Here is a 144,179-nt window from a genome sequence, read left to right as displayed (position 1 = left end):
TGAAGTGCGTATTTTGAGTGGACAGCATGCTCAGATTTATTTTTCTTCCAGCTCTGCTGCAAAGTGAAGAATAAGTTTTAAGTACTGATTTTGCAGTAGTAATGAAGTAATTCATCACGCTATGTTTATCCTACTGTTAACAGAATTAGAAGTATATTAAAGCATTTATAGACAGGGTATGCAGAGGAAGGCTATTTGCACACTTGGACCCTGTCAAACGTTACACTATCACTACTGAAATCACCAGGTTCCCGAAGAACATGAGGCTCACTTAAAAATCATGAGATGAGAAAATTTTTGGTTGCCCTCTATTCTGTGAGCCATTATGACTTTTAAAGCATATCTTGGCAGTCATGAGAGCCAGAGGCCCTACTGTAAATGATTGTCATGTAAATGCTTTGCTCTGCAGCACACCCTTCAAGAAAGGCACTTAATCTTGTGAGACCCCTGCAGTTATTGGGAGCTGGCAACACTTCCAGGTGGGGAGGAAAAGTGTACTTATGCTGGCCTAACTTTCTGTCTGTGGGAATAGTTTGTTACCTGCTTTTTTGGTATCTGCTTAGAAACAGGTGAAGAAACTACTGGCTACTTTGAATTCCTGATTTTAAAGACTATACTCCATGACTTAATAATTTCCTTATCTGCACAATGCTGGGATCTAACACTTTAGTGGTCGGGAAAGAAGCACCTGTGTCTTCTGTACTACCAAAACCAGGCATGGTGAGCAGGCAAATTGGTAGTGTGGTCAAGGCACTGTGCTGTGTATCTGTTAGCATGTAGTGCTGAGAGGAGGTGTGCTCTAAATCCATGATGATGCAATGTAAAGCAGTCTTAGAAAAAATTTGTACTATTCTGGAAGTAAACTACTTCCTTCTTCTTCTAGCAGAAGGAATAGTTCAAGATGGTGAGCTTGGTAGTTTTATTCCCAAAATCACTCTACATGTGTAATATCAAGAAACAATGGGCCAAATTTCAATGATTGTTTTCCTTTTTATTCCTCAATGAAATACACTACTTTGTCTTACAGGGTGCTTTAAGCTTTAGGAACCACTGCAGGGATGGCAAAGTCGAACAAAAGTGTTTATTTTCTGTCTGGTACCAATTAGGAAACCAGAGAGGCTAAACCAGTTTGTAAGTAGCAGTAAGGCTACATTTAGTGAGAGTTTGGGATTGTCACACACTTTAAAATCAATTCTTCAAAAGAAATTTATGAGGGAGAAGTGTTTAAGGAGAAAGATAAACTAATGATGAGAACTTAAACTCTGAATGGAATAGAGTTATGCTACCAAGGTGACCTTTTGGCTTTTTAGAAAAAATAATCTACCATCTTTTGTTTACTATTACTATTGTAGTTAAACCCTATAGTGTATTAGCTTTCAGCAGTATTTCAGTAGTCTCTATAAAAATAATTAAGAGAAAATGTAAGAAGAATTGCATAATGTAGTTGATCTTAGTTTGGTATAAGAGAGTAAATGAGATGGATGGCTCTATTTTATGATTCCTTAGTTGAGCTACAGCAAGTTGCTGCTCAGGATGCTGAAAAGGCAAAGCTGCTGTTCCTTGGTGCTGTGTCATAGCTCATTTTGTTCTGTTCTCTTTCTTTGGCCTCCTAATTATTGTTTGCCTGCAGAAGGGAACTGCATAATCCATGATGAGTGCTGTGCCTCTGGCAGAGGGGCATTGCTGTCATATTCTTGGGCTTTCATTTGCATGTTTCTTATATCTCTGTATTTACAGAGGAAGGTTCTCAGAATACATGAAAGTTTCAATTATTTGTTACACAGCAAACTATTTTAAGATATACTTAAGACTTCTACCATTTGGTCAACACTTAGCTGTTTTTTTAAATGAGGTTAGCCACTGCAGTGCATACTGGGATTGTACTCCGACCTTCTCTTTTAACAGGCATTACGTTCCAGTAACCCTTGCTTCTTAGTTGTGTATGCCTTAACCTGGTTACTGGAAAGAGGATGGAGCATTCTCATCTATGTGAAAAAACACCTGGCGCATACTCATGCTGGATGGTGTGAGTTTCTCTGAGGTGTGTCAAGACCGGCATCTACCTCTTTAGAGTGTGTGTAATTCCAGGGCTACCGATGCACTCGTCCTATAGACTCTCACAGTGTTAATGCTTTTGATGGTGTGTGCTCTCTGGGGCTGCTGAGGAATTCTGATGTGAGCTTGATGCTACTCTGTACACTATCAAAACTTGCACTTATCTCTCTGTAACTTTATTTTTAACATAAAAAGCTTATTGTTTGCAGCCAATGTTACTATAGAAATCCACTGTATATTGAACAGAAAAGGATTAATTTGACATGGAATTGTGTTGAACCTAAGTGTTGGATGTGATAAAAATTGCTGATGTGGCTGTAGGAGAGTGTTAGTTGATGGAAGACAGGGATTACTGCACAATTGATTTATGATACTCAGATCATACATACACATGTCTTAGACCTGTTAACTTACTTATGAAAAATAACCCAGATGTATATTCATGGGTATTAATAATTTCCTTAATGTGATGTTATGAAAAGGATTTCATCAAAGGAGATACAAGGCTGTTAATTAACACTGCTTTCCCAGTCAGCAAAAGACAAACCATGTTTAAGTGACTTGCTGAACAAGAGTATACTTAAGCACATCCATAAATGGCTTAAGGAACTAGGTGAACAAATGTAAATATAAGAGGTGTAATCATCTTTGAAATAAAAACCAAAGATCTTCCAGACTGGCATGAAATAAAGTTGTCCTGGTTTCAGCTGGGATAGACTTAACTGTCTTCCTAGTAGCTGGTACAGTGCTATGTTTTGAGTTCAGTATGCGAAGAATGTTGATAACACTGATGTTTTCAGTTGTTGCTCAGTAATGTTTAGTCTCAAGTCAAGGATTTTTCAGCTTCTCGTGCCCAGCCAGCGAGAAAGCTGGAGGGGCACAAGAAGTTGGCACAGGACACAGCCAGGGCACCTGACCCAAACTGGCCAACGGTGTATTCCATACCATGGGATGTCCCATCTAGTATAGGAACTGGGAAGTGGGGGCGGGGAATCACTGCTCGGGGACTGGCTGGGTGTCGGTTGGCAGGTGGTGAGCAATTGCCCTGTGCGTCATTTGTACATTCCAATCCTTTTATTACTACTGTTGTCATTTTATTAGTGTTATCATTATCATTATTAGTTTCTTCTTTTCTGTTCTATTAAACAGAAATAGAAATGTTCTGTTTCTATAGAAATAGAAACAGAAATGTTCTTTTCTGTTCTTATCTCAACCCAGGAGTTTTACTTCTTTTTCCCGATTTTCTCCCCCATCCCACTGGATGGGGGGGGAGTGAGTGAGCGGCTGCGTGGTGCTTAGTTGCTGGCTGGGGTTAAACCACGACAAAAAATCTACACTTGAATGCTTTTGACTACAGACTCATATGAGTAATCAAAACATGAAGAAGATCAACTTGCAAACCTTGAATGAGTGTGGAATATTTTGGAGACAGGTGAGCAGGGAAAGGGAAGAGTGCAGGCAGTGAGGACATCCAGAGGCAGTGCAAAATGAAGTTCTGCGTGGCAGGTTTCTACCTGTGGGTTGCTAAAATCCCCAGCGCAATCAGCATTTTTTCTCTCCAACCCACAGCTGTTACAGTGAAGCTGAGCCTCTTGCAACAAAGACTGTCTCTGAACTGAAACAATACATGCTGCTTGTTTTTAGGATGGAAATGGTGTTCAACAGGAGGGGAGGAAAGGATTAAATGAACCTTGACTTTAGTGATCAATGTTAGAATTCAGTTTGAAGAAAAGTAAACATCTTAAAGTTTGGGTGTAATTATGGACTTAGGCCAAGTTTGTTTTAGGAATGGTTTTATTTTTATCTTGAATTCAGTGGTGAGAAGCTTAAGGTCTCTTATTTGTACCCATGTCCTTTTGTTTCCCATTGCACCCTTTGGTTCTAGTTAAGCCTTGTAAGTTCACAATCTGTTGTGCCTTTACATCTGTCTAAACACAAATGGTGTTTCTGATGTTTTTAACATCCTGAAAGAATTTATAAACTCTGACCCCGAGTTGATACTACTGGTTCTGACTGACCATGGTTTGTTTTGGGCTGTCTGTCCTTTGAGTGGCTGGTTACAGTAGTGCTGATGTAGGGGGCTGAGACACTAGTTTCAGTTGCAGGATTTAAGAAATAATTGGTTTAAAGATTAATTTTCTTTGAAGTTGGCAATAAAATGGGCTGGCAAGCACAGGGCTTCTATGCTTATGCCTATGAATAGCACAAATTTTCCTTTAAAATCTTTGATAAAGGCTTGAACAAGTTGAAATGCCTGCTTTCTCATGTTCCAGCCACTAGCAATGAAATGTCTTTAATATTTAAGTAACTGTTTTTATTAGACTCTGATAGGCATTAATAGGTGTTCCTGAAGTGCTGTTGACTTGCTTTATATTGGTTAGCTAAGAGAAGAAGCTTTTATTCTTTTCCAGCAGGACCCTGAGTGTGTCATTCAGCACCCTGGGGCAAGGTGCTGAGCCGAACTCAGCAATAGGAGGCAATGATAAATCTGGATTTGAGGGAAATATAGCACGTTAGATCTCACTTGCACTCTCAATTTGCAAAGTTCCACTTTTTACACACCCAGAACATAATCATCAGATGCTATTTCGTACTGATAACCTTCAAAATATATTTATTCACACAAAGTCATTTCTGTTCGTGCTTTGAGATGGACTAACTTCTGTGTGAAGGATGATTCTGGTAAGTCGAAGTCATCTTCATGCCCTACATCAGAAAACTTTGTCACTTTCAAAGAAATGTTTTGAAGAAATAATGAACAATAGTAAAGTTTGTGCCATAAGACATTAGGACATGAAGCAAGACTGTCCTAAGATCAATGCTGCTAAGCATCATCATAGCAAGAGTGAATGAAAAGGATTTTCTGTTTGACTGGAAAAACAAAACAGAAATGTCACTTCCACTAATGTAATGTTCAGTCCTTTTCAATTTATAGTGGCATCCTTCTGTATTTGTTGGTAGGCTTGGGAAAGAATAAGAAACTTCTGGCTTGTTTAAAAACACCAGCAACAAAAAGCAGCAATAATTTTTGCTAGTTGGGGTGTTGAACTTTGTATTTTACATTTGGGCTGATCATTTGAATTCAGGAAAGAACGCGTGTTTAGACTCTCTTCTAAGCTGTAGGATCCCTATTTGCTAGATAAATACTGCATTCCAATTAGGAATGTTGAAACATCATTTGTTCCCAACAGGCATTACAACTCCTGTTCAAAGAGGTGCAGTGAAATTGGGACTCCAGTTAAAGCCTTGGTTTAGGGAAGGGAAGCTCTGACGAGGCTCGTGAGGTAAAGGTAGAGCAACCACCAAATGCAAAATGGGATTTTGGAGATGGAGATTGCTGGAGCCTTCTGATGATATGATATCCAGCCCTGGGACAATTGCTTGTATGTAAATTATTAGTATTAAACTTTTTAAGCAATAGTATTTAGAAGAACTACGTGTTTCCCTGGAAAGGGTTTTTTACATAGAAAATAAGTTAGGTTAGTGAATGCTTGCAGAAACTAGATTTTTGCATAAGGGTAGGTATTGGATCAATTGTTTGTACCATAGAGTTGCAATCATATGTAAGCTACCTGCACAAAATACATAAGCTTGATGCATTATTACATGATCCAAAGAAAATTAATGCAATTTTAGAATTTAAACTTTAGAATTTAAGTTTTTCCATCTAAATTGCAGAGTAATTTATGGAGTTTTTATAATTTAACTTTAAAAGTCTGAAGTAGCAAAAACATTATTGCTCAGTGAGGATAATTTATATGTCTTTAAAACATTTTCTTAAAAATATCTGTAAAATACATTTACAGTTAAAAGACTACTTCCAACTGATTTTGCTGAAAATACTAAAGGAAAAGTATCATCTTTTACCTAAGATCTAGCAGAGGAAATACCATCTGAAAAGAGGTTTTTTTATAGAAAGCTTTACGCATATGAATCTAGGTTATAATAAAGTAACTACAGTATTTGCTGTCAAATTCCTGATCTAGGCCATTAAACAGTCTAGAACTGAAATCTGTATGTGTGTTTTTCCGAGTTTTCACTTTTTCTGTTACTGCTTTCAGCAACTACAGTTGTAAACTGGGCACTCATATTTTTCCTTTTGTGCAGAAGTGTTGATGGGTTGTGAACACCACTTTAGGGTTAATTTTCTGAAGTGATGTTTTGAAGTATAGTTATTTTTTGTAAGTCACTAGTCAGAGTAAAGCAGACAAACTAATAAAATGTGAAATATTAGGGCTGTTGGGGATGGATTGAAGGCTAAATATAATCAAATTGAAACAACAGGATGAATGAGGTCAAGCTCGAAATAGAACTCGTGTAATTTACAGTCCAACCTGATGCACTTAGTCTTTCTTACTCTAGCAGGTCTAGGACATTGAGCAATGGACATTTAGTGGTTAATATTTTAAATATTACTAGAAAGAGGAGTTTAGTAATGGAATTAATTGTTTAAAGTAAAGGATATAATTTGATACAGAGGCTAAATAATGTGAAGCTCTATTTGCTAAACATAAAAAAATATATATATTTATATTTATACATATATATATTTGGGTCCAAAGACATAGGTAGAAACAGATTGTCCCTTTCAGTAAAAATGACTTTAGGATGAGATCAGGGAAGCAGAATTCTGAGTTCCGATTGTAACTTTCCCAAAACCACTTTCTAATCTCTACATCATAAATCCTAGTGGCATGGTGGGACATGTTCTTCTAAAGCAAAGAATCTGTGTATGACTCCTAGGCCTTCATCACAATCTGCCTGCTCTGCTCCATTCTTAGCTGTTTTCTCAGCAGTGGCTGCCTGCCTGTACTGAAGGGATCTCTTTGTAGAGGAGAGAGTAGAGAACATAGTGCCTGGATCCAGTTACCTTCTATCAATCAAACGTGAGAAGAGATGGAGAATACTCATTGTGTTATTCACAGATGAGGATAGCTCTTCTCATTCAATCCCTCTCCTGTCCTCCTCTCAGAGGTGCACTCTTGTGTCCTGGATGGGGCATTTTACTGCTAGACAGCCACAAAAATTGAGTCCCAGTAATGGAGTCTTGTGAGCTCCGTGACTGAATTGGAGAGAGAAGTCTTCAGTAGTGCCAGAGTTGCTATGCCTGAGAAGACTTTAGTATCTTTTCTCTCAGAAGTCACCTCACTTTCATTTCACTAATGTATATTTATTAGAATGCATCATTTGCCTGTGTACACACAATTTGTAATGCATGTGGGATATTTTATAATGGTGGCTTTTTTTTTTCCAATTTCCTTCCAGTTACCTGCTGACTCTTTTCTAACACTGAAATTAGGCAAATTTTGAAGGCAAAAAGCAGTTTCTTCTGAAGTATGAAGTAAGATACTGACTATTTTTAAGATGCATCAGTGTTGCAGTGTAAATCAGAGATGATCGCAATAGTCTTAAACTGGCTACGTAGGTACTGGATGGAGCCTAACTGCATTGCACAGGTATTTCCTCTTCTTACTCTAACAGGGTGTTTGCACACTGTACTGTGGCTGCATATCCTTGTGTTGACAGGATGACATACCCAGCATTTGTTCACTGTGCCAGCTTCAGGTTCCTGAAAGCTCGTTTCCTTCGGGTCTCTTCCCCCTCTAGTCTGATCTTTTTCTAGCTGTGACAGCAGCACAGAGGGCTGCTGATCCCCAGAAACTAAGTTCATTGATATTTACCATGGTGGATTGACTTTTGCTAAGCTGTGTGAGAAATTCTGGATCATCTCTAATTATCCAAAGTACATTTACCTATGACTATGAAAGGTGACCAGTATAAATTATCTATAGATAAATATGAAACCTTTTGCCAACTCAGGCCACCATTGCAAATAGTGACAAATCTGATAGATTTATATATATATATGTATGTATATATATAAAGTAATATATAATCATTGTATTTTATGGACATTTGTATAAAAATATTTGCATGTATACTTTTGTAATTTTGCTTCTTTCTTATTGTAGAATTGTATATTGGGTTTGTGTGGTAGGGTTTTAGTAGCGGGGGAGCAACAGGGGTGGCTTCTGTGAGAAGCTGCTAGAAGCTTCCCCCATGTCTGATAGACCAGATGCCAGCCAGCTCCAAGATGGACCTGCTGCTGGCCAAGGCTGAGCCCATCAGTGATGGTGGCAGCGCCTCTGGGATAACAGATTTAAGAAGGAGAAAAAATACCCTGTGCAATTGCAGCTGGGAGAGTGGAGTGAGAATATGCGAGAAAAACAGCCCTGCAGCCCCCCAGGTCAGTGCAGAAGGAGGGGGAGGAGATGCTCCAGGCACCGGAGCAGAGATTCCCCTGCAGCCCATGGTGAAGACCATGGTGAGGCAGGCTGTCCCCCTGCAGCCCGTGGAGGTTCACGGTGGAGCAGATATCTACCTGCAGCCCAGGGAGGACCCCATGCCAGAGTAGGGGGATGCCCGAAGGAGGCTGTGACCCCATGGGAAGCCCACACTGGAGCAGGTTCCTGGCAGGACCTGCGGATCTGTGGAGAGAGGAGCGCACAAAGCAGGTTTTCTGGCAGGACTTGTGACCCTGGGGGGGACCCATGCTGGAGCAGTGTGCTCCTGAAGGACTGCACGCTGCGGAAGGGACCCATGCTGGAGCAGTTTGTGAAGAACTGTAGCCCATGGGAAGGACCCATGTTGGAGAAGTTCATGGAGGACTGTCTCCTGTGGGAGGGACCCCATGCTGTTAACAGGGGAAGAGTGTGAGGAGTCCTGCCGCTGAGGAGGATGAAGTGGCAGAGATAATGTGTGATGAACTGACCACAACCCTCGCTCCCCGTCCCCCTGCCCTACTCGGGGCGCGGGAGGTAGACAAAATCAGGAGTGAAGTTGAGCCTGGGAAGAAGGGATGTGTGGGGGAAGGTGTTTTGATTGGTAACAAGTCACATAATACCAATCTGATTTGACTGGTAATAAATTCAATTAATTTTCCCCAAGTCAAGTCTGTTTTGCCCATGATGGTAATTGGTGAGTGATCTCTCCCTGTCCTTATCTCAATCCATGAGCCTTTCATTATGTTTTCTCTCCCTCTGTGCAGTCGAGGAGGGGAAGTGATAGAGCGGCTCTGGTGGGTATCTGGTGTCCAGCCAGGGTCAACCCACCACAAATTGCTAGAAAAGTAGTTGATTAATTTTTTTAAAAAGGAAATGGATGAAGAAAACTCTAGAAAGTTGGAAAGATTTGTTTGGCTTTCAGCTAGAATAAACATGTCAAGTTAAACATCTTAATCTAGGCAATTTAGTTCAGCTCTGACATTTTTGCCTTAGGCAGTGATTGGAAAACTGTGGTTAATGTCACAACCAACCAGCTAAGCTGCCTAATTTTGATCTTGAAATTTCCATGATCAACATATTTTGCTATGTTTTGTCCTTGAAACTGAAATCTCTTTACTCTGCCTAGTTTTTAGCTAATTAATATTTTCCACTCTTCTGAAATGTTTATACTTACCATGAAGTAATGAGGAATTGGCCCTTCTGTATGGCAGATGTAGTTTACAGTGAACTCTTTGAGATATTTTTATAGACACTGTAGGTTTTATTCATGGTTCCTCTTCTCTATTGAAGAACTTTCCTGAAAATCTCACATATTTTACTAAGCAGTCACAAACTTCTAGGAAAAACAGTATGCCATTCCTTATGAGGTGCCAGGCTTTTCACTGTGAAAGCATGAGAGACAACAGACATAAATTGAAACCAAACACGTTCAGACTGGATAATCTTATTATTTTTTTTTAGGTATATGAGGATAGTGAGGCAGTGGAACAGGTTGCCTACAGAGCTTACGCAGTTTCCATCCTTTGAGGGTTTCAAGACCCAACTGTATAAACCTTGAACAACCTGATCTGACCTCATAGCTGACCCTGCTTTGAGTAGGAGTTTGAACTAGAGACTTCCTGAGATCCCTCAGATCTCCTCCAGGGTGATTATTGTGACAAGTCAACCAATTGCTCTGACAAACATGCAAACCCAGCCTTTTTTATATGCAAGGAATATGTATGTATGTTAGGTATGGAACACTTGGTCCGAACACAAAGCTGTGCCTGAGACACTTCAGTAGAATCAGCAGTTAAAATTGTACCTATTTTAAAAATAGGTCTAGCAGGCACTTTCTTCCCTCTACTGCTGTCCATTCTTGGGAGATTTTTCTGCTTTTTCCTTCCTTAAAGACTGGTTGTCTTCATCCTCTCTTGCTTGCTTAATCAGATGTGGAAGCATCTGTCTCAGAATTGTTTGCTCTTTGACAGCACGTTACAACCTGAGGCTCCTTTTTCATTGTATTAATATGTTAGAATATATATTCTGGGATATGCCTGAGAAATTACATTTATGCATTGAAGCTGGGTCTGTTTTTTTTTCTGTGAATGTCTGTGAAGGCCTGTTCAAGGTGAAAGAATGCAGAATTTTAATAGAAGGGAGATTTGACAGTTGTTTGTAGAATGCACTGCAACATTTATTGATACAGGACCTCCTGAGGCATGGATTTATATGCCCTCTTAAACAATGTCCTTTAGTCTCATTTAGGGTTAAACATGCTGAATGAGGATGGATTTAAGTGTGTACAGACCACTTATCCTGCCATACAATGGCTATATCATACATATAACCACTAAACACTTTGGGGCTTTTGTTAGGGTGAATTGGTAGAAGGCAATAGGAAAAGTACAACCAAGAATACTCTTGTGTGTTGAGCGATATCCTGCAGGGCAGAACTGCTGCTGCCTTCAAGCAGCATTTTTTCTGCCTTGCTTTCTTATTTCTTTTCTCCTTCACCAGGTCTTTGGCACAGATCTGCTACCCTGCTGCTTCTGGCACAAGGGGTTCTTGAATGAGAGAGAGACAGCAATGTCATGCTGCAGATACATATGGCGTGGACACCAACACGTAGGAGTGCGAAGTGGGGACCAAAAAGTGAGTCTCAGTGTGTGAAAGTTAACAAAGTACATACGTTAATTGGGGCTCTAAGCCAATACCAAAATGTTAGAAGAGGAGGAAAGGGAAACTGTTCTTGGTAAAATGTTGTATTACTTTCCTAGCTGCACATAATCTCTTGTCATTATAAATGCATATGGAGACAATATTTCAAGTTTTTATACTTTGGACACATTTTACTTTCTACACAGGCTAGCTGATAACAAACCAGTACCCTGTTTGCCTCCATTAGTGAACTGTGCAGTCAGTAAGAATTACCAAACTCAATTTAGAAGATACAATTGCCTGATAGGATGATTAGTGAAAAGGAAAGGAAGCAAAGTGAAACTGAAGAAGCATCACGTTACTAAGAAGGATGTGGTCTTACTAGTGTAGAAATGTTTATTTCTAACTCTCAAAGCTTAGCACTTCATGACTTGCTTGGAAAAGAATCCTGCTCTATTTGTACAGACTTTTTTTCCCCCTCTTCAATCCTTTGTCTGTCGGTCTTTTGACTTTATCTTCCCCAAATTATTTTGCTTTTTAATGTAATTGCTGTATTACTTCCTTTTGAAGTCTTGCTTGTGATTTAAGAAAAAGAAAGTTCAGAGAGATTTCACTGAGCTTTAAACTTCAACTGGCAAGAAAAAAAATGTAGACATACCATTTCTTCCCTCATGGTGTAATCAAGTGGCAGAGAGTTTTAAATAAATTGATTCTTACCCTATTTTAAAAATTTCATTTAAAAAAAAATCCAAACCCACCTATTGCCCATTTTGCTCTAGGACCTTTTGGAAAAGTGAGATAATGATGTTAAAACAGACTGAACTTAATCTGCAGCTTTCTCAGCTCTCAGTCTTGGATACAGGGATACAGAATCTTTAGTTAATGAGCACATACATATGTGTGTGTGTGTGTGTGTGTATATATATATATACTTCTTTTAAAATTTATTTTTCTGAAAGGACAGCATCAAAATAAAATTAATGTTGTGAACATATTTTTCTTTACCTAGGTTATTGTTATTGGTTTTATTTACCAAAGGAAAGAACTAAAATAAATTGCAGTTTACTTATCAGTAAGGTTTGTTTAAAGGGTTTCAGGTGGCTGATGTTATTTTAGGCATTATGCGTCTCTGATTGTTATTTAACATCAAGGTCCTACTAACCCTTTATTTAGTTGTCCTGATTCTGCTGCTACTGGGAGATTTAAGCTAAGGAGAGCTGAGAAATCCTGTTTTAGCCTTTTCTATAGGGAAACCCAGTGCATTTGGTAGTAGAAAAGGGGAGGGGGATGATAAAACAGAGACAGTGGTGTTTACAGCTCCCAAGTTTGGTTGTTTGCAGTGCATGCTTGACAATTTACTAGTCCACTAAAAACAAACAAAAAAGCCTGAAAAAAATGAATTCTCCAGAAGCCAACACAAAACCAATTATCCAAACAAAAAATGACCAATTGAAAACAAAACCACATTTCTTAGTGCTTATTTGACCCAGAGCAGCTACAGTGGTAACGGGAAGGCTCCATGAAAGCTTGGCCTCTGACTTGCACAAATGTCATGCTGCAGAGGGAGTAATATTGCAGGAAGCCTATCCTCCTTTCTGTCTCAGAAATCTCTTGTTTAACTTTATGCTAGAGTTACTTATCTAGATATACATTATCTCAAACTAAAAGTTCATCCCCAAAAAAGAAATCTAGTCTCTTGTTGCTCCATGACTACCTCCAAACAGGGTTGAGATTCTCAGGTAGAGCTCCTTGTGTGAGCTATATATGCTTTGAGTTATTTATTCTTATATGAAGTAAACCTTTGATTTATATCGATTTAAGAAAATCCCACCTGTCATCGGATGCTCATGTGTAAGGATACTCTGAATTCTCTGTAGTGGTTGAGCAGACTCAGGCCCACGTGTCTCAGGGTCAGTCATGTTGCTCAAATCCAGTATAGAAAAAAAACTTGTTAGCCAGCAAAACATGCAGTTACACAACAGGATTTTTGGTTTGGGATTTTTTTTTTTTCTTTTTTTTCAGGGAGACAGACTGGCACAACTGTTGTGACATGAATTGTTTTGGCCCATTCCCATGTTGACCCTTTATTCTGGACTCACAGCAGAGTAATTATTCCCAAATGAAAATTTACTTCTGTTTTCCCAGAATAAAGTGCCTTTTCCCAGAACAAAGTGCTCACGTGAATGGTTGGGGGAGGGAGGCTGTCCCCTGACTGCTGAACTGTATTGGAATAGGCAATCTCCAGCACATATACATCCTTCCTATATGCTGGTTCTGCAGCAGCCCCTGAGTCCCTGCAGCTACAGCGGATTACAAATGCTGTACATAAATTGCTCCAACCTGCGAGTTTAAGGAACTTTGAAGAAAGCAGGTATTCAAAGGTCTTGGAGCTCTATTGAAAACATTAACTATAGCATACCATAAATTAATTTAAAATAATGTAATATCAAAAGTATGGAAAGGGAATGTATACACTGGACAAAACAGAGTTCAGATCCCTGTATTTCTAAAAATACACAAGTTATTACTCATATACAGCCATATTTGACATCTTCGCATCTTTGAGCTTGGATGGGATTGATTCTTACATTGCAAAGATGTGAAGGCCTCACTAGTATAGAATTGTATTAACAGAAATACAGAAAGCAGCTGAATCTAAACTGTCTTCCTGTGTCTGGGCAGAACAGATCCAGTTCTTCAAGGTAATGTTATTGCTTGTGTTTACCTAAGCATGTCAGATCCTGTGCCTTGTGCTTAGTTGTACCTTTCAGGGGTGAGAATCACGCTGTGCCTTCTGTTTCTCAGTTGTGAGTGCTTCTCTTGATTCTTTTCTTTCATGACCCTTCTTTTTTGCCTTTCTTATGCTAAAAGATGTTTTTTTTTAAAGCCTTTAACTTAAAATAACATACTTCATAAAGAATAAGTTATTTTAAGGCTGGCTGAAAAGGTCTACAAAATTCATGACTGCTACATCGTCTCTGCCTTTCTTTATTACTGTTTGGCCTTTAGGGAGAGATCAACCCTTCTAATCTGCATTTGCAAAGCACTTGTGGGGGTCTTAATGTGTGGCTGGGACTCCTAAAGAATACTAGGTCTAGGCTGCTTATATGAAGCTTCTGTGCCTAGTGGGGGGATTGACATACAGGGTTTGTGCTTTGACTGCTAGTGGGAGAACATTCTTTGTGCTCAAGTTTAACTTGTCAGCAGTGATCAGACGTCTTGTGGGATCTGAGCCACACTGTCCATATTTCTGTCACTACTGTGAACATAACTACATGGAAGTGTGAAGAAAAAAAACGTCTTGTGGTGTTTGATTTGAGGATGACTTGATGAAAACTGATCAAACACAACTGATGCTGGGTTTTTGTTGTAAACTTCTGTGAAGTGCCCACAATGTTATTTGGGAAACAATGCAATGTGTGTGCCTAAAAAAACCCACCAAAAACCAAACAAAAACACAAAAAGGAAATAAGCTATTAATCCTTATAGGACACAAAATAGACATTTCTGTTCCATGCCGCTTCTTCAGAATGATTCTTCTTTATGCCATCTGATGTAATTTTGGCTCTTGCTGGGGTGATGTTTCTAGCAAACCACTTCACTCTGTGTTTTGTTTTCCTCTTTTTCATCTCTGATTGACAGTCCCACCAAGAAATAACAATGGAAAATTCATGAGGTCAATCCCTAAGTGATTCAGAAAGGACTTTCATGAGATTAGATAGAGGCAGTTAAATTTCCTGGGGCAAAAGTGTGTTTTGAGGAAAGGGATAAAAGTGTATTATTCTCTGGATAATCATGGCTGAAATAAAGGACTACTTTTGGTCAATAACTAGAGAAAATGTCCCAAAACTATCTTTAATTGGTATAGTATAAAAAGTAGTGTTAACGGAGATGAGAGACACATTTTTGCTTTGGTTCTAGGTAAGTGAATGATGTGTCGTCTTCTACGTGCATTGGATCGTAACTTATATTATTGGCTCTCTTTAGTGAGAATGGTGACCCAGTAACTATGACTGAATGAGTCGGAAGTGTACAGAACTATTAACTGAGTGCATTTTTATTTTATGGTGTGACTGTTAATTCATGTATTTTTCTTCATTTTCTTCCTCTATAGGGAAGGGGTTTTTGTTTTGTTTTATTTGGCTGACATTAATTTGTATTTGTGATCTGGATTGCTAGGAGATGAAAAGCTCTTTGTTCCTATTCCTATCTGTCGGAAAGCATGCAGAAGTACAGCTACGGAAAAACTAAGCAGCATCCACTTCCTTCATATAACTCACTGTTGTGTGCTGGGAATCAACCAGAAGAAGGTAAATATGCTTCAGGAAGCAAATACTTTTTTGTGATGATCTGCTGGTACTTTTAGAGGGACTTTCTGAGGAGGGTGGAGGCAAAGGAAGTTCAACTCCTGTGATGACATATGCCTAGAAAAAAGCTAATTCATGAGCTCTGGAAATAACTACATAATATTTTTCATGATGTGTGGGAAAAGTGGTCTTTTTTCAGCCTTTTGGGATATCGAGAGAACACTAGCACCAAACCATATGTGCCCAAGGGGTCTGGCCAGGATCCTTTGTGTGCAGCCCACAGGACAAGGGTGCTGGATGTTGAATCCTCACTATATCTTTTGGGTTTCACTTGGACTGTGGTGATGAGCTGAGTTTTGGACAGGTCTTTTATGTCCTTTAGGTGTTAGCAGTTGTGGCATGAGACTTGCCTCCGTCTTGCTTACTTTATCCTGCATGCATCTTAAAACTCTCCATTTTCTTTGTTTCTCTGGTTTGTGGTAACTTTATGCCTGCGGTATGACCTTCTGTTGGGGTAAGAGGAAGAGAAATTACATAGTCTGCCTGATCTTGATGGGAACGGCATGCTCTGGTGGTTACCAGTTTGATTGCTGTCAGTCAGGTCATCAGCACATGTCACTGTTCTGACATGTCTTCTGTTGGTTCTTCTGGTGCTTTTACATACAGATGTTTCCATTCATGCTTCATTCAGACCAATCTTAATGTCTCTGTTGCAGATCTTTATGTTAATGTTTGTTGCTCATTGATGCCTGGAAGCAGGCAAATTATTGATTAAGAGTGATTTAGTTGGAGTGTTGGCTTGAGAAAGCATTTACCTTATTGGGCATGATCCATGTTGTTAGTACCTGTTAGCAAAATTTTACTCAATAGTAGTATCTGTAGCTTTGGAGAAAGTTTTTTCAAACTCTGTTGTAATGAGTTGAGCAACTGCTGCCTTGTAGTCTCAGGGGTATATTTGCCCCTTTAGCGGTAAGCTGCCAATGGTAGAAATGCTAGAAGGGCAAAGGAGCATTAGTAACTGTGAAAAATCACTTCACTGCTGACAAGTTCTTTTTCATCTTCCTGCCTTCATTTATTTCAGTTCATTTTTTACTGTGTGGATGAGAGCTTTTTAAACAGGAGATTGAATTTGTTCTTCAGACTCATTGTGCTTAGATAGTTCATGACCATGATAGCAGTAAACCCTTCACAAACTGCTTTGCCCAAAGGAAAAATGTAACATTGATATGGAGAATTCATATGGAAAATTTTTATTTGTAAAAAATATATATCTGTTTTTATGACAGTTGTTTAAAGTAATTTTGGGCAGTCTAGACATGTTGTGGTGAAGTAATTACCTGAAGGTTAGTGCTTTCTTTGTGTTTTACTTCTGTGTATGTATACATTTACCTATTTGCTTGTTATGGATCAAATAGGTTTTGTGTCTTTAAAGCTTTGGTTCTATTCAAGAAATAATGTGTCCCTCTGAAGAAAATATAAACATGCTCCCTTCTTCTGCTATCTTGGCAGTGCGTGTACTCTATCCATCTACTTCTCACTGAGAACTGTCCCTGCTCTTCCATGTGGCTGTTCTGGTTCTGCTGAGATTGCCTTATTTGAATGAATGATTTACAAGTAACACAGAATAAGTTTGCAGGGTTTAACTTGTTTGGGGGAAATTTTGGGGTTATACTCAATGAAAAGTTACGAAGTAACTTCCCTGTTGCCACTCGTGGTACTTAGTTTCCACTATTGCTTAGTTTAATTAGATCTACAGATAACATATACAAAAATGAATTTTCTGATTAGCATGTGATTCCTTAGTGTGCTCAGAATGTGTGAGTTGCCTGTTGCTGTTTACCCAAACTCATTTTCTGCCTTTGAGCTTGCGCTTCAGCTCATTCATTACAGGGGAGAGCTGAATACATTTACCTTTCTTTAAAACAAGGAATCTGAGGGTATGAGCACTTTGATACTTTGAGCATTAACTCAGCTATTTCACAGAAAGCCTCTGGGGAGGTGGTGGAAGGACTCTGAGTCTGCGAGGTTCCACAGTTGGGTGGTCTGTGAAACAGCCCACCTAGAGCCTGGGTGAGGTAGGAAAGGAAAGAATGCAATTACAGTCTAATTTGAAATCCAGACTCTTTTCTGCAAAATGTGAAGTTTTCTTTTCTGCCACAGAAGTGAAACAGACCTTTCAAGCGCTTGAAAACAAACTTGCCAGAAAAGAAATGACATAGTCCAAAACAGCCAGTAACCATTGGTTAGATTTTCTGCTCAATTCACGTCTGCAATCTTCAACCACTTGCCTGTTGGCTACTCAGATAGGAAAACAGAGCCCAGTCATGACAAATATCTCTTACAAAACCTTTTTGAGATGGGTATGTTTCAAGAAAAAGGTTCTTTTTCTCCTTTCTCCTCCCCCCACCCCTCAAATGAGCATATTCTGACTAAAAGACATTTTTTGGAAAATCCCTAATACCTATAACTAGCACTTGCTCAGTACATTTTTTGCTGGTTTTGCTACACTGCTGAGGAGTGAAATAGTGTGATCTGAGCAATATGGGAATTGGCCTTTCTAGAGAAAAGTCAGTCACTTATGAACATGATTAATGACAAATCCATGCTGTGTTGCTGACTTGGTACTTGCTTTGGGTGGTGTCTGAGGAATTTATTAGTGGGTAAAAACAGTTTGCAGAAAGATCAGTTTACTAAATGGGTCTAGCAGAGGTTTTTCTTCAAATTTATTACACATTTTAGGATTGTAGGAAAGCATCTCTTCAAAAGTGTCATTAGATTCCTAGTGGAAATTTTTGTCAGATGTTCACAGTCAGATTTAATACTTGATTTAATGTCTACACAAAGGTTAACTAAATTTTATTGATTATCTATGTTAATTATACAATCAATAACCTTTTAAAATGTCAATTTCCCAACTGCACAGTTCTCAGATAATTTAGAAGCTATATTGTTGTCCCATTAATTTGAAAATTTTCCCCTTGACTTAGTCATCTCTCTTGCATCTAACCAAGGAAAGCAGAAAGCAGCAGTATCGTATGGAGCTGTGTGAATCACGAACACCAAGCAATAGTTGACCTTGGGGTATCTTTCCTTCCCTTGCAATGTCTGTTTCACTGTCAAGAGATGAATTATCTGAGTCCTGTTAGAACCAAGTCGCAGATAATGAATTTCCAGAGCAGAAAATGATTCAATGCTTTCCAATGGCTGATACAGGAAAGAGCAAAACAAATGAGAAGGATCTGCTGTAAGGCCCGGTCTCTCAAATCTGAGTCAGATATGTCTGGCTTGGGCTTCTATTTCAGTATCCTTTTAAAGCATCTGTTCCTCTGCCAAGCACCATCCAGTTGAGGTTGTCTACAGTCATGCAAGCAGATTTTGTGAGCTGGGCCCTCTTAACTAAGCTGAGATGGGGAAAGGTTGCAGACTAAACTGGGACAGGGATTCCACTTATGTTTGTTTCCTTCCTGGAAGATTTTGCAAGAGGTAGTGTGGATGAAATTAAGTTAAAACATTTTTTACGTAAACATGGTTATTTTGTCATCATGTCAGTGATTGGTGTACTCCATATTGGTAACTGTTTTTGAAAAAAAAAAAAAAAAATTGAACAGCTTAAAGTATTTTAAGGTTGTTAATGCACAAAGATGAGGATGTCATCTGAATGCCACTGGGGCAGGTTGAGAACAGAGTAGGCAGCAATCCTGAGCAATAGTAGAATCATGGGAAACAGGGCTGTACAGGATTTGTGAGATCATATAACCTACTTCCCTGCTCCAGGGCAGGATTAATTTAATCTTGTGGAGTTTCAAACAAAATGGTATATAAAATGTTCATTTACACTGCCAGGCAGAATTTCAGTTTGCCCAGATTACTGAACTAGCTGGTGAATATAGCCTGAAGGAATGGAGGAACCTCTGCTCAGAGTACTAGTCTGGGATTTGATACCTGCAAACCTAGTTCTGTGATCCATCAAATACTTTTGGTCATTCTTTCTCTATTGTACTGCACGCAGCATTATAAAAAGGACTGAGCAAGCCATGAGCACCTCTTAAGTTCACACAGATCAACGGAGCCATATGAAGATACTAGTGCTTTCATTCTTTGAAAGACAACATAGCCTCAGTGGCAATGTATGTGACTTACTAAGCTCTGCTGATGTGACTGTGCTCCTTTGTTTTACGTGTTACTTGTAGATCACATGTCTTTTTACTGTTCTTTATTACGTGATGCAGGTATGCTCTGTGCACTATTGGGACATGCAGTAGGACAAGGTTTATAAAGGATCTTAGGTCAACTCACAGATACAGGCATCTACATGCACAATTACTTGTTTGTCTTGTCGGTACTTACAGCCCACAGATACCTACATGTGTTATATATGTCTCTGCCTACCTGAATGTATACATTTACCAGAGTGTTTGTCCCTGTTCTGCTGGATTTTTGTGTTTTATCACAATAGGTGTCCTGTCTATGAAACAAAAATAGCTTTCTCCTGTCTCACTGTGGTGATTGTGAGGTACATGCTGACAGGGAGTGTAAAATGCCCACAGCAGATGAAAGTTCAGAAAATCTATACTAGTTTAAGAAGTCTCTTGGGTCATTTGTCCCTTTGCTTCTATGAAGTTGTTCCCAATTTATATCAACATGATAGAATAATCAAGTCTTAGTTGAAAATAACAGGTGAATCTAGCATGGCTGAAAGGAGAGTCTTGAAAATTAAAGTTGTATATGTACACAAACTCTCACACAGTTAAATCACAGGCATAGAAATATAAATCATGCATAATGGCAGTGTCCTGTTTCACTGATGGCTAGTTACTTCTCAACCCCATCACTGGTTTTACATTTTGAAAATCTCCCAGTTAGCTCCTCAAGAGCATGTGCTCTTTGTTTTTTCAATGTGTGACACTTTTCCTAAAGCTATCATCAGAAATACATAAAGGCATCTGCTCATCTGTAACACATCTGAGCCCAGCATGGTGCCTTGCTAGTTAGCACCTGTTAACAGGGACAATGTCATCTGCATTTCTAAGGATAAATGCGAAGAGCTGTGTTTGAATTTCGGGTGGTTTGTTTTGGTTTAAATTCTCTGCACAAACTAGCCTGGTTTAGCTTCTTTATATTGCTTTTTCAGGAAAGGGACTAGAACAATATTGAACTAGGGTACTTAAACTACTAGGTACCTTTGACTCCTTTTATTGAAGTCTGCTCAGTTTGACCTGAATCTGAGGCTCTTCTGTGCTAATTCAAGTTACTTTTAATGAATACATTTTATTTCTCCTGTATTCACTTGTTTTAGCTTCTAGTTGTTAAAGTGTGTTTATGTATGTGCTATGTCAGACCCTATAAAAAGCTCCTTTTAGACAGTTTCAGAGATGACAGTACAGCATGAAACTGTTACGTATCATATGGCTTAATCACATTTTTCCCTTTTCTTCTTAATCAGCTGTTATGGGTTCTGCCAGCTGGTCAGCTTAGTGTCACCATTCATCTAGAAATCTGCCTGTGTAGTTCTTTATTCTCTCTTCCTAAATCAGGGTGCCCTAATGGAGGAGCTCTTCTTCTATTTCATATTTATGTAATGGTCATCCTTTTAGAGGTCTTTCATTTTCCAGCATCGTTGTCTGTCTTAAAAACAAACAGAAAACACCACCAGTGTTGGTGATGGCCCATTAAGCAATATGGACACCAGTAAACTCAGCATATGCCAGCAGTTTGCTGCAGTTATTCCTCATTCTAATTCTATCAGAGCTTGCCAGCCTAGTCAATACATTACAGAAACTCTTCCTGTTACTCATAGTGCTGAATCTTTTCTCTCAAGCTGAATTTAGCTAGGTTCTTGTGTCTTCTCTTCTTTCATCCCTTTTAAACAGGCATCATAAGGTACATTAGTAAATGGTTCGCTTTACCACTTCCATTGTTAATGAGTACAGGGCAGATCGGTGGGTCCCCTAAAAGCTCAGTGGTGAACTGATTGATTTCAATCCCCTTCAAAAGAGACTATTTTGTAACTATGCTAGGTGTGGCATCTCATTCTGACAAATCCAGGTAAGCATAGTGTGGTTTCTGCAAGAGACACATTGTCAGCTTGGTATAGACTGGTATTGGCAGTAATATTAGTAGGTTCATTTGAAGTAACTTAGATTCTGATCCTATACACAACTCTCTCTGAGAGAACAGGTTTTGCAGTGGACAGACAAGGATTATGTGTTGCAGCAGTAATTAATGTGGTCCCCTGGGTTTTAAGAAAATATCCATGGATGATGGGTAATGTTTTATTTTATTTTTTTTACAGAAGTCATTACTTATGAGCAATACATTTAGATAATCTTTAAAATGCCTCCAGTCCCCCCACAAAAAAAAAGCAAAACAAAAATCTCTAAACCAACCCACAACAAAGCACCACCAAGTCCCAACAAACAAATTAATATAGTTTCAAGATATTTTGTAAGCCTATAAAAGGTGAGAAAGGTGGATTGTGGTAGGGTTTTTTTTGTTTGGTTTTGTTTATTTTATTTTTAATCTGTCTAAAAACTGGGATGATAGTAACACTTTTATTTTTTAAGTATACACCAAAAGCAAATCTTCAAACTTGAAATCAAAGAGACAATTCCCAGTGATTTTGCTAGTTGCCATTACATTCTAGGAGGTAGGCTAACCAGAGTAAGGTAGGGAAACCTATAGAGAGCACTGTGCAAATCCTAGCTCTCAATGTGTTTGAGTGAGATGTAAAATATTAAACCTGAGTTTTTATTTATTTAAATTTTTTTAACTGATGAGTGAGACTTCAAGACTCGTTTAAAATAGATGAAGGTTTACTTTTTTCTATGCTCATAATATCTTTATTTCTTATGTTGGCACAACCTTGACAGTTTCTTCACTTCAGTTATTCCCCCTTAACTCAGTATTGGCAATTCATATTTCATTTGTTTGCTTGCAAGCCTCAAGGATTTACATACTTTTCTGGAAAACAAAAAAAAAGCTCCAGGCTAATAAGAGTTTGTGGGCTTTAACATTAATTAAAAAAACAGATGATAGGAAATAAAAGTAAAATAAAAAGTCCAGCTTTGCTGTTTCTCTGTAAGATCTCATGGAATTTGTGGCCTGACTCATCATCTTTGAACACTTGGATCTGGCAGTACTGCATCATCCAGAACTCGTCAGTGAATCAAAATGTGACAGTTAAGAAAAACAAGCAAACAAAACCCCATAAACTGTTCGTTTTATTTGCACTCCATGTTTAAATTTTAAAATTCACTTTTGTAGTGGTAAAGAAAGGGGTCAGGAAACTTTTGAGAGCATAGCTGGTCTTGGCAAAAATAGTACCGTTCTCTCTTTCTAATAGACATTGATCCAAAAAAAGGCTAAAACCAATGTAAGCAGTTTTAGGTTATGAGCAGTGTTCTTGGTCTCTTTACAGTGTTTAGTATCAGAGTTTGTATTGCCACTCCATGGAAATCCTCCAGCAATATTCACATCAGTAAAGAGTTTAATAAAGCATGAGCTCTCCTTCCTAGAAGGCAATGTGTTAGCAGTAGCAATTTTACTGACAGCAAGTATTTTGAAAATTTAAATTCATGCAAACACATGGAGCAGGTAAAAAAAAAAAAGTTATTAAATTTATTTTCATGTGCTGTTCTTTTTCAGGTATAGTTTTTCCCGTACAACTTCTGGCATTCTTTCACTTTTTTTAAAGCTTTTTTTAAAAGGAGATCAAATAGGGACTTTTTTCCCCCCAGATTTCTACCCTAAATATTTTGATGTGCAATTTACTATAGGTTAAGCTCACCAGCTGCCCTTTGTGTGAACTTCCACTGGACTCGGATACAATCAGGAGAAACAATTAAATTCCTGTAAACTACAGATTAATTCGTATTGATTGCTCTAGTTTGAGAGACCTAGGGATTTACAGTTTTATCCTGCAGACAGTTATGTCCATATATATCTTCACCTTCTGTGAGAAGTCGTTTTGTCCTGTGGTTGGGAACAGCGGTGGTGATGCTCCTCACCAGCTGCAGCAGTGGCCCCTGTGGCTTCATTTTACCTATATATTTATTTTTATCTATATATTTAGCAGAGTGTAGGTTCTGTTCTCTGAACTGGCAAAGGAAACAGAGGAGCAAAGGGTTAAGAAATGAGCTTTAACACACAAGCTGTAGGCATTCACACCTCCCTGTGAGTCTGATCCAGATAGTGGAAAGACAGAGAGAGGTCTCAGCCTCCTGCCAGGGTTAAACCACAAAATCCTCCCACGGTCTTGTTGACAGGCTTCAAAGGTGGCTGAGACACCCAAGCCAAGAAAACACTGAGACAACCTGCAGACCTAGACTGGGCAAGTTGGAGGAAATTTAAGAAGCTATGGCTAGGCTTATTTAGTTTATGACCTGTGGAGCAGAATAAGGTGGTTTGGGTGTGCTGAAGCAGAGCTTGTTAGTTGGTATTTCTTTATTACTTCCATTCAATGGTTCTAATATTGCAAGGTGGTAAAGTAGCAAAAATGTAACCATCTGCATTACAGCAAATAATCTTAATTACTCATCCCCTTTTCAGCATACTACACCTGCAGATTGCTGCTAGTGGTGGCTGCAGTATGACTAGTTAGCAAATTGGCTGTCCATATGCTGTTATGTTTGGCTGCATGCTGGTCACTGAAGGAATCCTACCATGGACTGTTCATGTGTCACAGGAAAATGTGTATGTTTAATGGAAAGTTTTCAGAGTTACAGAACTTTGTCTTAATAATATGAAAGGAGATTTTGAATCCCTCACAGGGTTTGCAACAGTTACTTCCCAGAAAGTTTTAGTTGCAGCTCAAGTCATGACATATATAAACCAAGGGAAGAAAATAAAGAAATAGGGGAAGGTAGGAATTCTTAAAGTAAGGGAAAAATTGTCTTTTTTTTTTGTGTACAAATGCTTTATTTTGTTTTATTGCTAGTCTTTTTTGTGACAAGCAGTTTTACAAGAAGCTCATCAGTGACATGTTATGCTGCAGGATTTGAGATGCTCAGGATGTTAGTAACTACGCAGTGCAGCCTTGCAGCTGAAATTTTACTGGCCAGGTAAAAAACTGAGCTGTAAGTAGTTGTGGATGTTCAGATGCTTTCCCTGGACTGGCCAGGTAGATGGTTTGGTGGTTATTAACACCAGTCTAGTGATCAGATAGGACATGCCATGTAGCTTGTTGCTTGTTTATAATGCTTTTCTTGATCAAGCAAAGTAGTGTCTGTAGTGGTGAGTAATGACTTCCAAATTAATCTCACTGACTAGTTTGTCCAGCTGTTTATCTGAAAAAAAGGCCAACACTTCAGTAATTTTTCCGTTACTAAAGCAGAGCATGGACTGGTTCCAGCTGCACCCTTTGGTTTACTCAGCATTGGACTGCTTGCAGAATTTTAGATGCAGAAGGAACTCAAAGGAAGCAGTGCTTTTTTTTTCTTTTTCTAACACCTGTCTTAATAGCCTTTTATGCTTAGGAACCACATATTAATCAGAAATAAATGGTAGGGACAAATCTAAGTTTAAGACTGTTTTCAATAATACTTTTGCAGACATCAAGAATAAATACAGATCTCCCTGAAAGAGCTTTAAATTTTCATGTTAAATTACTTGGGAAATCTAATTGCTGTAAATGCATAATTGCAGTTGGCTGTCCAATCTGCAACTGATTGACAGTGCATTAAAGGGACTCTAAAAACGGTAATGGCCCCATGCACTTCTTTATGCCTGTAAAAGGTATTATGAACAGTTAGTGAGACCACTGCGTTTTTTGCTTTCTGAGAGGACTTGAGAATAAATTTTATGGTAAACATATGATGTTACTACAAATTTTTCCAGTAACTGTTAACAGGACATACCACAAAATTAAATAATGTTTGAAATATTAAAACTACTAACGTGTATGTCCTTTGATACAAATTTTTGTACTCCTAGTGTTTGTTCTTAGGTGGTACACATGTTCTCAGTTTCCTTCTAAATTCCTTTATCTTCATGGGTTGATTAATTGTGTGTCAGCTCATGAGTTATGCCATGGAAAAGTAATTCTTACACAGGTTTCTTTCAGAGAAGTCCTACAGAAATTGGTTTTTTTGAATGAAATCATTATAATGATGTAGACATTTACTAGGGAATGTCTTATGAATTTAGAATAAGTGTTGTTTTCTCCTAGAAATGTTAAACTTTTCTGAAGAAAACGCATTAATGCAACAGAATCCCATTACATTCTATAGGACAGTTTTGAAGTAATGCATAAAAACTACCCTATTTTTATTATACTATTTTTTATTAGGTTTTGATAACATACAACCCTCTGGGGTTTTCTACTGAAAAATTAAGAAAATTCAACATTAACTGTGTGTGACTGATAGTCTGCTTGTCTTTTGAACTCCGTTTAGTATCTAATGTCTGTCTTGCCTTTTAGTGAAAGTAGCAGTGCAAGAGCACGTGGCTACAGCCTTAATTTTAACTAATATTAACAGAAAGGAAGGATTCTGTAAATATGTATGCACTTGACTCCCACTGCAAATTCATTTGTGTAGAATTACTCAGGTAATGTTAGTATATGAAAAATTTAATGGAAGGGGAAAACAAATTAACTCCAGTCAGCAATTGTGCCAGCAGCGTGCTCCTTTGTTGTTTTTTTTTTGTTGTTTTTTTTTTTTTTTTAACAGTGCATGGTGAACTTAAAAATTGTGGGTATATAGTTACATGACATCATTTATTTATTTAAATATATTTTTAAAGGAATCTTGTAAATCTTTGGTTTTATGCAATGGACTTTTAAATTTGTTTATACAAATGTTGAATGTTTAAGCTCAGTTCAGCTCAGTTCAGTTGAAGGTGATGAAAGTTGTGGGTCTCTTGTAAAGCACTTCCTTAATGGCCTCTTTTTTTTATGTGAAGTAGATCTCTTTAAATTATGTAAGAATTCAATTTAAAATGTTTCTTTAAAAAATTGGGAATGATATACTGTGGCACTGATTGTCTAATCTGGGATGCTATTGATTGTACCCTGATGCTGACAGAACTGTTTTTCTTCCCTTTGTGGCTTTTTCACTTTCAGAACTTGCACAAGGTGACTCTGATATCCACAGTCACATTCGGTGATAAGTCAAATGGATGAATTAAAAATCTCCAAGCAGAGTCTTAAGTTATAATTAAAAAGAAATGGGTTTTTGACCCAAAGTTTGTAGATATTCATAGGTAGTCAGAGACCTTTGTATCTACATGTTTGAGGTTTGCAATCCAAAGATCGATCTGTGCCATGGTTCTGAGTCCACAAAGTAGGATCTCTTCTTTTATTATTAAGATATAAAATTAATATAAAAAAATCCAATCACATTTTGCTTAGTCTCAGTTGAACCCAATTTTTCCCTGGCTCCCTCTTTCTCTTTTGTCTAAAATAGCTACCTTAAACTAGTTCCTAATTTTATAGCAGGACCTTGCAATTCATGTTACTTACCACCCTCCTGATTTGAATAATCCCATGGATTTTCTTGTGTTTAAAGAATAAGCAAGGAAGTAAGCAGATGTTCAAACTTCTTCTTGGCTTGGGAGCAGTTAGAGATACTGTTCCCTGAGAAGTCCTCATTTGGATTTCTTAATATGTCAAAAGAGAGAAGAATTATTTTTAGCATTCCCATGTAGCTGCATGTTCTTTATTTCCATGAGTCCTGCACTGTTAAAGATACTGTTTGGGCAGGTGTTTCACCCATCAAAATGGCTTATGTCTGTCAGGCCATTTCTGTGCCATCGATATGGTGTCAGCAGCATCTCCTGACTAGTTTAGAGTGGCCCCTCCAAAGAGACGGGGAAGCAGGATGTGTTCCTGGACTTGCTGACTATCGCTTCCAGCCCTGGAGGAGCATGGTGCAGAGCTGGACCTGGCCGGGCTCTCGCTGGCCTGTGGGAGCTGGCTGGAGGTGCTGCTCCTCCAACGCATCCTTCCAGCCTGGCATGGAAATGGGAACTGCTGCCATCACTGTTGCTATAGGTAACCAACTCTGCTGCCCTATTTGAGAACTTTGTCTCATATAGGAAGGTTATGCCACCAGTTTAGCTGTGTGCTTAGACCATCTTATTAACTGCCCTTCAAGGCAATAACTCATCCTCAAGATTTTTTAATTTTTTTTTTTCTATTTATTTTATCTGTCAGATTTTACAGGAACTTGCAATTCACAGAGATGCCAGGTATGGCATAATGTAGAGTATACATGACTTAAAAAACCCCCAACTTCTAATGTTTATTTTGAGGTTTATGCCCATTACTATATGACATAAATACATGCAGTGTTATTAGCACAGACTGCAAATACACAACTGAAAATCCCTTATCTAGTTGTACTTTTGTGCTTGGGTAGGATCTGGTCCAAATTTGAAAACAACAAGCAAGTGGAGGAAGTAAACAAGAAAATGTTCCAAACTCTTACAGCCATCTTCTTGGAATTCTATATTTGAAATCTATGTAATAGGAACCACTAGTATTTGCTTTTCAGACTAAAATGCCATTGTAACTCAGTGAATAAATTAGTAGTTGTGAAGTGAATGAATTGTGGCTTTTTTATCTTTCTTTTTACCCATTCTTCTCAAGCAGATTGTGGAGAACTTTTTGTTTATTTTGTTTTTTTGTTTTTCACAGGTTATTTCAGCAAATCGTTGCTGGTTGGCAAATCATTTAAGCCCTTTGCTGTGAAGATTTGCTGTTCATTTTATGATGGTTTGGGATTCTGTTCCACAATATTTTATATTTATAAGGTCTTCTTTAGTTTGATGGTCTTACATGAAAATTTAGGAAGAGCCCTACAGTGAAGTCAGAGTAGAAACAGAAATTAACATCTCAAAACTGTCAGAATCGAGGTATATTTTAATGTTACGTTATGGGATCTTATATACCTATATATAGTTCTTGAAAGAACTGTAGTTCATGTAGCCTGTACAAAATCAGAGACAGAAATTGTTAGAGCAAAGGAAATGATGAGATAAATTTTCCTATACATTATTTTTATTCACTTATAGTCTGAACTGCTTTGGAATCATAGGTTATTTTTAAACTGCAGAAATAAATTATACAAGTGAAAATGCAGAAATCTTGTCACACAACTTTTTTTCTGCTAATTTTCTATTTAGAAATAGCAAGGGAAACTTTTGCATTGCTGTGGCACAGATTTTACCCAGCATGTTAGCAAAGAGTGAGGAAGTTGGTACTGCAGGTCTTGTAACATAATGCTCCTTTTTTCATAGTTACTGCTGCATATTTGGGGACTTGGAGGAGGAAGGAAAGAGTTCATACAGCTTGATGGAGCCTTAATAAGCATTGCAATCTATGTTTTGTACCATACTCATAATCAATAGATTTCTTTTTTCTATAGCAGATGGGGCAGATGATCAATGATCTTTACCTCTCTCAGGGATTTGTATTTTATGTTTTGATTTGCATTCTGCTTGCATGAAGCAGAGGAGTTTCTTTTGTTCACTTTTTAGATAGAAAAATATGATTTAAATACTATGTTGGTTTTTTCCTTCTTTGCAGGAGATGTAATTGAGACGTAGCTTGGGGCTTTTTTGTTTCAGGTTTTTGCCAATTTATTGCCACCACCTTCGAAAGCCATCTGAATTCCTGGGGAATAAAAAAGTGACCTCTCTTCAGCACTTAGACAATGTCTCTTAAATTAGGGAGGCATTATAATTCACCCACTGGAGATGGTAGGAAAACATCAGTGTTACGCTGCAGTGGCACTTGACATAGGGCTTAGTGCTTATACATGAAACATCAAATGAAAAAAAGGCTTACATGTGTCTTGCACTGATTTGGATGTCTCACTGCAGAGATTGGCCGATATAGAGCATTTTACTGACAGCATGTTTTCAGTGTGTAGGCGGCTGTGTAACTTGCTTTTAATTGTATTCTGATTATGCTCTGCAGAGCTGGCATGCTATTTGTTTTACTGCCTAAGCTGTCATAGTGCTAAATCCCATGTTTGCGCTTCTGAACTAACCAGCAGTAAGGTATCCTTTGCTTGGTATCTTCTTTTGCGTAGCTGCTCTAGGTTTCACACTCTTATCTGGGGTGGAACTGGTAGTGGAGTTTGCATGCAAACTATGAAAATGTTTACATTTCTGAGGACTGAAAAAACTGCTTAAGACTAAGTGACAGAAAAAGAAACTGCGTAATGCCTCTGCAAAGAGTCCTACACTTTCTAAACATTTGAGAAATCTGGATTGTCAGCACTCGCACACACGTTAAATAACATGTATGATTCACTGGAAGATCATTATCGGAGGTAAAGCAGAAACTCAGTTGTTCAGCTAGTCTTTTGCTCTGCCCTTTAGACTCATCTGTTCAGACGGAGCAGCCATTGAATCCTTCGTCTCTGATACTCCCACTTGCTTACAAATATGAAATTTATTTCCTTAAGATGAAACATCATGGTAATGTTCTAGAATATTATCTGTTATATAGAGTCTTAGTGGGCAGTAGCTAACAGTTAGTAGTACTACTTATTAGTATTTAGTCTTACAGTCTTAGTGTATGTATGTGCTGTTTTTGTAGTGTGGATATTTAATACATGATCCAGCAATAACATTTATTAAAGTATTTACACTGGCGAGCAACTTCTCTGGAAAGTAGCAAACAGTCCCTAATTTTCCATTCCACATAGAACTGCAGTAGCATCAGGTTATAAAAAATACCTTTGGAGTAAAAGTAATCCTCTTTTTATCTCTGTCTTGATATTATGGAAATTAGCTTACTTGGGGCTTGCATTGCATTAAAAAACCCAAACCCTTTAGTCTGCTAGAAATGCCCATTATTTGCATAAGCTGTTGATTTAAAATCTCTCAGTAGAATAACATGGATAGATTCTTGAGGAAACACAAATACCTGCCTGTGATAAGTTCACAAAGTCATGATGGTGAAACGTTTGTCAATAGCATCTGCAAATGCTTCCCTCACCTGCAGGTTATGTTACCATCACCAGGTGTGGCCAAATAGTCCCATGCGTGAGGAATATCTGTTAGCCGTAAGTGTAGCGCACAGAGGCCTCATTTACTTCTCAAGTAAACTAGATTGCCAGGTGTAACCTACTTGTGACTTTTATTTGATATGTTAGTTGTACATGTTATAGTCTCAAAAACTCTTGTGTGATTATGTGTGTTCTTGAGCAGAGGGATAGATTAAGATTAGGGAGAACATCAAAGCTGCAGTTAAAATGAAGCAAGATGAGCTAAAGCCAAGTTATTAGAGATCCCTTTGAAGTGTTTACAGATTAAGCCCTGTCTCTTTTAAGTGGGATCTGCCTTTCAATATTTAAATAATAAAACATGACAGACGGTGCTTTTCCAAATGATTGTTGTATGCCTATGCTGTGTTGTAAGGCATCAGGCCAAAGGCAAGTGACTTCAGTTGCAGAAAAACTGTAGTAATCCTCTAAATTCACTGCTGGAATATCTTTCTGTCAATATTAAGCAGACATTTTGAAGGCGCGAAGACCACACAGTAATGCACCTTCAGATGAGTGTTGCAGATGATAATGTGGCACTGGCATTGGCTAGAGTTGGGTATGGCTTTGAATGTGATGTTTATGTTTCAGGATAGATAATAGATACTACTATGTAGATGTTTTAATGACATTTTACAAGAAACAGATGTATTATACCTTGATCAAATTGAAACGCTGCCTATTCCTGCTACCTGTGCTAATCCATTTTGTCCTGCCAATCTTAATACAATTGTTAGAACAAGCACAGGAGACCTGGTGGACTGTACCCATGTATATGTTAATGCAAACAAAGGTAAACTGAGTCTGAGAGTGCTTTTCTGCATAGAAAGCGACAGCTGGCTTTTCTTATGTGTATCTACATATTCAGAAAACTGTTAACATTTCCACTAATAATTCTACATATTCATAGCCATACCCAGAATTACTGTTTTTATAGTGTGAAATAAAAAATAGGTTTTTGGTTTGGTCTCTGTACAAAGTGCTTTTTCCTCAGAGAACCTGCAGTACAAAAGTTCATGGAATCATAGAATGTTTTATGTTGGAAGGAACTTCTGCAGGTCATCTGGTCTAGCTTCCTAAGATGAAATATAACAAGAGAGACAAACAGGATACAGGAATGGAATAATCAATATAAATACAAAAAGTGTGCGATTCACATACAGGTCTGAATAGGTCCAGTCACTGCCTATGGCCCATGGATGCAGTCGTCCATGTATTAACAAGTAATGGTGAGTGTTGACAAGTCCTTTGAGGAACAGCTTGATTGGTATGTGCACTGATGGAGAAGGGGAGGGAAAGGTAGGCCTGTTTCTGCTTTCCACTGTAAAAAAACTATTTACCATTTTATAAAATTAAATTTACATTCTGTTGAAAGGTTTCTGTGCTTGGTTTTAAAAGCAAGATACCACCTGTATGTACTGGAATGAGATATACAGTTCTGTCAAGTAATGATATTTATTGGGAAAAAATAATCATAATAATGGCTTTGCATAATTACAACTATATTTCATGTAAACATGGTATCCTAGACCCTATCTTCTGTGCAGTCTTACTACAGCGTGTGTATTTTCATCCTTTCCCTTGACAGCTGTTGCCTATAATTTCTATTGAGTCACCTCATAGACTGATGTAGAGGGGAGTGTATTAATGGCTGGTAGTAGTTGCTCTTTTAGTAGGAGATTGGGACTAGATAGGATGTTACCTTCATCTGAGGTGGGGGGAACACATTTCAAAAATAGTAATTGTAAAGTAAAGCTTCCTCTGTGTGAAAGAATCTTGAATATGTACATATGCCTATGGTGGTTACAAATCTGTCCTGGCTGCTTGTCAGCAGAAACTTGATTTCATGAGATTCTCCTTTCCTAAGGATCAAAACCTCTTTTTCCTGATAATGGGAAACCTGAGACCTGGTAACTGAGATGTTGCTAAGCAGCTGGCATGCTCACTTAGTTCCAGAAGTCTTTTTCAAGGGGATGAATGCTACAAAATTATTATCTGTAGGTCTTCAGGACTCCTTTAGTCCCAGACCTGCTAATGTGAGCTCAATATGCATCTTGTTTTTTGTGGGTCACTTTCGGTAAAAAAACCTGCATTCCATACCTTCATTTTCCTATTTATTTTTTTTTAGTGCCTTTTAAACTAAAAAAAGGCTTTTCTTTTTTTTTTTACAGAAAGAAGATATTCCTTTTTAATATGGTGCCATTCAATCCACATCTGATGCCTTTTTAGAGTATTTATCTGCATTGATAATGGTAGGAATATCAAACACCATTTATTAAGGTTGTCATTGCTGGAACCGGAAGTGTCTAACTGTAGTGCCTTTAGTATGATGAAGACTGGCTACCCCCCTTCCATGTTGCATCACTGCCATTTTCTACAAAGATACCTGCAGAGTTATTGTCAGGGCTTGTTGAAGCAGCCCCCTAAGTTCCAAGAAGCTGAATATTTTCCTTCCTTGACATTTTGTTCTGATATAAAGAAAAAGAGACACTAAAAAAGAGGTTACACAGCAATATGGCTAGCAAATTCATATTAAATTTAATACGTATCTCTGATAATGCTAGAGCTCTCTAGGAAAAAGTGGTTCTTGATTTCCCAAACTTCCCAGTCCAGCCAGAGCAACAGCCGCTGTGACCCACAGCAGTAGCTGAAATGTGTGGGCAGTGCCCACTGCACCCGCACAGGCTGAGTCAGTTGTGCTGAAGCAGGACCAGTGGTACCAGTCCCACCCTGGGAATCTCTCCCTCAAGATGCATCAGCCTCCCTGCCCGTGTGGAAGCTGTTACATAGCATGTGTGTGCTGGAGCTCTGAGCCTGGGTGGCTGTAGCCATGGCACTATGGGTGTTTTTCCTTTTGGGGGATATTTCTACTATAGAAGTAGTATTTTCAGTATAGCAGTACTCTTTGCTGAAAGGTTCAGGTTAAATTCCAAACAAAATTGCTGTATCATCATGAAATCCCCTGTAGTTTATCCTGGTATAAGAGTAGCTGCGCAACTGGCAAATACTTTCTTCTATGCAGAAGGTCATTTTTTGGTAATGTGCACATGACACACAGTTTTCAAGTTAATGAAGTTTTCTACTTGCAACAATTAAAGGCACAATATTTGGCAGCATTCCTACTAAGAAATACAACCTTGGAAGATTGCTTTTTAATGATTTTTTTTTTTTCTAAATTCAAAGATGTATTTGGATCACAAGTTAAACAAAATAATAATTTTATAACATACCTTTGGAAACTATACCCAGACACAAACTTCTAGCTTCTCCCTGTCAAACACAAAGGTGCCATGCAAAGAGGTTCTGTTACATGAGGGAAATAGAAAGAAATTACAGAATTCTCACAGATGTCTGAAGGGGAACTGAAAAGTCTCTGCTGTTTCAGAGCCTTTTGGGTATCGGATGTCATATTTTGTCTTGTGTGAAATGTTTTCCCCTAATGTGGAGATAACTATCAGTATCACATAATATGAAAGCTTATTAATCATTCATGCATCTTGTATTGACTATTTCTAAATGTACCTTCATATATTATCAAGAAGACACAGGCAAAATAATTCTGAAGGTGGCAGTAATTTATGGCGAGAATTCCTATTTTTGTCTGCTGCAGGTTTTAGGATTGCTGTAAGCTCTCCTTGCTTAGGGGACAGCTGAATGTCTCTCAAGCAGTTTCCTGATGAGTAGCATTTTCAGTTTCCATTCTTTTTGCCACTTCTTTCCAAAACTGTCAAAGTTCTGGTTTTGGGTTTTTTTTGTTGTCCCGTCCTGCCCCCCCCCAACCCCCGAATGGAAAGCAGGAGGGTGCTTGTGTTTCATTGCTAGGTTAGGTGGATTGGTAGATAAGCTGCTTATTATGTGTCGGGTGAGAAAAGTCCACGCACCATCTTCCTGGGCAGCAGACCTGGAGAAGGAGCCTCCTGCTCTTGGGATGGGATGGAGGGGACTCAGGAGAAGAGAAGGAAATAATTCCATGATGAGAGTAGCTGTACTACAGGGTGGAACAAGAGGGGCTTCCAAGTTGGTCTGCCCAAGGTGTTTGGGTGGGAGACCACTTCCTTGGAATGGTTATTAAAAGCTGGGACTGTCGAGTTGGATTTAACACAGTTTCTATTTTAACTTGCTCTGTTTTACTGTTCAGCTCTAACAGGATGTAAGTGAGGAATGCTGTCTGTATTCCAGTTCCCAATCTGTTCGGGATTTAGCTGTTTGGGGAACATACAGTAGACGATGTTACTTAAATAGAAAGTTTTCCTCTTTTGGTGCCTTGTGTTGCTCTTGTTGTTTGGAACTAATGGAGGATGCCGCTTACCAGTCTGAAGCTTTCTCTTCCGATTATAGTTCTAAAAATGAATTTCACAAACATGTCAGACTTGTTATACGCAGTAAAATTGTTCCCTCAAATTATAACTCATACTACTAAAATATGTGGCTCCCTCAGATATATTTCATCTGTCTGCCCTTTTTGTTTCACTTGGCAGATAGAAGGTGGCAAGAAAAGTCTTTAGGATAAATCTTTAGATTGGAGTTGTCAGAGCAGCCTAAGGGAATTCAGGTGTCCAAATTCCTGCCCCAGCCAGAGGCTCTAAACCAGTGTTTTATTCCTGCCTATCAGCTCATCAGCAATGATGGGGCCAGATTAAGTCTTTCCATTCAATCAGGTTTTGTGGGCAAATGTTTACTAAGTGTCTGACACTGAGCCACTGGCTTTTTTCTACAGCACCTGCTGTTACACCCTAGGGGTTTCCCTTTCAACCCAAGTACTAGTCAGGGCCACACTGGCTTCCCTGTAAGGTCAGGTACATCCAGCCCAGTATGCAATTGTGTGTCTGTAAAATACCAGTTGCTAAAAATACTCTTTTTTTGTAAGATTGAATTTTCCACTATTGATTTTATTGTAATGAGGGATTATAGTACCGAAACAAAAACTGATAGTGGTTACAATAAACTAATTTTCATCTTGTTTATATCGCTGAGGACTGTGCCTATAAAGATTTTATTGACTACAGCATTGTGGATGTCTCATTAAAAACATATATCATAGAACACTGGCATCTTTTATTATGTCATAAAACTGCAATGTTACATAATGTCTGATTTTTTTTCACCCTACCGTGGTATAAAGCTAAATCCTGCTTTCCTTTCAAAAGGTACTTTTATACTAGCAAGATTAGTGCTAAATTTTACCAACCTCAGCCATATTCCTCAGGGGAAGATGAGACAAAATTCAGTGAGATGGTTTTGCGGTGGAATTCTTTTTAATCAGTCTCTACAATCCGATAGGTAGTGTAAGGCGGGAAGTCTGTTAACTGACTTAAAGAAATAGAGCTGCCTGATTTAAATTTAAATTGTATTGTTCAGCAATGTTGTGTAATTAGATGGGAAAGCAGGAAAGTCCTTTTATTAGAGATGTCTTTGTAGATAGTAGCCGTGAATGCCACAGTGGTTGATGCTAATTACCGTATTTTGTTTAAACTTCCATCTAAATGAAAGGATCATTCAATTCAGAAGCTGCAGCCATACAAAAACCACAAGTGCAGTTGAATTGCTGCTGCCAAGCAGATGGGGCTTTGATCAGAATAAGTTATTTGCAGCCTTATTGTCTGGCTGCCAGGGTGGGGCTTATATTGAACCACCTCACTCAGAAGAAGGGGAAGGGGAGAAATGGGTCTTGCTGATCTGAGATAAGTTCATGGGAGAATTTTCCCATTCTTAGATTATTTTTGCAGATGAAAATCCAGGCTTGAAAAGAACAGCAGTAAGGTACTTGATATTGGGCTACTCTAACATGTAAGGTGGTTTTGGTAGGAATAAATTGGTATGTTTATTTTAGTTTTAGTATGGGAAGAGGGGGAACAGAGAATGTTGAGCACAGCTGACTTGACATTTTTCCAAGGTCAATTCTGTCTAGAGCATATGAGTTAAAACCCCCACTATTATAGTTTTTCGTGGTTGTATTTCATAGTGTGTGGGACGGATAAAAACTTAGCAGCTTCACACATCTCAGACACTTTCTGCAAAGACAGTGTTGGAAACTGGTCGATTTACAAAGCCATCAAGAGAGTAGGATGGGGGTAAGTGAGAAGATGCAGGAGAAGGGACAACAGTATACTAAAAATTTAGTGGGTTGGGGGAGCTGTATTCCAGTTATATAGCATTCCTGGGATATATAGAGGGATCTTTGATTACAGCAATTTACTGATATAAAAACTGATTTCCAACAATGAGTGGAGAAGATAGTAAACATTATCTGGCATTGCGTGGATATGAGGTGGGAAATGTGTATAGATGGAATATACTAAAGTATAAAAGTAGAAACGATCACTGTAGAACAGGACTAGCCTGAGCAATACATAGCAAACTTAATTTTCTAAATTATATTGATTTTCCTCAGTCTTGTCTTCCAGTGAAAGCAAAAGCCTAAAAGTGAGAATTAATAATTGCTTCTGTGATCTTGTTAGTTAAAAAGGATAGCTATGAACACGGTCTTACTTTGACCTGTACCATAACTATCTACATCAGGCATTGAAGCTTTCTCAAGCATAGAAAGTCTTTCACATGCAAAGACAGAAAGGAGAGGAGTGGGGGGTAGGGGAAAAGCCAAACCCAAACCTGATAACTGAATTTCTTGAGTGTTGCACTACAAATACTGTCCAGAACAGTATCATTTCCAGGCAATTTCAATCGGGAAAATTTGGAGGCCACTTCATAATTATGGTTTCTTTTACTTTTTTCTGAGATGATAATCCTGTTTGTGTGCATGTTAGTACATGCTGCTGCTCAGAGTATTTGGGATTTGGCTCTCACTATGCATATGAAGTTTGATAATGGTTTAACCCCAAATAACTGTGCATGGTCTTAAATTGGTCTAATGTTGATATCTGTGTGATTAGTACAGTTGAAGTGGATTCGAGATAAAACTGTAGACTTGCTGAGACTGACTTCCATTTACACTTAGTTGATACCAAAACAAAAAACAAAACCCACAAAAAACCCCCCAAACCTCCAAACCCAATCATTTTGATTTCACTTCTAGTCATCTCTCTGAAAAAAGATCTCCACGGTATTTTACACATAAGAGGGTTTCAAAAGAAAATGTTATAACAATCTAGTCTTTTATCTTAGGAAAAAAAAAAAAAAAAGGCATGAAAAAGTTTGAAGTCAAAGGGTAGTTCTTCGCACTTAGAAATTTTAATGCCATTTTATAAGTTAAACTTTGTTATAGAAGCACAGCAACACAGATGTCTTTGTTCTAAGTAAATTGAGTACTCCTCTTAAAATAAATAAATATGAGAACTATTTTTGTACTAAAAAAGAACCCAAATTTGAGATGCTGTGTTAAATCAAGCAGATTGTAGATGTAAATTCCTAAGCTTCTTTCAGAATTTTTACCCTCCCCTTCTCTCCCAAATGAAACCATAGTAGAGCATATGTTTCAGCAGTTTATGTGGTAGAGTGTTATCATTAACATTAGCAATCTGCTTTTCTAAGTGTAGTGAACACAGAGTTAAAGGAATTTAAAAGGATGTCCCATTGTCGTAAGTGGTATGGTAAAACATGAATGAGATGCCCAGCAAATCTCCAGCTCTTCTGCAGAGGTGACATGCCATAACTATACACTTACGAGTAAGGCATTCAAATACATGTTCCCAGATTGCATTAATCTGATTTTCTGAAAGATCTTGGAGGAATTTGAAACCTCCCAGGGCATAATTTTTTGAAACTATGCGAAACTGTAGGACAGGCTTCCCCCCCAAGAGTGGTAGTGGATAAGCAAAACCTTTTTGTCATATTTTTGGCAGTAATATAACTTTTAAAGGGGGGGGGGGGTGGGGCGGGAGGGAAATTGTTTAAAACATACTTTCTATAAATTTTGGCTCTTCTCCAGGTACAGAAGCATGAGTGGTGGTGTAAAGAGAAGGCATTGGTGGCAGGCGGAAAGCAGAGACTTTGAGGGTTTTGGTTGGGGTTTTTTTCATTGTGATGGAGACTTTTGATTCCACTCAGATGTAGAATTCGGTCTCATGAGAAGGTGTGGGTAAAACGCTCATGTTTTGATCATATACAGCTTGAATCTGGTATGCTGCCAGCATAGCAAAAGAGTTTTTGTTGTCTTGTACTTGAGAAACGTATGGTGGATTATGTGGATAAGCAGAGTCTAGTGTCTGCTGACCACTCATGCTCAGGGTTGGATAGTAGGACACATTTGAATTGCTCTAAGAGATGAGCCTGCTGCTTCTCACTGTTACTGCCTCATACCAGTGGAATGAATGGTGTGGACTGGGGTAAATGCAGAGTCGTGCTTGCTGGCTCTTGAGGTTTTCACCACAATGTCAGAGAGCATTTCTTTCATCAGTAAAACCTTTTTATCAGTAAAATGTTCAGATCAGTCCTCAAACTGAATTTGCAGGTTACATGTTACTGCATAATTGAAATACTTTTTGCTACTGAAATAATCCTTGACATACAGTAACATGCAGTTTGGAACTTTTCAAAAATGAGATCAAAAATTTTTTAATGTTGAACTTGGTATGGTAAAGAAGAATATATCTCCCAATACTGTATTGTTTCAAGACCTGTGCAGATGTCTAGTCCTTCCACTAATCCTTTGCATGAAGCTAAGAGCAGACGTTGCAATTTGTTATCTTGACAGCACAATTAGTGTTGCAATCTGATTTGCAGTTTTGAGTATTAATGGTGAAGTGTTAAGAGGTGATAAGGAACATAATCGGTGTGAAGTAATGAGGACCAGGACAGGGTTGTGTCATTTACTTTGATACAAATAAGGTATTTGTTTGGCATTGTTCTAGTAGTTCAAATGAGGAGAAATAAATGCAGAAAAACTGGGAAAGCATGTTTTATAAACAAGAGTATTTACTGTAGATGTCCATTTATCACCAAGTTATGCTAGAGACCAATATATCTTTCTTGGCTGGTTTGTGTCTTTATATTTGGATATTTTTATATGAATAAAATAAAAAAAAAATATTACCTAAAGAGCACTGTACTTATGTAGCTTGTTTTGTTTTTGCTTTCTTTTTTGAAATTTCAAGGTATTTCATGAACCACTATCATAATGACCTTTTGATTCACAAGTTTCTGTTCTTATTAGTGGTTAACTAAAAAAATATAAGGTGACAGCTTTGTGGCTGCTGTAGTGATGGTTTGAAAATAAGAAATGCAGCTTTTTTTTTTTTTTTTAACCAGGAAGGAAAACGAAATTCCTGATCACGTGTAAATAATTTAAAATTGGCAGGAATTCAGCCAAGAACTTCCCAAATTGTTAAGCGTGGATTACAGCCATTTGGCATGTTTTTCTCAGTTCTGCAATGTCATGTTGTAGTACAGTAGCTGGATGATTTTACCATATTTTGGGAGACTATGTGAGTACTTGAAAGCTTTCGTGCAGTGACTTCAGTCTTTTCAGCCTCTCAGGAAATAGTTCTATTTTTGAGTATTTGAGTTTAATCAGTGCCTGTGAAAAGCATTAAGGATTACAAAAGCAAAAAGCTCTCTGGGTTATGGATTTCTGTTCCTTAGTATCTGCAAAGCTGGCAGGGCATTTTGGGTAGTTTTCTGATTTATTTGGGGAAATGAGTGTTCCATAGGTTGAGGGTGTAATTACAGTGTATTCGTGCTGTTGTACAGAGCTTCTATCTTTAGACTCCTAATTGAGGCTCGGAGGATTCCTGTATAGCTAAAAGTAAGACATGGGTACCCCCAGCAGGTGGTTTATAACTTAATTATAACAACTCTAATTGCTCTCTAGAGGAGTATGCCCATATCCATATAGGAGACACCATACATGTGTCTTGGTATGGGGTTGTGAGGAGAGGAGACTCCTAACTTAGGTACAAAAAGTTAAACATCTGAATTAAGTACTATGACTATCCCCTTTTGTGTCTAGTGTGTATGACTATACAAGGGCATACAAATCAAGTTGGGAACTGTAAATTCACACCTTTGCCTATTATGTGCTGTGTTCCACGGGCAGGCGCTCAGTAAAAGGGAGGGAGTGCTGACTCTCCTGGTGTTGAACATACTCAAACATTGTGGGCTCTGGACTTTCAACCACACCTTAGCAGTTACGCTTCTTCAGGCTTTCAGAGCTCTTGATGATCTCATTTTATAAACATACTTGTTAATGCCTCTGAATCACGACCATCTGAGAACCTGTTGATGTGGAAAGGTTGCTCCATACAAGATTTTCATCTCAATGGCGTGCTTTAACGTAGATTTAGTGTATTCAATGGCTGTCGGTTGCCCCATGTGTAGCAAGTTATGATTAACTTCTGTTTTCTGTGTAGTAGAATTTTCATGAAATAATGTTTGTGGAACAATACCTGTGCAAAGAAATAGTCCTCATAGTCATGGCAAATCTGCCACTCGTTTCAAAGTGACCCTACTTATAAAACAAGTCTAGGTGTAATTAAGGAAATAGTTTTAAAAATGCCTGTCCTGACAGTTCATAATAGTTTTATAAACTTTCACCAAAACTTGAAAATTTTACAGGGAAAACTTAGTAGGGCATCAGTAAAGCATTTAATCTGGATGTATGGTTGTGTGATAGGTGTGTGAAAAAGCATGTTAATCTAATTTTTTTTAAAAATAAGAAATAAAGCTTAATAGATCCTAATCTAAGAAGGTTTTCCTGCATATTTCTGAAATTAATCTACTTCAGAGTAGGTTTACTAGTAGACAGAGTAGGTTCACTAGTAGAGCACTGAATAGTTTTAGTAAATTGATGCTTTTTGCTCTACTATAAGAAAATCTACATGGTGAGTTGCTTAAGGAATTGTAGTTAACTCGTACATTGAGAATTACTTTCTTCTAGAGAGAATCTAATTGTGCGTTTAACCAATTTCAGGACAATTTCCTTATTTAGAGCAGAACTTTACTTTTGCAGAAGAGGCCTGGAGGGACAGACTGCAAAGGAAACAGGGAGAGCTTCCTCCAGGTTGTTTTGTTAAGGTGGTTTTTCCCTTACAAGACTTTCTCCTCTCTATTGGCTCAAGGTCAGCAGTGACTTTTCCTGGCTCGCCTGAAGCACAGCAGTAATAAGAACACACTTCTGGAAATGTCTGTTGCCCTTGGAACTAGCCCTTAGAAAGACTTTTGTCTTTAGAAGTGTGGAGGAGCAACATTCAGCCTTAGCTTAATTACTTTTCATTAGATTCATAGTTTGTAGGATGGGAGACTGCATACGTTACTTATGCTCCCTGAAGATTTCTTCCTCCTCTGTCCCCTCCCTTGCTGACCTTGCGGAGATATTTGACTGGAGCCAGAGCTGCAGGGGTGCTGGCTGACACAGGAATGGAAGAGGGGGAGATCCAAGCCTGAACTGCACAGCCATTAAAGCTGCTCTTCAGTATTTGCCAACTGTAATTCCACTGGAGTTTTACATTAATTAAGACTTCGGTACATTGTCTTGAAGATTAGTTAATCTTGTCATTGTTTTCATGCTGCTTACTAATACAATTAACAGGTATTAATCCCTATGCTTCTTAAGAAATGAACAATAATAGAATTTCCATATCAGCTTGTTTTTCACAAGCATCTTTCCTGAGCTATACCTTTATGGCAAGATAGTACTAAATATTGCTATCTGCAGCTCTACTAGGTTTAAAAAGTCAACCATTTAATCTGAATGGCTTAAGGAGCCCTAAAAATACATTTGAGTTATAGTCACCTACTTAACATACTTCAGGTACCTGTACCAAATATTGATTTTTTAAAAAAAAATTTTTTTTTTTAATTTCCATATTCTCAAAGCAACACTACTTCAAATTACAAGTTCAGTTGTCAGCGGCATGAATTAATGTTATCAATAAATCTTCCTTCCTCCACATAGTAATTTTCTAGAGCCTGCATTTTGCTATGTTTTAATGAAAATAAAGTTGATGCCTTATTTGGCTAAATGATGGTTGAGATTTTGTTATGTACATGGTTTGGAAATTTTTCTATTTCTTCTGGCTCAAATTGGTTATAATGGGTCCTACATTTAATGTTTTTTAATTATTTCCCATCAACATTTTAAGCTACATGTCTCATGGTCTCAATATTACATAATTAAATCAGACCTTAATAATAAATGGGATCTTAAAATTATTTAATTCAGTTTTTAATAGATATGTTTAGAATCTCCATTTTAGTAATCTCATAAGGAGATTATCTTTTAGTGCGGAATCAAAAATGTTTCTGTTATTTTGTTGGTAAAAGTCTGTAGATTTGAATGAGACTTTTTCTTAGCTTGAATTTTTGAGGTGTCTTTTTTTCTTAGGATAATTTTCTTGTATGAGGAGAAATATCAACACTTTTTTGTGTAGTGAACAAACTTTCTTCTGTAGTAAAAGTCTGTAAATATATCTAGTTGATCTAACATTTTTAAATGTTGGTTGAATTGTATTTAATTTTTTCAATTCTCTGGATCCACTTTAAGGAAAAAAACCCGAGAATGTTCTCAAAAGTTCCATATTCAAAGTCGAGTGTAACTATCTAGTAGTCTAGAGAGACAAACACATTCACATGGAACCATGTCTCAATAGCAGGATTTCAAATGTTTCAAAAGCAAACAAGCAATTATTTAAATAATAGAACAAACACCTGCTCCTTAAAAGCCAAAAGCAAAGAAAATCCACCCCCCCCCCCCCCCCCCCCGCAAAAACCCAAATCTAGAAGCTTAATCTTTGGAAGAAAATTAGTTACTGCCTTAGGAGTTTGCTGACGTGAAAGATTATTCCAAGCTCACCAGTTGAACAATATAGTCAAGTTTATAGCGTTCGCTTTAAATAGATGTTCTTTGAGTGCTTCTTTTACTGAACATGTTTTTGTTGTTTTCAGTTTTCCTGTAGCATCCTCCTCCTTTCATCTTCTAGATTTTGAATCCATTTTTGACAAAGTGATTTAATTAAAAAAAAAAGGGGGGGGGGGGGAGAAAAAAAGCTTTATGCCTCTTGTATGGGGGACTTTTTCTTTAACTGAAGAAAATTGTAAAGGATCTTGTCAAAGTTGATTTCTTTGTGTTGATCTAAAGAACTCAAGTTAAAAGCTTTTTGAAGTGTGTAGCAACTGCAGCAGCATTTTCTATGGATGGGAGATAAGAGCTATATAATTAAATAGCTAGCTGCATATATATATATAACATCTAAAAGCCTGCTATCTTGTCCATTAAATAACTTTTAATTTAAAAAATCCTCTAATTAACTATGTGGTAATATTGTGGTATGATTAAAGGAAGTTTTATTTGAACGAGAATTCATTTATTTGCCAGTGTGAACACGGTTTGGCAACATACTATTTAACTCCATCTCTGAATCAAGCTTTCTGCATCGTAGTAATATTATTACAGTTTAATGATAGAGCTGCTGACTTACAATTTAACTGGCATGCAATTACAAAGCTTCTTGAGCAGCCTGTTCTCATCCCCAGCTCCACTGTTAGGGACTTCCATGGATGACTGCCCTAGAAATGGCTGACACTCTGTGGTCATGGTTCACTTCAGCATCCCACAGCAAAATATTTGGGGGAGAGGGGCCTGTGTTCCTGAATTATTTCTGGAGGGAAGATTGAATATCCCACCCCTATTCTATTGGATCAGGTTTAATGGGGAACACTGAACTTCTAAAACAGGTAACAGTGAAATCTTCCTCCACACCCTCCACCATTGCCTCCTGTGACCATGTGCTCAAGCTTTGTTTTGCTTTCCTCCTGCATAGCTCTTGGAAAGAGTATCCATGTGAGATCATTCCCTGTCTAGGAATAGGTGGGTGGTGAACATGGTTTCATGCTCCTCTGACCTGCCTCAGTGGGCTGTCTTGAGTACCAGCCACCCAATGAGGTACTTCTAGTGAGGATGACAGGGTTGCTTTTTCTTCCAGCTTCACTTTCTCTGGGCTGGTGGAACAGAGTAGCTGCATTGACTTGCTAAAGCCCACTGAAGGTTAGTGTCTCATTGGAATCAAGTGTCCTGTTTTGCCTTCTCGTGCTGGAGGCACCTGGATGTTCCAGGGAGCTCTCGCCCAGCCAGTACCAAAAATACTGAGGATGTGCTGCTAGGACAATCCTTCAGATGGTCACTGATGTCTAATATTATGCTGCTGAATGTGATTATTTCAAGTCATATCGAAACACAAGCTGATTTTGTCATAAAGTACCTATGTAGTAGACCTCTGAGCATCATCTGAAATTTAGAAGTCACAGAAATTCTCTTATCGTGTATTTTGGGATTGGACTGATTGCTGGAGGATATGAGAGGGAACAAAGTTCATTTGAACCCTCCTTCCAGAAGGTCTAATGCTAAACTTTTAAGTTTCCTAACCCATGATTGAAATAGTTGTCTCTAACGCTTTCTTCATGTGAAAAATCCATGGCAAAAGTAGCTAAGCGTATGATCTCCAGTAACATAAGGGATATATCATTTTGATTTGGCTCATGCTGACAGTGTTCTACGTACTGTGTGAAAACGAGGAGAGGTGACGAGATTATAATCTTTCCTTCCCTTTTTCTGAACAAAGAGGATAGTTTTTCCATGTGTGTTTCATACTAGACATTTTAGGTCCTGTGTCTTTTCTCATCAAATGTTCAGTTCTGCTTTTTTTGTACATCTGAAATAGACTGCATCTTTCATTTGTAAGGAATGCAACTGACTGTACAGAAGGGGTAAGAAAACGTCTTTGGCAAAAATGTCCTAGAAATTGGGCTTGAAACAGGAAAGTGCAGTTTTATATGTCTGTAGGTATGTATTTAGGTATCATCAGTGATGTATATGTACGCTTTGAAAGGTTTGCTGTTTTGTTTTCCAAGTGTACGATATGCTGGGTAGCGAATGTATGAGACGAATATGGCCTTGCTGGCTTAGAGGGCTATGTTGGACAATGGCAGAACAGGGCAGAGCTTTCTGTGGCACTGAACTGTAACATGCTTTGTTTAGATCAAAACTCGGCAAACAAATGTTTGGGAGTGTATTCTTGGTGCTGAGTTTTTTTTCTAAATGGTACTTCATAAGCTTCTAATAAAACAGAAAGGGAGCTGGTAAGTAGTATCAATTATCCCCAAATATGTTGCAGAGTTGAGTGAGTTTGCTTTTTTGGAAGGCAATTCTGATGAGTTTCTGCATGTATTCAAGACAGGTTTTATTGTTCTGGCAAACTACCGACATGTCTGACTGCTTAGCATAGTCTTATGCTATTATTATCAGTTAATTTTCTGAACTCAGGCACTGAACAACACAAGATTCCTGTTAAATTTTCTTTTTCTTTCTTGGCCAAATTGTTCTTCTGTCACGTGACAGAACTGGGAAGAAGTTACCGTTCAAACATATCCATTCTTTTTGACAGAACAATCTGCAAATGTAGATACTAAATGTTCCATTTCATAACATGTATATAGAATGCATAAGGTATTTTATAATATATTTCGGAGTATACCCTGAAGATATAGTTTATTAATAGAGCTAAACAATGACTGATTTGTTTCCATTAAAGATGTCTTTTGATAAGTTTCTGATTAAAAGAAAGAAAAAAAAAAAGTAGTTTTCTCTAAAAAAAGTGAAAACAGCTGAAATGCATGCAACTCAGCATTATGAAATGCGTAATACTATGCAATTATTATTTTAGATACAAACCAGTTAATCTTTCAAAGGAAAGGAGTTCTTGGTATATCCAATTTCACGTACTGGCTGCACTTCTGGTGTCACCGCGCAATGTGCATGACAGCACTTCTTCCAAACAAGCAGTTCTCCTGTTAAAATGTTTGGATCATGGCATCCAGGAAGAAATCAGAGGTGATTAGCTTGTAGGTAGGAATGCTGTGTTGCAGACAATGTGTTGATCCAATTACCTGGGGGGGGGGAATTAGAGTTTATGAAGTCCTTGTTTAACTTCCAGCATAGAAAAATGTTCATTTTTCCTCTCTTGCTCTCTACAGTTTCCATTAAATGTCCCTTCCTCCCAGTGAATTCAAGGAAACTCAAGCTGCTAACTAGCTTGTAGGATGGCGTCTGTGGCATGTTGGAGTTTGTCTCAAGCTAAATGCAGGCTAAAATTTGGGAAGCAGACTCATCTTAGAGATGAAATATACAGTAGCGTTAATGCATAAGAAAAATAGGTTGATACAATGGAAATTCTGCCTAGCTTTTAGCTACATCAATATGAACAGGATCATCTAACCTATGACTTCATGTATAACTCCAAAGGCAGACAAACAAAGCATCTCTCTTAACTGCAGATACACACTTCATTTTCATTTTTGAGGGTTGGAGCTCTGCTGTGATAGATACGAAAGAAATCCTGAGTCTCAGGGTTTAGGGGCTTTAAAACCAAAATTGCAGATAACAAAGGGGACTCTATATGAGTCCTGAATAGTTTTTCCTTCTTCCCCTAAATAAATTAACATAGTCTTGTTCGATTTCTTTTTTACATCTTTAAACTTGCATTCTGTCTTCTCTGTGCTGATATGGCAGTGACATGTTTCTATATTTGCTCATCTCGATCTCATTCAAAACTCACATGCTTCCTGAATATTAGCTCTCCTGGCTTTACTCTTCATCCTTATTCTTCTGTGACCTGCTATACTTGTTGGAGCAGCTGTTACTATGATACTACCTTTTCCCCCATCCGGAAGACAGATGGGCTAATCCACAAAGAGCCAGTATTTGTTCATGGATCAATTTTCAGAGAGTCTAATGTGAACAACTGACAACCTTCCCAAAGATGCCGAACATGTCCACACCTGGGCAATGTTCCACAAAACAAGAAAAGTCTTTCAAGACTTTTATATATTCCTCTCTATTTATAGGAATAGGAAGACAGACAGACCATGGTAATTATTTTTAAATTAGGAGATTGTTTTGCCCCCTTATGCAAGTGCCTTCTGCATTTTTTTTATTTCACTCTATTTTTTAAGAGAGGAAGTAGTACAAAAGTAAAAAGAAAGGACTTATTCTCCTCTCCTAGACAACAGCAACTGCAGTAGTTTAAGTATTTTACAAATTCAGCAAGGATTGTGTCATATCAGAAGACTGATGGTTGTTTGTATTGACCTATGATCTCTTATATTTTTCAGTTCTCCTGCTGGCATCCTGGTCTTTATTTAAATATTTAGGCTTTGTTGCCTGGAGAGTCACTATATCCTTGCTGTTTAAATATGATGTAAAACTATTTATCCTCTGTTTTTGGAAATTTTGGAGTACAAGATGGGCTAGAATTACACTTAGTCTTTCAAAGTTTAGTTAGCAGGGGGATGTATGCCATAGTACATCTGACATCTTGTAAAGTGCATATACATTACTGTAAGAAAAAGCCTTGTTGGAGGGCAACTTGTTACTTTATGAATCCTATTTTTAAATCAATCATAAGAGATTGAAAAATAAGTGAATAATGGTTTTCAGGTGTATTTTGGGGTGAGTTAAATGATGAGATTGTTTTCTTTGTCTCCTCAGACCTTAAGTTTCTAGTCTAAAAGACAGTCACTGAGATGTGTTGTCCTTGACAAAGAGTTATACCTGACCAGTATCTCTACTGTAGTCAACTTTGTTTTCCTTCACAGAGATTGTATCTCTCTTGTGAGCACTGTACATTGTCCCAGGTAGGGTAGGCAAGACTTCAGAGAAAATATTAACAGAGAGTCTGCACATACTGTAAGTTGCTGGGAAGTGGCTCTGTAGGTGTGATGGTTCCATAAAGAAAATGATACATTTTCACTTCACAACATAGGATGTCATAAGAGTTGTAATGCATTTTAATTGAAGAGTGGAACTGCTTTCTTGTATAAGCTGGCCCACGTGTATTTTATGCCTTTCACCTTTGTTCACCATCTGTCCTTGCTGGACCTGACGTCTGCCATCTGAGGGCTGCCTCCCTGATGCTTAATTCTCTGATTAGATGCTTATGGCACCCTCAGAAAAACTCCAGAAAACCAAAGACAATCAGGTGTCTTTGTATGGTACTACACACTTCCATATCCCCATGGCGCTTTTGTGCGTACACCCTTACGAACAGCCTTTTGTGTGTCCAGACCCCAGATGGTTGCCTGCAGTCACAGCCGTTAGTAGAAGAATCATATTCAAATTGTCTAATGTCTAATAAACTGTACTGACTTTGCTTTTGATGTGAACGGATGTTTTCAAGTTGAAGAAACAAAAGATCTGCTGGGGAAAATTGCCAAAGATATGTATCATTGTAAATCTTGAAAGGGGGGGGGGGGGGGCGGGCAAGCAGAATAAGTTACAACTACTTCTTTGGTTTGCTGTGGAAACAAGCACTGCACAAGTTGAAGACTAAAACCCAGAAAATATGGTAGAATTAGTAGAATTTCCCTTAAATACTGTTGCCTATATCATTGCAGCTAAGCAACTAACACAGACTTTTTTGTATGTTCTGAATTCATACAGGCCATATTTGATACCTGGAATACTTAGCAATTTAATTTTACTGAAACGCTTCCAAGAAGAAGACTTTAAAGTTTTTAGAGTATTCCCAGAAATTGCAATGGCAATAACTGAAAGTCTCTGAGGGTCTCTCCCTTCCCCTCTGCCCTTTAAATCAGGGAACAGAAAAATGTGACACATCCTGAGAGTTTCAGATGGAGTTTCCCAGAGTTTCAGATGTTCGTAATCAGTCTGAGCAAAACAGAGTCTACATGGATATTAATCAGGCTTAAGTGGTATCTTTGAGTAAGTATTCAGGGCTGGGAAAACAAAGTTGTGGTGTTGTTTGTTTGTTTGAACATGATGAAAAATTTATTAATGTAAATTTTTTTTTTTTAGCTTTCTGAGGCATGTTGCTAAAACATGTTTTTCTAATAACTAAACAGTTTTAAAAATCTTTTTAACATAGAAAGGTGTGATTATGAAACAGTAAAACTCTTAGATGTATCTAATATTCCTGGAATATTTTTTATATATCTATTAAAAGAAACCTATAAAAGAAAGGTGAATGTCTAGAATACGCTGGGTAACAGCAGTGGTGTATTTTTATAGGGAGGATGTGAATAAATCCATCTTTGATACAGATTCTACAAGTTTTGGAAAATGCAGGACTTTTCCTCCAGAAGCAAGGCAGAATGCAGGGTAAATTCTGCCTTTTTGAAGAGAAGGATCTTTTTTGGACCTACCTCTTCATTTGTCTGACAGTTATATTTTGAAATCTTGTGGAAATTATCCACTAAGCAGTTTAGGAAAGCAGTTTTGAAATAAAAACCAGTCCGTTTAAGTTAAAAAATTTTTGGGCATTGTGAATGAGAGATACATTATTACTTATATTTCCAGAAATACATCGTGGGGAAATCTGGGTGACAGATCTACCCCCATTAGCTCCTCATGACAGGATTTGAAAGAACAGCTAATGTGCTATGGTTTTGCATGCTCAAGTTGCCTGTAATCCAAAGTATGCATCTTGTGGCTTTCCACAAGTAATTATTTTGGGATGTCATATTCACATTAAAAAAAAGATAGAGAAAGATCATTGCAGTGACTTCTTGCTGACTATAAAGTCAAAACTTTTCCCATAAATATGGGAATAATGACCTATTTATGAGAATAAAGACCTATTCTCTCACTTGACTGGCTTAATGGACAAGTACCAATATTATCAAAAGCATCAATAATATCTAATCAGTTTTCTTCACATATGTAGTAGCTGATGTAACAGAATGAATACACAGTGACCTAATGATCCAGGGGGCTTGGATCAGTCATAATTTGGTCTAAATCAAGCTAAGATGATATTGATGCATTGAAGAGACTTAAGTGAGCTAATGAGGATTGACTTGTACCCCAAACTCAACAGTGTCACTGTCCTTTTACAAAACAAGCATGTTATGTACTGCAGCATCAGCAGTGTGTATACTGACTTGGTTTGCAGTGTTCCTGTGACAGCCATTGTCCCAGACTCTATATCCATCTCTTCCTACTGAAAATTTTGTGTTTGATTTCTCTCCTGAAATGGACCTTCCTATTGTTGCATTTGATTACTATAACATACTCCGGGAAGTGCTATGTAGTAATACCACTTGAAAATTAAAGCTAGTGCAAAATATGATTACGTTCATTATTAGATTTCAGAGCGGAGACCAGAATGCCAGAGTCTTGTGAACTAGCTGCCAGTCGGGTTCTGATGGGGTTTGTGGCATTGTAATGACTTGAAAGGGTCTAATATAGTTTCAAAGCAAGTTCTAAGAAAATGCCTCTTTGTACTGGACTGCAGCACGCAGTGGAGGTATGGGCTCTCTGGGTTTCCCAAACAGGAACTACCTCCTCAGAGATCATTCCCAGACAGAGGTTTTTGTGTTGGAATTTAACCACTGGAATTTGCCCTTTAGGTTGTGCAGAACCCAAAATAAGTAAGTAGAATGAGTTTTGGATTGTTTTCAGTACTGTAATAACTATTGCCATTGTTTATCAGTTGATTCTATCACATCCTCTAAGGTGTCCCTACCTCGTTTACTGTTGGCATAGACCAAGTAGTTATTACAGTGTTTAAGAAAAACCCCTTCCCTGAAAACCTTGGTCTGTCTTGTTTCTGTGTTGGTGGAAACTTATGACTGTCTATGTCGAACTAAATTTTGCATGAAGGAAATGACTTGAATGCCAGCTCCCTAGAGAAATCAGTTACTTCAGACAGTCCTTGAGACTATGAGCTCTGACAAAGGTAATACACGAGCAAAACAAAAGGGGACCTGAGCTGCTTTTTTCTTACCTGAAAGGATTGTGTCTGTATAGTCCAAGTATTTTTTTCCTTATCTGGTCTGTTTGAGGAGGAGACTTGGCTATGTTATAGGATATGAAGTATAGAGTAAGCTTTGGAAATGCATCTGAGAGTGTGGGTAGCTCAGCTTTTGGATAGGTGGACTTTTGACATTTTAAAATAAGCTACTTTTGCAATGTGGGGTATTTCTGAATGTCATCCTTATTTCTCAAATGGGGCATGCAGAATCTTTATCCTCTGTTTAGAATCTTTGAACTAATGAAACATTTATGCAAGTACCAATTTCCTAATCTCTGTGGGTTTTCCTCATTGTGTTTGTAGGGGGAGGTACTCTAAGAAGGGAAATTCTAACTTCTGCCCAATGGCCTGTGGGAGCAGAGCTGAGTCTTAGAAGCAATGTCTCAATTCATTAAGAGATGCATGTATCCTAGCTTCCTGGTTAATGGTTTTGGTAGACTCCAGGTAGCAGTGGTAAAGTTTGAATTAACTGTTCCAAGTATGTGGCCAGGTCAGAATGAAAACACTCATGTAGAGAAGCTCTGTCACCAGAGCGTGCTGTGAATGGTTAGAGAAAGGTATGTGCTTCAGTGTTTCTTTGAGTCCTCTGATAAAAATGTTCAGCACTCATGGAAGCAGAGCTTTGGGTCTGGAGTACTTTTAAGATGAAAACATCTTTTATGGGAATTTTGTGAACTTTAGACAATTATAGATAAGGTCTTGTCTTTTCATGTGGATATCTAAAATTTCTGAAAATAAAGACTTTCATCATAGTTCTCAACTTTGGCTCCTGTATAAGAATGGTGATTGTGGTATTGCTGTTACCTAAGAGGGCTGTTATAAATAATATGGGTTGCTTAAGCACTTTAAATGGAAAATGCGATGCAAGAAACATAGTTCTTACAATCCATAAATATCAATTGTGTTTTTGTGCTGTCTTGTGGACTTCAAGATGGGCTTTGTCCATACTGCCCACTCTGCTGAACCGTGTTTGGCAGCCTTGCTCAACTCTCCCCTCTGCCTTTCTCTGGAGCTTGCCCAAAACTCAGACCTGCATTCAGGCCTGCATCCAAACAGGGAGAATTCGGGGGATGTAGATACGTGGGCTATAGAAGCAGTGCCTAAATGGTCTTTTGCTGTGAGCTGCTTCTGCCTGTGCTGTGACGCAGCTCTGACGGGAAAGCCAGGCAGCTGCAGGGCAGGCAGCCTGGATGTCAGCAGAGCAGCTCAGCCTGGTACAAAAAACCAGAGCAGATATTGCCACCCTGAGTATAGCAATGCCCAGAAACCAAGTGGGTAAGATATCAGTGAATTGATTTGTTATTTAGCTGGATCGTAGCATCAGGGCTCAGTACTTTGTGTGTGTAGGAACAGTTTCCTAATTACTTTGGAGTGGAGTTGAGAGTGGATGAAGGTTCACCATGTGGTAAGCATGGAACTTACCTTGAAGATGACGCTGTACAGGAAGAACAAAGTTGGACAGTTCACTCTTTTTGTCTGTTTGCGAAACTCAGATGCCAAGATACCTTTTCAAACTATGTTTCTCACGTGTGATACAAGTAGAAAGCAAATTATTGCCTTCTCTCATCTAAAGCAGCTTTGGGTTTCCTCATCTCTTTTTTCTTCACTGCACTTACTGTTTCAAGAGCAGCTTTTAGTATCAACTGTGTGCCCAGCAATTCCAAGCAGATAGGAGAGGCAGATTTCTCACCTGCCCCTCACCGCCTAACAGTGGTGAGAGGCAGAAGATTTCTCACCTGCCTCTCACTGCCTAACAGTGGTGTTTCCCAGTCACATACAGAAACATGTATTATTATTAAGCTTTCCTTTCTGACTGATTTTTTTTTATTTCGTGAGGTTAATAAAACCAGTGGAAGACTCAGGGAATCTGAGTGATACACAATGCTTACTATACCGTCTGTGGTCAGCCCTTCATGTGCGCAGCTCCAGGAACTATACGAAATGGTTGATTTTGCTGATTGTGTCGCTGAAAGGTTATCTTGAAAGGTTCATAATGTAGTTATACAAACGTGCGCATCTTTCTCACCTCCCCAGGTATTGTACAAGATCAGCTCGAAAGAACTGGCGGTATCTATACTGTGTTCAAAGTCTGTTTTAAGATCGTGTTAATATTTTAAAACATGATTGTTTCCTATTCTTTTAACAAGCCCTGTGGAGAGGTGTATACATTCTAATGTATAGACAAATAGCATGTTCTAGCCCTCATTAATCAAAATGACACTTAACATACGCTAAGTGTTCTCACATTTGCACATGAAGCATGTTCCCAAAACTCTGTGCTGCCTGATTGACCTCTGCATTGTTCAATTTTCAGACCTAGGTGTCTAAAGCTGGCTGAAAAGATACAAAAGTTGACTTCTGATGTGATTTATTTAATCTTCTTTTGCAGAATTAGCATTACAAACCATGTAGAAAATCTTTCCAAGTTTGGTTTTTGCATCAAGCTTGGCACAGGCACGAAGGACCACATCCCATCGTACGCTGAAAAACATACCACTTACTGCCAAAAGATGTGTTAGGAGACACTGCCACATGGGGAAAGTGTGTATAAGAAATAAGTCCGTTAAAAACTTAGGAAAAGAAAGCAAACCATCCTTCAAGGCACCGCCTTGCCCATCTTACTCTGTTCAAACATTGCCCATTCTAGGGCTCCTCTCCCAAATGAGTGCCATGGAACAGATATTAGCTGGTGCTCACATCTAAGAGAAGGATTTAAATTCAGTAACTTGTCTGCTAGTAAAGAGCACAGACAACTACTCATTTCAAGACTTCCACGTGTGTATATATAAACCAGACAAAGACTGCCTGAGGGCGTCGGAAGCAGTAGAAAGCCTTTTCCAGGCTTAAAGAACTGTGGAGCATATAGAAAGCTCCCATTCATCCTTTGTTTTCTATCTACTATACTTCTACAGGTTGTCCCAAAGGCTGGGGGGCATGGGAGTGTGTGCAGGGCCTGGAGAGGAACTTGAGTTTAGTGCTGCTTTCTAAAATATTTCATTAGGGTTCTAGAGTGTCTGACCCCTGGAGCCACCTCTAGGTCCCCACAGAAGGGGTGCTGCCATAGTCTCATGCTTTTTTTTGCCCACGTGGCATGTGTGAAACATATGGCCAGTTTTAGAGCAACTTGTACTAAGGATTTCTTGACTGAAGACTCTCAAAGAATTTGCAGAATTTCCTCTCCATTTTTTTTATGGTCTAAGCATGGGTATTTCTCTTGTCTGGCTCAGTTCTTTGCTAAAAGCCTGTCTGAAGACTTTAGTAAAAGAAATACAAATAATGTAAAAATAAATATTGCCATGAAAGAGTAGGGAGGGAAAATCTTGCCTTTTCCAGCCTCAGATGTATAAGCAGAATTTGAGGAAAAATACTTATGTATGCAAGTTCTTCACCTCTGTAAGTTTTTATTGTCTTGTCCTGCAAGAGACAAGTTATTTTATGTCACCCTTGCCGACTGCTCTCAAGTCTCTGAGAGAGTTTAATCTAGTTTTGGGGTGAGAAGGCCATAGCCAGTGTGAGGAGATGCAGCATCTGACATCGCTTGGCCTGAGCACTGCCCCAAGCGCTGCGTGTATGAGAGGGAAAATGCAATGTCTGTGTAAACCTTATGCTGGTGTTCCTGGGCAGGGGAGATTTAGAGCCAGAGGTTATCAGGATTTGAACACACCGATTTTCAGGTTGGTATTTACTGCTATTAACGAGTAGCGATGGAAGCACTCGCCTTTTGACTGTTTTGTAACCTGCAGGGGTTTGACGGGACTTGCCTTGCCTGCAGCCCTTGTAGAAGACGGGAAGCCTCCTTGGAAGCGTGGCTTTGGTTTCGGCATCCCAAAGCGTAATTAGAGCTTCTCCTGCGCGTATCTGGCCTAGAGCGATCACATAATGCAATCCCCCACCCCCCGCCCCCCGCGGCTATACACCCTTCGTTTTCACGGCCGTGCCAAGTGCGCAGTGCCAAGCCCACGTGCCATCTCTGCCCCGTCCCCAGCTCGGGCTCTCCCTTGCAGACCACGAGGTGCCAGCAGGAACCCGCTAGCAGGATTTTTTGCGCTTTCCTGGTGCTTCCCCTTGCGAGAGGCAAGCTGGAAGGCTGGCGGTGGCGCCGGTGGGGCCGAGCAGCCTCCCGGGCCGCGCAGCACCTCGCCCGGAGCTCGCTCCCGCCCGCCCGAAGGGCTGTGGCGGCGCGTGCTGCCTTTCCAGAAAAGTTTGTGGGTGCCCGAGGGCGAGTTTCGCGCGCGAGCGGCGGGGGCTGGCGGGGGGCTGGCGGGGCGCTGGCGGGGCGGCCCTGCTCCGCGCCCGCGGGGGCCGGGCCGGGGCGGGGGGAAGGGGCGTCGCCATCTGTTGTTAATTCCCCAATCATTGGATTAGTAACCCGCGGTGATGAGATCAGCGGGATCGGCTTTCGCGAAGGGGCACGGCGGTCGCCGCGCTTCCCAGCTGCGCCGGCTCTCGCATGAGGCGGCGGCGGCGGCGGCGGCGGCGGCGGGCGGGCGGCTGGGGGAGAAGGCAGCGCGCACAAAGCCCGGTAGCCGCCGCAGGCCGCCTCCCGCCTCACCGCCGCCCCCGAGCACCGGGCGGGGCTCCCGGGCGGCCCGGCCCAGCCGAGCGGAACGGAGCCGAGCCGAGTCGAGCAGGGCAGAGCGGGGTTGCGCCGCCCCGAGCCCCGGAGCCGCCCGCGGCGCCCCCCCCGCACCCGGGCTCGGCGCCCGCCTCGGTGCCGGGCCGCGGCGCCTCCCGGCTCCCCCGGCCCCGGCCCCCTCCCGCCGCCTCCCCGCGGCAGCGGCTCGCCCCGGCGCGGCGGCAGTTGCTGGAAGTCGGCGGCAGGGATCAGTCTCTCTCCCGGGGCGAGCACCGCGTGAAGGCGATACTGCCGCAAGTCACGGCGACCGGGGGGTTTGAGTTTGTTTACTGGTGATTGGCGTCTCTTCCTCTGGACTCTCCTTCTGCTGGCATAACGGATCGATAGAGGTGCTTTGATGGGTTTTTAGGGTAAGTTTGCCACGGGTGGGTTCTTCTGTTCGTGGGAATTCTGCGTTTTGTTGCACAGCGTGTAGAGAAGAGGGATTTTTGGTTTTGTTTTTTTATACAGTGCTGTTTTTCAAGCTGGTGTTTAAAGAAATACACTTCTGAACCGTTTTCTGTTTTATAATGGAACGTTTTACAGTAGAAATTAGTTTCCTGAGCTATGGAAGAGAATTATTTCTAGATGTTGTATAGAGATTTACATTTCTTAGAAACTGAGTTTATTTGACTTTGCGCTGGTGAAAGCAAAACCTTTCGCCTGATGATTGTTACAAGCTAATATTTCATAGTGGTTACTTGGTGCTTTTCAGGCAGTAAAAGCCAGACCTCAGTTCAACTGTTCAGACAGATCTCAAATACTAAACTATCTTCACAGCAAGGGTAAGAGGCAAGCTGAACCCTTTGTCAAGTCAAGCCTGAATTTGTACAAGAGGCTTGGGTTTCAACAAAGAAAGGTATTGACTGAACTTGCCCTCACGTTACTTCTAAAAACTCCCAGCCGGGCGGTTGGGTTTGCCTTCGTTGGTGGGTAGCTCTTTCTTGCAGAGGGACCAAGGGCTGGGGAGCTGGACGCTGCTCTCGCAGTCCCGTTCATCCCTGAAGAGAGGGCTCCGGAGTAAGGGCAGCAAAGGAAGTTGATGTGGCAGCGTCCATGCTGGCAGCAAATAATTTTTATTTCTTTGTGTCTAAGGCTTAGAGTGTAGACTGCTACAGCAGGGAAAGCGTCCTATATAGAGAGATGGCCAGCTACTACTTCAGTTGCTGGTTTGATGTTGGCTACAGCCCTTTGGTGCTTAAGTCCTACCTGATATTTTTGCAGTGCTCTGTTTGCCCTCGGTGATAGAAGCAATCCCTGATAAGATATCTCCACATTGCGAAAGAGCGTATCCTCCAGGGAAAAAACATCCCGAAGAGTTACTCTTGATGCTTGTGGCTGAAACTGGCCTGGCTTGTGCAGCATGTCTCAAAGGATCCTACATTTTTAATCTTGTTTCTGTAACTAATGCAGCTTGTCAGAGATGTGAATATCAGATTGCCGTTTGATTATTTGGTGCTGTTGACAGAGTAATGCCAGATACAGTACGTTCTCTTAACAGCAAGCGAAAGTTTTATAACTGGTCTTGGTAACGAAAGTCTGGTTTTCTTGGTAGCTGATATGCCTCAGTGTCTTGCTGCAGACTCTGGATGTCCTTGGATGACTATCCTGTGCCTCAGTGTCCCTGCCAGCACTGAAGGGAGGCCTAGTACTTCCTTGCGTCACAGGGATGGTAAAACTTTACAGTTCTGTGCCTTGCTGAGGCCCTCATGTGGGGTGTTGCTCTGGAAGTACTTACTGGCACTGTTAGGCTTGGAGAGCCCTGTGTTCGCGCTGATACCATCTTACCAATGCGCTCTCTGGACTTCTGTTTGTCTTTGCAAATGTTACTTCAGCCAGCTTTGAAACACCAGGCTACCTGTTCAACAGGCTTTGGGGCTTGGGAGTAATAAAGCAGTGCCACCTTTTTGCAAGGAGCTTTTCAGAGTTGTAAGATTTTGGGGTTTTTTCATGGAAGCATAAAAACCCCCTAGTGAAATAATCAAATATCTTGCTTCTTGAAAGAACCAGAACTTCTGATCTTTGGTTTGACCAATTTAGTCATTTTTACAACTCACGTTTGTGCAGCATAGGAATTTCTGAATGATGGGCCATCTTTCCTGTGACTTAACAAGCAGCAGCTCATTAACTTGTCAGGCTTTAGTGTTGCTGTGTAAACTTCTGTAATGGCTTTTCCATGTACCAAGAAAAATCGAGCAAGCTATTTTTGTCTCATTTTCCTTCACAATCACTGTTTGCCCCTCTTCTGTGTATAGGTCACCGTCCCCTTTTTGTGGGAAGGAAAATAATTTCCACAGTGGAACTCAATGCCATGTTGCAGAACTCGATGTGATGGTTACTTTGAGTTGACTTTTTTAATTTGGACAGCTGGAGACTTTTCCTTTGAGGGTTTGTTTTGCCAACACATTTCGGGCATAGTGACAGCGATCGAGAAGGAAAGCAGAGCACGGTTTTCCGAGATGTTAATTGTTAAAAATACTTGGTTGAAGTCATTAGCAACATCATGTTAGATACTCAGCTGTCCCATCCCCATAATTCTTGGCCAAGAAGAGGAGGGTAGAAAGAGGGATGCCTTTACCAGAGTCAAGTTCTGTAAGCCATGCTGCATTTTGGCTGTCCTCTGTCTTAGCCTGCTTGACTGCTCACTACTGCTGCACTGACATCCTTTACTCAATTGTTTTTGTGCTGGGCAGCATCACTTCAGTGTAAATTTTGAGGCTTTCGGAGTGCTTCCAGGCATGGTAAGTCCCAGCTTGAATAATGGTAATGCAGAGTGGTCTTGATGCTCATTTCCATTTCTTCCCTTAGTTAGTGAGGATAAATGCACTCCTCTTCTTAATACAATATATGTGTAAAGGAAATCTAGATATATTTTCTTCTTAGCAGGTTTCCCAGGATAGAGGTTTGATGTAAGTGTTGCTGGACTTCATAAATCCTGGCCTAAGGCCAAGGCAAGACTGATGGTAGAGGAGTGGAGGCTGGTATCACGGGGTGCCTACCTTCCTGACACCATCCAGGAAGCAAACCTGGGCTCGTGGCTTGAGTGGTGAAGAGCTCCATGCTGGCAGAACTGTTTAGATGGATGCAGCTAACTTAGTGTGGTCTCACTGAGCAAGGTTATTACAGTATGCAGCTTGGGGCTAGTGGAGATGTAGGCCACCCATGTTGTCCTGGGGACTTAAAGTGTTTAGTAAGCCAGTATAGATCCATTTTCTGTGATGAAGGCAATGCTTAAGGCTGCCCATTGAACAGTTAACCAGTTTTTTAAAGTCAAAACTCAATGTAGGGTTGCTATATGTAGCTAAATATTTGCTAATAATTCTGGAAGTTAGTGTTGTTGGACTTACTTTTTGAAAATAAACATGTGCTGTGGGTTGAAACTTGTCAGACCAGATAGCTACCTCACCCATGTGTATTTTTCACGGCATTGTGTACGTGCTAGTGAATCTGCGTCACTCCCTGCAGCACACACATCCTTCAGGGATGGCTGTAAGCTGCCTTTGTAACATGCAATTCAGACAGCTGGAAACTCTGCTAGCTGATGTATGATTGTGCTGTAGGACAAGATGTTAATGCATCATGCGCTTCCTGGAAGAGTAGTTTGTCTTTAGATTAACTTTGCTCAACTTATGCTCAGGTCATTTGCAGGGGTTGGTTGGTTGGGGCATTTTGGTTATTTCCTTTTTGCTTTGAAAAGGTCCATGTGGATCACTAACATGGTTGGTAGACCATATCCTACAAGTATACTAGAATGTGCTAGTCCAAAAGGGCTGAATCCAGAGTTTACTGATAACAAACAACTGTTGTCCTTTGAGAAAGTTATCTTGTTACACTGTGCAAGCTAGTGTTGCTTGAAGACATCTGTGTACCTGACCTGTGCCCTCTCCAGGGTAAAAGTAGGGGTGGGTGCAATCTGAATCCCGTTTTAAGGTGATGTCCGGTATGATGTCAGGAAGTGCCTTTGCTTTGCCTCAGCTGCTTGTACTGCTTTACAGCTCACAGTCCTTTAGATTGTATGGTGATAGAATTGGTTTTGGGGTTTTTTTTTTTGTGTGTGTGTGTTTAGAAAGCTGACAGAAGCTGACCTGTCAAGGAAAGATCCTTGCCCTGAAGAGATTTCATTTTAAAGCAAAGCTTAAAGAAAACAGCCCTAATAGCCTTGGTGGCAGCATGGAAAAATGCATCAAAGAGGAGAGCAAGAAAACGTGGCTAATGTTTTGGGAACAGTGCTGTGTAAGAGAGAGCAGTGCTCGCAGGGTGGCACAACTTCGAGCTAAGAACTGCAGTTGCAATTTGACTGGCAATATTTGATTAAAACCTGATGGCTATGTTTTTGGCTACCTCTGCTCTATTAAAGATTAGGCCTGTCCATCAGGAGTGTTGGGTAGTGCTCATTACTTTCCTTCCTTTGGCTCCTTTTCCACCAAAAATGGAGTAGTGACAGGTACTAGCCTATTTAAATTTTAGTGTGTGTATATTTATATTTTTTTGGGGGGTGTCTTTTTTTAAAGGTCTGTCTTCTTTGCCTCAGAGGCCATTGCAGTACAGCTGCTAACTTGTGTAGCAGTTGAGATGCAGAAATTTAACACAATTTGCTGTGTTTTGGCAACAGCAAAGAAACACTTGAGGGAGCGTTTGTATCTATTTTCTTCCTTAGTAAGAGGTGAGGTGCCCAGGCTAAACATGGGTGCTCAGCTGTGACCTACATCTGTTCATACTGAAGTCACTTGAACTCAGACCAATGCTGAGCAGTACTTTGTATAGTTTTTTTGCTTTTCTGCTTATTTTTTGTATCTTTGGGTTGAACATCGTGGTGTAATCCTGCTCATGACTGGTGTCAGATGACAAGTTTTATTGTGTTGCACTGCAGAGCATGAGTGACTTAGCAACTTTAAGGATTTGTCAGAGGCTGAAGTGACAAGTAAGCTTTGTTGTGCAGCATGAAGCGCAGCAGTGTATGAAATCCATCTTTGAGCTGATTGCAAGCTAATTCTTTCACAGCCATACAGCAGACTCTTTAGTTGGGTTTGCTTTCTTGATTTAAATATGCGGATCTCCAGAAGCTAATGCTAATACTGCCTTTCTCATTTTACCCTATTGCCAAAGTCTGGTGTGCACTTGTCTTCTATTAGACTGGATTGTCCCTTTCTGTGTTAACGTTTCCCAAAGAAGGTCTTGCAACAAGATTTTGAGAGAGGGAAAAGATTGCCCATGTTTACCCTGTCTTGTCAGAAGAATGAGGATTTCCTTCCTGCAAAAAGAGGTTGGTGCCCTGGGACCTAACCAGGGTCCAAACTGCAGTAACTCTGTCTCCCAAAAGCTCCCCTTGGTGGGGTAGCTCTTGAGCTTCCTGAGGGTGGGCTAGACAGCCTGGAACTCCTTCCTGTCTCTGCAGGCTGCGGTAAGGACTGCTGACTTGCACTTTGCTATTGTATTTCTTCAGTAGTTTTTCTGCTTGGTACCTGAATATAGCAAAGCTCTATGTGAGGGGGGGGGAAGCGAGGCTGCTACCTAGAGGCCATTCAAGTTCCTTCTACACCTAGCAGCAGCAGCAACCTCGTGTGACTTCCAGTTTTTCTTGTGATTAGACTGCTATGTTCAGTAGTCTAAGCAATGCTGTTTCCATTTGTTGTTGTTTTTTTTTTTTATTTAGTTGCCTTTGTTAAAAATGGTGTTTCTTGAATATTTTAAAATCAGCATGTTCAGAATTGTCCTTTCAAGGGACTGTTAGTCATGCGAGAGCACTTGCATAGCTTTAGGGGTGGAAAAAGGTGGGATTTTTCAAAACTGCTGAAAGGTTTAGGTGCTCAATTGTCATTTACTTTTAACTGCTTCTCCTCCATCTCTTCTTCAATGAATGTAAAAACAAATTGCCTCCAGTGGAAAGATACATTTTTTTCATTGTATATTGGAGGTCATCATTTTAAAAGAAAGCCTTGTTGCACAAAGTGTATATGTCAATGGCACATTTCATGCTGAGAATGTGCCGTCTACAGAAATCCCTAAGTGGTGATTGTAGGCATAGTCATGATCTATATGTTCATTTTTTTTGTTTTTCTTTAAGAATATTCTGAAAAATAGTTCTATTAGGGAAGGATGAAAATGACTTGGAAAAAGTTGCCTGCTGTTGTCTTTGAACACTGAACGAATTCCCTAAAATGCTGAGCTTATTTCCTAATTAGAGAAACTATTTTATGATAGAAGCCACACAAAATTAAATAATAAATGCACAATGTTTTCAACAAGGACTGTATTACTTCACAGCTGAGAAAATGCTGTGACAGTCAAACCTATGTATAGCCAAGGAAATAGGTTAATTGTTGGGTAATGGGAATTTTGAATTTGGAGCTTTAACTATTTTTTAAATTACTGGCTAAATGATAAAAGGTTTCTTTTTTTGAGAATTACTTTAAGGGTAGCTTGGACATACAGAATAATGTGGGGCCAGTACTGATACTTTTGACACTTTGTTTTCCAAGTTAAATATTTTAGACTCCATTTCCTATTTAGACTCCTTGTTCCTATGACAAGACTACTATGTTCTTGTCATGTGCTTTTGACAGCAGAATCATTATAGTGTTTTGAAATGAATGGTCGCTTTAAAATTAAGTTCAAAAATTAATTTGTTCATATTAGTATACCTTGCTCAGTGACGTCTTTATGTATAATTTTGTAGTGTATCCTGTAATTGGCTTCATCTATGTGAATTATTGCCTCAAGTTAAAAATTATCTCAAAATTCAGTATAGCTAATCTGGGGATTTAAGAGTTAAAATTGAAACCTGGTCTTTATGGCATTGTTTGTGTTGTATTATTTACTTTTCTGGCTGAGACAGTTAGTTGAGGTTAATAAAGCCCATTAGAATTAAAATTTAACTACTCCATTTGTTCAGTTACCTTAAAAGTTTATCTTTATTTAAGCTGTAAAAAGATGTACTTGTAGATATTTTTCCAGATTTGTGTAACATATTTGCATGGGGAATTGAGTATCTGTTGCCTATGGTTTATCATTAGTCTACTTGGACTTAAACTGAGGATTTCAATGTGTGATACTAGCAGATGCTGAACTTTTTCAAGGCCCTGGGAATATTTTGGAGCTCTAGCTAGTTCACTTGGACAGGGCTGTTATTTTAGCCTTTGCATAGGAAAGAAGCAGCAGCAGTACGCCTTTCGGGCATGTGCTAAACGTGAGATGCTCGATAAACTAAATTCTGAGCTTTGATGGTTTCATCCCATGCTTTAGTGAAGTCCCTGTCTGTGGAGCACAGCAGCTAGGTGGTTATTTTGGGGGTGTGACTCCTCAAGGAAGTTTAGGTGCATTATGTCATCTTGCTTTCATAAATTATGAAGCAGTGTAAAGAAGTCAAATTACTATTTTCCCCGTTGTTGTTGAAAAATGTTGTCAAGCATGTCAGAGATGACAGAAGTTCTTTGAATGGAAGATGACACATCAAAGCGTATAACAGACTGCAAACAGTGCCATCCTGACTTAATTTTGACTGCGTTGCTGCATGCTAGTATTACACCTGGTTTGTGCCAGCAATTGACTGTGTCCCTGCATTTCAGTGTTGTCAGTCTCTGATGCTGTTAATGTCTGGGTAATACTGTGATACTCTCACTTCTAATTCAAAGTGTACTGATCATTCACTAAATATTTATATAGTCCTTTGGTTTTGATGTTGCAAGATAAAAAGGCTGTGTTTTCTATCATCTTTTGTATTCAAAGGCAAATAAGGCATTGAGGCTGCTGATTATTTAAAATGATTAAAACATAAAATAAAGAAGTGCCTTTGTACTTTGGTCAGTGCTGACGTAACTGTTTCCAGTAGTCTAGAAAATCTTATATGTAGTTCATTGGTGGCTTGTTTAGACTAAGATGCAGTGTTCTAAGTGCAATGATCATCTACCGAAGATGTAAGAATGTGCTCAGGAAGGATTTGTTACAACATGTATCTTATCCTTTGAGGTTTAAATATAACAAGATATATTAAGCAAGCATGAGACCTGGAATATGTACTGGTTGTTCTTAAGTTTCTCAACGTTCATATTGATGGTATTAGAAGCAAAATGTGTGTGTAGAGAGAAGGAAGAGAGGCTCGCCTATGCAATAACTTTCTCGGTAGCAATGTACTGAAGCACAGACACAGCAGGAGGAGGGAAGGAGAGGAACATTCAACAGCACAAGTTCTTGGAGGTGCACCTGGAGAAAAGGTGATTAACTTGCCAAAGGGACTAAGCCTAAGTATTTGTCAGGATTTAAAAATGAAACAGGGAGTGAAAATAGACTTCATAGGCAGGGTGCACAAATGAAACTGTCAGAGTTGCTGCAAGATACTTCTGTGATGCTCAGACTTGAGTGAGGAGTCAGCGCTGGTGTGGTAACATGCCTTCCCTCACCTCAGTAAGCTGCAGTGGGATGGGAGAAAGTACATGAGGCTGCTGCCTTGAATTTGTGTCTAGGGATACAGTGCTCTTTCCGTTTACTTTTTTTTTTTTTTTCAGTGAGGCACTTACAACATTGATAATTGGCTTGCATTTACTACTCTTAGCCCATGTAACAAGAATCAACAGTTTATTTTTACTCATATACACCTCTTTCTAGCAGTGTTGAATCATAGTGCAAGAGAAGAAAAAATGTGTACGTGCCAGGCCATCACAGTTTGACTGCTGGAAGAAGACACCAAAGGGAAATTCAAGCTGAAATGTATCAACACTCCAGGGATGTGAGAGTGACTGATGAGCTAGCTTTTACTGCTGTACTCCATCCACATCCTGCTAATAGAGGATGTTGGAGCAGGAAATCTTAATGAATACAGAAGCCAACCCTCTCCCTCTAGTCCCTTTATTTTTAGATTTTATATTTTCCCTGTGGTAAAATAGTTTGGAACGTGGGGGAGCTATGCCCAAGGTTGGGCAGAAATGTGACTTAGTAGTGAACGCTGCCTGGTGTGCAATTATTCAGGAGATGAGGAGACTATTTCTGTTTCCCTGTAGCGAGAGGTTGCTGAGATAGATGGGTTGATTGTTGGTGTAACATAATTCCAGTGTGTGGAGGCCTGGCATACTGTTTGCTTCTGCATATGGATAAAGGTAGTGAATTAATGCAGAATTGGTTTTGGTTTCATTTTGGGTGTTGGAAAGAGTGAGAAAACCACAGCCTAAATCTGACATCTACATTTAGATATCTGAATTAGCAGTGCAGGGAACATAGTAGCGAGGGTAGCAAGCAGTCCAGTTTCTCTGGAGCACTGCTGGCAGTACAGACAACTTGGGCATTTAACTCATGCAGGCATCTAAACTGTGCAAAGCAGGCATCTCTTCACACCCGTTGGGAAAAATGTGCGTGGGATGCTTCCTCTGGATATCTTTACACCAAGGCATAACTGGCATTTTAATATAACTTTTATCACAGAGTTCCCACTGAAGTGGTCTTCACAAGGGATTTTCTGCTTGTACTTTTTTTTCTTCTGAATATTTGCATGTAGTGGGTTTTGCTTCCACAGCTGTTCTGCATTTTGTTTTCTAAGTGGTAAGAAATGTGGTATGCTGAAATCAAAGCTGAGCCTGATAGTCTATTTTATAAATAATAATTGTAAGGGAAAATTCAAGCAGTTACTGTATTACAGCAAAGATATGTTGGTTGATGGTCCTGGTAGAATTCAGTTCTTGCATTTAGGTCTCATGGTGCAAAATTTTTATTACATGTAATAATTAGCTTTTGAAATAAAGGGGATTATCTTTCATTTTAATCAGTCTGCCTTAATAGTAGGGAAGAAAAATCATCAGTTTGTAAGAGTTCCAACTCTGTTCTCAGTGTTTTCTAGAATGACATTTTAATTGAATTTTGTATTTATGGGACTGATACTTAAAATTTGTCATTCTCATGGGTTCTTACCACACTATGTATTAATCGGTTGTATTTTTAAAGAGTGTAAGTTTCTGCCCTGCTCGTCTTACCAAAAAAATAATCAGTAAACATTTTTTTGTGAAGAGAATTATTACTTCTCCTGGTTGTTTTTAATGTGTAACTCTAATATTCAGCTACACTTCTCTTGTTAACATGAAGCATTATATAGTTGCTTCACATCCAGTATGTGAATAGCTTGTACATAAATAACAAAAGTAGGTTTAAATTTCATGCCTGTACTTAGCAAAACTAATGGATAGTGATCAGCGTAATGGCTGATGAGAGATTGTACTGTGCCAGCAGGGGAATTTTTGCCCAGAAAAAGTAATGCAAGATCAGGAATGGCTAGAGACTGGTTGGTGAATGTGTTCTTCCCCAGATGCTTTCTTAATTCTTTCAATTAACTTGATTAAGCAGCTTAGCTTAAATAAGCAGAATTTGTGACTTGGAAGTTCTCCCATGTAGTATTTTCCCATTGCCTTAGGAATTAATTCCTTTAATATTTTGTCTGTGTAAAGCAGGCAGTATTGGTTGCTCCTGTGTCTTGCACTGACATGAGGTGGTGTATACTTAGTATGAGAGGCACACATGGGGTGGTTTTTTTCCTCTCTGCAGTTGGATCTAGGCAGAAGTCATAAATCACAGTGATTTCTGCACAGTGCAATTGAATGGAGACTGACTACCTTATTTTTTATTAGTATTGAAAGTTCTCCCCTGCTTAGATCACTATGAATCCTTTGTCAACAGAGAAGAGCATGCCCTCTTTTCCCTTTGCCTTTTACTCTGCTTTGGAGCTGTGTTTTGTAGCTGTATTGGTTTTGTTTGGCAAGGTTTTGGTAGCTGGGGGGGGTTACAGGGGTGGCTTCTGTAAGAAGCTGCTGGAAGCTTCCCCTGTGTTCGAGAGAGAGCGAGCCCATACTAGCTGGCTCTAAGATGGACCCGCCGCTGGCCAAGGCCGAGCCAATCAGTGATAGTGGTAATGCCTCTGTGACAACATTTTTAAGAAGGAAAAAAAAGTTGGGACGGGGAGAAACTGCCGCCGGAGTGAGGAGTGAGAACATGTAAGAGAAACAAGCCTGCGGACACCAAGGTCAGTGAAGAAGGAGGGGGAGGAGATGCTCCAGGCGCCGGAGCGAAGATTCCCCTGCAGCCCGTGGTGAAGACCCTGGTGAGGCAGGCTGTCCCCCTGCAGTCCAGGGAGGTCCACGGTGGAGCAGATCTCCACCTGTAGCCCGTGGAGGACCCCACGCCGGAGCAGGTGGGTTCCCGAAGGAGGCTGTGACCCCGTGGGAACCCCGCGCTGGAGCAGGTTCCTGGCAGGACCTGCGGATCTGTGGAGAGAGGAGCCCACGGAGCAGGTTTTCTGGCAGGACTTGTGACCCCGTGGGGTAGCTGGTGTATCTATGGTAGAGCCTGGGCAAAGCAGTGACTGATAATATTTTATACATGGGATTCTTTGTTCAAGAATGCTGTGTGCCGTGTTCCAGGCAGCGCTTTAAGGTGTGTTTTGTCATTGCTCTTGGGTGTCTGTGTTGGCTGCAGCTGTGGCATGGTTCACCAAATACTTTTTCGTCCTACGCTCGGCAGTCAAGTAGCTGCTCTTGTATTCTTCTGACCACCATTTTAAGGCAGTGGTTCCCAAGCAAGGGAATTGCTCTCAGGGACCACTTTGGAATATAATTAAATTTCCTAATTGTGCTACCAGTGTCCTTACCAGGTAACCAGGTGCATCCTCTTTCCTACCCAAAGGCTCTATCTTCACAGTGTATGTCATTACATAGTGAATAGGGATAGGGATGTTAGGTAGGGAAGTTAGATGGTAGTACAGGGTTCCTGTCCATCTCTCTCTGCTTTCCTTGAGGATGTCATCTTCCTTTCCATTAAAGATGGTGGTTATGTTATAGTATCCTATATTTTTCAGAGCACAGAAAAGTGGCCTCAGATAGTACCAATTTCTGTGTATCCTACAGACCCTGATGGCACTAGGACACCCCCACACCCCCCCATTAGGAACTACTGCAGCGCAAAAAGGTTTGACTTCTGGGGAGCAGGGTAGCCTGGAGCTCTGTGTGACTCATCTTGTGTCTTCAGCTGCTGGCCCAAAGAATTGTTGATTTCTGAATTGCAGGTCTTTCAGTCTGGTTCTCGCTTGTCCTCCAAGGAGGAATATGGCCTCAGTTCCACTGGTACATGGCCACAGGTTATTTTGGAACAGTTTTCTGAATAAATACAAGCATTTCTGCAGTATTAGAAGTTACAGTGTGTCACATAGGTTGTCATTAAATCCATGCAGTAGCTTCAGAAATTGGGATCTATGTTTATAAGTGTTTTTTTTCTTCCTCACAAGAATTTCAGAGGACTCTGACACTACTTCTACTGCTTCTCCTCCCCTTGATTATACTGTATTAATCAAAAGTGATGACATGTATCGATAATTACTGGTAAATCTAGATTGGGATTGAGTCAGGTCTCTGCTGCCTAGTGAAAGGTGGTAGCTGAGTGTTTCCATGATCTTTCTCTTTCCAGCAGTACTAGGTGGGCTGCACTAGCATTAAGAGCCTGCACTGTGGAGTTGGAGGTAAATGTCTTAAAAGGATACTAAAAAATGGGAAAAATATTAGAGTGGTTTTGGTGGTCTTTGTATGTCTATCAGTTTCTTTCCTTTTCCTGTGTTGATTAGGAGGGGAACATTAAATGAGTTAGTGTGTTGGTTTTGGAAATGTATGAGATTAATTCCTTCCTCTTCTTTCTCTTCTAATTTTAGACAAGATTCACTTTTATGTGCATTGCAAAAATAGGCATTTACTGGCCTTAATTTTATACCAGTGGTGAGCTTATCTGCATCATAGAATCTATAATTTAGTCAGGCAAATCCCACCTGTGGGGTCTGGTTAATATTTGCAGCTGACTTTTATAATTTGGAAACGAGTGGTCTTTTAAGAATTGAAGTGGGCCAGTGCCTGTGGAGAAAATAGGAGCAGCGTCCTCTAGTGATTAGTTGTGATGATGAGGCCTCTGGAATGAGGTCAAGAAGACTCATATGGAAAAGAGCTCTGAAGGTGGGGGAGAGTCAAAGCCTTAATTCTTAAGAAGGGAAAACCCAATAGGGATGCACAGGTAAGGTCTTCCTTCTGTTACGCAATGAGATGAATTTGGTGTAGAATCTTGTGTCTCAATGAATAATGAAAGCTAGTTAGCTTTTACAAACCAGTCTTGTCTGATTGTAATTATTTTGGGGATGTTTCAGCTTTTTGTGAATAGTTGAGTCCTAATATGAGAGCAGATTTAAGTCTGTCAAGAAGGCTGCATGATTAAGCAAGCCACATGTGGCTTCCCAGTATTAAAGAAGCTGACAGTGTGATACGGGGAAGGGAGGAGGGGAAGGGGTAGAAAGGAGAGGAGACTGGAAAGACTGGCATTGTAACAGAAAGCCCTTTGCCGTAAATCTATGAAGATGATGATATGCAGGGGAATTTAAAATATCTGTTTTCATTCCTTCCCTCACTGTGGAGGAAGATCTCTGTTCATGAGAGAGACTTTTCAGGTAGTTAGAAGCGTTAATAAACTTTTGGATTTTAATACTCCATTTAACTTCCATACTGCATAAATTACTTTCTTCAAACTTGGCTCTATTTTTGATCTGTCTTTACTGTAAATTGTAACAAAGTTAATGAAGAATATAAAAATGCACAACTGCTTTTGATCCCATGATTCTAGTAGTGATTTCCGTGTCTACACAATGCTTCTGGGAAAAGCATATGTCAGTTTGTCTTTTGAAAGAATGGTTTGAACTTGAAACCCCTCAGACTTCTAGTACCTTCAGATACTCTTGTTTTCTTAACCTGTTGGCCAAATGGCTTCCTTTCCTCTATTGAAACAATTGGTAGCGTTTATGCAGTATCTGATGTGGTTTTACACTCAACAGAGTGGTGTGGTTTGTATGTGATTTCCAAGATCTCTTGCAACAGTAAACCATAGTTTGCTTGATAAATGCAAATTTCCATTTATGCTCATGTGAATACGTTGGTAAGATATCAAGTGATTCTGGAAGGATGTTTGTATCAACGCAAGTCTATCCTGCCTGTGCTGTTCTTGAGGATGTGGTAAACAGAAAAAAGTCTAGCTCTGATAAAGTTGAAAAAAGAATCATTTTCCCAGTATTTGTTTGGGAATGCAGGCCGTATTGAGTGTGTTATGGTTTTATAACTCAATTGGAGAATGACCTTTTTTTTTTTACCCTGGAGGTAGTCCCTTACTTTTAAAGATATTTCTAAATGTAAATTTTATTCTTTATTATGCTGGAAGTCAAGGTGGTCTGTATATCCCAATGCAATCTAGGTTTTCACTTGTTTTTCCAAAATTAAAAACTCTGAACAATTTTTTTTTAATATGTATTACACCTATTGATGGAGCTCAGCTTGTATTTACTGATGTGCTTGCTCTTTGTGTATAGTGCTGTTGATTAAAATTTAGACTTGAGTGTATTTTTGTCCAGGGCAAAGCAGGGGCCTGCCTTGAGTTATTGGAGAATTGGTGTCTGGCAGATTTAGATGATGTCTTGAAGACTCTTTGCAATAATATAAAATATAGAGATTTTGTGCAAAGATTAATTGGAACACACTCATTTTTATATAGCTTTCACAAGACTTCCAGCATGTGATGCTAGTTCTTTTATTTCAGTGACAGTACATCTAGAGATTGAGTAGTAATATCTTTTTATTCCCATCAAAACTTGCATCCTGGTACAACTTTCTTCCAAATAATTTTCAATCTTCCCCCCCCCCCCCAGTGCATTAAAGAATGAAATATATTTAGTAATTAATTATTACAAATAAAATGCTACTTGAAAGAAAATTCTCTGTGAAGACTGCTTAGCAGTGGGAACTAAAGTGTGAAGTTATTTTGAGAAATACAGACCTTGTGTTTGAGCTTATAGATGATGGGATATGTTGAGACTCCTGTAGGTAGGCAGAACGCTGATTTATTTTTATCCATACCTCTATTAGGAAGTCTAGTGTGGGTTTGTTGAAGTACTTCCCTGTGGTCAAAAATACCTGGAATTGTTGTCACTTGTAACATGAAATTCTTCTAGGATGTACGCTGTTAGGTCAGTTAGTAAAGAGATGTAAATGCTACTTAGGGTAGCAACTTCTTTTACCATGGCTTTTCCTAGTTGGAGGCCCTCTCTGATTTTAACACTGGAAACAGTCTGGGGTACTTTTTCTCTGTAAAACAGTGTTTGAAAATGCAGCCTTTCAGGTTAACCTGGCTCTAGGACAGTGAAAGATCCAGCAGGAAAATAACATTCTGTGTAGGCTTCACCACTGCAAGACCCATCCTGGGTTCTCATCAAGGCATCCCTTGTATCTTCAGGAGTCACAGACTCTTGACATGGGGACATAACTGGTTGTAAATCTTTAACTCCTTAAAGTCCTGTGGCCTTTCCCAGCCTCTCCTGCATTACCAAGTACCCTATTTCCTGAACTAATAGCAAACACAAATGAAAATACTACTCTGTAAAATGGGAAAGCTTTTATGTGGATAAGGAAAATCAATTTCGTCGCTTAGAGCTCGGTAATACTATCTCCATCATCCCCATTTGTCTGGGCAATTGTTCTCTACTGACAGATGGGCTTTAGCAGAGGCGTGTGTTTAAGACATGAAATTCAATGCTGTTGCTTAAAAAAATGTGTTGAGTTTTTTTGAGAAAACATTTATTTATTTACTTAATCGGAAGCTGGTTTGTCTTTTTGTTAGCATTCAGAAGCTGCATGTAACTTTGTCACCTCCCTTGAGAATCTGCACAATCTGAATTTGTGATGATGCTTCCTTAAGATGTGTGAAGTATGTTTATTTAATTTATGTTTTTTAAAAGAAGTCACTTTAGAAACTGCCAAGACTGATGAAGCATTGCTTCCTGGACTTGTATCTTGTCTGAAATCTTGATGTGAAATCTTTAGGACACTTTGCCTGCAGTTGCAGCTTTGAAGTGAGCTCGTTCTCTTCTGGGTTCCTTGGCAAGATGTGAACTTGTAGCCCAGCCTGGTGTTCCATGTGGTAGCTTCCAAGATGTCTGTCCTCCCCCCAGCTGCCTCTCCTGTAGGAACATAGTTATCTTTGAGCCAGCTGCTATTCTGTCAGATTTGGCTGATGGTGGCTATTAACTGAAATAGTTAAGGGGGAAGGGTTAGGAGGGATGCAGATGCTATGATTATGTAAGCCTATTTTCCTATTAAACAAAAGAATATGTTTTTTTGTTCAGGATCGGACTCGTTCTTATGTATTCATCTCCTACATGTTTGTCTAAAGTACAATGGCTGGTTTCCCTCCAGCCCTGCCCTCCCCTTCTCCCAGTGCAGTCCTGAGTGGAGGGAATGGGCCTGAGCCCTACATGTGTTTGTGGCTTCCCTAAAACAGATCACCCAACAGTTTGTCCGAGAGACCCTTTTTGGGCATCTCTTCTGCATCAGTCTGTTCAACTCACTGTAGGGGCAAGAACATCTCCAACTCTTGTCTGTTGTGTTCGGCCAGAGGCACAGTATGTTTTTGTGACTGGAGTTTGGCAGCACTGTTGGAAGTATTCCAAGTCGGATCAGGAACTGCCCCTAAAGGGGTGCTTCAGCTGGAGCATCCGATGGGTTTGCTTCTGGCTCACCAACAGTGAGAGCATCTGACCGGTATTGTCTGTATGCTGCCGCTTCAGTTCAAATGAGAATTAAACAAAGTAAGGCTTGGAAGCAAAAGATGACAAAAGTATGCTGGCCGTTCCAGGAGTGTTGCAAACTTTAAGCCGTTAGTGAATGTCTTTTTATAAATGGTACAGAGGCTGAGCACTTTTAAAATCATCCACTGCAAAATGTATAGACAGGCACTGTGAGAGTGGAGCCATCTCTTGTAGAGCCTGGTAAGTCTACAACAGTCTTGTGATGCTGTAGATGCCTACAGAGTTGCTATTAGTGGGTGTTCCTCCTTACCGCCATAGTCATCATGATACTGCCCCTAGAAATACAGTTGTAGACGTAGGCCCCATCATGATTTACAAATACTCACCAGGCTTGGAAAACATTGACACACTTTAATATACTAGGACTGAAGCTTGAGCTAAGGGGCCAGATTTTCACTAGAGCATGTTACTAGTTTCTGCAGTTGCAATAAGGTTCTTGCAGTGAACAATTGTGTCAAGCTTAGAGGGCTCTTGTCTGTCCGGTTGTCACTCTCTGCCATCTTTGGAACTTCCCTCAGTCCTCTAAGCAATAGTCTCTGGCACGTCCCCTGGGATTTGCTGTGGGCTAGACTGAGAAATGCTGCTTTCCAGGAGTCTTTTTCTCATCTATGGCTTTCTAACTTCTCTTTCATTTTAAGGGCCAGCTGGCTTCACTGGGCATTACAGCGAAAGGAATTGCAGCAAAAGGAAGTTAGTGGGAAGGTATTCAGTCACGTCCAAGGTCATCATTTAATGAATGTTCTGTTTTTGAAATTGAAGCTGTAGCAGTATGGATTCTCTACAAAGCTGTAGAGGTAAAATCTAAAAGAAATTGTCTAAAAAAAAGTGTAAGGCTGGTGAAAAGTAGTAATGACTGGAGAGAAATTGCAACATTAAAACGTGATTATTCCTTGGGCTTTAAATCTCATGTGGTCTGACACCTGTTGGTAGTACTTGGTGAAGCAAGGCTGAGTAGAAATGTAAAATGGCAAATGATCCTGTAAAATGCAAAGTGCAGCTGAAAACATAATTCTCAATTTAGTGTTAAGCCTTTTTCATGTGTTAATTTTCTCTTTGAATGTAACCCTGACACTTGAATATTCAAAATGGCTACATCAGCCATTCAGGAAAGACAGGAGGGTATTCACTGTAACAGAAGGGTGGTTGATGGATGAAAGGTGCATGATTTTGTGCCAGAAGGGTGAGGAAGATGTAAGCAGAAGCTCATGACTGTACTGAATTTAGACATGAAGTTCAGCTGCGCCCCTTAGGGATGCTTGAAGTGACTGTGGAAGTTTGCTCCATGGTTTGGGCTGCTGCCTAAATAGATGGTTCTACCTTTCAGCATTTTTTGGTTGGTGTCGTCGTCCCCCCCCCCCCCCCCCCCGCCTTTCCTTACACCAGAGCAAGTGTTTACATGACTGTGTGATGTGCCAGATCAGAGGGCTCATCCACCTGAAAATAACCTGGCAAAATAAAATACTAGATTTTGCCCACTGCAGTTTTCTGAGGCAGACCCATCTCAAGGCCATTTGAATGCAGGTGGCTGCAAGACAAAAGGGAAGAGTGAATAAGAAGGGGTGGTAATTGTGGAATCACATGGGTATACCTGTTAAATACCCTGAAAAGAAAATAAATGTTCCTTTCAGTAACTTTAGAGCTGGAATGTTGCTGTTTTAAAAAGTACTTGCATGGTAAAAAAAGTAATTTTTACTGTATTATGTTACTATATCTGTTCAAATTACATTGATGTATTCTGAGAAGTCATTATGCAAAAAACCTGTTTACAGAGTCGAAGTGGCTTTTTGTCATCTTTCATGTTTCTTCAGAATATAAATATTTGCATCTAAACCCAATTTTCAGTACCAGAGAAGGAAATTCCAGAAACGCATGCAGAGAGATGGACAGCATAAAATCAACCCAAAACCTCAAATCAGCTCAGTTCCAAAGTACAGTAGATGGAAGTATTGAAAAGTATACATTCCACTGTATTCATAGCTACTCAAGATTCTTTTTGAATTCTTCATCATATGACTAAACTGCTTATAGCTCTGGTGGTACAGATGGTGTGGTATTTCAGATTATTCTAATTCCAAGCAGCTAAATGCAGTCTATTCTAATAACAATATTATATTGAATTTTGGAACAATTACATTTTTGTAACATTACAAAACAAGTTACGCTTTATGGAGGAATGTCCTTGGGATTTTCAGGATTTGCATTCCTTTCAGAAATTGAAGCAGTCATGACTTATGCTGCATTGTTCATCCCACATGTTAAATGTCATTTGCTAAGTATGCATGCAGCATAGAATTTTACCTGTAGCACAGGATAGTTTAGAGTATCCGAACACTTTTGGCTGGTTGCATTGTTACTGTGTATTCCCAGCCTGACAAAGGAAGTCAACATTGTTCAAAATGGGCAATAAATCAATGATGTTGGATACTAGGATCTGTAGTTGAATCCAAGCTGGCTGATCTTTTTAGGGTGCCAAAAATGTGCTTAGTTCATTGTCACCCTCAAAACAGTGTTGTCATGGTTATGTAGCTGTTTGCACAGTGGGAGCATAGTTGATAAGACACTGGGCCTCATACCTTTATGTTGTCTGGGTGGAGGTAAAGGTCCTTGTTCTTGAACTTATAAACCCTTCTTCATCAACTTGCCCAGTGCAGCAGAGCTGGTGTTTTTCTTCTTCCTATTTCTCCTGTAGAGAGGTTAGGACTGGAGTTAGATTAAGAGTACTCAAAGACTTAGGGTATTGGTTCTGTTCAGGCATCTGGGGAATGGACAATTTTGGTGCCCATGGAGAAGAGGCCTTGGTTCAGAAACTCCTGTTGCAACTCTCTTAGCGTTCAGGAGTCCTTGCTTGCTGGTGACCAAAGCCCACATTGGCAGGGGAGGTGGCAGTGAGGTTTGGCTGCAGGAAGAAAAAAACCCAACGAGGGTCAGTAGCAAAAAGAGTGGGAACTGCTGTGTAGAAGTTCGAAATGCTGGTAGACAGAAGCATCAACCTTCCCTGCTTTTTATGATAGACAGTTTAATCCATCAGTATCATTAGTTGGGACTCACCTAGCTGCTTTGCACTTATTTGGTGTCAATTTAGCAGAATTAACCTAAGCCGTAGCACATTCATACTGTTGTTTTGAATTGCGTTTATGTGGTGTCATTTCTCATGCATGTTTTTCATGCTTTCTGCATGTCTAGCTCATAACCCAAAGGGAAATATAACTATGAATGCTGAAAGCTGACTTTGCAGAAAGCATGTTTCTTTTATCAGCAGTTACGTTCTACCAATGCCAACGTACCTAATTGTTAAAAAACGCACTCTATTTAATTACAGCAAGGTGAGGTCCTAGCAAGCCTTTCTCTGGTAAGTTTAATTTGTGTTTTTATTGTAATTTCTCTAAATATTTTTGGCAGTCTGTACGAGGACACTGCTAAATGACGTTGACACACTTTTCTTGTTTGGAGTTGGCTTTTTCTTTAATCATCATATCGTGACAAAGTGTGGCATGAACGTGAAACTGAGACAGAAATAACTTAGGTTACAAAAACTAACCATCTTCCCAATTAGAGATTTTGAGTTGCTGAAGGGGTGTACTAATGTGGTGGTTCTTCTCTTCCTATGAAAATACTACTTTATTTTCCACATAAATATGGAATTTTTCACAGGGATAACTGATGAAACTTAGTGTTTCAGCTGCAGTCACTAAACAAGTATAATGGAGAGGTCATACATTAAGGCAGATTGAAATATTTTCTTACTTCCTAACTCTGTAGTGGTTTGAAATTACCAGAAGAGCAAAGCTTTGGGAAAAACCTTCAAAGCAAAACTATACAGTGAAAATGCATGTTCTTTTAATTTCAGAATAAATATCTGTCTAGTGAGAAGATACAGGCAAGGAAGTCTAAGTTTCTCTAAGTAATATAAGATTACAAAAAGTCACAGCAGTTGAATGAACATGATGTGCTTTGGCAAGTTTTTATTAATTCAGGAGATGGTAAGAAGGTTTTACAAACAAACATTTCTGTAAATGGGTTGAATAATATATAAACTGAAAGGAATAATCTTCCGTCCTTTCAGGTCGACCCACAGCTTTTACTAATCTATCCAGTCCTGCAGACAGGAAGCCAGTTTGGGGTACTTTTGCCAGATGAATTGATCGTCACTCTGCTTCCCCTTGGGAGCATTGTGCTCTGCTTTCCCAACAGCCTCTGGTGTGCAGTTAACTGTGCAGCTCCGTGGGGAGAAGCTGCCTGAAGATCCTGACAGTAATGGTATGAGTGTGACACTTCTGAGGTTTCTGCGTTGGAAGTATGATGTTACCTGTGGAAGTAGGGAGGAGATGTTTGTCAGTGGAGAACAGCCTCGGCCCTGGTAAGCTGTGCTCCTCCAACAACAGCTTCTGATGGGGTGAAGGACAAGGTGATGCCTCTGCTGCTGTTCCTCAAGTCAGTGTGGGTCTCCACCATTTACTTGGTGTAAATGGACAGGATTCAGACAAGAAAAGGAAATTGACGATCTTGGCTTTGAGACAGGTTGCTCCTGCAAGCAACCAGCGGGACTGTTGTGAGCTGCCAGGAGGACTTTCTGCATGAGTCGTTCCATGTGGAGCTCATGTTAATGTTGCATGGGCTGTGAGCAGGAGGCATGCATTGCAACCCCTTGCTGCCTCCTCATATAAAGTTTTCATGTCAGCTACTATTAAGCATCAGCAATCAGAGCTGTTAGATCACAGCCAGTACGAGGTCACACCTTTATTGCTGTACTGGTACAAATGATTAAATGTTATTTTTTTTTATTTATTTTGCCTTTACTTGTTCAAGTCCATTGATACTTGAATGAGATTAGTATGGCTGTAGTTGGCTTTCTAGCAGAAACTGAGAACAGCTACCAGCTACACAGAACTAGGATGCAAGAGAGTGTAATATGGTGGGTGGGAGAAAGTATCTGATGAAAGGTAGCTTTTGAGCTGTACCTCTGCTTAGGAACTGCTGTATCTTGAATGCATCAGTAACTAAGATTTTTACACTGTTGTTCATTCCTATGTCCATATAAAGCTATTTGGCAAAATGTTACATTATATAATTAAATTATGTGGTAATGGCCATGTATGAAGATAGACCTGATATTGTAAGATACAGTTCCACACTGAAGTACTGAGTGAGCACATCCCAGAGTAAAGACACAGTTGTGCCTGTATCAAGGTACTTAAAATGATGCACTTTACTCCTCTAAATTACTGATCTCTCTGTTAGCTGCCTATTTATGTTACAGTTTGGGGCAAATTAGGAAGAATGTCTGTGGCTTGCCAAGTGAGGCACTTCAGTGTTTATAATGTCTTGGTGATTTGCCAGGTAAGCATCTGTGCCAAGTTCAGTTTCTCATGTGATCAGGAAGTGATACAGGAGGATGCACTGAGGACTTCCTCCACCCTCTCCCCTCAGTGCTCTGACAGGAATGTGGCAATTGTCTTGTACTTTAAAGAGGAAATTTTTGAAGGCATGTAGAGCTGAATCTCATACAGAAGTCACTGAGGTTCCCTTTGAAATTCTGACATTTTTCCTTTTTATGTCCTTCTTTCAGTCTCAAATAATCGAGCACCTTTTTAAAAGGAACTCCCCAATCCCTGAGCATGTGTCCTCCTAAGAAAGCTTGCTTACCTGATGACATTTACTCCCTGTTGTTTCCCTGTGTCTATATTAGCATCATTATTTCATTTCCCCCAGGATTATTAGTGTGGAATAAAGTATCATACTCTCTTTGGTGGGCCAAATTTGCTACCGTACCTTTGAAACAACCTATGAGTGCTTCTGCAATAGTGGAAATGGCAAGTGTCAACTTAAATGTAATTACTGTTTAAGCTTTCAGATTCCTTTTACGTGGTTAGGAAAGAAGGAAGGGGGATTGCTCAAGCTGATCTTTTGTGGGGAGCTCCTTTGAATCGTTCTGAATCCTCCTGCAAGTGTGATATGAGGGGCTTGGGGGCTTATGCTTAGTTTTGATTTTTAATGATTAAAATTAGGTGCAAAGAGGTGGTTGTTTTCTGCTCAGGTGTGGGACCAGCCACCAGAAAATAATATTTTTATACGGTAACTTAACTGTCACATGGATTTGAAAATCAACTTTTTACTTTTTTTGGAAAGAAAACTTGACACAGCATGACACAGGTGTTGTTTCATTTCTGTATTTAATATGTGCAGAAAACACTTTACGTGGTATTGGCCATTGTGAATAATATAAGGACTTCACTTCTAAAACATGGTTGGATGGTAAATTTTGCAGGTGTTCTCTTGCTAGACTTCTCTTTTTATTTGTTTCCATTGTGATTACGTGTTTCTTACTTATCTTCTTTCAGAAATGGTCTTTGCAATGGGACAGTTTATCTGGTGTAGTTCTTTAAAAGGAAGAACATGCAATTGTGACTTACCAAGTAAAGTCTTGCAAGATGTTTTTTGCAAGGCATTTATGCCCCTGTCTGCTGTTTGGTGCTTTATGAAAACCAGCTATCACCTAGGCTCTTCAGGCTTTTGAGAGTCTGGTGATTTTTTTGCTTCTTCTTGAAACACTTCATCACCCTGTCATTAAATAAACAGAATGGTTCTATTCAGCTATATTTAAGCATTCCTGGACTTAGCACTTATTTTGCTAGAAGACAGAAGTATGTCTGCTGGTGCAGATGCTTTATTTGATCCCATGTCAGTCATCTACTTGTGTTTATAGGACTTTGTTTTCATTTTTATTCCTTTAGTACTTTTAGAGGTTCTTGGCTTCCCTTTGCACTCTACCTGAGCTCTAAAACATGAATGAATCTGACTTATCCAGGCTGCAAAGAATCTTTCCTGGGTGCTTTTGACCGCTTACAGCTAAATTACCATGTTTGTCTATGGAAGCACAGGAATAATAAATTTCAAAATCATGTATTCCCCTTAACGTGTCTTAATGTGTTCCAGTCCTTCTCATCAGCCTAATACTGAAATATAGAAAATGTGGATTAGCCTGCTGTCCAGTAGCATGAAGAACATACCCAGTTGCTGTAGCTGCCCATTAGAAGTCTGCCAAAGAACTGAAACTGCCATTCTTCATTTGTCCATGGCTCCTCTTTCCTCATTCCCTCTTTTTTTTTGAATGATGAATTTTTGGTTTTTTTTCTTTTATTTAAGGACAGAGTATGTTAAAGGAAGCATTTAGATTTTGCAGCCATTTACTGTTGGCTGCATCTGTTTTAATAACAGCATAGAAGCTGAAGCCCTCTGTTGCTGGGGCCCAGGGAGGAGAACAGCTAGAAATAGAAGGAGATTATGACATAGTGTGTACTTCTAAGACTATGAAACAAAAGTGTAAGTGAAAGTGAAGCTGCTGCTGAACATAAAGTTTATTACTGTTCCTGGGGAATAGCGTACGCCTTCTTCAGGACTGCTGTGAACTTGTCCAGACAAAATAGGTGGAAGGGCGGAAGGTGGGGAATGTCTGCATCCTATTATGAATTGGAGGAAATGACTGTCTGCACTCTGTACGCTGGTGGCCTCAGTATCCTGCTGGCAGGCTGGTTAGCGCTGTAGGATACTGAAGAAAAAGTGGTGAACTGTCAGCTTTGGTGTTTAAAATCACTACTAAGGATGAGAAGAAGTTCTTTAAAAATGTTACGGGTTTTCTGTTGGCTTTCTTGAACTAACTGGAAACTTTCTGCTTTCTTTCAGGAGCGTTTTTTTCTCCGAAAACATTGCTGCTAAAAACCTTCAAACTGGAGAAGTAAATCCAGTCAGCTTGTCAGGTCACTGGCTCAATGTAAAAGTGCTTTCATGAGGTAACGTTGGGCCAAAATCAACTTTTCTTTCTCTTTTGTAAATCTGCAGCCAAGCAATGGGCCAGAAAATCTCAGGGAGCATAAAGTCTGTGGATGTGAGGGAACCCCCTTATAGACCTGTTAAACGAGAGCTGAGAGGCCCGGATTTTTGCAAGCCGGCGCGACTGGACATGCTGTTGGATATGCCCCCTGCCAAGCTCGAGGTCCAGTATAAACATGCTTGGAACAACGAAGATCGCTCCTTAAATATATTTGTAAAGGAAGATGATAAACTGACTTTTCATAGACACCCAGTTGCCCAAAGCACAGATTGCATCCGCGGCAAAGTTGGCTACACGAGAGGCCTGCATGTCTGGCAAATCCACTGGCCCACGAGGCAACGGGGAACTCATGCTGTGGTGGGCATCTCCACGGCTGAAGCTCCGTTGCACTCGGTGGGGTATACATCATTGGTTGGTAGCAATAGTGAATCATGGGGCTGGGATCTGGGACGCAACAAACTCTACCACAATTGTAAAAACCAGCCTGGGGTCACATATCCTGTCTTTTTGGAACCAGATGAGTCTTTTGTACTCCCAGACTCCTTACTGGTGGTTTTGGATATGGATGAAGGGACGCTTAGCTTCATGGTAGATGGACAGTATCTTGGAGTGGCCTTCAGGGGACTAAAAGGGAAAAAACTGTACCCCATAGTCAGTGCAGTTTGGGGGCACTGTGAAATTACAATGAGATACATCAACGGACTTGACCGTAAGTGTTACCATATTTCTTCATTACACTGCCTTTCAGCTTTTCTCATGTAGGATTTTTTCTTTATCCTTTTGTTGTGCTGGGGGGGAGTGGACTCTCCACTGTAAATAGATTGCGTTCCATAGTTACTGCCCACAACTGATATCTATCAGTTGTGTCTTGGAATGACGGTGTGGATTGTAGCAAAATATCTTCCCTTTTGGAAAGCAATCTGTGTCCAAAGAAAGTGAACAAGTTGAGAAAAAAGATGTTGAGAAACTTCCTGGGTATATTTAACAGTAAAACTCTTTGTTTACTGGAGGATATGTTTTGGATCTGTGGTTTTCAAATGGGATTTGTGGATCCTGTAAAAAATTTCCTGTAGTAGTGGGAACTTTTACATGGTGTGCATAAACATACTTGAATTCAGGCCAGTAGGCTTTCTTTCCATAGTTGCCTTTCCAGGACCGTCAGAAGCAGCTGTGGATCCCCAAGAATCTGGGAGCTCAGGTCAAATATTGCTTTCAGCAGTTTTCCTGAAAGAGCTCTGTTCCTTAGTTCATTTCAGAAGGTGCTCTCTCAGGGTATTTTCTTCTCCAGAAATATGGGATTTTGGATAAGTATTAGCTATTTTTGATCTAAAGGGGTAATATCAAATTAAATCATTACATAGTAAGGAGGAGCATGTTGCTGCTGTGAAGCAGTAGCCCACCAGAAGATGGCGAGTTGCAGAACTGGGCCTTGTCCAGTTCTTCTCACTGCTCAGGAAGATGTGTGTTCTGCCAGGTCCATACACAGTACAGTGTATGTTTGGTCATGCCTGGTTATCTACAGTCAGCTTATCAGCTGCTGTGAATTGGGGAATGGAAGGCTGAATGAGGTAGTAAGTAGAACTTTGTTCTTGTTTAAGACTGAGCCATAGGAAGAACCATGAATATAAATATATAGATTTAACAAAAACAGATGACTGAACAAAATTTTCATGGGTTCTGGGCTTTATGAATGGAACTTGGTCTTGTAAAAAGATAATAATAGCAAGTGTACAATACCTGCCTTTCAATTAGTAATTTGTAAAGGAATTTCCTATTCTTTTCAGTTAGAATGGGGTGGTCTCTTTTTTTTTCTGTCAAAAACTAGTTCTCTGCTCATTAGCCTTATATCTGACCTACAAACTAGAAACATAATTAAATAATTTGACTCTGTTTAAGATTACCTTTTCATAAACGTATGTAATAAGCACTGGGGGTAGAGAATCTTTAACCACAGAAGCCCTGCAGGTTATTACAGCCAGATGCTAAACAGCAGCTTCCTGAGTGCTTTCATACAGGGGAGTATCAGACGATTAAGTATTTTGCAATTACTCAAGACACTGCAAAAAGTGGTGTGCTGATAGCTTTTTTTTTTATTAATTTTTTTTTTTTTATTGGGGTAGGGTGGTGGGGGAGAGATATTTTTTGCAAACTGAATATTTGTGTGCGAAAGCAGTTTTTTATAAACTGGGATCTGCCAAACTAAGCAAAGTACAGCTCAGCTTGGTCCACCATGTCCACACAAGGAATCATTCTGCATTCTGTTTGTAGCCTTCACAGGGCTGCTCAAGGGAGCTCTAGAAAGATGAAAACACGGGAGGAGGATGTGAATGAGTTTGGTAGAAATTTTAAAATAAAAGGGGCTAAGTAGAGAAGGATAGCTGTGGTCTGTGAGATGGCAGAGAGAAAAATTCCCATCCGGTTTCTCGTGGGATAATTTTGCTGAAAGAGGCAGGGTAGCTTCCTAAACTATCCCTGAGAAAGTCAAAGTAGCAATGTTTGGGTTTGGTTGGTTGGTTTTTTTGGGGGGGGGGGGGTGGGTGGGTGTGTGTGTGTTAAGTGTAAGCCTATGGCTAAAAGTAAACTTATAAACTTCTATGTAGGCCTGAGTGTTAATCTGATCATGTCAAGAGGAAGTTTAAAGCCCCTTTGCCATGGGGCAGTTTGACATCCTGGAATCACATCATTTGTTATCACATGTTCACTGATCCGTTACTGTCCTGCAACAAAAACAGCATTGAGGAAACCAAAGTAGCTTGTTTAGCTGGTGCTCTAAAGCAAACACCTTCTCTTCTCTGCTGAAAGTGTTCCTATCTAGCCAGCCCTTTGCGTAGCAGTGCAGGTTTGGTCGTGACACTCTTCATGTTCATTCTCATAGCACTTGATATTACAGGTTTCTATAATTGTTTTTCTGAAGATCGGAGTAGATCTTGAAGAATAAGGAGATGCTCATGTTGTGTTCACAAATTTAAATGCATTTGAACTTACATACATGTGGGGTTTTCTTTGTTGTTGTTTGCTTTTTAACTTTACAAATTCTCCTTTTTTTTTCTTTTTTTTTTTTTTCTTTTCCTCTCCTTCCCTGGAAGTATCTCATACTGCTGATTGCAGCTTTTAGTAGATCTGGCAATAGTAACTTAGCTGTTCTCGAAACTGTGCTGTCAGTGACTTGTAACTTGCTATTTAGTGATGGATTGTTACTGCTCAGAATGCATACCACAGCTTGCAATGGCTGTTTATGTGGTGCCTTACAGAGCAGATGGAGACCTTGACTGCATGGATTTCTAGCGTTTTCAACACTTGCTGTTTAAATAGAAGACCTCTGAATACTTTAAAGGCCTGTGTATTTCAGTTGCCTGGCAAAGGGTGAAAGGCTTGCAGGAATGGAAGAGTGAAAGGATCAAATGATGGGCTTTTGCAGCTGCAATGAACTTAAACATATGTCATAGCAGTATAGAGACAATGCAAACTTTGAAGTATGTTAATTACTGGATAGATGGCAGAATCATAGAAGGTTAAGGCTTCAAGTCAAAGATCAAGAACCTGTGTGCCCTCTGGGTATTGCTTCTAGAATATGCTGTAGGTAAAATCAATTGTCGTTCTTCCAGCTGCATCTGATACCCAGAGTATTCTGCTTCAGAAGCTACTTTGAGCATCATATGATGATGTGCTGTGAGTTTCACAAGACAGTTTTTCACTCATATTTGAGGGTCTCAGAGTTGCAAATGTTTGTCAGGGCTTGGGAGGGAAGGCAGGGGGACAGTACAGAGAGTGCTCATTATAAGCACATTGAGTTCTTCCCAGGACAAACTTCTTTGATCAGATGCTATCAGTATTTACCACACTGATGTTTGCCCAGTGCCTAAGTTTTACAGAATTTTACATCAGACTTCTGACTCATTGCCTATTGCAATAATTAAAAAAACCCAAATAACACAAATGCAGTATATGTTATTTTTCAGATGCTCTTTTCATCAGAGTATGTGCATGTTTAAAAAAAGCTAGGCTATTTACATCTGTTGTCTGATGAGGAGTCCTGAAGACTTTATAGACTGGAACAGAGAAATAGCGAAACACTTTTGTATAAATGTACATTGCAGATCATGACTGATACATTAGTACTTCCGTGTTTAAATAAAGTGGTAGGAGAACAATATAACAGTGCCATGGTGGAAAACTTGGTCATTGAGTAGGCAAGTTGAACACAGTGATTTATTTTGATCCTTAAAAGTACCTGACGGAATAGTTGGTATTTTGACTTCCAGAAGTCAAAATACTTTTTATAAGCATGCATTACAGGTCTGGCTCTGCCCTGTTCTGAATCAGTGTGGAAGAGCAAAGCAGATGGTCTGTATTCTATATACAATAATAATAATAGGTGATCTATAGACATAAAACTTGATAATGCAACTCATAGGTACAAAACTTAGAATTTAATATCTTCCTAGGTGGGGAGAAAGCAGGAGGCTGCAGAAAGATTCCCCCCCCCCCCCCCCCCCCCCCCCTTGTGTGATAGTGTAGAGTTGGTTGAAATGAAATACTGAGTGCTGGCAGGAGGGTTTGTGGGGTTCTGCTCATCTTGGGAACTGTCCCACATGCATATGTGAGCACAGCATGTTCTCACTAGTGTCATGAAGAAACTTCTGCAGTTGTGCATCAGCACTGGCCTTCTGGCCATCGCTGAAAATGCCTGCTGGTAGCACTTCCAAATTTCTTCATCTAAGAGAGAAAGGCTAAGAAGAAGCTTCAGTAGTCCACAGCTGTGTTATGGTTTATTTGCATTCTGACATACCTGTGGTTTTTTTTTCCTGCTCTGGTTCATAAAGGTCCCATGGTAACTGCCCAATCTGATAAGTCTTAAGGAAAAAATGCATGTTAGTGTGTTCTGATTGTGTTTCCACTGATTTCCCATTCATCCTGTTTTTAAGAAATGAGAACCTTGAAGAGCAATGGTTTCACCTCTGTCCTCAAAATTGAAGTGAATGTTGTAACCTAAAGTTGAGCTTTGAATATCGTATTTATTACTCTAAAGTAGCAATTAGAAATTTGGTAGCCTTGCATAATCCTTTTATGAATTTGCTCAAGCTATGATGCTGGAATTGGTCAGCAATGTGAACTAATTCTTACAAGTTTGTATTAGAAGTGGAAATTTGTACAGGGTATTTAGTTTTGGATTTGCTCTTTATGTATTGCTGTTGGGAATTGTACAGCGTAAATCCAAGCTTCAGTGCAAATAATGATGTTTCTGCAATACATTATCCAGTGATGCATTTACTTTATTGCCAAAACTGTGTGTGCTTTGTCCACTTTGACTATGATTTCATACAAGTTTCCTCCTAAGTTATATTTCTCCTTAAGGTACTACTTTATTTGTCTCTGTAGCCATGGAAGTTTCTTCCCTTCTCTAATCACAAGCTCTTTCTGCAGATGGCCTCTTTTTCTTCCCTTAAAGTCAGTGTAGCTTCTCTATTAGGAGAGGCAGATGGCAACCTAATTTGTAGTTTGGGCTCAGAGCAAATTCCACTTCAAAAAGATAAACATAAGACCCTGATCTTCTTGGAGTATATTGTGGTGAGTGGCAATTTATATACCAGTCTTCAGATTATAGCAAAACCCATACTTTCATGGTAAATCTACAGGCAATGTGCCTGAAAATGAGCACGTCCAGAAATGCTGCTGTGTTCTGCAGATGTTTCCACTGAAAGTAGTGACGGTGCTGTCTACTTCTCTGTGTAAATGGTAGGAAAGCTGCCCCAGCATTAACACTGTGTTAAAATAATGCTGAGGCTGTGAAGTCAAAACACCCAGAAGTTGGCAAGTGGCAGAATGGGATTTGTTTTTTGCAGCTGTAATTCTGAGCTCGGCAGCCTTCAACTGCGCTGTGTCCCACGTTCTCCCAGAAAGTGTTTCACTCTTGTAAAAGGGTGTAAGTTCTGTTGCAAGTCATCCTTCTGTGTTCCTTTTCTGCCAGCATTTTTTCCTTGAGTATTTTGTCCCTAGTCCTGTGTGTCTGAGCTGGTGTATTTTGTAGTTTCCCCAGGATAGCCAGTGAGGAAACCTGATGGAGCATGACAGTCCCTGTGGTCTCAGGTTCAGTTTTGTGCTGCCCTTTGAGGATAACAAATGAAAAGTCCTGCTAGCGAGGACAGGACTGGATCAAAGTTCCCCTTTGTCTTGTTTCATTTGTACATATACAGAGAATTTAAATAACTTTAGTCTTTAAACTGTTTTGGGGTGGGACCGATGATTAGATCTGTCTTCAGGCCTGTTATCAAACCTGTTTTTTGCTGAAAAACCTCCAACACTAGAAGTGTGAGATGGGGCATTTCAGTCTTTAGCACTGAAACTCAGGATTGGGGTAGAGGAGATATTGTTAGAAGTTACTGACACAACTGAACTTCATGTGCAAGAACTACGAGGATTCTTTCAGTTGTTTAAGCGTTATTTTTACATGTTAGTTGGTGGTAAAATACAGAAGGTAAAATGGTGACACTCCATAGAGGTTATCTGTTGGTAATTTGAAACAAACTGAGCATTTCATATAACCTTCTGCACACTGGCCAGGATTCTGCATGACTGGTTTGGAGTTGCAAGTCCTCAGCATTGGTGCTAAGAGTGTCTGTTGCAATGGGAAGATTATTCACGAGGAGCATAAAATATGTCTGGTAATGCTTGTTCAGCGTGGACTTAGCAGGCAGTCATTGAGTGAGGCAGGTGTCCAGTGTTACCTCAGATCAGTTAGTCAAAGCTATACCTGTATTTTCCATGGACATGCCTAAGAAAAAACAAATTTGGTAGGTGTGTCAAACTCGTGATGAATAACAACATAAGAGTATCTTCCTGCCTTATGTGAACACTTTTTCTAAAAGTAATGAACTTCCAGACGTGGCATATCTTTGGGCTGGTTTGGTGTTTTGGCTTTTTTTTATTTTGTGGTGGTGGTTGTTTGGTTTCTTTTGTTTGTTTGGTTTTTTTTTAGGAGAAGATTATTTATTAGCTTTGTCTCTGCCAATTTCTTATCACTGGTTGGCCAAACAAATTATATTATTCCAGAAAGTGATTTTTATGAAACCAGAATGTATTTTCAGTAAGGAAGTACATAACATTAAAGAAGAATAATTTTTGTTTGAGATTCACAGTTGCATTTTTTCACAACAGGCATTTTTATTTCTACAGCATGCTGCATCTCTATTGCAAATGGGAATTCATGTCTGCATGTATTGTTTGGACCTGAAATTTAAAGATGTGCTTCTGCTTTTCAATAAGAAGTAACCATAAATGTTTAATAATATTCTTCTTGTGTATTCCACATATCTGTATGCCTAGTCACTGTGCTACTGAATAGGCTACAAAGCCTTGATACAGCATGTTGAAGCTAAAAAAAATTGCTGCTGCTTCTCTGTTTCAGCAAGCTTGACGGCTACAGTTTATTTAACCAAGACAAAGTGATTGTTTTCTTTTAGATACTGGTGCTTTTTCTTATTTCTTGTAGTGTTTACCTTTTATTTTTTGGCATTCTCTTAAGCAGAGAGCCTGTAATTGCTTTCCAAAATATGTTCCTCTGTCCATCAAAACAAAACAGAGTGTGGGGTTATATTAGTACCCTGTTCACGCTTTCAAAAATTGAAATGCTTTATGCTTCTGAAAATTTCTCATTACCAAGTAATTCATATTATGTAAAATATGGTGTTTGGAGAAGATTATTTAAAGATCTTCATAAAGGTTAAAATATTTTTTTAAAGGCTTGGGAATTAGGTTTTTGAAGCACTTAATGATTTTTTTTTAAATAGTAAATTTTAGTTTTAAAGGTATGAAAATAATGTATTTTCACTGAACAGAGAACTTCAGTAAGTTGCCTCTGGTGAAATGCATCATCCAGCCACAGGCACCATATTGGAATTTGGTATTCAAGCAAACACAGCCCAGCAGCGTGCTTGGAGTTTGTGTACTTTCAGTGATGGCTTCTCTTCTGGCCTTGCTTTGTAAACTTTTCTATTCTTTGCTATATTAACTGCCACAGTGCTGAATTAGCACTTGCACTTAATGTGTAAAATTTTGACACAGTTTATATTAAAGGCTGCCACTTTTTATGAAACAAGCACTGTTACAGTGAGTGACTTGGGTTAGACTTGACTGGAACGTATGCACTGATTTCTGAAGAAATGCCAATTAACTTAGTGGCTCATACTGAGTTTCATTGCACTGGAAGGTCTCCTCATCACATATGTGGACTTACTGTATCTTTGTTATTTTAACAAAAGCAATTGCTTTAATGTGCTGTGTATGATTGTAGCCATGACTACATTACTGATCCATGTGTGCTTGCCATATGTGTAAACAGTTTGCTGATTTTAGTGGTATGACCTATTGCCCTCTGTCTGTGTAAACAAATGAAGGTCAAAGTTCAGAGAGATCAGAGGGGAAACTTTAAACATCCTGCAAAATCTGCAGTCCATTAAGTGTACGTTAGCGTTTGGGTACAGCCAGTCCTTTTGTACTTCTAAATAATTTGTTTGCAACACATTTGGGAAAGGAGGATAGCTTCACCTGGTGCTTGGAGACTTCAGGGAACGTAATTGCATTGGCTTTATGTTAAGAAACCAGCTTCAGTGGTATTTTCTTGTCTTGGGAAGGTAAGTAATGCTAACACATGCTTTACTTTTAATTTAGATTGAGATTTAAATGTTGAAGTTGTGGGGACAGGCCATTGGATAAAGGGCTACGGTGTACAAAGAATGAACAATATCACGAGACAAATTACCTACAGGCAACAGAATGACATGTGTGTCAAGGGAGGAGGAAAAGTAAGAGGTAAAGCAAGAAGTGCCAGCAAGATCTAGGAATATATATTTGAAAGAGGAAATGTGACAAAGGTACTAGTGCTTAAAAGGAAGAGAGAAGGCAGAGAAGTATGGTAAGAGGATTAAAAAAGGAGAGATGCTGAGATTTTGACAGAAGGAAATAAGCCTTGATGTACTAGGCCAAGTAGCACGTGTCAAAGAAAGGTCAGGACTGTTCAAGCTCCTGAATGACCAAGCATCCCTATTTTACTTTCTTTACTTTCATCAGCAGTTTTTCTGGCAGAGCACAGGAGCTCAGCTTCCAACCCCCAGCTGTATGGTAGGGAGTGAAAATTCACCTGGCTCCTCCTGGTGTTAAGCACAGCCATGCTGGGTTTTCCTGACCATTAGTAACTGCTTGTTTTTGTAAGTCAAACTGACAGCCTGTATAAGTCAGAGAACTTGACAAATGTTTGCTCTGTTTTCAATATGAACTTTACAGGAATCACTGTGATGCTATTGGCATCTTACAGGGTCTTTTGTCATTTGTGACTTTACAACTGAACTTTTCAATTTGATTAGAAATAAGTGAGCTGTTAAAATTTCTGGATCTGAGAGGCTAAATTAACCCTGCAGATTTTTCTGACTGAAGTAATCTTAATTAATTTCTGATGGACTTTTATGTTTCTAAAATTCTTTTTTTTCTTAATTTTCTGAAGACTTATTAAAATTTTAAATCAGTTATTTCTACATAAAGGATCTTGTATCCTCTAAAAGAATTTTATTGACTTCCAGATATAACTGATCACCAGTAAGAAGTTCAAGGCATTTCATAATTTCATTGATCAAGAATAAAGCAGAAACTAAATGTTTATGATGCAAATGTTTTCAAAATCCAGCATGTAGCTTGATGTACTCAAAATACTGGAGTTAGAGCCTTTCATCATCATACTGGGCAACATTTCTGAAATGAAACTGATAAATTGGCAGCATGAACAATGCTAGCATCTGGATGCAAACAGCAGCTTCCTAAGAATGCAACTTTTTTTCCTAAATCGCTTACACAGAGGAGCTTCCAGGCTTCCTCTCGCCCATTTTTTCAAACACCTTTAATACATAATGCATATATAAGCTATAATCTTAAAATATTAATGAAAATAAGTTTGTCTTTAAAATGCAATGGAGATGGAACAAAATAGAATGATGGTTTGGACTTTGTACCAAAGGGAGTTGTGCCTTCAGCAGCTTCTCTGGCTGTGGAGCAGCAACAGTTCTGTACTGCTGCTGCTTACCCCCATGCTGCTGCTTACCCCCATGCTGCTGCTTACCCCCATGCTGCTGCAGTGTTGAGATACTAAAGATGAGAACCTACCTGGTCGGGGGGTGTATAGGAGATGTTGCACACAGGAGTAGTTGGCGGGTGAAAGCTTACTGCTGAGGAGTTGCAGTAGAAATTGGCTAGACGTTGACTATTTCCAACACTGTCTAAAAAAGCGTGCCTTTTGGGATGGGAGGGGGATGCCTATCCCATTGCAGGGGCCTCCCCAGCAATGTTTTGCTGTTGTCATTGGAGATCTGCTGTTGGGGAATGCAGTATTGTGGAAGTGGCCCATCATTTCGTGCATAGTGCTACTTTCGGAGCAAAAAACCCCCACCATTTTGCTGTTGTGGCGGATGGGTTTCTCAGTAACCCACTTGAACATGCCAGTCGATAAATCCCGGCGCTGCAAGTGACTTCTCATCAGACTAGTTGGCTGGAACCACCATTTGCTTTCTGTTCCCCAGATTTCTGTGTTGATAGAAACTTCCTTAAAATGCAAGTATCGAGAAACATTTTGTGTATGAAACATGAGTGAGCATAAAATCTAAACGTCACTTATACCATAGTATAGTAAATCACTTATTCCCTATTATTCTGAATTGTAGGCATTTTGGTTTAAGAGAAATTCACTTAAAGTGTACCTGTTTAACCTATAAGATATCTTAACAAACTGTTAAAGTAGGCATGTTAAATTAAACATGGAAAAGGTTTGCTTTGCTAGGTAGAAATGAACAAAATATTGTATCTGGTAATGATGTCGTTTTTCCTTCATGTACTCTGAAGGGAACAACTTACTTGCAAATGTAAATATTCAAAACTCCACACAAGCTCTACCATTAAGTAATGTTTACATATGTGCTTTTTATATTCACAGATCCTAACTGACCCACAGATAGCTGTTGTGGTTTAACCCCAGCCAGCAAATAAGCACCACGCAGCTGCTTGCGCACTTCCCCCCACCCTGTGGGATGGGGGGGGCAGGGATTAAAACTTGTGGGCTGAGGTAAAGACAGTTTAATAGGACAGAAAGGAAGAAAATAACAATGCTGATAATAAAATAATTGGAATATACAAAACAAGTGATGCACAATGCAATTGCTTACCACTTGCTGACTGCTGCCCAGTTAGTTCCCAAGCAGTGATCCCCCCCAGGCCAACTCCCCCCAGTTTATATACTGGGCATGACATCCCATGGTATGGAATACCCCTTTGGCCAGTTTGGGTCAGCTGCCCTGGCTGCGTCCCCTCCCAGCTTCTTGTGCCCCTCCAGCCTTCTTCCTGGCTGGGCATGAGAAGCTGAAAAATCCTTGACTTGTTATAACTACTACTTTGCAACAACTGAAAACATCAGTGTGCTACTAACATTCTTCTCTTACTGAATCCAAAATGTAACACTATACCAGCTACTAGAAAGAAAATTAACTCTATCCCAGCTGAAACCAGGACAGTAACATTCTAATTTTAAGGATTTTTGGTAGTGTTATGAAGATGAAGTCCTTTGCAGGTAGAGGAAGACTGCTATATGAAAATGGAAAAAGCACGCTAATAATCATTAGGCAGGAGGGAGTTGAATTAACATTTTGTACAATTGTGTTCAATTGTGTGTGTTTCCATTGTTGCCAATTACTTGCAATAACAAATGTCATTATTTGCCATTTCCCCCCGTTGTATGTTTAGTCACCCTTATAAACAGGATAAGCTAAGCTGTAGATCCAAACCCCATTAATTTTAACATCTTCTAGGTATGTTCTGTTCTCAGTGCACAACTGCCGTTGCAGTATTAATTTTTAAAAAGGAGGTTAGGCTTTTAAATGAGAGCTTTTGGCTAACTCTACGTGGTTAGTATTTAAAGTAATACATGAAAGTAGGTCTTTAATAGGAACTGATCTGCTCTTAGAGCAGGTGAAAGTGGTAATCAAATGTTCTCTCTACTTAGGAAGTTGCTCAGTATCAAGAAAAGAAGAAAACCACATTTATATAACCAATATGAGAACACACATTAAGTGTAGAAAAACCAAACCCCACAACAACAAAAAAAACCAAACACCCTTGTTTTTCAAGCTTTTAGGATTAAAGTTTGAGGTAAAAAGGCAGATTGGTAAATCAATTTCCCAATGCTAATCTGACAATAATGTTCTTAAGTCCACATGCTGCTAGTAAACAGTATCTCCTTGTGCAAAAAGTCTTCTCTGTTGATTCAGCTGGTGATGGAGGAGTGCCTCCTGCTAGTGAGCAGGTATGGGTAATGCTGTTTCTTGACTTTCTCTGCAGTGAGTATTATAAAATACTGTTTCTTCAGGGGGCAGGGAAGAAGAGTGCTATGTTGTCCTTTTCTGAGTGGATGGCTGTAAGCCATCTTTTACTCGTTCTTTTCTTTATCCTGCAAATGATAGTGTCTCTGTTCCTACAGATTTGAAAAATGGGCTCTGTTCAGCTGATTCTGCCAGTTGGTTTGCAGAAACAGTATTTAAAAATAGTCTTTTGAGGTAAAAAGTGAGAAATTACCTTTGAAGAGATTGGGGTAAGCCAAGTGAGTGAGTCATAAAAATGCAATTGTGCAAAGCTGTCTAGATGTGTCCTGAACACATCTAGATTTGAATTCATCCCCTGAATAAAATTTTTTATTTTTTTCAAAAAGAACAATTTTCTTTGACTGCCAGGAAGTCATTAGTTTTGTTTAATGTCAAAAATCACGATAAAACTTTCTCAGTTGTAGAGCACTCCTTTAACCTTAACCTTGCAGAATAAGAAGCTGCCGAAGAGGTGGGTTTTCAGCTGGTGGGTGGGGGAGGCATTGTCTAAAGGCCCTTCTGAGCCTTCTTACTGCTGATGCAGGGAAGGGCCTGTTTTGCTTCTGTTTCTATGTCAAAGTTAGTCACAGGGTTTCTTAAGGGCTCTTTGACTTGGTTTGGCAGCTTGCTTTTCTGTTTTACCCAGAGTGCAATAAATTGGTAAGCAAATGGAGCCTTTTTCACATAAGGGCTGATGTTTGGTATTACATGACACTTTCAAAGAACTAAATGTTCGGGATTAAGCAGGATTAGACCTGTAATTTTTCCAGATCTTTATCTGTTAATGGCTTCCACATTTGGCTGCATTATAATTTTACAAACAAGCTTCTGCAGACAGAGCCAAAGTATCCATGCCCCATGTGGGCCATCCAAGATGAATTAATACATACATTCATTCTTATCCATTTTAGGGCCTATCTTGAAATTCTCACAAACATGTTCAGCTTTTTTTGAAAAAGTGAAACCAACTGCTTCATTAAACACATAACTGTGCAGGGCAGACAGCAGTCTCCGAAGATGTTACTACCTTTTTTGCTAGGTAATTGTAATAGGGAGTTCAGTGTCCTTTGGGGCACTTCTCCTGCCATCAGTCTCCAGTTGTTTCCTGCCTCACAGGAAGAGCAACGAACAGTAAATGATAGCTGGTTTTAATTAGGCTGACAAAGATGTGTGCCCTGAAGTGCATTAGAAGGTGTAGTCATTAAGTGCAGGGTCCCTAGAGGCATCTCCTGGGCGTCCCTTCCAGCTGCCTGCGCCCAGGGGTTTGCCACGCAGCAGGCGGCGAGGGTGTGCGGGCACCTCTTCTGGCTCGGTTCCCTGCCTTGCACTAGGCCGCAGTCACTGGTGGTCTGCATTGCCGGGTGCTCTCTGTCGCTCTGCCTGCCGAACCTCCGGCACGTCAGCAGCCGGGTCGCTCTTGGCCTCCGCTCCTGCTCGCTGTTCAGGCGCAGTCAGCTGAGCCTCCGAATTCTGTGCAGCTACAGAGAAGTGGGGTGTGTGTAACGTGGGCCTCTAACAGGCTCTGCAGTGTGAGGCATTATTGGCAGTGGTGTGCTGTTGGTCCTGATTCATTTTTATTGGTCCTGCTGTCACAAGATACGAAGAGACTTACTGGGTCAGTATTGTCCAATGATGTGTAATACTTGACTAGATTGCTCATGGGGCATAGGAGCTAAGTTCAGTCACTGATGCTGTGTTGAGCGTACTGAGTTAAGCTTCAAGGGGGAAGAAGAGCATGTAAAATCTCACAGCATAATTCTTTGCCTTACTTATGAAGCTCTTGTTGTGAAGTGTCTGGGTAGTGTAACGTCATATTTTATTGAAACTATAATCAATTCTGGACTGAAAAGAGAGGAGGGTAACTTGATAGTACAGTCATTTTGGGGTATAGGACGATTTTGGGTATAGACTTATTAAATGTGATTTCATTAAGAAAATTGTTTGAGCTTTATATTGGGATTGACTCCCATTCAAATGCACATCACCATATTTGAAAAGTAAGTCCCGTAAGAAGCAGGGAAAATGGACATAAGAGGCTTTTGTATAAGAATCAGTTTTATCAGATGCTTAATTTTTTTGGCGTGCATTCATGTACTTTTTAATTTTCAAAGTGTTTGTTGCGTAAGCTCTTAGTGCAAATTTTTATTTGCTATTAAATTTTATTGCAAAAATCTTTTGACTAGAGTACTACTGTATTAGAAACACAGGCTCTATTATTTCACTTCCTGCTTGACGTTGCTTTATTACAAAGAAACTTTTTGTGGAGAAAATGAAAGAAACTTTTTGTTGAGAAAATGGTTCTGTCTGTCTTGCTTTAGGTAGCTATGATTACTGTAGAGTTAGCGTGGCCATGTGCTCCTAGCAAGTTCACAAGGCAAGGAAAAAAGCTTGGCACTTGAGCTAAAAAGCTTGTGTTGGGATGAGGCCAAACTAAACACCAGTACCTCTCCGAGTTTGTGATTTGCATCTCTCTCTTCATCTGTTGGGGTTCCTTGGGATTCGTATCATTGCTCAGGATCTGCCTGCCGGTGCTATGGATCCCATTATCGTATAGAACAAATATATGCAGTGCATCTGGAGAGAAATAAAATTTCTATTCTTTGACTTTTTTAAAGAGAAATTTTACTCCATCCCCCTTGACAAACAGTTCCTGTAGGTGAGTGATTACCATTTTCCATGACAGGAAATGTTGAAAAATGTGTGGGTGAATCCACATGTTTTCCCATTACAGTTTAAATCTGTGCCTTCAATGTTAGATTTTAAAAGTATGTGTAAACCAACCAGCAAACCATAAATCCTCATTAAAACTTATTGAAGTTATTGAAATATGTATTTTTCTTAAAATCACACTCAGGCCTTGCTTGTTTTTTTTGTTTCTGTTTAGAAAAGTTCAGAAATGTTTGTTATTCAGAAAACTCCATGTCAAGTCCTACATCTGATTTTTCTCTTCTCCATACATCTGCATATCTATATCTATCTCTCAATAAAAAAAACAATGTTCTTAAGTTTGGAAGAACTGTGTTCTGTCTTTGTTCGTCAGAGACGAGGTTGCCCTCTGTACTGCAGCTCTCAGCTGCCTTGCTCCCTTCCCTGCATGGTTCACTTCTCCTTGCTGAATGCTCCTTCAGCCAGAAGCCACATCATGGTTTAAGAGTTTGTATTCAAGGAGAAGAATGATGAGAAAGAGCTCTTTAAGTTAATATGTGCTGGGCCCAGAAGGATCTGCTGGTTAGAATTAAAACATGAACTGGAATTAAGTTGCATTTTTTTAATAGAGTCATTTATTATCCTTTGGAATACTTTATCAGGGGATATGCAGTAAATTCCCCTAGTTGCAGGTTTGGTTGTTTTTTGGGGTTGGTTTTTTTTTTTACTTGGGTTTTTTTTGTTGTTGTTGTTTTTGTTTGTTTGTTTTTAAGTTCAGCCACCTTGATAAAACTATTCCATTTATTGGATCTGATGTGGGGGGTTGCAGGGTGAGATTGTGGCTGTTACTATGCAGGGTTGAAGTTGGGTTATTTTGATTCTTCTTGCTGAACAGGAGCTGTTGAGATTCATTCAGTTTCAGTAGAAGCAAATGCTGATTTGGCTTTGTTCTGCCGCAGCCAGGGCAGCTCTGCTTCCGATTTTTTTCTGTGGCAGTACAATTGAGTGCCTCTGAAAATGCCACCAGTAGTCACTTGCGTAGTTTGTAGCTGTGTCAGCTAAAGTTACTTGCCTGTCACTACTCAGAACAGGTTTATAACTGTGACAGGTAACATAATGTGGCCGTTGCATTCTCCATTTTAGGAATGGAAAATTGGCATAGGCTGATGTTCCTTCAGCTCTTGGGCACAGTGAGGCAGCTGCTAGTCTTTCCCTCCACATGAGATCTGGAAGTTAAAGGTTTTGGGGAACATATGTTGCAAAATAACCTTTTATACTGGGTGATTTACATGGTTGGCTGGATAAGGCAGAAAAGATGTGACAAGTTTTTTGGTCTGCAAAGCCTATGAGGCTCTTGAATAATGCATGGCTGGCTGACTGACAGCTGGTTTAATAGACTCCTTGTCAGGAATAGGGGTTGGCTGTTGTGAGTGGGCTCACCCTGGAGAGTGGCACCACAGGATACTTGACTTGGTCATTAAATATCGTGTACTTACTAATGTTTCTTTTAGACAGCAGCTAGTGGAATTATGGATATTTTATGTCATCTCTACATCAATAATGCAATATGGGCCACATAAAGAATTTGGGGGGAAGTGGAAAGATAACTCTTGGCAGTAAGAGATTTCTTTTAGTAATTCCAGTTTGATGTAGATTCTAGTTGTGACCTTGAAGTTACATGTAGAAGTAAGGAGGCTAATTAGTAAAGTTCTATAATTACTTTGGATGACTCCCTAAATTACAGTCATGCAATAAAATCAATATTCCCTGAAGCAAAGCAAGTTGTACTGCAAGGACAGGTTAGTGCTTATGACTATACTGGTTGTATTGCTATGCTAAATAGGTTGTAATATCAGTATTTTATTGTCTCTGGAAACTAGGTTGTGTTGGTGTTGCCCCCCCCTCCCCCCCGCCATGGGGCAGCCTGTGAGAAGAATTGTTTGTTAGTTCTATGTGCTATTTCCATGCCTGTTCTCCTTGAGTCAGAGAAGATGAGCACTTTTGTTTGCTGATGCCAAGTTTGCTGTGTCTTTTGAGAGGATCAGGGGAGTCCTCTAAGCTGCCTTCAGAAAGGAGGAATAACTTTGGCTTTCCTGTGCCTTTGCAGATGGCAAGGAAATGCTGTGACTTAGCAGAAATGATCCAAGTCAGGAGCATATTCAAAAGGAGAGGGCAATTCCATGGTGCTGTAGAAAGCGTTGGGAATGTTTGCCACTTGTAGATAAGCAAGGAGTGGACTTTATAACCTGCAGAGGCTGACAGTAAGCATTTAATTCAGTATTTAAAATTTCAGAAGTCTGGATTTTGTATGCGTGAGTTAACATACATCTGCCTAGTTTTGTTTACCTGGGGTATTAAGTAGTGAAAAAATAGTATTGATGTGTTTCTATAATTTGATATTTTTTTCTTTTGCACACCGTAAATATGTATTAAAACATTTGTAGCAAACATGAGTTTGGGGAGATGTGCAAGAACTGGAGTTCTTAATGCATAATTGCCCTTTATTTTTTTTTTTTAAGAGAGAAAGATCTCAGATGAAACTTTTGCTCATCTCTTTGGACTGGAATCTTTCTGTTTGAGATGTAGCATTCCTATATAGCCAATACTTCACAAGTGCTACTGCCTTTACTGTTAATCCATAGTTCTAATACAGATTAATTTGGATGTTGACATTTTTAACATAAATTGGATAGTGATGTGTACATAGTGGATAAGAATTTATAGATGTGGTCTTCACCTAAAACTGCTAAAGAGAAGCCCTTTGGACACTTGGTCGCTTCAATTTATTTTTATAAGCTTTTTTTCCCATAGACTCAAGATTAACCCTTTTGTCCTTGCCACTTCAGTTCTTTACATGATGAAGGAAAGTCACACACTTATGAAATCTTTTATTTTAGGCTTCTAGGCTGACTGAGGCAGTGTTCATTTATCAAATCTGCACCTGTCACATAGTAGGATTCCTACAACTGATGAAATAGGAGGGTAGCTTTATCTGGCAAAACACAGGGCCAAGTGGATAATTAGGTGGGAAAGAGGTTGAGCATGTTGTTCTATCCGGCAGGTCATTATGGAGTGTATTAAAGAATGTGAGATGGCTAAATATGTGTTTAAACTCCCATTTAGTTGATTGAAGGTGTGCTTCCAGTAGCATTTCCAGATTAAATACCTTGCTGCTTTCTTTGGTTTATATGGCAAGGTGATAAAGATAAGTGAGATTTCCCTTCCATGTTGTTTTCTAGTGGTTTGAGTAATTTCTTGAACTGGCAAATGGGCTGCTAAGAAATGAGGAAAGACATTTTGGTGCTGAAAATCCCCCCACATATATAATTCATTTCAAGAGAAGGTGGGTTTTTTTGGTAGGCTAAATCTTGTGTCTTGATGGAGTAGCTTAGCAGCTCTATCTTGACTTCAGACAAGGGCTTAAAGCATAAAAAAGCAAACTTTATAACTGAAGAACCATGAAATCAATATGAAGTGTTGGATGCCTTTTACATAGCACACAATATTGTATTTTATTCAGTATTAAAGATTCTAGTTGCATGTTATGCCACAGACAGCTCCAGGGCTTCCTTGTTTTGCTCAAGAAGTTTATATAGAAACTATCTGTATGTTTACCCAGAAGCTATTTACCCAATGCTTATGGGAACCAGTATAGTACAGAAGTCAAACTTCAGTGTCCTTGTGTTTAGTTCAGCAAAGGCCTGTTTGGATGATGAGAAGAGCTGAAAATGCTAATGCCGTGACTGTATACTGAGCACTAATCCAAGTTCAGGGCTTCAACTCTATTTAGCAAATTCTTCAAATGTGCGCCTAAAATTCATTTGAAGTCAATGGCATGTAGGCACATTCCTAACTGTACTCAAGGACTTCCCAGTGCCTGGCCCAAATCTGTAGAAAGAGACCAACCTGCCCATGGCAAAAGTTGGTTACATTCATGTCTTATTGAGCCAGCTGATTCATTAGTACTGACAGAGCTTACGGAAGACTTGCTCTTCTGTTGGTACACCATACATTAAGATAACCAGCTGTGATTATAAACTGACGTAGCCAGTTTAAAAAAAAAACATACCCACAAACTCTTTTCAGTCTTTCATCAAATACTATTTTGCTGAAGCTGACAGAAATGAGTCAGGCATGCTATGAATACACTTACCCTCTTTTAAATTTGTCTGTGATAATGAAAACTCACATCCTTCCCCATTGACAAAAACAGCAGACATGCTTTTTGCCTCCAGACTTGCTGAGCTGACAGTCTCTGTTACTTGGTCTGTGCTATCAACCCATCATCTGGTCATATTTTTATTCTGCTGGCAAATCTGCACCATCTAGGTAGTTGATGGGAAAGGTCCAGTTTTTGTTTCTACTGACAACTCATCTTCCTGTGAGATATGTATGTTTATGATCACTGATTTTTATTTTCTTATTTTCTGTTTAATGTGCATGACAAGGGGACGTGTACTCATGGCAATGGGATATTAGCCTTTGCAGGCACACAGGTACGGGAACTTTGAAATAAATGCCTGTTTATTGGTGGGTTAACATATACTGAAAACTTAAAAATGATAAATTTTCTAGGATTTTTTTGTGTGTCATTTCATACATGGGAAAAGGCTTATGTTCTAATGTATTTTAAACACAGAGTAAGATCTTTGCAGCTCACCTCTCCTTGTGTAGGAGCCTCCTGTGGCAGGAGAGGGTAGCAGGGGCAGGTGTGAAGGGATCCTCACTGCCTGCTGGCTGTCACTCTGCCTCTATCTTACTTTTAATTATTTCAGCTGAAGGGGGAAAAGGATGAGTCATCCATCAGCTTATTGTAAGACAGTGTAGACAGCTGTAAATGTATCCTGTCTGGAGATTTGATTCCAGTAATCAGCACAAAATAACTTTTGACATAACAACACAGGATAACTGAGCCTGTCTCGCTGGAGAAAAGCTGGGGGGGGTAGGAGGGGAAGGGACTAATGGTGCTGAAATAGTAAAGGGTAATATTCCTTCTTGTGTAGACCGTGTGTGAGTGTTCATGTGGTGTTTGTTGCCTTCACAAACTACATGGAAACAATTAACTTGGAGACTGTTGCTCTGGGCTAGTAGTTTAATGCGTCTTTCTTTTAAAAAATAATAATAATAAAAATCTAAACATGAGGGTAGGGCAGTTGCTGTGCTTGGGGCTAAACTTGTGGCATGGGGAATGGGTTTCTCACAGTACATTTCCTAATTGTAGGCAACTTGGGTTGAAATCTTGAATTCAGCTTGCAGAAATATTTGAGAAGGTTGTGGCCGAAATATGATGTGTATTTAATTTTTATGAGCAAGGCTTTTGTATTTCTGTGGTTAAAGAATTACATGTCTCCATTTGAACTTTGAAATAAGTGGAAGTGTGTGAAGTGAACCAGTTTCCCCTGTGTACCTTGTGTTTATTTGGAGTACTTAAATCTACCAAGGTGTTAAAGCAATATAGCTGCTTCCAAAGGCAGATTAGAAACATGGCCAAAAGTGAGGAATAGCTTGAAGGTTTGACATTATTTTCTCTGGCTGCACAACAGCCATACAGACAACAAATATCCAGGGTAGACTGAATGAGGAAGAGATTGCCCTATCTCAATGTACCTATGGCCAGCTGCCGCTTTCCTTCAGGACCAGTATTTTAGCAGTATGAGTGTTTATTAAAGCCCCTTTTCCTTTCTGAAGCTACTAGTGTGGTTAGGATCACTCCATAATAACCCTGTCCGAAACAGCAGTTACAATTGATATATCTTCTTTTATCCAATATTAAGAATTTCCTAATCTGTTAAATAAGTGCACAGAGTAAATTAGGGATGTTGCATTCATTGAAAAAGGCTAATTTGTAATGTCTCATGCAAATCAACTCTAGCAAAAAGCCCTAGGGAGCATATGTATACTTCGTTTTCATGGCTTTATCAAATAGATCTGTAGGTTGGAAGCTTTCACAGTATAGAACAGAAAAAGCAGGTTACTTCTCTGCCTGGCATATGGAAATGAGATTTAAGAAATCATTCAGTCATGTCTGGATTTGCTGCTTTGAAATGGAAATTGGTTGCAAAACAAAGATGTTGCTTTTATATGGGTCTCTGATAGTTTTGCTCGTGCTGCTCCAGGAGGCAGGAAAGAAATGTAAGATACTAAAATAACAAAACGACCAAATCCTCTTTTTTTCCTTTCAACCTAGCTGTATGAAGTCCCTCTTCAAAGAGTTGTTGCTTCTGTCATAATCTTTTCAAATTAACATAAAGTCTGTAGTTCTGCTAAACAAATGTTTAAAATATTCACATCAAATGTACACTCAGTAGGATCCACATACACGGGTCTGGAAGTAGGTAGCCTGAAAATCCTGCCTGGCTTGTGGCTCCCAAGGCTTCCATGACTTCATGAGCCCCTGAATTCAGTGTACCAGTACTGGCAGTCCTGGGCCCCAAGTATTGTGTGTGGTTCAAGACAAGCAGGAAACTGAGGTCCTAGACTGGGGTTTTAAAATGCTTATGTCCTGGAACTAATTAGTGTTTCTGTGGGAGCCTATATGAGTTAATCAGCGCTACTATGGGGGATGGGGGGTGTGTGTTTCTCCTTGTTTTCCTCCAAGTTTTTGGAACCTAATATTATGAAATGTAATTTTAGGTATTTTAGTGTGTGCATTCCTCCTTGAAGCAGGAGCAGGTCTGAAGCAGCTCTGCCATACACTCTGTTGCTGGGGTCAAAGTACAGTTGACTGCAGCCAGCGCAATGCTGTTAATAAAGAACAGGACCTGAACTGGCCAGACCATCAGTCCTCCCTCATACATAAAGTACAAATAATGAAATGTTTCCTCTTCTGACTTGTAACTTGAGTGTTTTTAATGCATTAAAATTTTAAAAATAAGAGGAGGGTGTGATTGTGTGTGGTCTGAGGAAAGAGATTCACCAGTTTCAATATTGAAAGATGTGCGTTAACTGCTGAATCATCCTCTTGGGCATCCTTTGAACTTTAGTGTAGCTGAAGTGAACATACCTTTTCTATGTGGTATAGCATAAATATGGTATCTTTCTCTAAGGGCTTAGTATTTAACATCAATTTTTGTTACTTGCTTTTAAAAATTCATTTAGAAGTTTATAAATAAGCAGCACCTGCTGGTTAATTGTTGGAATCAGCATGTGAAATGCATGCTCTTTCCCAAAGGGAATTCTGGACGAGCACTTTGAAGTTTATTCTTTGTGCAGCTACCTAATTTTTTTTGGATGACTTGAAAGGCTGCCAGCTTCTCTGCTGATTCAGAACAAGCTGATAGTGTTCTCACTCTCTGCTGCAGAGATATCTGTGTCTTTGGTGACTGGCCTGAATGAATTAATGCAATGTTTATGGGGTAGAGTCTGTGAAGCCAGTGCAGAATAATTTTTAGAGAGTAGCAGTCTCTCTTGTCATGTCAAATCAAACAAACAAAATAGAATTATATTTCATATACTTGTAGTTAGGATATTTCAGTGAAGAGTGTGGTGAATGTTACTGCTAAGAAGGGTCATAATTGGGTGGAGATCAAGAGCTTAGTATTTCTGTGTGCTTTCCAGTAATTCACACATCAGCTTGAGCTGTCAGTACAAGTGGTGTCGTGGCATGTGCTTCTTATGGCTGTTGATAGAATTAGTACCATTGTATCCATGTCTCATTTTATTTTTGGAAAAAGCTTTGACTTGAATGCTATTAAGTTTATTTAATATAATGGAGAACATGCAGTGTTATTACAAACAACTGTATGAAATTTGAAACATTCAATTATTTTTTTATTCTTATTTCTTTTTCTTGGCTGAGATGCCTGTTTTATTGTATTGTGGTCTACTTATTGTTTTAAAAACCTGGGTATGAATTGCAGTCAGAAGCGCAGCAAAATTTGTGTTGTTTTGATTCCTAGAGGTGTAATGCGGGAGGTAATCCTGCTCTCATTGATATGTCAGTAGGATTTGCAGTAACTGCTGTAGACTTGTTTGAAAGCTACTTCCATTAGTTATTTCACCAGCTCTGGGCCTGGCATCCCCTCTTCCTTGAGGGGACATTGCCCTTTTTCTTAGTGTTTCCAACCATTCAACCTTTCACTTCAGCTGATGTGTTGTAGCTCCCTGTATTTGGAGTAGTGGTTATATTCTAGCACTCCAGGTGTGTTGCTATAACTGTGGGTAACTTTCATCCCTCTGATAACCAAGGAAACAAGTTCAGAAACTTGAAATTGTATCACCCTGCATCTTAAAAAAGATAAATCATCAGATTGGGATTTACAGGATGTTTTTTGAAAGGTGTTTGTGTCTGCTTTTTCTCCTTTATTAAAAAACAATTTATCACCGTAAGATTTTTTTTATTGATAGCTGCATTTGATTGTTGTAAGTTTTGAATTTTATGATTAGACAGCTTGCATTAAAATGTCTAGTGTTTAATTTGGTGTTAAGGTTGCAATTGTGTGCATGCAATGTTGGTGGTGTATCTTTAATATTGGATTTGGATTTTTAGTATTGCAAAACAACTTTTGCTTCAACAGTAGAGCTATGCCCTACAAAATGCTTTTGTGTAGATATGTGATACAGTGATAGAGGTTTTGCAAAATTTGTGTTGTTTTTTTTTCTATTAAAATGCAGCCCTTAACATTGTATCAATATAGTCTGATGATGATTCAGGATACTTGTGCAGCAAGTTTGAGGAAAGAAATGAAGTTAGTGAAGTGCCACAGATGAAGAAGCAGGTGTAGTCTGTGCAAAGATGATGTACTGGTTTCCAGGGAGAGTGGTGTTCTTGGAGAGTGGGTCCATCCCTCTCTATTTGTGATCCAAGATGGTGAAAGCTCATTGGCATATGGTTGTAGACCATCAGATTTTTTTCTTAAAATCCTGGGAATGAGAGTATGAGGAGAAGGAATCCAATACAGGCCATGTGTATCTGTATACAGACCAGGAAGACAGTCTCAGAGAATGAATCTGTTTTTTATGAATGAGCACCTGTTGCTTTACATGGAAGCAATAATCCTGGACCAGCTGCTGGTTAGGACTAGTAGTATCAGCTCTCGGGCCCCACTGTTAGCACAATGTGTTTAAGACCCCATGGATAAACTTACTGATCTGCTTTATGATGAACACAGGCCTACTTCTGTCTTTCCCTTCCAGCTTCTCTAGAGGACAAAAAGCCCCACAGCGTTTTAAAGTGAAAAAATCTGTATATTTCTGTTTCTTGACTCTGATTTTAAAAATGTCACAGCATAGAAAATTGTCAAATTGTGAAAGACTTCATGTTGCAGGTTGTGCTGTGGGCTGAACTGGCACTGGCAGGAAGACAGGACTTCAGGAGGTCCTGATTTAACAGGGACTTGGAAGGCTGGTGGCACTGATAAGCCCTTTAAAACCTATTTTTAGGCTAGAAATACTGAGGGAAGACCGACACTGTAGTCTTCTGGGGTCAGCCTTTTCCCATCTTTCTCTTTATGCCAGCCCAGTGGCTGTTTTGCTTGCAGATTGATTGCATAAAATGAGGAAAAAAACAAACCCACAACACTTTTAAGCTTTTATAAAATCTAATAAAACCACAGAGTTATTTCTGTGTAATGATGGGGACCATGCTTCTGAAATGAGTTATGTTTTTTCCTGTATCCTTTTTTCCTCCCCTTAAAGTGTCTGAAGATGATGTTCTGAAGATGCAATTATCCTTACAAGGGTTGTGCAACTTCTTGTTAATGTCATTTGTGTAAACTCACATGGCTGCTATTTTTCGGTTATTTTATTTGAAAAAATTGGACCGATAAGTCCCAGGTCAGATCCACCAGCCAGGATCAACCCTGGTCAGCTTCTTGTGGTCACTGCTCCTTAGCAAAATGCTATGGGGGAAAGAGGCAGCAGGTCATAATGTCTCTGCTGCCATAGTTTGCATGGGTTTCCCAGGAGCTGATACTTGGCCACTTGTGGGAAGCTGTACTTATGAGATGCTGTTCTTATAACCATAGTAACGCAGTCTGTCTCTCTTCCATTCCTGTACCTGTGTAGAGGTCTAAAACTGTGTGGCTTAGATAAGCAGACACATGTTTTTATAAGCAGAAAATCAGAGGATACAACTTCCTAACTGATCACTGCTTTTTTTAAATGTGCATTTTGAAGAAAATTCCATATACATATGTATATATGCAAGTACACACAGAGAATATGTGTATGTGTGTATGCATGTGCACACCCTCTCAGTATTGATATCATAAAACTTCAGTTGAGGCACAGGACGAGCAGAGATACTCCCAGGCGCCCCCAGAAGAGACACTGCATTCTCGGAAGAGTCTTCCCAGCCCTGGTGTAGCTCACAAGGAAGCACTTCTTACTAGTAAGAGCGCTGTGGCTTTCTCAGTCATCTAAAGATCACAAAGGATGTCATAGTCATGTAAGAGAAGAGATTAAAAATCCCTTTTCCCCTCCTCCTTCTGTCCCCCCTATCTCTACTTCTTTTTTGTCTGTTTTGGTGTGTGTGTGTCTGTAACGAAGCTATATTTAAAATTTTTGAGGGGTGGGGAAGGTTGGGGTTTTGTTTTTTTTGTTTGTTGTTTTTTTTTAAAAAAAACCTCCACTGAGTCAGGATACTCCTTTAATGTATTAGAAATCACTTTTTTAATTAACATTTGTTGCAGTGTTCTTGAAAGCTGGGAGGAGGAAAAGAGAAGAGGAACAGGAGCTGCCTGTTAGATGGTTACAGCCTAGAGCACACAACTAGCTCTTGAAATGATGAGATGTTTATTCATGCTTCAGCTTTTTCTGTTTAAAATACAAAAGATAACTTTCAAAATTCTTTTTGTTCTGGCCTTTGTTCTTGTTAAGCTATCATTTGTCAAGGTCAAGCAAGAATGGTAAATCCATTGGCAGAGGCTTGTACTGGACTGCTATGCAGTGCCTGCACTATGCTGAGCCCTGGGCCCAGGTGAGGTGCTTGGCCAGCCCAGTTAAGTTGATAAATCTGGGTAGCACAATGGACAGCGGGTCAACTTCCTGTATTTGTCAAGTCATTAAATATGTTTATGGCAGAAAATGTAATTACACTATTTTTAGACATGCAGCACGTGCTACCAGTTGTACTAATTTTCTTATTATGCCTTATTATTTTGTTATTATTTCTTATTATTAACATTTACTTGTTTTGAGTGTTATTTGTGAACTGTCAGAAGAAATTGTCACATGGTCACATGGCAGTGTAAATTGGGCTTTCAGGGCACAATTTAAAATTGATGCATGTCTAAATTCCCTACGTTGCTTTGAAAATAGGATGATCCACAATCTGTTCATTGATTAGGTTAGCAAGCATCAGGCACCATAAATAAAACAGTGTAAATGCTATTTAGATAGCTAAGGAATACATAGCAGCTCCATAAATAAATATGCTTCACTTGTATTTTCAAATGTCAGATTTCTTTTGGTTATGTTTCATGTGATGAGCTTCTGACATGCAGACATTGTGTGACTTGGAGAAAGATCGTTTATTGCTCCCCAAAATTTAATGTATGTTGTGATTGTTCCACTTCAAGAACAGGGGTCAGCATTCAAAAAAACCAGAGCAGCATGTGGCTTTCCTACAGAGTTCATGGTGGTGTTTCCTTCCACACTGGAACATGCCACTGATGTTGACTCAGAAGGCTCCTCCTTTTGTAAAACATGAGCTTAAAGCTGTTGCCTGCCCAGGTCTATCCCAAAGGACAGGTTGCGTCCTCGCAGAGCTAAATGCCATGGCCTCTGGAATAGTCTCTAGCACTGATGGGTCTTGAGGTGAAGAAGCATTTTCCATGGGAGTTGTCTTTCATCCAAGGTCAGTTATTACTCTGAAGCATAAGCAGAAGGTATTTAAGTACTGTTAGAAATAAATACACTGTTTCTTCAGTCTAAGTCAGATGAAAATCCTCATGTGGAGGTTTTCCATCACTCCTTTCAGAACTTCTGGTGAACCCCAGTGTTTCTGTAACTTGCGCTATTACAGATTTGTTAGTTTTTCAAAACAAAATATTTATCACAGTATCATTAGCCCCAGTGATTGAAACAATACACTTTGGAATGTGCATAGATGAATAATTGTAAGTGATGCTCAGGTTATATCAACAGAAAATAAAATAAGATTAATAGTTCAGAAAATGGAGTACCAATTACATAGTACGCAGTCTTTTGGGAGTGATCTGTCTGTCTTGTACTGCCCAGGATGAGAACACCTGGCTTCGACAGAGAAGATGTCTCTTGTTGGCCAGAGCAAGGTAAGCTGGTGGATGCATCTCCTGAGCCTCAGAAGTGATTGAAAGGTGAGGCCACTTTCCAGAGAGCTTGTTTTACGGCATTCTGGATGTTTGCCTGCAGACGATAAGCCTTTGTCAGTAAGCATCTGCTGACTTCAGTAGCAGCAGATCAAGCCCTGTCCTGTTTGTAACAGCTGAAGCTCCATTTTCTACCTCGCTTACCAGTCTGGCAGCATCTGGTGAGCATCTGTGTGCTTTGGGTTGGAGCCACAACAATGCGGCTTTTGTTGTATCAAGTATTTTGGGAGAGGAGAAGGCTGTGTGAAAGTTAGTTTTGGGTAGTAGCTCATCACTGTTAGCGTGTTTCCTGTCACCCTGTGGTTGATGTTGCTGATGCAGTGATATGTTGCCTGGTAAGGAAAATGTGAGCAATTTTTTCACAAAGGAAATTAAATGGTGTAGAGGAAACAATTCTCTGGAGCTGTTTGTGGTCTCCTTAATGAGTGGGAGTTGGGATTTGGGCAAACTATAGAAATAGGCCTGATGAAGTAGAGCTCTTCCTGCCTCTCATATCTGGTAGTTTGCGATTCAACTATGGTTTTTTTGCATTCAGTTGTCTCATTTGGTCTCCTACTGCAGCCAGGTTTGGAGATGCATGCTGATTAAATTATTTAGTAGTAATAGGTCTGAAGCACTTGCATATAAATTTGCAAGAATAATAAAGAAGTCAAATGCTATTCCAGGTGGGAAATAATACGTTGAGTAGATGATTCATAATAACATGAGATCTTAAAACTTTCTCAGAATTGGGGGAGGGGAGGTAGTTTGGAAACCCAAACTCTAAATGTCAAGTTTATTGCTTGTTGAAGTTAATATTTATATATTAGTGATAGTAGTGTATCCCATAACCGTGCTATGCTGCCAAGTTCTTTTTTTCCAGTTAAGCAAAACAGTTTAGTATCTGTAGGTATCAAAAAGCAGGGCACAAAAGCAAACCATTAAAAGTCCGTGCTTCTGTTTGCTCTCAGCCCGTTCCTTATTACAGAGATAGCCCAAAGCTGGGATGGTGCCTGTTTGGGGTGCGGGTTAGGTGTTTTTTGTAGTTGTTTTTTCCAGATCGTATAGTGGAAGTGTCTGATGACTGAGAGTGGGGACTCCTTTTGCTGGATTGCCAGAGGGCCTTTCTGCTGGTCTTGCTGCTGTCCCCTATCCTCCCTTAGTATCCCTGCATGTGATATGGGAGTGGGCACAGTCTGTGCCCACCTCATCTCCTCCTAGTGCAGTGCTTAGTTGCAGATTTCTTTCTTCATGCCTGTCAAAACTTACTCTAATTCAGCTTTTAAGCAGTCAGTGAGTTTTCTACATTTAAATGTTTTAACAAAGCCAGAACAGACAAATACTGGTTTTATGGTGAAGGCTGGGTAAATTCTACCAAAACCTAAGAAGGTACAATGGGTGGTGAAACTGCTTATTAATGCATTTATTCCCTATTTACTGAATGTTAACAGTTGTTGTGTTTTTTTTAAAAAAGGGAGTGATTGGGCAGCCAGCATGAGCACTGTTTTCTTTGATCCTGGGGTTGCGCTGCGGGACCCCGGGGAGGAAAGGAGTGACAGTTCCTTCCTAGAAAGCAGCCCTGTCTGCTCAGCCAAGGGGGTGGAAGGTGGTGGGAGACACAAGCCCAGAGGTGAGCTTTAGCTCTGCAGGACTCGGGTGGCTGCCAGGCAGAGCAGGAAACTGCTGTGTGGCCAAGGTCTGTGTGTCCGACACACTGGAAGAAATAGCTTCTCTGTGGATGTGCTAGGGGGGATTTGTTCAAACCAGAAAACTGCCGAGTTGATTAGCAAAAGGCAAGCTGGGAAGAAAGGACCTCCACTGCCAGACCATGGCAGGAGGTTTCTTTGCAAACCTTTTAACCCAAACTGTTTTACCTATGGAAACCAAATTTCTTTATTTAACATTATTTTGCTCTGGTGAAACAAGGCTTTGAGAATGAGGTTTTTCTGTGGTACTTCTGGGATGCTTACTTTAAGGTAAAGGTTTGGGAAGATTTTCCCCAAAATATTTGTAGGCTTGCACATGTTTTTCTGTGGGTGACCATATCTATTCTAGTGTACCTGTCCAAGGGTTTTGTCCATTTAGTTGTGAAGTTAATGTTCCTAGTAGGTGGGGAACTTCTGGATTCTATCTGAAAAGTGCCTGGCTGAAGTCCTCATACTGTTAAGCTCTGTGGGAGTTCCCTTGGGACTATAATTTGTCCTCGTATTTTCGTTTTTTATAAGACTTTTCTCTTTCACATGCTGCATATTTTACTGCGTTCTCACACAACCCAGTATTTTGGTAGTGCAAGGGCCTTTTCCTGAGATAAAATGAAGACTTCTTTTCCTTTTTTTTTCTCTTTTTTTTTCTTCTTTCTCTAAATAGTAGTAGAAGATAAACTCTCCATGTGGGCTAATAGTGGGTATTACCATTCAGTTTAGAATATGCTATACTGCCTTTCCACTCCTTTTAACATTGCATCAGTTGAGACTAGAAGAGGCATCCAAGAGAAAAACTTGAGATATAAGCAGGAAGAGATGAGGGGGTGGTTATATTTCTGTAGCTCTTACAGAAAGGATGAGGGTATACTGCCTGCTAAGCTATACAATATGTGGCCATTAATTTTTATCCAGAGGTAAAGACAGCAATGTACCCATAGTTAATTTTAGTCTATTTTACAATTTGGCTCCATTACCATTTCTGTTGGACCATGCTAGCACATAGAATTTATGTGATAAAAGCAGAGCTTAAATAAAAAAAAAAAAAAAAAAAAGAAAAAAAGAAAAAAGGCTTTAAAAATATTTCACAATAAGCAACAAACAAAACAGGAATGGCTGGTGTTTATACTTCTGTTCTTATGACAGTAGTTATTTTTGAGATAAAAGCTTTTAGTGAGGAATCAGTTAGTATTTTTATTCCTCCAAAAACAGACTTTTTTTTTCAGGCTGGGTTGCCAATATTTGGGCATTAGGTATTACTCAGAGTCTATATGGAACATATTCTTTCCTTAATGATCCTAAGTCTTCAAGTAGTAAGGAAGAAGTAATTTTTTTAAAACTAGAATGCAAGTGGAAGAATAATGCTTTTCTAAGTGTCACCAACCTTAGCAACTTCTTGTTTCATAGTTAAACTCTATTGCTTCCATAAGTAGAATAACAAGCCAAAGATAAAGGATTTACTCCAAATATTTGATATCTGCAGAACTGTTGTGTGCATGTGATGAAGCAGTTGGCTTCAGCTGGTTTATGCTGAGTATTACAGAAGATATGCAAGTAAGGTATTTGACTGAGGTCACACTTGCTAATGAGTTCAAAGCAGAGCTTTGTCATGAGATTTAATGTCTGTATCCTCCAGAGAGGAGAGTGGGGATTTGTGAAAGGAAAGTAGGCTGCATAGAACACTGAAAAGGTCTGTGGTGGTGCTGTAATGAAGTAGTAATTCATCAGCCTGGACGCCAGCAAAGAGAAGGGCGGTGGGGGGTGGGGGGGTGGAACTCTTGGCTAAAATCATGTTTGATGTACAATAAGTGCAGCTTTTCCATACATTTAGAGAATAATAGAAAAATTTTACTTGAAAGCTAACTGTTATAGTCTTAGTTAAACTTTCATTATGGCAGATCTGTGTGGAACAGCCAAGTACGTGGCTCTTCTCAGTCCCCATCTCTGTGCTGTGCGGTGCTAGGAGGACTCTCTCCTCACTTGCCCTGCCTGCAGAGAAGCTCTCAACAGTAAAGGAAAGGATTCAGTGGGGGAAAGTTCAGCTAAATCTCTTGTAAACAACAAAACTACAAATATCTGTCGTGAGGTTCTGGAGGTTAAAGCCGTAGCCCAGCCTGGGAAGCAGGAGCTGTGGCTGGTGGCTGGCTGTGTTACGCCTTGGGGTGGCTGTGCTGTGCAGGATGGTGTGTGGGGCTGGAGCTGTGGGGAACTCATAGCACCCTGGCAGCCTTTGCAGCAGAAGGAGAAGGGAGCTGTTATGGATAGAAAGATGAACAAGCGAAGAGGTTTGGACATTCTCAGTGAGCTCTGAATGTTTTCCTCATGGGAAGGGATTAGGCTCACAGGTTTTGCTTTTTAAGGAATCAGAGAAATCACTTGGAGTTTATTTTCAGAACACAGTAAATATAAATACTACCATTGACTTAGAAAACAAGCGAGAACTGGGATGAAATTTTCCATGGCAGCTGGGCTTTCTTTGGGGCACTGGCTTGTGCCAACCCCTTCAGAAAGCAGGGAGGGTCCTCTTGTGTTGAACTGTGTGGAAGAGGTGAGGAGGATGGAATGAGCAGAGGTAGCTCTCCCACCTTGCTTCACTGGCAGCATTGCCCCCGGAGTGGTGCAGTGGTTTCTGTGGCTGCAGGATCAGGCCTCATGGAGGGCGGGAGGTAGAGGTATGTCTTGTGGCAGCTCCAGCGTGCAGTAGGACAGTGGGCAGTGGGGTGGAGAACCAGCTCCTTTGCAATGCTCTTCCGTTGCTGAGCACAGCTCACAATCCTGTATTTCTGACTTGAGAGTTTTGTTGTCAGATACCCACCGCGGTACAGACCAGCAGCTATTCAGATACAGAAGGACATGATTGAAATAGAGAAGGATGAGCTTCTGCCCTGCCTAAGGCTTTACAGAAAAGGAGATTTAGTGGAGGAGGGGCATGCATAGTCAGAGCAGGGAAGGAGGAAAGAATCAATAGTTCATTAGATTTGTAGAGTAGAAGAAGGAGAAAAAGGATCGATAGTTCATCAGATCTGGAGACTTGGCTTGTGAGATGTGGTTGGTTAACACAAGAATATTTTAGTGGAGTAATTGTTCACGTTCCATGTTTTAGCTAGTGCACATCATGCAATAGCTCATATCAGTATTTGTAAAAGAATAAAGGAGAAGTTAAGGGTAGTCAGCTTGCAAAGCTTAGTTTAGGGGAAGGCACCCTATTAAGGAGAGCTTGTCGACAAATACGAAATGATTTTTTGAGGTTCTTCAGTCCTCCTTCACCAACGCTGTCTTTGCCATTGAACAGCATTGCTCAAAATTCTGCAGTTTTCAGTTAGGATTTCAGTGAATGTGAGTCTTGTCTGCAAGATTTGGCGTTGTGGTTTTAATAGTTTGAGGCGAAAAGTAAATACTGTGTTATAACAGACAGATTTCAGACATGGGTGTGAAATTTTCTACAAAATGAGCTCACTTATTTAACACACATGGGCTAGAAGTAATGCAGTCTTGCAGTTTCCATGATTATACTGTAGAGAAATAATAGCTACTGTACTATAAAGGTGTATTTTTAGAAAGAAGGTTGCAAACATGCAATATTAGTTTGGACTGGCACTTCATAGTGGATGTAAATAGTTTAAGTGAAAAGGGCTACTTTTAGTACAAAGTAGCTATTTTCAGTGGTTTTATTTATTTAAAAGATTGTGTATTGGCTGGCATTAAATGCTGATGGTCTCATTAGGGCCCATGAAAGCATGCTGTATAATAGCCTCATGCTCTCACATCTTCTAGTAACACAAGAATTCTTTGCATTTAGGAGTATCAGTTGGCTTAAATATTCCTCTGTGTTCCCTTGCTGTATCCAGGGGAGAACAGTCACGTTCTCATGTTAGCTCTGCAACAGGAGCTCCAGCAGTGTCTGGAGAACTGGAAGCAGTCCCTTTGCCTACATGTGTCTCTGTAAGATGTTCAGCAGTTAACTATCATTTGCTTTCAGATGAAATAATGCAGTTAGCCTTTTTAATGGCTACAAATTATGAGAGCTTCAGATTCAGAGTTCCCTATAGCCCTCTAAGCTGATGAGTGTACTCCTGTCCTCCATGCATGAATAATGCATGACCTTGCTAGCTTTAGTAAGATAACAGTTAATTCTCTTGCCCTTTAAGGGTTTTTTCTTCCCCTGTTATTACTTAGCTGCCATCCTGTTTGAAGGGAATGAATTAACTGGATCCAGTCTACAAATGCTAGTGAATTTAGGAGACAATTACATTACATGGATAAAGCAGCTCCAGTGTTTGAATTCTTCAGCAGAGATGTCTCTCTAGACATACTAAATGTCTCTCTTGTGCCATGGACACAGTCAGTATACCAATATTCAGATAACTTTGTTTGTAGAGCTTTATTAGATCTTGGTGAAACCCTCCGGGCATTGCTGTACAAGGGAGGGGAGCACCCAGCGCAGAGCCTGAAAGATGCACGCTTTGGGGCAGATGATGTGTTGGGAAACATCTGTAGCTGGTTCCATGTGTGCTCCCATTCATGCCTGACCCTGCCAGTTGGCATGGCACAGAGGTACGGGCAGGGCTGCTGTTTGCAGTCCTTTTTGTATTTCCATTTTGTATGTTTGATACCATTTCTGAAGGTCAGAAGACTTTGTTGAAACACTGATGCACCCTTCTTAGGATGGCTAGGGAATAGAGACTTGCCTTTCTGTCTTTGTTTATCCAGATGGAATATCTTTTTGAATGTCTTAAAGCTTAAATCTGTTCTTCCCTCCTTTAAGCAGCACAGCTGTGGAGAGATTTTTGGCATGCTCTGTTAATTCTGGCAACATATTCTCTCGACGTTGAGTAGGTAAGGCAAAACTTGAGAATGGCAGGGATTGACAGTGCACCTGCTAAAACAGACTGCTTTTTATAATCTGTAATTCAAATGTTTATTTTAAAAGGAAATACTTTGGTTGGCAGGCTGTAAAGTGTGTGATGACAGCATAGTAAGCCTAAGCCTATCTGGATAGCAGGAGGAAGAACCAGGTTGTGACATGTTGTGCTTTTTCTCAAGATGCTATATTCAAAAATTTTTCAGCTAGTTAACTTGATTTGCTGACCTGCATAAAGAATAACTGAACCCTAACAAAATGAGTTTTTATTCATGAAAAGCTGTAGCTGGACTGGAACATTCTAATACTTTTGTAGTATCTAGTGACATTTACATACAGTCCTAAAACAGTTGAGAATAGGTGAGATTTATTGGCATAGCATGCTAGCAGCTCAATGCTGGATCTTAGTTATTAGTCATTATATACTATATTGCATCAATTTATCATTATTACTGTTATTCACAGGCCGGAGGGGGAGGGCTGGATTCTCTGCTGGTACGCAACAGCCCAGCTTTGGCTTGATCACATTGCTACAACAAATGCTTAGATAGTAAAACTGAGTTTGTGCCATGTAGTCAGACTCTCTCTGTTGCATCCAATCGGTTTGAGTAGTTTTCTTGCTAAGAAATTGTTCTATGTGCATTGCTGCTGCCTTCCCTTCCACTGCTGCACTTCCATTACCTCCAAGATCAAACTGCTCATTTCCACTGTTTGCTCTCAAGCTGAGAAGTATTTATAGACATTGCTCCATGCAGAAAGGCCACATAACATCAGGAGTACACACAGGTTTTTATTAAGAGTGCTGGATGGGATGACTTGGTGTTGAGGGTGCTGCACTGCCTGAACTGTCCTTACCTGTGTGGTGCCAGGGGTCTGCAGACAAAAAGCCCTGTAGAAAGCAGGTACGATAACCAGCTGAAATGGGCCTACTCTGTTGAATTCCTTAGTTCATTGCTTTTAAGGTTAGAAACAGTCATGCTTCTTCCAGACTCATTTCACATTGAGCTTCAAAAATACTGATTATCTGTTTCTCTCTCAGAAGCTGCGAATCATCCGGACATTTTGTGTGTTTTTCTATATATACATATACATACATGCATGCATGTATATATATATTCAATAATAGTTATCAAAATAAGTTTCTAAATGTGGTATATAATTCAGTCACTTCATAATACTCATCACTATCATGCTAAAAGCATGTAAACAGCAAGAAAGTATGGCACCAGCTAGCTTAATAGCTCATAGCTGGTTTATTCCATGGATATCTGGCTCACTTTATTAAGCATTGCTATACATAAAATGAGAAAGGGAGGCCACTTACATTATTTTTATAGCACAGGAGAAACATTGGAGAAAGACATTTGGTGGTGGTCGAAGCAGTGATTTAGGCTGACAAAAAATTGTGTGTTATTTACTATGCTTAATTTAATTGATATTTTCTTATAGAAGATAAGTGGTATTGTTAGTTAAGATTATAAATCTACAGATGCTGCATGTTATATGCCGTACTTGTCTGGTTTAAATTTTTGCAAGTTCTAACCATTGTTTAATTGTGGCGTATAAATTACTTAGGTTTCTTGTTCTTCCTGATGATGTTCCACTGAATTTTTTAAAGACTAATTACTGTCATCCCCAGTAGAGTTGCTCTTTTACATCAGTAATCATTCACAACTTGCTAGATGCCTGCAGCTACAAATCAGTCATTTAAGCAGCCCTGGGAAGTGTTCTGTAATTTATTTTTCACATTATACAGGCCATCTGGTAACAGAAGAAGCCAATAGTTATAAACATATGATCAACTTGAAGTCAAGACATGTCTGAGACATTGTTATTACCAGTTACTTCAGCCACTGAGATGACTCTTGAGTGTGCACACGTGTGCTGCTGTGGGCATATAGAAGACAGGGGCTTTTTCCTCTTTCTCTTTTGCTGCATAAAAGGCTTCCAGGAGAACAAAAAGTCTCCTAATAGTGGCCTTCCTGCACTTGGGCAGTGCAGTGCCATTTTCTCACTGTGCCAGCCACAGTTTGCAGCTGCAGGCTCTCACGCACCACTGATGGTGCTTCGCAGGGATGTGCCATCATCCACCACAGCCCCACGCTCCTGCAGCCTGGTGTTCCAAAGGAAAAATGGTAGTTTGAGAACTGGTCTGAAGACAGATTAATACGTACAACATTTAAACTGAAGGCCACAGCTTTGTTTAACTGACCAGGCAGTTTCTGAAGGGATTTAAAGGTTCCAAAGAAAAACAGTTTATACTTTGAGACCTGCCTTCTTTGAACGACCTTTTTTTCTGGAACAGGGTAGTGGCAAGCTTTAATTTGGGAGGTAGTTATTCATGCATAAGCTTAAGAGCCAGGGGAAGGGGTCATGTAGCTTGACTTCCAGGAGCAGGAGTCAGATCTGGCCGGGAAGAGGAGCTAGCTCTCTGGGCAGCCCTGCTTCAGGCACCCTGCTCTGCCCTCACCGCAGCATTCTGACCTGCGCTCCAGTCAGACTATGCTTGGGTGCTGCAAACCAATACAAACGCAGCATGAGACCTGTTTGAAAGGCATGTTTTGTACTGGTCCATGGTAATAACGGGTAAGTTTTACACCAGGAGTAAATTTAAAAGAAAAAAATAAAATTCAAAAGGTGTGTTTTGTTAGGTACCACTGTTCATCAGTGATTTTTTCAAAACCTGTTTAATTTAAATGGACTTTGAACAGAAGCCAACCAGAAGTTTACTGCAGAAATGCAGAGTAACTTTTCTGTAGGCCAGACAATATTTCTCTTTAGATTATGGCTGTATATTTGCTGTTCCATTTTCTTGTGCCTGTTTGAGTAATAAGAGGATAGAAAATAGAAATTTCTGCTTGTCCCTTTTCCAATTTACCCAATCTAATCATACCTGTTAGGGCTGACCCTTTGCTACTCTTTCTAATAGTTATTACAAGGGAAAGAAACTCAGGCTGCTCTAAGGTAAGGCTCAATCAGTTAATGAAATAGTCTATATTGCTTTATTTACAGTAGCAAGATAGTAAACTCAATGACTCAGGTTTTTTGGTTGCTTGGGGATTTTTTGTTGTTGTTTTTTGTTGTTTTGGTTTTTTTTTTTAATGGCTTCTCTTCATCTGCCAGAAGACTTAGTTGTTTTGGGCTGAACAGTTCTAGTATCTTCTTCCCCCCCACTCTTCATGTTCTACAAGTATCAGATGATGAAAGTCCCATACTCTGGCTCAGGAAGTTATTTTGCAGCTCATTTCTGATACTTTTTCTTAGACCACTTTTGTTTCCAAAGTTGTATGCAGTTGCTTTTCATGCTGGGAGCTGTGACGTTTGATTTTTGTCTGTCCCATCATCTCTTCATTACTGCTTTCATTTTAACAAGTTCTGTGATGTGAGTTCTTGTAATCTCTCACCAATTTAGTCAATCTTAAATCAGTCTTAAATGTTGAATTGCTGCATACAAATGTCAGAACATTAGAAGTGTACTAATGTAATCCATTCATGTACCATATACTACAACTTAATGGTTCTGCACTGGGAAGATGGATTAAGGATTTCATTTTACACCAAATCTGAGAAATTGAAGGCTGTTTTTTCTTCTTGTTACAAACTGGAAGGAGCTTTGCCTTTGACTCGCACTCCATAATTCATTGCTGAAAGACACTTTCTGTGTTCATCCCCTTGACGTGTTTTCCTGCCCTTTTTCAGAGCAGGCCATCTGTTATGCTTTCAGTATATTTCCCAGTCACTTCTATTCAAATATGCTGAAAGCTGCTGAAGGAACAGATTTTTTTCAGGCACTTAAGTCTGACTAAGTAGAATGAGTAGCGTCTAGCTTTGCTCCTCAAGACTGAATGGTTTAATAATGGAATTAGGCTGGGCACAGCCCAATCGAAGCGCTCTGATGTTGTTTCTGCCCACATGAATAGCCACTGTGATTCTTTCCAGCTTGTCATGATAAACCAAACTAAGAAGAGAGTATTCATCATACAAAAAGTTAATTTGACAGGCATTTTTGCTACTAAGTTAGCACTAAAAATTTTGCCGGCAGTACTCAGGCTAGTTCTTGGTGCCGGCAAGTGAAGAATCTCGTCTCTGGGCTTATTTGCAGGAACTGCTGGTAAATAATGTAGACCATGGTTGCCACTGGCTTGTTGAATACTGTCTTCATATTTTGCCTTTTATGAGCAGTGATTAAGTGTAAGTGAAGGTGAAGCTTTATTTTAGATTGGAGAGACTCGCAGTGGGTCAAGCTGTGGTGGTTCATAATTGCGGTTCCCAGCTGTCCCTCATTGCTCTGCAGCAGGACAGGCAGGCAGGGCATGTGCGTTGCTGGAGAAGGGGGGAGCAAGGTCTTCCCAAGCATTGCACCCTGGGATGGGACATTCCCCAAGCCCTCGCTCCCTCCTGCTGCGCAGAATGAGGTGGGTCCACAGTGTGCTAGCTGTGGGCATGTCACTTTGGTCCCAGTAATGTGTCTCGTGTAACCCACGCGAACATCCCGCAAGTTGAACACAATCTCTGTAGCTCTTCAAGAGACACTTGGATGTTAAAGTTCATTTATCCAGCTTTCTGTATTCTTGAAAAATAAAGAAGTATTTGGGTCTCAATCACTCATTTTTATTGGTGAAAAGAAAGAAACAAGCATGTGATTTAATGCATTAAGTGCCTCTCTCCCTGTTTCTCCCGAGTGGCACAGCTGGTTTCTTTTCAGACCTTCTTTCCTTGGTATTGTTTTTAACTGAGCCAACTTCATTTCATGGAGGAGGCACCGCAAGTGCTCATTCCGTTAATATCTTTAGAGATTTTCCTCATTGTGTGAAAGTTGCTGTGATGGAAGCCAGTCTGGCAGAAAGGTCACCTCCTTTCAATAACTTGCTTTTTACTTTCCTTTCTCAGTAATAGCAATAGGAGCACCTAAAAGTCTTTGGATATTGATCTTTAACATGTGCTTTGGAAAGGAAAGGGGTTTGTTTTCCAGTGAGGAAGGCAGATAAAGCCGATGCATTGTCAAATGTTGCTAATAGGATGCAGGGTCACTTCGAGCTGTGCTCATTTCCTGCCAGAATCTGTTATATCCCATTGCTGTACCACAGTGTGAATTTTCTGAGGGGAAAAAGAAAAAAGCCTCTAAAATTGAAAGTACAAGTTTTCATTAAAATGTGGCTTTGAAGTAAAAATTGTGTTAAAAACAAAATTGGGGGTTTAAAGACTAGCACACCTCTCATGTTGTCACCTGACCCTCTCTTTGCTGTTACAATTTCTCAGCAAAAGGAGCCGTGCAGAGCCCCTGGGAGGCTGAGCAGGAGTGGCTTCTCTGGTGTGTGTCGGGCAAAAGATCTGCCAAACTCATTGCATGGTTCCGTGAGGGTGTTTTGCTTCTGGATCAGACTCTGGCCCTGTTTCATGTCAGTTGAGTTTATTGTGGTTATATATACCTGGTGGCCTTTCATTCACAGAGGGGGATTCGTCAGCTATTCAGGCCTGTATTATCCACATGCAGTATTTGGCAGGGTTGTCTGCCAGTTTTTACCACATTTCAAGTGCAGCACATTCTGAACATGAACGGTGGCAAGGCAAACATTGCACCTATCTCAGCCTCTTGAGCTGGATCTTTGCTGCTTCAGCAGTTGAAACAGGGCACAGACAGAAGCCTACATCTAAACATTCTCTTACAAAATGCTTTTAAGACAGAGCAAAGCGACACTGTGGTGGGGCAAGTTCTGCTTAATGACTAACTCTTCCTAACAACGAACTCTGCCTAGCAAGGAACCCCAGGTGAAAAGAAGCCCGTGAGCCCCATCAGCAGCAGGAGGGGGAGGGTGGTGCTGGAAGGTGCACATCTCCCTGTATGGTGAAAGATCATGTCTGCAGGGAAGGGGAAGCTACTCCCCTAACGACCCCCAAGCCCATAGCCCAGAGGCTACCTAATTAGTCGAATGAGTTCGAGTGCCCGCCCAAAGGAGGGGCAAGAATGATAAAAGGACACAAACTGAAGCCCCATGTGCACAAGCCCACTGGAACCAGACCCCTCAGCTGACTGAGCCAATGCTGGACCCAGGACTAGTGAAATCTTTCTCTTCTCTGTCTTTCCCTTTTCCTTTTCTGTAATCCCTGTACCTCATCCCTTTAGACATAAACTGTTGACCAAGACTGGGAATAAGAGTGGATCCAGCTGCCCATAGGCTCCTCACTGAGGAGTCTAGAAAGCAAGGGGGTCTACTCTGAACCTCATGACTCAATGGGAGGGCTCTCCTTATTGTCTTCCCTGAACTGATTCCCAAATAAGCAAGGCCTGTAGTGTATGCTTGCTGATATATGAGAGCACGTTACACAGTTTACTGACATAGTTTCATGCCAGTTTTTGTTGTGAGCATACCAATTTTGGTGGTGAATATGCCAATTCATTTTGTGAGCAAATAAAAATTGAGTTTTGTGAGTTAAAGGAGCCCTGGTGTCTTTTCACCTTAATTGTGACCTGGGAATCGGCAAACCTGAGTCATCGTCCTGAGAAATTGGGATGTGACACGCACCACCCCCCACCCCACCCCCCACACCCCCCGGGACATGTCAGGTGTAAGTGCAACACAAATATGTCAGTTCAGAAATGGCTCAATGTTGCTGTGCACCGGGATGAGCACCAGCTCCTCTTCATACCTACATGCAGTAGAGCTAACTTGGTTACAGTAACCTAAGCGGTTTGGCCAACATTGTGTAGATGTGTCAGAGCTAGGAATAAGTCCTCTGTGACTGCTGTGTTTTCACATGCGTGGTGGTTTGGTATTCACAAAGCCTCCAGATTCCCAGAACCCACTGTGGTTCTTTTTACAGTGTTGAAATAATGATTTTTGTAGTGTTTTGTAGACCCTGGCGAACCAACCCTGATGTGCATTTACACCAGATGCCCACAATCTTACAGTGATGCAAGATGATAATTTCTTTCTCTGATGTTGTGTTTTATTACTTAGATGTATAGTTTTAAGTTAATGACACTGTATTTTGTTCTTCATACAGATCTAGCAATAACTTCTTAGAGCTATTTTATTATACATCTAATATCCTAAGTTAGACACCTGAAAATTTGCTGAAGTGCAAATAAAATGATCACTGGACCTGAGTGAATGTGACACGCTCTGTCCTTTGCCTTTCATGTTATTTTCCTAATTTCTGTCACCACTTACAGGAAACTAAAATGCCCCTCAGATGTGTAAATCGACCTTTAGTGGTAAAGAAAACCAGTACATCAGTGGATGCCAGCTGAAAGTATTTACTACTGGCCAGTACTTCTCTTTGTTTGTATCTCTGCTAGTTTAGGAACTCTGCTCCCTGGCTGATGTCCTGTCAAAATGCTCAACTTCTGCAGAAACTTCTATTAGTGATGCACAGTTTCAGTCATACCTAAGCTATTCCTTCCTTTCTGCAACATCTTGCTGTAAATACTTGGAAAGCATTTTAATGCATTTTTCTCAACTTACAGTGACCTTCCTGGAACAAGAGATTTGATTAGGAGATGGTTGATAAAGGAACAAATACTCACAGGCCAAAATTGGAGGATTTATGTGTAGGAGCAGCTTTTGTGAGGGAGAAAGCATACCTGCTGTCTTGTACCACAGCTTCAGCATTTTGAAGGGTACTGCCTGTTGTCTGACCACAAGTCAGATGCTCTTATATTCAAATTAAAAAAAATATTTTGCTGTTATTTGACAAGACGTTTTGGAGCCAAGTGAACTAATCTTTGCATAGCACTTTGATGCATTCTCCAAAGCTTTGTTCAACCCTTGTGATACTTGTTCTGTTTCAGATATAGCAGTTTTCCATAATAATGGCTAGTTTAACTTCCTGTTACTATGGCTGTTAATCTGTGTAACATATAATTAATATAGAAAAAGCAATATATAATTTGCTTCTGTAGATAGATCACACAATTTTATTTTAAAGGGTCTAGTAAAACTGGATGGTTTACCACTTAGGAACATAACGTAAATGTTCAGAGTCCATGGTATTTCCCCAGAGTGATTTATAATACAGCAAGAAATGGAAGGCCTAAGAAAAGGGAGGAGAGTTTGGATGGGAACACTTAAAATTTCTTGGCAGATGCTTACTGCTAGGGAGGCTTAGTATTATATTCTTTTTCCTTCTGGGAATGAAAGATTTTAAGGAGGAAATGGCTGATCTGGGTTCCTGAGAGTGCTTTCTGAAGGCAAGCTTAGAGAGCAACCTCATTTACATCGCAGACTGCATCCCTGTCAAAAATGTAGTATGCACTCTTAACCTGCTGAGGGTGGCTGGTGCTTTTGGGAACAGAGCCACAGCTGACTGACGAGGGTGGCTGGCACTACTGCCCAACTGGGGCTCCCTGCACTGCAGAAAGCTCGTAGTTAGTGGTAATAAACAGCCTTTTTTCTCTTGAGAGAACGGAGTCACATACGTGCAACTACAAACTTACATTCTTGTTTCTGAAAGCCAAGGTTAAAAACTTGTGTAAGATTTAAAGTATTCTGGCATTGCATGAACAGTGCTACTTTGCTCTTATCAGATGAACTTCAGGTTTTTGAAGTGGTATTTTAAATTCTCACAAATGGTAGATGCAGAGGGGCTTCATAGTTGTTACATTTCAAAAAAAATACTGAATTTCCAGCATCATGAAATGTTTATGGCACTTGGGGGAATCATTATTATCTGAATTTCTGGTAACAGGTTTTAGTTTTACCTTCTTTTGAACAGAGCTTCCCAAAGACCTGGTTTAATGCTGTGGTAGGTAGAGCTTTACTGAGGGCTCTCCAGGATTAAATATCGTACACTGCGTTATGTCTGCAGAGCACAACTTGCACAGAGCAAGAGGCAGTTTTCAGGGATCCTCAAAAGATTCAGAGGATTCAGAGCTGCTGGTTTGTTTACTTTTTGTATTCTGTGTCGTTCCTTCAACTTATCTGCTTCATGGGCTCTCGATCACTTTGTGCATACAAATATAATTAGTTTGGACATCAATACTAAAGTTACAGTGATGGATTGAAAATTTATTGTAGTTGTGTTTCATCTGTATGGCAATGGATTTAGCTGTATAGTAGCAGCATATTTGTGGCCCTTGTTGTAATTACTGTATGTCTAATGTCCAGGAGGCGTGTTTTGGAAAAATCGGAAAGCCAAAGCATGGTAGGTGTTAGTGTGGCTACCTTTCAACCAAAAATAAATTTGGCATTGCCCTCTAAGGACTTTCTATGTGATGATGTTTGCCTTCATTTTCTTTGAAGCTCAGCTTTGGCCTGGGTAGGCAATGGAAAAGAAATGCCAAAACCCAGAACTTTTGACTCTGAAGTGGGTTTTCAGGAATGAGAGAAGGAGTAGCTGTTCAGAAGAACAGCGCTGAAATACAGAAGTCTGTTGAGAGCTGTCAATACCTGTGGGTCGCTAAGTGTTGGGAACTTATGGAAGATAGCAATGCATGTAGGCTTGCTCTCTAAAGTCCTTTCTCTCTAAATGTTTTGTTACTACTGATAAATCCCCTACTGTCCCTCTCGCTTCCCCCTCTGGTGCATTTGTCCTAAGAGGAACTGCAAGTCCCGGGCTTGGTCCGAATTCTGGTGGGAAGTGGTGTGGCTTAACTCCAGTAGGTTGGGGAAGAACTGCATCACTGATGCCAAGAGCAGGGGTAACCTGAAACAAGGCAGAAATCTCTGCAGATTAGTATCTTAGCGTGAACAATTAGAAATACCTTGCTGTTATGAAGCAAAGAAATATTATTTTTTTTAAGTTCGGTGAATAGCTTTTAGGAACACAATTTGCAGAGACAAAATTTCAGAGCAGGCCTTTAAAAGAGATATGGTAGTTGCAGTTGTGTATGAAGAGCATTTTGGTCTGTTCTATGTTCTCATTTAGTGATTAACAGGCAACTCAACCTTTTGAACTTTCTATATTTGTGGGGTTTTTTTTAGTCTATGCGCTATTATTTGGAAACATGTTTTTGTTTCAGAACTCCTTGAAAATGGTTTTTCTTTAACAAAATTTTGTAACCAGGATGTCTCTATAAAATGCTTCCCAAAAGTAAGAGAGATTTCATTCAGATATTCTAGATAGCCTCAAAGGAGATTAGTTTTTGTGAAACACCCATGTTTGAATGGACCAAGCTGAATCTTTCATCGAAGTTGGCCAAAGCCCATAAAGAAAAATGCAGATAAAATTGAGCTTTACATATTTGAAAGCAAGGATTCAGTCCTGCTGTAACTACTGAGCACAGAAGAGGAACAGACAGTTTTGGAACAGGCAAAATTTTGTGACCTTTTCTGTCAATGGTAATTGCTAAATCCATGTGGATCATCCCAAGCATGAATTTGATGAAATGAGAAGTATTATGCACAACTGGCTTCTAAGAAGTGTGATACATCTAAGAAACAAGTGGATGAAACATTTTTATTGGGAATGTCTTTGCATTGGGCTGGAAGGTTGCAAACGCAGTGTGCTGAGTCCTAGCCCATACTGGCAATTTGAACACAAGGGCTGCGATCTGCTTTTGCCGCAGGGTTGACTCTTTGGTGAGATCTTCAAGCAATGATACAAGTTGTTCTCCATAAAGTTTGCTTTTGCTCAAGCGTAGAAGTTCTTGTTCAAAGCTGCATGGGAGAGAGGTCCAGAAGTTTTGAACAATTGCCATCTGGCTTTGATGTTTTAAAGGGGAGAATGTCCTAGGAGGTCAGTTTTATTTGATGTTACCTCACAAGGGAAAGGCAGTGATGAATAATAGACAGTCCTGCTTTTGTCTTTGGAAGGTATATCAATAAAGCAAATAATATGAAAACATTGCCCTTTTTTATGAAGCTGGAAAGTTACCTCAGAGAGTGAAATGTATATTTAAGTTGGTACCAGGATCCTGAATATACAAACCCCAGAATTTTGATTTTGCACCAGTAAATAAAATTAAATTATACATTATAAAAAGATTTCATTAGGAATGTGAAATGCATGACATGAACATACAAATATGTCATTAATAGCAGAGATGATGTAAAGTATAGAGTTTGTATTGAAAACAGTACACTAAACCATAATACAGAAAAGAGAAAGAAGCCTTTATTTTTCTTTTTCCTTTGTTCATTAACATTTTCCCACGGGTATTGGTGTAGTGCTTGCCACTCCTAGGTTGCTTTTGTCTTGGCAACATCTGCAAAGGAAACCAGGGGGTGCAGGTAATGGAGGGCTCCAAGTCTCCCCTCCATTGCTAGCAGCATGGATGTACGGAGCAAGCAGCGCACACAACAGCTGCACTTCTGAGTTCCCGGGGAGGTACTCAAGATGGTCACCACCCCTCTCCCCTCATTGTCTCTTGAGCTGGGAGATGCTTGGAAGAATAAAGACAGTCCATTTCTCATTGCTTTGATGTCCTGGGTCTTTGTGTCTCTGCCTTGGTATTGTTTGAGTGCTTCTGTCTCACAACTCTGAAGGAAAGCATTTTCCTTGATTTATTAACTCTGTTTTTTGAAGAAGTTTTTCTGATTTTTTTTGAAAGGACAAGAAGGAGTTGCAAAACAAGTATCAGCACTTTGTGAAATGGGATACATGACTGGGTCAGGTTACCCTAAACTGAAGTTTTCTTGCCCCTAGTGCTCGACTACAGACTTCTTTGGGGTTGCGGTTTTGATTCTATGTATGACAATAAGATTTAAAACAAGCACAAGGTCTTGATCTCTCCTCCTGGACAGGAACATAACCAAAAGTAAAAGCATAACCAAAGTAAACAACTAACTAATGTGATGGGTTTAGAGGATGGATTAAATTGAACGCTCCCCAGGAAGTCTGGTCTGGGAGGCTGTTCCCACCCTTATGAAGGATGATTTGGGAAAGCTGTATGGGGCTTTTTACTCAGTCATTGTTTAAGTGACTAACTTAGTTAAGAAATATCCAAGACATCAAAATGGCATGGGCATGTTCTTATTCCCAAGGGCTCAGAGTTTATCTCAAAATTGTGAGTACTTGGAAAAAAAATAATCCATTTGATTTTACATGCAGATTGATATCAGAAATGACTTGGCAACAGGGGAAAAGCGAAATATCTATGGATTGGGGACCCCATTTAGCAGTATTTACCCTGGCAAAATTCCCTTTGGCTTTGCTGACAATGCTGGTGGAGTAGAATAGGCTGAGTCAACAGGGAGCAGAAGGAATTTGGTGGGAAGCATTCTTTTGTGCTATGTGTAATTCTGAATGTGCTTTTAAAATTTTGGGGGTTTGTACTTTGGATTAAGTACTGAGTTAAAGAATTTGTTTTGATAATTTAGCATTTCATCTGTTGCACCAATGTCACCTAGATTTTAGATTTAAAAAAGCAAAATATACTGTGCCTGATGTTTACAGACCCACAGGTAGGAGGGCTTTTCATTTTTGAAGCCCAGTTCACTGAGTGACACTGTTTGCCTTGAGAGTAGGAGCATAGAAGAAAGGGAAGGAGATGGCTGATAAGAGAAAATAAGACATATTTAAATGGTTTAATAGGTCAGAAGATTTGGTTGAAAAGAAAACAGTCATAGTGGAGTTCTATATTATTTTTACTTTTATATATATATATAAATGTTTAGATATGTGACATGAGCACAAAATAGGATTGATATTTGTCTCACTTTTTTCTTTTTCTTATTGTAATCATATTAAGAAAAACATAAAAATTAATGTTCAAAATATGAGGCTGATAGTAAAGCAGTCTGTCCAGAATCTGTTAAAACAGAATTGAAATTTAGCATCAAGCTGATATTTCACTAATTAAAAAACAAAAACCAAAACAAAAAAAAAACACTCTACAATTTTTCCCGTTAAAGAACATATGTAATTTTGAAATTGTCATATCCCAAACTGTAAATAAAATATCAAAGAAAAAGTTGTCAAAATGCCATTCCTTTTTGGGGGCTGGAAATGGCCTTACTGTCTTCACTAAGCTCTGCTGCCTGCTTGACACTGTAATGAATCAAGTCATTTATAGTGGTATCTTAAGTATGGGCTTGCATAAACTCATTACTTCTTGAAAACTTCAATCTGCATATTTACTAATGCCCAGATAGGAAAATGTATCCTCTTGTAGCTAAAACCATGTTGAAATTGGTTTATATTTTGTACTAAGAAATTGTTGTATATCTGCCCAAATTGTAGGATTCTAGAAGTATTTTTTTCTGTGCTGTTAATTATAGCATTGTTCTTAAGTAGAATAACATTAATTCTAGGTCATAGCTTTCTCTCTGCTGTCTATTTCCCTTTGTTTAAATCTAAAATCAAATAGTAATAGCTATTTTGTGTCACTAAACTCTATGGTGTATTACTGCCACTAAAATAAATACGTATGTATGTAGGAAGGAGAGGGTGGTTCAGATGTTTCCCTCATATTCATACCTTTTATGTTCTTGTGCATGTGTGTGTATGTATGTGTGTTTTATATATATATACACATTTGTATATACATATGCATATATAATAGTGAGCCGAATGCCTCAAGCTACTACTACTTGAACCTCTTCAGGAATCCGAAAACACAAACATGTAGAAATGGCTTTTAGTACGTATCAACTTCTTTCATTCTAGTTTTTGATTTGAAATCAGCTGTATTAGTGGGTTGATGGGGAATCCCTTTCTTACAGAAATTAGGCATGCAGGTACATTAAAGAGCTGAGTTGATTCCTTAGCTTTGCTTTGTTGTTCCCCGATGCAATTTTTTAATCGCCAGCCTTACAGATTGACTTTGTGATCTGAAAACCTAGATAAATCTTTGTTCATAATAGCTTTTCTGCAGGCCAGATGATGGTTTCCTTTACACCTGTGCAACTGCATTAGCCAGCTGGCAGCTGGGGGCAGAGCGAGCTGGAAAAGGCTGTTGGTGGACAAAGTGTATTTGATAATGAATCAGTAAGAAACAATAAACCCAGATCCTTTGTGGTGTTTTATAGTTCCTTCCATAGCACAACCACACTACTCAGTGGTTCAGCTGCACTTGGTTTTCTCCTCATCCTGTTTGACATCAGTGATGTCCTGTGCAGATGGGTGGTCGTAAAACTGCAAGTGGATAACACAAAGCACGAGGACAGAAGGACCAAGCATGAAGCTGAGAGGCATGTGAGGAGAGGGTTGGGATAAAAGCCCCCCTGGTTGCTTCTTGCTGTCCTCCCCTTTGTGTCTGAATTCATCGGAACAGCAAGCAAGCGGCATCGGTGGAAGAATCATCGCGTCCAGAGAAAGTGTTAGCTGGATCTGGTGAGCTGGAGGAGGACAGGGCAGAAGACATGAGTGGTATGCTGCTGCAGGCCTAGTTCTCCAAATATATTAAGCTGCATTGTGAGGAGTAGGATGATGGATGAATGGAGAATGGCAGCAGGTTCCATCACAGCTGCCACCTCCCCTTTCAGCTGTACAGGCCAGAGAAGACAGCTGAGAGAGGCCCTCTGCTGTCCATGTCTCCAGGAGGACCACGCATGGGAAGGTTTTGCCCGGTGATTCTGACCTGGAGGTGAAGAACTTCAGTGTGAGCCCAACTCAAGTTAGCTACCAGATTCTAGTAATCGCATGTGAAATTCCAGATTTTTTTATTTGTGAGTTTTAATGTTTGTCGTCATGTTAGATCCACTCCACACATCCAAAACAGGAAAAGTCACTTTAGTGGCAGACTTCTCTCCCTAGCCCACCTAGCCCCACACCTCTGCCTTCCCATCAGTGGGTTTTAGGCTGGTGCTTCAGGCGCTCGGGGTATGATAACACATCACATACAGTGGCTCCAGGAATCCATAATATGGAAATCATCTTTCCACACTCAATTTCCCACAAAATGACCAGACCATTCGTAAGACAACACGCCAGCAGTGCTGGTTGTAGGCAGTGGAACAGCAGTGTGAAATTTCAGACAGAGCTTTGCCAAGGTTGAAAGGTGGTAACAGGAGCTTGTGATGAGAAGAGCTGAGCAAAGGCAGCCCTGTGTGCTCTACCTGTGATATGAGAGTGCATTTGTGTTCAAAAAGAATGCTTTAGAAATGTCTTCGAAGAGCATCAGCTGTGTTTGCAGACCAGGAACAATGATGAATCCTAAATTCAGCATGAAAATAATTCAGATCGTCTCCAGTACCCTTTTTCTGCTGATAAAGATTATGGTACTTAAGAAAAAAAATCACTTTCAACAAATCTAAAATACAAATGGTACTAAACTAATGGGATCAAATTAATTATATTGAGCCTAATGGCAACTTAATTGCTCCGGATTTATTGCAATGTAATTCTGTTAATATCAAAACTTGAGTAACAAAGTGATGAATCTGGTCCGTTGTTTGCGGATCTCCCCTAGAGAGCATTAGCTTGTATACAATTGCATTAAAATTTAAATGACACGCTGCTGCTGGTTTTTTGCCTGGTTTGAGGAAATCTGCATATCTTGGAGCCTCCGGGTAATTTAAATTGAAGCAGTTGAGGAAATGTCGTGTAACAATTATATGAGGAGAGTAGTCAAATATTTATTGTCTTAAACAGCTCAGCACAATTGGTATTAAAGTAGAAGTCATCAGTTCTGTTGCCCTGTCAATGTGGTGAAACTTTGAAGAAAGCTGTAGTGTGATGCAGAAGATGCTGTGAATCAATTTAATTGCTAACTGGAGTAAATAACTTTATTATTTAGCGTAATACTAAACACCTGTACAGAAAACTACTGAGATAGGTTCCAGTTGAGAATGAGTTGTAAGCAATGCGCATCTTGAATGAGCATGTGTTACTGCAGTATGGTGGTATTTAGAATTTCTTGTGAGGCTCCAGCATGCTGGGCACAGTATGAGACAGTGTGAGAAAAGATAATGGTGTATTTGTTGTCCTGCACAATTAATATGTCATACAAACTGCAACAGGTAGATAAAATAGGCTAGTGGGAGAAGGGCAGATGGGGCAGTCAGGCAACCAGGTACCCACCTGGTTCAGCATGTAGTTCCAACATTTTGTCTTTCTGCCTCCGCCCTCAATCCCAAATGTGCTTAAGAACAGCTGTGAAAACTTAAAATTTTTAATTTTAGAATATTTTTATCGGTATGCTTAGGTTTCCCACCAAGAAATCTCATCATCTGCTGTAATACCATTAAGGCAGAAATGTGCCAATAAATTGACAGATAGGAAAATATTCACCTAAAATCTTTTTCTGATCCCGGCCCCCCCCCCCCCCCCCCCAACAACAGAGACTTGTTCACAGTCATAAAGGTTGTTATAGGTGTGTACTTGTGCATGGGTGTTTTGTTTGCCCATTTCGGAAGCACATTTCATGAAGAGATAAATGCAAGAAATTTTTTCATCACATTTCAGTCATTATGTTGCATATTGTTTGCAGTGTGTGAATTCTTGTTGCAAAAGTTGTCTGCAGTGGTTAATCCTTGAAACCTGAACTTGCCTTCAACTTTCTTGGTTATTACTTTGCCTATAAATCTGTCTGTAACCCCTGAACAACATTGTCTTTGAACTCCAATGCATCTACTCAGTGAAATTCTCATCCAAGCTTTAATCTTCTCTCACCTTGATGTATTTTAACTTCCTTCTTCGTGGCCTGGCACACAACCCGAATTTAATGGTGATAAATGTGCTTCCAAGAGTAAAAACTATAAAGTATACATTAGAGATTAATCTAAGCCAAATCCTCATTCCCAGCATGTTAAACTTGGGAAAGTTTGAGCTGGGAGGAGCCAAGGGTTGTAGCTTAGGTTTATCTCTAATGTCAAGCACTTGATTTTTTTGTTGTTTGTTTGTTGGTTTTAAAGAGCTTGTGTTTATTTTAGGTGTCTTTTCTACTACAGAACATTTAGATCATCCCTGAAGTAACTGTCTCAATTTACCTTTTTACTGTGTTCAAGAACAAAGTGAAGAGTTGTTTTGTGGAAGTATTTGAGGAGAGGAGAACAGCAAACAAATCAAGGCCAGAAAGCAAATCTTTCCAGCTCATCCTTCCTATTTGCATTTTCCCGATGCACACAGGGAATGAAATCATACATGCGCTTCCTCTTTCAGAAGGGAAGTAGCCACCATTCTCGCTTGCGCTCTCTGGCAGCATGCAAGTCTATCGAGCTATAACAAAACCAGCTTATTACAGGCTTTGCTCCTTTTTAAAATAGCCAGTTGTTTGCTGGTAAAATTCATTATTATCTGGCTCTGTTTTGCAGCTTCTGAATTACGCAGAGCAGTACAATCTAGTAATATGTAGACTGGGGAAATAGCGTGTTAAAATGTTTTCAAATATGACTCGTACATGTGATTTTTTTTGTTGTTGTTACGGGAAATTGAATTACTACAATGCATATGTACATTTAAATTAGCTGTTGTAATTCAGAAAACAAAAGTTTTCAGGGAAGTTTCCACAGTGAAGTTTGCATGTAGATTTGGCGTGGGCCAGACTTCATATTGCTCCTATTCTACATATTCGGTGTGCTTGATCTAGACCCCTCTTTATGTGGATCATAAACCCACCCTGAGGGTAAGAACTGTAGAGCACATTGAGCCTCTCGGAAGAGGGTTTCTACAGGTATATATGTATATGACTTTATATGTACAGCCTTCCTACAAATATACACAGAGTACTTTTCTAGGAAGAACATTCCTATAACCAATATGATTCAAAAAAAGTGTTCAGGCATATGCTTAAGTCTACAAAATTGAAATCTTTAAGAATATATTTAAGCCTGCATTGTATTCATTGGATTTAGGCATGTGCTCTGGTGCTTATGAGTCAGGACCAGTTGTCTAAGTCTTGTTGTCTTCTTCATAGGAGATTGTAAACACTGAAATGCAAAAAAAGAAATTGCAAGGAGATACATACTTGTGCTCAAATGACAGATTCTTTATCGAACCACTAACGAGGCCACTGGCTTTTGGGATTGGTTTTGTTTTGTTTTCATTCTGTTCTACTTCTCAACTCTTTTCCTCTCAAGAAAGCACAGCTGGAGAGCATTAACTGAAAACAAATGATGCTACAGAATGTCTACTTGTTCATTGCTGCTTTTTCAGTTTAATTCTGCTAAATGATGCCTGATCGAAGTTTTAAACTGTACTTAACTGCATTTAACACTTAATAGCCAAAGGTATCTGTAAAACAATCCCCACTGCCCAGCACAAGACATGCAGAGGAGGAGGAGGGAGGTTTACCCCTGAGTCCTTCCCTCTATTCAAGCTTTCTTGCCTTCCTTTCTCCCTTTAACTTCAAGCACCAAATTTCTGTGGGATGTGAGACAGCTCAGATACAGGGGGTGTTTGTTATTTTTGTATTTTTACTTCCCCACCCTGTCTGCTGAAAGCAAGGTGCTGATGTGGTACAACATAAAGGTTTATTTGTCCTAGTAGACAACTGCTGGAGACGGCGGCTGTTTATCAGCCTTGACTGATAACAAAAAATCTCACCATCTGCCACCCGTTATGCTTTTGAAGAAGTGTGTGTGATAGCTTCCAGCTGTACAGGAACAAGCTGTGTGGGTGGGGTGGGGCACAGGGGGGTGATGTCGGAGGGACTGAAGGAGAGCGTGCGTGTGCTCTGCCTGTGGTGACGGCATCAGCTGCTAAAGGGGAGCCTGGGGCTTCGTAGCATGCGACTTCTGCAAAGCCAACATAAGTTTAGTAGTAGTCTGCCAGAGCCTTGGGCTCTTGGATACATAAACATGAGAGAGAAAAATGACAGTGCTCTTTCGAAAAACCGTGGTGTTCCCTTTTGAATTGCGGAATTCTTGAGAGTGGTAATTCTTCTGGATTGCCTGAGCTGTAATTCGAATGTGATGTTCTAAGGTGCTTCGTTTGTACGGTCTGCTGGGTAAGGCTCAGAGCTTAAAGACATCTGTGGGAAAAACAGATATGTGATTTCTTTTATCCTGTTATCCTTTGACTGAATTTTTATTGCTGTTAGGAGATTTATTAGCATTTTTTATGGCTGGTCATGACTTGTGTGCTTTAATATATTATTTGCAATTTCCTTTCTCTAGATTGTGCCATTTAAGGAACACAACTCAATTTTTCCATCAGTTGCATCAGGGAAGCCATAAATATGTCACAGGAGGTGTATTTATGTACCGTATTATGTGGGGGGAAGAATTTGGCCTGTACTGCGTAAAATTAAAGCAATAATTAAGCTTTGGCAGAAAGGTTGGAAGGAAAATTCCTGGCTTAAATATATTTGTATGTTTATTATATGTGGTAATTAAATGGTAGTTGCAAATTTCTGTATACCCTGAATCACCCTAATGGAGACACTTAGACCACATTCCCCTTAGCAGGTATTTTAATATCTGGAAGAAGGGGGAATATTCAAGAAAAAGGATTTAAAAAAAGCATGCTGCAGTCTGGAGAAAAAGCATGCTGCAGTCTGGAGCATGGTGGGCACTCGGCTGCCCTGATGGGGCACAGAGGATTGTCCATTGGAACAGGTAGGTGTCAGGTGCAGAGTGGTGACAAGCCATGGAGAGAGCTTTCCCTTCCCACCTCGTTTATGGGATGCCCACCAGAACAGGGACAGTCTAAGAATGTCATCTCGTGTCGGTATTGGATCCCCTTTCCATGGCAAAGGGTTAATCTTTTTGAGACATCATCCCTCTAAAGACGATGATGATTGTTGATCATGGCAAAGTATGACATTAAAATTGGGCGGTGAAAAGAAGTGCAGGGTGGGAACCTGAGTGATGCTGATTTACTGGTGGCAAAGAGGAGTGGGCAGAAAGGGGCACCAGGCAATAGCCACCAACTATGCAACATGTATTGAAAACCTTATGCCCAATTAGGATATGAATGGAGGCATTGTGCATTTTCCTAGTTTCCAAGACTCCTGTCTGTGTACCAGGTGTGTGTTATTTTTGCAAAAGGTTACTTTCTTCCCATTCTTCAGGTGGTGCTGCTTCACCTTGTCCCTCTGCCAGGTGATGGGCATTCTGGGGCGAGAATGGTTATGCCACCATTGCGGCATAATGAGCTGGCTCTTCCTGCGTGGCATTGTTGTCAGCACAGCAGAAGTTAGGACTGGGGAGAGGTCATCCACTTATTTAATGATGTGTGAGTGCATCTCTTTCTCGTAACACTATTTTTTCTTTTAAGTCCGACTTTAAAGCTGCCTTACAGCAGTTGAAAACAGTAACATGAATCACTGAATGTGATGTGAATGCTTTTTAATAAGTAAAAGGCAAAAAAAATCAAAATATAATCTGGTGTCTTAGACCTATAAAATAATTTTTAAAAGTCTTAATTTTTGGTGACAATTATTCTCATGGAAACTTCCTTTGTTTTTCAACCAGCTTTAATTTTGTTTTGATTGTGTTGGGTTTTTTTTCCTCGGACAACTCTGATTTTATAAAATGAGATAAAAATATGTTCTTCATAGATTAATGGAAGCCATGAACATTATGTGCTGTTACAGCTTTAGAAATTTCTTTAAAAAAAATAACTATTGTCATTTGGCAAATGTGTGCTAAAAGCTGCTCTTCTGTATAAGCCTTATGTAACATTGCAGGTAATACCATTTAGTGTTATTGGATGCTAAATGACTTTAGTATCTCAACTATAAAAGGCTGTTTACAAAGATGAGGCAGTCTTGTTGGAGTGCCAGATTGTTAAATAACTACAGGTTGCCAAAACTAAATGAACTTTTCAGCTGGTAATGATGCGCAAATTGCTATTGCAGATGCATGTTTATTGGAGAAATGCTCACAAGCACATAGTTGTTTCTAGTTACAAATGTTTCTTCGCCTTTGTCCTTAAACCATCAGTGACACCATTAGAGCAAGTATATCTGGATATATAACCACAAGTATTTTGTGTTATTAATAGCTAAATAGCTACTAAATAGCTATTTTTATGTCATTAATTTGATTAATTTATTGAATAGCTATTTAAGCTATTTTTAAGCTATTAGCTATTATGTTAAATAATAAAAATAGCTATTATTATTAAAATAGCTTATTATTAAAATAGCTATTATTATTAAATTATTAAAATAGCTATTATTTAAATAATAAATAGCTATTATGTTAAATAGCTATTTTGTACGCCACTTGATGAAATGCAGCTCTGCATGAGAAGAGTGGCTGTTGTTGTGCCTTACCCCCAGTTCCCAGGTATTCAAGTGTCGGCGTGCATGTAACTATAGTATAGGGAAAGGAAGGTTTGTGATGGAGTACCCTGTACTGTGACCCATGGTGGGCCTGTTGCAGATACACTTCTGAGGAGTTAAGCAAAGGTCTGTTAGCTTGCTTTTTTTTTTTTTTTTTTTTTAATGGGCCTTCTTGTAAACTACTGGTACAAAATTGGGAGACATGGGGATTAAACTCTGACACATAAATTAAGCAGTTTTATTTTTTGACTGTCTTTTTTTTCTCTTGAAAAATATTTTTCTATAATGTGACAGTTATGAAGAGCTACCTTTGGGTGAAGAGGTTTCATGGTAAACTTTAAATGAGAAGATGATTCTTTAAAGCACATTCAGGAAGGTGATGGGAGTTGGCCTGAGGCTTAGTGCATGTGTCACCCAACAAGCTGTAGCTGCACTTTTCTCTCTGAGTTCTGCTGGAGCCTGAGAGGAAGTACTGGGTTTCCTGTGCAAACCTTGCTCCCTTGCCCTGGAGTGTCTTGCTTTGAATTTCTTAGCCTGGGTGGGAATTTAATACAAAGAGCCATTCTTGTGAATCATGTTTTCTTTACAATTTTGCATTCCAGCTCAGTAATTCATTCCTCCTTTTTCTAATGGCAAAAACATTACTGGAGTTCACATAACTTCGGCAAAATGGCTGGTTCATGTTCTTCTGGGGGGATTGAATTCTCCAGTTCCATTCTGTTGTGGGTTATTCTGAAAAGCATAACACTTATAATGCATATTAAGTATACTAAGTAATAAAATGTTCTGACAATCAGTTAGTATCTCTGAATTTAAAAGTTTTTCAAGGGTAAATATTTCATGTTGTGAAAGAAAGATTTTTTCAGTAGTCAAACTTACAGCTAACCGTGTGGCTTCAGAATATTCATCTTCCCATCTCCTGCATTATTAGAATATTCTTTTCTTGGCATTATTTGTATGATCTCTAATGAAAATAGCATTTTGGAAATACTGGTTTGAACATTTGAATGTGCTGTAGAGTGTTTTGGATATATCAAGTGTTTGTGTTTTAGGCAGGGTAGATCACAATTATATACTCAGAGTTGTTGAACTTTTCCTCTCCAAAAGGACCAAGTTACTTATTTCTGACTGAATTTCCCTGAAAACGTAAAGCACTTTCAGTATTTACATGTGTGTGAAAGAGTCAGCTGAGCTGTTACAGCAGATGATGAGCAACATCTTTGCAGCAGTCCATTTCCTTGCTGGCATGCTGTGCTGTGCTAATAACATCATCCCAATTCCCTCTCCCCAATCTCCAACGCAGGAAATACCTCACCACTGGTGAATGATCGGAGCTGCAGTGGGGACACGGTAGAGCCTGGGCTTGGCACCTGGTGTGAATGCCAGGAGCTGGCACCTGGTGAATGTTAAAGCACCTCTGAAATTACCACTTGCTATGTCTAGACTGCAGGGCAGCGTCATTCTGGTGTGCCTTTGTTCTGCCAGTTCCCAAGGCAGGGGACCTGTTGGGGCACATGGTGGTGGCACCTGTCTAGCCCAGGGCGGGTGCACTGGAGGAGGGTGCGTGCCTGCATCTGTCTTCTCAGCTTTGGGGCAGGGTGCTGCTGAGGGATGCACCCAGATGCCAGAGTTGAGAAGCACTCCCAGCTGCTGTAGAGTACCTGATCAAAGGTCTACACAATCTTTATACAAGCTTTCTTCTGCCTCTTCCACACATTAATACAAATGCGTCCCCCGGAACTCACCTGGTTTTCAAAACCTAGCTTGTGCTTCTTAAAACACAAACTTTTTTCCAAATTATCCCCCTTTGTAAAATATGTAGTAAAAACATGAGATGTGATGAATGGGAGAGTGCTTGTATTAAGGTACCAAATGTTTAATAATAGTTCTGTTGAGTTAGGCTGTCTGAAAATCACTGGTGTTTAATTTCTAAAGAGTATTACATTTATCCCATTAACTATTTTGAAGCCTAAAGTGGTTTCTTTTCTGAATTTAGTTTTTGATCATTTAGGACTATTCACAGCTGCAAAAAGTTTTTACTTAAAATGCTATTATTACAATTTTTTCTGAAGTTCTTACAGCCAGCACCCCAGAAACTGTAAGTTTTATTTAGTAATGTAGGACAAACCTGTTCTCTAATGTTGTTCTAGGTTTGAACTGCTGTTGGATAGAAAGGAGAATAAAAAGACTATAGTTAAATTTTCAAGTTGCAAAACCACATTCAGTATGTGTACTTTATCAGCTGTTGCAAACACTTGGGGGCATTTTCTTCAGCATTTGAAAATTCCCTGTAGAATTGAGACAGGAGACATTCATTTAGCATTTCAAGCTTGAAAAATATTTTAACTTTTTCTTAAGTTTTGTTTTGAAGTTTAGGATTAACTCTGTGCCTGGCTGCACAGATGGCTACATTTTACCTATTCCTTCATCTAGGAAAAGAAGACGACCACATGATTGGTTAATGACTTTAAGTAATGACTTTAAACACTCTCAGTCTTTATTTTACATATTCTTCATGGGACCTGAGAGATTCTGGGAAGATACTCAGAAAATTGTTTATGGTGTAAGACTTGCAAGATGCGTTGTATTCCATCTCCTGGAACTTATAAGCTATTTTTGTTCCTACTTATTAATCTTAGTTTATGAATTTTACCGCTTCATCCCTTAAGATTTAACAGTCATAATTCTGGTATGTAAAAATAAAACCTAAGACTATCAATGTATAGCAAATGTTACTTTATTACTGGAATGTGAGGACTCTATTTTTTTAATCTTCTAATAGCAAAATTGTAGATGAAGTGGAATTTTAAGGAGTAGACGACTCCATATCCAAGTCACTGAAGTGGTTGTAAAGAGTTAAATAAGCTTTTTAGTCTTTCAGTGTACAACAGAATGCTTGATAAGCTTTTTCCCTAGACGCTTTTGGGAAACATCATAGTGAACTGTGGACTATGCAAATCAAATGTGATGCTGGGATAACTGATGGAAAATCCATTAAGTCAGTGGTGTGTCACCAGAGCAGACAATTATAGCATATAAAACTAATCCTTAAATAGGATGTTTTGGGCTTTGTAATGATTTTTTTCAAGTAGGTTTTAAAATATCAGCTAAAGGTTTGGTAGATTAACATAGTCTCTGCAAATCTACATGTGGTGCATAAAAAAACTCTTGATAAAACCACTGAGTGCTGTACGATGTTGAGCACTTGTAAGTAATCTGTTAAGTTTTTAAACGGTTATCACTATAATACAGGCACATGACACACTTTTTTTTTTCCCCTCTCCATTTGAAAGTACTAGTAAGGTTTTAAAGGCTACTACTGTTTCATCACGTAAAGAGGAAGGGTTTCCTGTAGTCTTTTAAACTCTTACCCTTTTAAACCAACATGTGTAACCAAATCCATCTGGTTAAAGTTATTCTTGAAGATAGCTGTAACTGGTTAAAGACTTTATGGCTTTGTACCAGTTCCTGCTGCAAAAAGCTTTCCATTGCAAACTCTGCAATCACAGATGTCATTCATGTTACTATTGGATGGAAATTCTGTGATGTTCCTGCAATTCTGTGTGAGTCTTGCAGGCCAGCATGGGATATAGGTGTGAGATGGTTTGAGATGCTGCAGATCACTGTGTTTGGGTCTTAAATCTGAAGTGCTATCAGCCAGGCATTTCTGACAGATATTTAATTAATTTCTGTTAAATTAAACTAACAGCATCTACAAATGTTGTTTGTATATTTTGGGAGTGTTTGTGTATATACATTATGAGAACAGACACCCTGCCTTCTAGTCAGCTGAATCCTCCTCCTCTAATTCATTCATGGTGGAAAAGGTTAAATTTCCTCTAGATTTTTGAGGGTGTTTTGTTTAGTTTTTTGCTTCCACTGAACTTCCTAGAAAGAAAGGTTAAGAGTGTGTTGCAGGAAAAGCAGTGTTTGCCGAAAACTTTGGTTACCCTTAAGTACCATTTCCAGTTCCTAAGACGCAGAAGGAACTGGTATGTAAAGGTCAGAAGTTAGAAGTCGCTAGTGTAGTTCACGTTAACACAACGTGACGAATGTAGTGTTATAAACAGAGTAGAAGCTCTTTGTCTTGTTAGAAATCTGAAAATGTAATAACTTCTTATGCTGCAACTTGGTAAGCCTGAAGAGTGGTTTTGGATTACTATTTTAAGCCTTACAGGTAAGGAAGCTCAGTCTGAAACTTTGCAGTCACTTCTTATGGGTGGAAGGTACAGAATTCTGTCTTTGTTTCTATTGAGTATCTTAATTGCCTCATGGCTGTCAGGTTTTTCACAATACCATTACTATCTTTATGACTACCTAATACAATACAGAATCTATGTTCATAAATAAAACATTGCCTGTAAATGGAGATGCTGAAAAATTAACTCTTTATTTTCTTTCTTCTATTTTTTTCAGCGGAACCCCTGCCTTTAATGGACTTGTGCCGAAGATCAATTCGTTTTGCTCTTGGCAGAGACCGCCTGCATGACATAGAAATTCTACCTTTGCCTCTGTCTCTGAAAAATTATTTACAGTACCAATAAGACGTCTAGAACCCTCTGGCCTCACATTGGACTATATCAATGCAAATGGCAGAAAATTGTTTACAGCAAAATATAAATCTTTGTGATGGACACTTAAGTGTTATTTAATTTTTAATATATATTTTTTTTCTGAACCAGTGAAAGCAGATCACTGCAGGGGACTACTAAAGAATGTGAAAACATTGATTTGATCGAGATTTGTCTATTATCTGTTGCCTGTTGTGTTTACAGTCCTGAAGGCCATTATTCTTATCTCTCATATATTGGTTTATCTTTGTTGCCTCTGGTAAGTGCCAATAGAAGATCTGACCTGCAAGATCCACTGTCATGCAGGACAGAGCATTCTTCAATAACTTGATTTTTTTTTTTTCTTTTTTTCTCTTACACCTTGCCCCAATAGATAAAGGTGAATTAGCAAAGGAAAAATCTTGACAGTAACTTTTGAAAAGTACTTAAACCTTGCCTTTGGTATCCGGAGTTGTTGAGAGCTTTGAGTGTTCAACACTCAACATAATCAGGCCTGTAATATCTAAAAGTTCTAACACTTTAAAAAGCAGATTATTGTCTAGAAGAGGAGTATGTGATTTAAAAACAGGAGAGGAAGAAAACTGGTATGTGTGTCAGATAATTTTTGGACATGGTAACAGAAAGATGCAGTCCATTGTTTTCAAAACCAAATCTAGTCCCTCCAAAGTTCTGCAGTTTATAACAAAGCATTCATTATCCCAAGAATTTAGGATACTCCTATTTTAGAAAGCTTGTCACTTTTTTATTTGAACAAATTTATAATTTTTATGTGGTATGAACTCTAAGTACTTTTTAATGTATGTGTGGTTATAATGTTTATTTATCTGTTTAGAGTCTGTGGAGTTGTCATTTAACTGTTTCCCATTTTGGGGTGACTGATTTTGGTTTTTTTCCCCATCTCTACCTGAAATGTATTAATTTTTCAGGCTCATCCCATTTTTTAAGATGCTGCTTTCTATTTGCATTTCTTATATGTTTCACATTATCTGCCTGATCAGTTATCTAGTTTTTAAACTGGAAGTTGTTGTTATGGCAGGATGTCAAATGTTTAGACTGAGCTGCCTTCAGCATATTTTAATGTGAATTTACCCATGAATGAGGAGAAAATTTCTAATAAAGTCTACTGTCCAAAATAAAACTCATGTCTCCTTTAATGAAATGGTAAATAACATAGCACTACATACAGAGTTGAAGTTCAGTTCTTCCTGCAGCTTTGCATATCTTTCTGTTTAGCACTTCTTTGGAATTGCTGCTTTGGGCTCATGTGCGGGAGACATCACAGGCAATGTCATGTCCTGTTCCTGATTTATCTCACTTACTCTGGATATAGCTGTACTCTTGCTTTTAACACAATTCTGGCCAGATTCCTCTAAACAAAACCTGTTTTGTGCGAAGTTGCACTTGGAGACTCTGTGCTTTTGAGGTAGGTTGAAGTTTGACCGCTGTGCACTGATGATACAGGTAAAACTAAACCGCAGATGATTGGCCTTCTCTCAGTCACCCCAAGGAACAGAATTACAGTTTCAGTCAGAAAAGAGAAACACGAGGTAAACAAGATACAACAACACAAGCAAGAGTGGAAGCAACAAGGGCAAGGTAACACAGGAGTGTCAAAAATTAAGTAACAAGTATTTGCATCTCTGGGCTTAACTGTGTATGTTGATGCTTGTTTCAGCACCCACTTACTTTTGGACTTGCTTTCACTTAAGGTGAGAGGTACGTACTATATTACTTACCTTAGTCTTGTAGAAGGGAAGAAATTGCAGCTGTGATCTGTATTTCTTACTTTTCCCTCTTTGTTTCATTGAAACCTTTTGTCTCAATAGGTACATAGGAAGGAGGATATATAGTGTAATAACTCGAAAAATATAGCTGTGTCAAGTGATCTTTCATAAGCAAGGTAAGCAGCTGTTCAGGAATGGCACAGTAATCCTGGTAGACCTTATTTCTCCACCACTGAAGTCCATTTTACGTAAGCACTTCCTAAAATTAGTGTTTCACTGTGGTAACTAGACTTCATGTTCCTTTGAATAACTGCAGTGACACAGCTGTTAAGTGTTACCTTCTCTGTTCTTTCACTTGACCCAGGTTGACAGCCTTTTAATGTGATGGTAAAGTGGGAAGTGATACAATGAGACAAATTAATGGTGCCTCTGTATGTTAATTAACCTAATTATTTTACAGTTGGATTGGAATTTCAGCTGGTGCCCCTTCTATGGTGACTCCTCTAAACCAAATGTCCTTATTTTATCTTTCAAACTTTTTTTCCCCAACAATTAGCTGTCTTCCAGGAGTGCTAGTTTTACAGGAATGATAGTTTTATTCTTTTACTGTTCCCTAATTGTGTGTTGTGATGCTGTGGATGGTAGATACACCTTCATGGGGGATTAGGGCTCTGTTTTGGGGGGATGTAAGTCTTTACCACACAGTTTTCTTGGTTCACGGAAGCCTTGTAAGGAGGACGTGCCATGGATAATATTAACAATACTTCAGTGTTTCTGCTAACCATCCCTTTGCAAATAGATTATCTTCCAAGAGGGCTTATAGGGAAACCAGAGTGCCCATCTGTATTGCTAAGAATGAGTCAAGCATTGAGGCTAAGCAAGCAGTCAGAGTACCTACTCACAAAATGTACCAAAAAAAGTCTCCTCTCTTGCTGGACTCCAGCCTGGGTGATATGTTCCTCACATTGATTCTCAAGGCTCTCTTTATTGGCATGCAAGCATTGTTTACTGTCTGCTTCAGGAGTGAATTGAGCAATAATATATAAGGTGGCTGTCCTGGTTTCAGCTGGGATAGTGTTAACTGTCTTCCTAGTAGCTGGTACAGTGCTATGTTTTGAGTTCAGTATGAGAAGAATGTTGATAACACCGATGTTTTCAGTTGTTGCTCAGTATTGTTTAGACTATAGTCAAGGATTTTTCAGCTTCTCATGCCCAGCCAGGGCACAAGAAGTTGGCACAGGATGCAACCAGGACACCTGACCCAAACTGGCCAACGGTGTATTCCATACCATCTAGTATAGGAACTGGGAAGTGGGGACAGGGAATCGCGGCTCGGGGACTAGCTGGGTGTCGGTCAGCGGGTGGTGAGCAATTGCCCTGCGCATCATTTGTACATTCCAATCCTTTTATTGCTACTGTTGTCATTTTATTAGTGTTATCATTATCATTATTAGTTTCTTCTTTTCTGTTCTATTAAACCGTTCTTATCTCAACCCAGGAGTTTTACTTCTTTTTTCCCAGTTTTCTCCCCCATCCCACTGGATGGGAGGAGAGTGAGTGGCTGCGTGGTGCTTAGTTGCTGGCTGGGGTTAAACCATGACAGTGGCGATGCACTGGCTTTTGCCCAACACGGAGGTCAAACGCTGTTATGACCATTCCTCAACCAATGCAGTTTAAACTTCTCAGTCTCTATCCTCAAAGCATCAATGCAGCAAGATACCTACCCAGAAGCCCACTCCTATTACAAAGGTGTACTACTTCGAGATTTGCAGTAAGATCTCTCTTGCATCTCTATTTTTAATTTCCAGCCACTTTTGGCTTTCATCAAACAAACATAGACAATAGATGTGATGGTTTTCAGCTTTTGTGTCCCTGTGTCTGAGCAAAAGGAGTATAGCTTCTCTAGACATGATCTGGAAGTGTTTCCATGGCAGGTAAACTAAGACACGAGTCTTTATTGTAGTATTTAAATGAAAAGGGCACATGGCTGGTAGCTGAAACCAAATTGCAACTTTGGTGAGGGGTGTGTGCTAATTACTGAGTTGCAATAGGAAGTATTTAACCTACTGTTTGGGATTTGGATCTCTTAATATGGCCCCTTCCTAGGACGTATTGAAGGTGCAGAATCCTACTGTTAACACTGCAGTGAAGACTTGTGGATACATGCATCATAGCTTCTCTTCATTATTTTCTCATTACTGCTATTCTTCATCCTTCTGCAACTCTTGTGAGAGAGAGACCTTGATTTATCCACCCAGAGGTGCTTTTGTCATTACAATTCGCAAGTGCTATAACCTCAGTGACACTCTTAGCTTTTAGACTTACTAAAGCTGTAATTTTCTAAGACCTAAATTTGGGGTCAAATTTGAGAAGCCATTGTCATTTGGTATAACAGCTGTCACACACATGTCCCTACTACTAGGCTGACAGTGCTATGAAGGCTTTATTTCTGCTTCACATTGGACCAAGGGAAATGTATTGAAATGTCTGCATTCTCATCCAGAGGTGATGTAATATGATCCGTAGAGAAATTGTGAAGCCTTATTTTAGATTTCACATGTAGTCTTTCTGGTGTTCAAGCTTTTATCTCAATAGATTGACTCAAACTGTTCCTGTTGAGGTAGGTTCTAATTTACAGTTTCCCAGGGTTCACTTGAAACTGGGAAAAAAACTGTTACAGAAGCAGATATTTACAAATCATTTGAGTGATTCTGATAGTTTTAAAAGAGCAGCAAGCCAGAAATGCTGTAAAATGTCCTTATCTCTGTTACAGTTGGTATGGTTATAGTTTAACTATATGTTCTCACGTCAGTCAGTGGCAATCACTACACAGCAAGCTTTGTATTGGATCCAGCAGTACTTATTCAGGTACAATTTCCACTGACATCAGTGGGAGAT

General features: G+C 39.6%; 1 protein-coding gene across 2 annotated transcripts; it reads left to right on the top strand.

The window, feature by feature from the left end:
- The first annotated feature begins 55,734 nt into the window (after positions 1 to 55,734).
- On the top strand, positions 55,735 to 140,672 carry SPSB4 (splA/ryanodine receptor domain and SOCS box containing 4). Of its 2 annotated transcripts, none has more exons than XM_049803696.1 (3): positions 55,735 to 55,982; positions 79,922 to 80,778; positions 139,403 to 140,672. In XM_049803696.1, the coding sequence occupies exons 2-3, from the start codon at positions 80,085 to 80,087 to the stop codon at positions 139,528 to 139,530; spliced, it is 822 nt and encodes a 273-aa protein (XP_049659653.1). In that variant the 5' UTR covers positions 55,735 to 55,982; positions 79,922 to 80,084; the 3' UTR covers positions 139,531 to 140,672. The 2 variants fall into 2 exon arrangements, with proteins under 2 accessions (XP_049659653.1, XP_049659652.1); XM_049803695.1 differs by having other exon boundaries at positions 55,735 to 55,986; positions 79,925 to 80,778.
- Positions 140,673 to 144,179: the final 3,507 nt, after the last annotated feature.

Source organism: Accipiter gentilis, chromosome 6 (genome assembly GCF_929443795.1).
Source record: "Accipiter gentilis chromosome 6, bAccGen1.1, whole genome shotgun sequence".
Lineage (NCBI taxonomy): Eukaryota > Metazoa > Chordata > Aves > Accipitriformes > Accipitridae > Astur > Astur gentilis.
Note: the sequence above shows the minus strand (reverse complement) of the source record. Positions and strands in the feature narration are given on the sequence as shown.

What these genes read in the sequence shown, in the direction of transcription:
- SPSB4 (XM_049803696.1), top strand. Translation starts at nt 80,085, where the DNA reads ATGGGCCAGAAAATCTCAGGGAGCATAAAGTCTGTGGATGTGAGGGAA. An exon ending in ATACATCAACGGACTTGACC is followed by an intron (nt 80,779 to 139,402) that starts GTAAGTGTTACC and finishes TATTTTTTTCAG; the next exon opens with CGGAACCCCTGCCTTTAATG.